General features: G+C 42.7%; 1 long non-coding RNA gene across 1 annotated transcript; it reads right to left on the reverse strand.

Annotated features, from left to right (window-relative positions):
* Positions 1-13,836: 13,836 nt before the first annotated feature.
* On the reverse strand, positions 13,837-86,660 carry LOC137517690 (uncharacterized). The gene is made up of 4 exons (XR_011020625.1): positions 86,574-86,660; positions 56,015-56,074; positions 30,523-30,600; positions 13,837-14,244 (listed from the first exon to the last, which is right to left on the reverse strand). It is a non-coding gene; the product is annotated as an uncharacterized lncRNA (long non-coding RNA).
* Between the last annotated feature and the right edge of the window lie 57,519 nt (positions 86,661-144,179).

The following is a 144,179-nucleotide window of genomic DNA, read 5'->3' on the forward strand; positions in this document are numbered from 1 at the left end:
ACAGTGAGTGCACGCACGCAGGAGCTAGTAGCCTATGGACACAGTGACTGAGTGTCCTAGACTCCTAGTACAGTAAGAGTAAGTAAGTAGTAACAGTAAGTAGAACTAACTAATAACAATAATCAATCAGCGATCAGAAGGAAATGGAGTGTGGGTGTGTGTACACTCAGACAGTGAGTGCACGCACGCAGGAGCTAGTAGCCTATGAACACAGTGACTGAGTGTCCTAGACTCCTAGTACAGTAAGAGTAAGTAGTAACAGTAAGTAGAACTAACTAATTACAATAATCAATCAGCGATCAGAAGGAAATAGAGTGTGTGTTGTGTGTGTACACTCAGACAGTGAGTGCGCACACGCAGGAGCTAGTAGCCTATATGAACAGTGACAGTGAGTGTCCCTACGGGTACAGTAAGAGTAAGTAGTAAGTAAGTACAACTAACAATAATCTATCAGTAATCAGAAGGAAATAGAGTGTGTGTACACACAGACGGTGAGTGAGTGCACACACGCAGGAGCTAGCTAGTAGCCTATAAACAGTGACAGTCAGTGAGTGTCCTACTCCTAGTACAGTATAACTACAATACTATTAGTAAAGGACAGCAGAAATACTGGTATAGATGATGAGAGAAATAAACAGAGGACAGCTGCCCACAGAGGCAAGGCCCCCCTGAGGCCTAAACCTGTAAGCTTGCAGCAGCTGCCTGTCTCTAATGTAACACACAAGCTACTAACTAAAATACAATGTCTATCTAAATAACAACAATACAGGTGTATATGGCAGGTGTAGGTGAGCAAAAACGCTAGGTAAATGAACACAATAGAGCACTTGCTAAGCCAAAGCACAAAGGAGCAGATCTCTCTCTGTACAAGTCTCAGGCAAGCATGGAAAACCCGAACATGGCGGCCGCTATTTATAGGGTAGGGGCTGGCCAGGGTCCCCCTCTGTGATTGGCTGCCGTCAGAGGGCCTGGGAGCCCTCTGATTGGCTCTAAGCACATCAATCTGGGCTATGACGCTATTCGAGCTCGGTACCGAGCTCGAATAGCGCCGGTTTGCTCGAATAGCTCGAATAGTGAATGGGCTATTCGAGTGTTCTCGAATAGCCCATTCGAATAGCTCCAGCTATTCGGAGCTCGAATACCGAGCTCGAATAGCTGAAAAAGAGCTCGAATATTCGAGCTACTCGAATATTCGAGCTCTGCTGAGCACCACTAGTCACTCACATCAGGGTCCTTATTACAGGGACCCACAGAGAAGACAGCACATAAATCATAGGACGCCGTCCAGCCACACGTCCGCCTCACTCGACCGGTTTCACTATCGAAGTTTCCTCAGGAGCTCCTGAGGAAACTTCGATAGTGAAACCGGTCGAGTGAGGCGGACGTGTGGCTGGACGGCGTCCTATGATTTATGTGCTGTCTTCTCTGTGGGGAGCTCCTGAGGAAACTTTGATAGTGAAACCGGTCGAGTGAGGCGGACGTGTGGCTGGACGGCGTCCTATGATTTATGTGCTGTCTTCTCTGTGGGTCCCTGTAATAAGGACCCTGATGTGAGTGACCCCTTTTAAAACTTTTTATGCTGTTTTTACTGCGCTACATTAAAATTGCTACAGATACGCTTAGATGTGCATTGTTTTTTTGCATGCCTCTATTTTTGGTGAAACACTGCATATGAGGATTTGAGTTATTCTGTCCAAACTGGAGAGGAGGCCGGCTGTGAAGACACCTGCTGCTGACCTCATAAAGCTATATTACAGACCCTGTAGTTAAGGTCTGTAAGGATCTGGTAAGCGCATCTGTTTTTATGGTGTTCTCGGTGGTGGACATAAGTGAACCTGCGCTGAAGTGTTTTATTCTATACTGACTCAAACGCTGTACTGAAGTGTTGGACTTTGGCTGCGACACATATATTGTTCCACAAATCTATGATTGTTTGGCTGCGCTGATAATTTGGTTCTGATTTTAGAATTAATAATACCTACCTATTGTTATATACAAAAATGCAATCTGTACAGGGCCAAGTAACACAGAAGAGGTGTGCAATGATCTGCTCTGCTGTCTGCACAGGCAGGCAGCTTTTTGACAATTTTTTAGGTCTGCATGCTGCAGGTCCCTGGAAAGGAGACCTGTTTTCATTCTGCAAGTTTCAGACTTGCTGTTCTAGTGAGGGATTTGCATTCACTTATCTGGTTATTGATAGCTCTGCCTCTTTTGATGGCTTGCAGTATAAATGCCATTTCCTCCCAGAATTCCCTGCTGGTCATAAAGGTTTGGTTCTGCTGGACTTACCTTGAGTTTCAGCCCCTCTGCTAATTGTTTGCTAAATATTGTCTTAGAGTAGTTATCCTTGGGAGTGCACTAGCATTCCTTCTAGTGCAGTTAGTTTGTTTGTTATCTGTATGGCCTAGTTCTGTCTTGTCTGTTTGGATTGCATTCGCCCTAGCGGTAGAGGCGGTGGATCCTTCTGTACTCTGTCTTGGAGTGTAAGCCAGAGCTGCGGTTGCTGCTGGTTACACCTTCTGTCTGTCTTGTCTGGTCTGTGCGATGGTACGGTGACCGTGCCTTGAACGCGCTTGCGCTTAACGTGTGGTGACCGCGTTTAGCTAGTCCTGTCTGTTCCTTCGTGTTGGAGTGCAGGTTGCTATTGGTTCTGTCTTTATTCATTCTATGTTCTGTCTTTACTCCGTCTTGCTAGCAATCGTCATTCTTGCGATTGCTTTCTCACTTTGGTCTTCGCTGCTGTATGTCAACCGTCGCTGGGTAGCGATTTGATTGGTGGACATACATACATTCTGTCTCTGTGCTCACTCTCTCTCGAGTGGCTATCTTGCCCTGTTTTGCTTCACTTCGTACAATCTCCATCTGGCATCTGTGGTTGTACGAGACCGAGTTCCTCTGTACTCCTCAGCTCCATCTGCCAGTAGGAATTCCTCTCTACAGGTGCATTTGCACTAAAGCTGGGTTCCCTTATTCAACGCTTGTGGAGGGTTTCCGCAGTGTCGGCGCACATGTTGTGCGCTGACCACGGATATAATTCCACATTCGTTACGAGGTGTGAGGAATAGAGCACTGGGTCTTAAAGCGGACCCAAACCAAACATTTTTTTAATTCAAAATATTTAGTTGCACCACTCTGACACATACAAAGATAAATAAACACTACTTCAAGCCTATGAGCATTTCAGTGCATGCTTTTCACCCTTCTCTTTTTATAACTAGGGTTATATAGGTGGCAGCCATTAGCAATTTGTCATCATGCAGCTGAAAAGAGGCAGCTATTTATTATTATAATTTAGAAAATAGATTTTATTTCTGAAATCTTGTATTTTTAATTTAGGTCCACTTTAAACTAGGGATCATAAGAACAGGAATTGGAGGGCAAGAATCCTTAAAGCAAACATAAAGAAAAGAAAATGCCAAATTAAACTCTGCCAAGGTCCATGGGAGGTTGGAGTCCTCGAAAAGGGAGCCCAAATGTGTCTCACACGTTTACTTCTAAGACTGTGGTGGGCCACATGGGGGTAAGCAAAAGTTCAAGGCAGTCCAAGTACTTTATACCAGTGACAACTGATATTGGGAATTACAAGTGAATTCAAAGTTTGCAGAGGGCCATCTGCTGGTAAACAATACAAGTTTAAAGCGGAATATAACCCTGCATTTCAACTTTGCTCTAAAACATTATTTACAGTATATTATATGCAACCAGCATTTTTTTTTTTTACTAGACCAGCATTGGAAGGGTTACACAGGGCTTTTAAGTTCCTTTAGATTTCTGCAGACGCATCCGAACCTGAAATAGATACATTTTGTTTACATAAATGTATCTAAGTGTTGAATGTGACTCATCTCTCTGACTGAGAAGGAGCTTGGAGGACAGCCAAAGAGTGTGTAACTGTTTATCAATAGATACATGTAACTAAATAGAATGTATCTATCTGAACTTCTGCATATCTCTCCAGGACCTTTAAACCTTCGTGTTTAACCCTTCCAATGCTGGTCTAGTGAAAAAAAATGCTTTTTGCATATAATATGCTGTAAATAATATTTTAGAGCAAAGTTGAAATGCAGGGTTATATTCCACTTTAATATGCTCAGTTAACCGCTATTACCCACAGAAAAAAACAAGGAGTTGTAGGTTCCTGACAATTTGACACAATGCTGTAAAAATGTGAAGCATTGCTTAATTAATATCCTTGGACTGCTGCGGGTTTATCCTGTGATTCGTTGGCCTGACTTTTGAAGCTTATGAAATACTAGTGATAATTGTAATATTCTAATTACTGTTACACAAAATCATAAAGCAGTGGGAGACATCAGCACACCAGTCTTGATTATTATGCAATGCACATTTATTGTGCATTATTCCACATAGACAACCAACAATTGTTTCTGGGGCCTCGCAGAGTCCCCCTTTCTCAAGGCATGTGGCAAAGGCATGAGGCACATGCAGGGTCGGACTGGGACACTGGGGGCCTACCAAAGAAATTTCAACCTGGGGCCCACACATCCCATGATTGCGGTGAAAAAAGGGCGTGACCATGCACCGGAAGGTGGGCGTGGTCATGATGAATTATAGACAGGGCCAAATGTACATGATCTTATCAGCATTGTAATTCAGAAACACTGCTGCCCAGAAAAATTTTGCATAGAGTCCCCTCCTTCAATATAAACTAATGTCCTACTTTGCAGAGGTTGCGACCGCAGAGGTTGCAGAGGTTGCGACCGCATCAAGGCCCTTGGGCAAAAGAGGCCCCAAAGGGCCCTCCCTCAACTACAGTATTACCTCTCTGTTGGTCCTTTGCTCATAATAATCACTTCTATAGATACTTTGAACAGTGGTGATCATCAACAAGCTATTTCCCATCCCCTTCTTGCACCTCTGACACTGTAGTTGCCATTGGCAGGTTTTGGTGCGTCGTATCAATTGTTATGTATATAGTGCTTGGGGGGCCCCATTGTAAAATTTGCATCGAGGCCTACAGCTCCTTAGCTACACCACTGCTCTCAGCATAAATGATTACAGCACTGAGAAGGAGGGGGGCCCACCAAAGACCTGGAGGGGGGGCCCACTGAGGGAAAAAACTGTACTACTGTGGCCCAGTCCAACCCTGGGCACATGCCACATGCCTTGAGACAGGGGGACCCTGTGAGGCCCTAGAAACAATTGTTTTTTGTCTATGTGGAATAATGCACAATAAATGTGCATTGCATAATAATCAAGACTGGTGTGCTGATGTCTCCTACTGCTTTATGATTTGAAAAAGTGACACTGCCTTGTCACATCATCAAGCACCCAGAACCAGATGGAGTGCCAGCTTTATTATTTACTACGTTACACAAAATTAAGCGTAACATTTCCCAATTATGGCCACATGTAATTACAATTTGAAAACTCAATTGATTTTGCATAATCAATTCGTAATTTTGCCTAATTATGTGTAATGTCATTTAATTTTGTGCCGACTTTAGCAGTTAATAGCAGAGCCCCCATACATCCTCTTGTCACTAAAATTGCTACATATGTTAAGGGAAACAGTGGGAACAAGTAAAAAAAAAAGATCTTGTAATTTTAGAGAAAATCTTTCTTAAAAATGCAAAGAAAAAATGTTTTTTAAGCTCTGTAAAATTTAATTTTTCTGAGTTAAAAAAAGGCCTTTGCATTTTTCAAATCTATTATTGTTCCTGATTACGGTTACATACAAAATAATTTATGATTTTTCTCCCTGAAATTTTGCTTTAAGATTCCATATTATAAGTGGGAATTATGAGGCAAGATGACTATTATGCAAAATGCGCGCCCATCACTATGAAATGCAGCGGTTATTGCTACAAATGTTCATATTGCTAAAAACAAGAAGATTGAGATTTCCAGTAGGAAGCTTGTATTTGTTTCTGTTCATCAGGGCCTACATGCAAACTATGTGGCTACCTAGCAAAATATTTCAGGGGGCCTTTCCCTTACCATTGTTGAAGTATTGCCACTTTAAACCACTCATTCTCCGACTCCCTCAAGCAGGTGTGCCCAACACTACAGTGCATGTGGGCATCATAAACCCCTCCTCCCCAACAATAAATGCAGCTACTATTCCTCTCTCCCATACAAAAGTGATTTCCTGATTCCCTTTTCCAAACAAGTGTGGATAACATAATTCCATTCCCCATGTAGAAAGTGTGGCTTAACCTCCTTGGCGGTAACCCCGTGTGTGACACGGGGTAAGCCGCCGGAGGGTGCCGCTCAGGCCCTGCTGGGCCGATTTTCATAATTTTTGTTTTGCTGGACGCAGCTAGCACTTTGCTAGCTGCGCCAGCACTCTGATCGCCGCCGGCCCCTGCCCGATCGCCGCTATCTGCTGCGGCGCGGGCCCCCCCCCCTCCAGACCCCAGCGCTGCCTGGCCAATCAGTGCCAGGCAGCGCCGAGGGGTGGCCCGGGACTCCCAATGACGTCCCGACGTCAGTGACGTCGGTGACGTCATCCCGCCCCGTCGCCATGGCGACGGGGGAAGCCCTCCAGGAAATCCCGTTCTATGAACGGGATTTCCTGATCGGAGATCGCCGAAGGCGATCGAAGCGGGCGGGGGGATGCCGCTCAGCAGCGGCTATCATGTAGCGAGCCCTCGGCTCGCTACATGATTAAAATTTTTTTTTTTTTTTTAAAAACTGCTGCGCTCCCTCCTGGCGGTATTTTTCATACCGCCAAGGAGGTTAATAACTCTCCTCCCCTATAACAACTTTGGCCAGTGCTCCACTGCTCCTTCCCACACCACTGATAAAAGGAATGGCCTGTACCACTGCCATTTCTACAGGCATGCGAATAGTGCAATCACCCAGAGCGCTGGATTGAGCGGCAGAGAGGGTGGGTGCAGCGGTGGGGGAAGCGGGCATAGTAATTACAACTCACCTTCCACAATCCCTGCACACAAGCGTCCATTGCATTGGTAACAGCGCCCCCTGTGATGATGTGACCGCATGTCATCACAGGGTGCACTGTTACCAATGCAACGGACACCTGGAACAGGAAGAAGGAAGGAGGCTGCGTGCTTGGGTCGCGGAAGATAAGTTGTAACTACGCTATGCCCGCTCTCCCTTTCCCCTGTGCCTATACTGGAGGAACCTACCTATCTAACCTATACTGGGGGAACCTACCTATCTAACCTATACTGGGGGAACCTACCTATCGAACCTATACTGGGAGCGCCTACCTATCTAACTTATACTGGGGGAACCTACCTATCTAACCTATACTGGGGGAACCTACCTATCTAACCTATACTGGGGGCACCCACCTATCTACCCTATACTGAGCCACCTACCTATCTAACCTATACTGGGGGCACCTACCTATCTACCTTATACTGAGGCACCTACCGATCTAACCTATACTGGGGCACCTACCGATCTAACCTATACTGGTGGCAACTATACGGGCTACCCTATACTGGAGGCACCTACCTAGTTAACCTATACTGGCTAGTGTATAGGTTAACTAGGTAGGTGTATAGGTTCACACTGAATCTGCATGCACATAACAACAGACTTCAAAATTAGCCTCATCGTCATGCATTACTAGCATGCACATTGTCCATTAGTGCAAAGATCAGCTTACATTATTACCAAGGAATATGATGCACCTCTGAGCAAGCATGGAGTATCTTGTGGCTACTCTTTCATGTGAAGCAGGGCCCCGCCCATTCCATGTGCAGGCTTCTCCTCTATGTGCATCATCCCTGTACTGTTGCACCTTTCTTTCATGAACAGCTCCCTTTGGTACCTGCTTCCCCTTTTCCATGTGTTATTTTCAGCCTCCTCTTTTATATGTAGCAATCCCTATTTCATGTTCAAGCGCCCCTTGAAGCTGTAGATGCCCAAGGCCCAGGCCTTCAGGCCCTTTTCCAGAAATCTATCCTTGCTTCTGAGCCAACACAAGGATGTGAATCTGCACTAATCTTTTGAATACTACACCCATTTTAGCACCCCCATTTGCACGTTTCTATTAGAACACAGTAGTATTGTTATCTAACGTTCAATCTCTCTCTCTCTCTCTCTCTCTCTTTATATATATGTATATATATATATATATATATATATATATATATTAGTAGGCAGTCTGAAACAATGTCCATGTTTAATCTGCAATACATAGCCTTGAACTGAATGCATTCTGTGTTTTTTCCCTTTAAAAGAAATAACTGTGCTGTGCTAGAACTGTGAAACATTTTTAGTTCCAAAGCTTAGCAAAATCATATGTTTTCCTAACAGGTTAGGCAGGAATCTAATTGCAGAAAAATGTTCTCTTATTCACTTTTTGAACTCTCCATTTCTGGCTTTTTTTACATGGACATCCAGCTGTTTAGAATAAATATTATGAGTGTTTACAAACCATTTCTTCCGCTATTTATAATAAATCCAATGTTCAGTTTAAATCCGTGAATAATAGACATTATTATCAGAAGCCATATTACTTTTCTTTAGCTCTTTGATGTTGATTTTAAAATTGACATTTTACACTTTCAAATAAGTACCCGTTTGGATTAGATTGACACCAAAGCTGCCCAAGCAGTGTACAAACTGGAAGCGTGAAGCATCACTTTGTGTCTCTGTTCAGTCACTAGTGTAGCATATAACGCTGACTAATGATCCTAATTTTAAAGATTTATACCTTTTCATTAGTAGGGTTTATAACATTTCACCAGTTCCACTTCTGTTAAGGTGTACATTAAGATTTATTGACCCTACATGTTAAAACTGCCTGGATAAACATTTCCCTAAGTAAACATTAATCATGATGTGCAGTGAAACAGAAGTAAATACTTTTCTAAGTTTAGGCATGAGTCACAATATTTATGTTACTGGACTGGAATATGTAATGCTAAGAGAATAGCGCAGCTTGCATAATGAATTTTGAAGGAGAAAATGTGACTGTCTATTTTATATTTATTGTTGTCATTACTGTCATTGCCAGTGCTGCTGCCATAATTATCGTGTGCTAATTGATTGTTTACATTATTAATTGATGCTAAAGCAGTTCACTGCGCAAATGTGTTACATCACTATTGCATATATACATACATATACTGTACTTCCTCCTGAGTTTTTACGAAGATGTTTTCAAACCTTATCAATAAAACACTTTTAAAGCTCCCAGCTAGCAAGAAATTACTCAAAATAAGTTTGATATTACTGTTGTATATTGTAACGATCTGCTCAGCTGTCTGCACGGGCAGACAGCTGTTTGTCCATTCTTTAGGTCTGAATGCTGCAGGTCTCTGGAAAAGAGACCTGTCTTCGCTTTGCAGGTTTCAGAGTTGCTCTGCTGAGGAATATGCATACACTTGTCATGCAAATTGCCTAGCTGCCTCCTTTGAAGGCTTTCAGTATAAAAGACATGTTCTCCCAGAATCCCTGGCTGGTCATGAAGGTTTGTTCCTGCAAACACTCCTAGAGTGTCAGCCTTGCTGTCGTGTGCTAAGATTATCTTAGAGTAATTCCTGGGGACTGCACTAGACCTTCTAGTGCAGTCAGGTTGTATTATCTGTATTGCCTAGTTCTGTCTCTCTGTCTTGATTGTCTTGTCGCCAGCGGTGGTCGACAGGAAATCGTTCTGTCTGTCTGGGAGTGTAGGCCAGGGCTGCGGTTGCTACTGTCTGCTTCATCTGTCTGGATCGCATTCGCCCTAGTGGTAGTGGCAGTGCCTCCTTCTGTATTCTGCCTCAGCGGTGCTAACCAGAGCAGCGGTTGCTACTGGTAGCCCCATCTGTTTGTCTGTCTGGATTGCATTCGCTCTAGCGGTAGCAGCGGTGGTTCCTTCTGTACTCTGTCTGGGAGTGTAGGCCAGAGCTGTGGTTGCTGGTGGCTGCTTCTTCTCTCTGTCTTGTCTTGTACGAACGCTTGCTGTAGGCTCGGTGAGGTAGCCGTTTAGCAAGCGTTAAATTCTCTATTTCGTGTTCGTATGTCATTGGTTAGTTAGGGTGGCACGCTTATAACTGGGCGCCTAACGTGCGGTGATCGTGGTTAAACGCGTTCGCTGTTGCAAATGAGTATGGTGTTTTCGTTTAGTTAGCGTTTGTTATTTTCCTTATTGTTCTTGCTTGCTGTGCCTTTTGCTACTCTTGTGCTCTGTCCTGCTTGGTCTTGTGTCACTTCTGGCAATCGCCTCTCTTGCGATTGCGTTCCCACTTTGGTTCTGTTGTTGTGTGTTCACCGTCGCTGGGTGGTGACTAGATTGGTGGACACACATTCAGTCTGTCTCTGTGCTCTCTCTCTTTTAGGGCTATCCATCCCTACATTGCTTCAACTCATGCAATTCCCACCTGGCATCTGAGGCAGTACAGAGGCTGAGTCCGTCTGTACTCCACAACTCCATCTGCCGGTGGGAATCTCCCTCTACAGGTGCAAAGCACCATAGCTGGGTTCTCTCAAATAACACGCTTGTGGAGGATTTTCTTAGTGTCGGCGCGTGTCCTGTGCGCTGACCACGGAAATAATTCCCCAATCGTTACATATATACTTTTTAGACTCTTTCAATTAAAAGCTGAAGCGTTATTTTTTAGATGAGATGAAAAATTATCTCCTTGAAGAAAACTCAGGAGAAAATACAATAGGACATGGCACTGGAAGTACTTGTTAAGGAGGCGTCCAAGCTTGAAATCGGTAATGCATCCTTAAATAGGTGGTAAGCATAGAACTAAAGGCAAATCACCCAGCAAGGATTGGAACACAATCCCTTAGGCGACATCACAGTTCTGTTGCTATACAGTGAGAATGAGTGATGTCATGCATCAAGTGTTGGGAAAAGAATGCTCTCAGCCCTGGAGGTTCTTAATAGGGTCTGCCATTGGGGGGCAGGGTTGGGAGGATCAGCACTTACCTTACAGATGCCATCTTCCCAAGGGAGAGACCACAGAGAGCACAGATTCAAGCTCCCATCAGTGTCAAGCACCTCTGACTGCTGCGAAGCATGCTGGGAGATGTAGTCCATTGATGTAAGCACAAACCCAAGTTTAAATCGATTGGTCCTTTTTCAAGCTACACATATTTGCATACAAATGTGCATAATTTCAGAAGCATTTGCATCCCATTGATCATCCCTAATTGTGTCACATCAGATTTCATTTTCCTCTTCCCCATTGCTAAAAGTAATGTTGTTATTGCTGCCTTTGTCCCTCATGGGATCTTTTTATTAATATACTGACCACTTCAATACACTATCATCCACATTTTGGAACAAGAAATAAGAAAAACAGCAATGGTAAGATGACAGGGGAGCTAACCTCTACCCCTTTCAATCCAAATTTTAAATAAGTTGAAATTATCTTTTAATTTATTTATTAGCTAATCACAGGTTTAGAAATGTAGATAAATAATTGTCTCCTGGGGCCATATGCAATTCACTTTTCCTCCTAGGTGATATTTTCACAACTTGCCAATAAAATATTTTTTAAGCCACAAGCAAGCAAGACTTTCACCGACTTTTTGGTACTTTTTCAAAGTGCTAAAAAGTATTTTAAATACAAAATGAAAAATGATTTCCTAGGAGAAAATGTGAATTGCACACGGCCCCTGGTGTCTGATCCCCACTTTGCTGCTGTGTATCCTGTTTTGACTTTGAACTGTGCATAGAAAGTATGCTATTCAGTTCTTCAGGCTAGGAGCACACTAGGCAGTGTGGAAAACCATTCATTCCCTGCATTTACATTTTTGATTTTTTTTTTGGTGCATTTTTGTATGCATTTGCATTATGCATTTAAATAAAATGTAAAAACAATACGAGCAAGCAAGAAAATACTACATTGTCGTACTTTACAATTGCAGAGTGCAAAGTTATTTAAACAGAAGATGAAAAATGATCCTCTAGGAGAAAAACTTAGAAGAAAAAGTGAATTGTATCGGGCCCTATGTGCATTTTTGAGAAATATGCAGCACTTTGTGCATTTTAAAATGCACATTGTAAAACACACATATATACATTTTTTCATGCAGCCCATAGACTTTCATTATGGGTAGAAATGCTGGAGTTTTCCACAACACTAGCTATTCTGCCTGGTGTGCCCCTAGCCCCGAGTTATTTTGCAGGTTTTCTTAGGGTAAACACAAGGGTCACTGTTTGGGATTGCCATGGGGCACAACTAAATCTCATTACAGATGGTTGTTCTGAACACCAGCTTGCTTCATATTAGATTGTGCACTGTTGAAACTGCACATCTATCATAGGTCAAAAGATGCACAGTCACGGTTGAGTAAGATGTGAAAATGTGAGCATATGAAGGTAAAGTAGTTGTGCCTAAAACTCCTAAGCAAACCATGTGGAATGGGAAAAGAGAGTACAATTATAATTTCAATGATACACATTTCAGTTATTCCATCAGCTAAGCAAGGTAAAAACAAGACAGCTCAAGCAGAAGCATGTCCTGCTGGCATCCTACAGGCCTTCACAGTGCAGACAGCTGCTTTCATGCCCTTTTGGCTAAAATACGTTAGAAAATTGCTCACTGCAGATGGGAAGGAGGTAGTAGTAATAGAAGAATGAGTGGTTAGTGACATTTGTTTACATGACTTTAAGAATGCTCCTTTGCATAATATTCAGTCTGCTACAAAACGGTATCAGAAAGGACTGCTGATACTTACAGCAGCTCCTAAATTGATGTTTATTTTAAACGTTTCATTATCCCTGAACAGGTGCAGAAATATAACATTATACATATTCAGACAGGACCAGGGAAAGAATCTTTTCACATTGAATTTACAAGCATTGACTGGTAGGCTGCATCTGCTTACTTGTGATCTAATCTGACGAGGTGGCATTGTGACATTTCCTGACATGTCACATGTTCTGTAACTATAGCATATGCATTAGTACTTCGAAGTTCTGACTCCAATACAGACTAATTATCACCAGTGACCTAATTTCAATGCATGTTTTTGTATATGAAAAGTCCGGTCTAGTAAAATAGAATTAAAATTGAATAGTGTAGAAAGGGTTCCTGTCTTGATAGGTGAGTGATTCTATTTTAAATATTTAGCAACATATAAAAACTTTCCTTCTGTGGGTGTTGATACCAGCCTCAGCCTGCATGGAGACAAAATTATTGTGCGATGTATGAAATTGCATTTGAGACAGATGCATTGTATGTTTCGTGCGATTTTGCATTTGTTTAAAATTGACAGGTCTGCTTAGGTCTCTTTTTCATGAATGGCTGAACTGCTCGGTTGTCGAGCAGTTCAGTCACCTGGCTTCAAGTCCTAGGGGGTTTAAAAGTGCTGCACGCTTGGCCGCATCATGAACGTAGGTTCAGGGCTGGAACCCACTAGAGCGATTTTGTGAGCGTTTAGGGAACGAGTCAAACCACTAGCGATTTCCCTAAATGCTCAGCTAATGTTAATGGATGGGTCAAATTCCACTGGAGCGGTTGCGATTACCAAGATCGCAAACGCAAGACATGCAGTATTTTTAGCGTTTGATGATGTATTTCCGCTTCCTGTTGACTTTCTGGTGATGATTATCATAAAATGCATAATAAAAACACATACAAAACGCATATGCGCTTTATATATGCAAACCACAAACACAATAAACAGCATGCAAAACGCAAGAAAAACCCATGTGCGGAATAAAAATGCAAATGCATTAAAAATGCACAAATGCACATGCAGCAAAATGTTAACTTTCATGCACTGCCTAGCATGTTCCTACCCTGACGCTGGTCTCTCAGACTTAGATTAAGTTCACTCATCCCTCAATGTATATATTTTTTTTATTTCATTCTCAGATTTTTTCTTCTCTCGTTCAAAGCTTTTTTCATGCCAGAATGATTGACTTTTTCAGTTTTCCAATGAGTACAAATGTTTTATTTGAGTTCAGTGCTTCATTTGTCCTTTTCTCATTGTCTAGTTCCTGATTATAAAGTTTAGCAAGTGCTTCATACACGTGGAACTTAGATGATGTGTACTTGCCTGGATTTGGCAGTTTGCCAGTCTTCAGGGAACTGATTGCCTGATGTAGCTCCTCCTGTGTTATTGATTGATTCAATTCCCTTTGAGCCACAGTCAATAATCTTTTAAGCAACAAATAATTGTTTAGTCAGATTGTTCAGAGATGGGAGTGGTGTAGCACTGCTAACCATCTTCAGTGAGAGATAGTACTGTTTAGTGCCTTTATTAGCTGCACTGAGTGTGCTGGGCTTGTCTGTAGTGGTCGTGCTTCATCCAATTTGGTAAAACTCTTCTAAGATTTTGCAATATGTACTGAAACTACAAGAAACCACACACCATTTTATTGATAAAATACATGTTTATTCACTTTCCTAATGAACATACTCTTTACTGTTTGTTTGAACAAAAACATCCTAATTACTCCAACACCCATTTATAAGCTCTGGTGCGTCTCATACACTCCTCCACATTGATGTCTTTTTTTTTTTAAACTTTGTATTGCTCATCACTCTTTTTGAAATGGTTACTGGCCTACCTAGCCACCTTAATGTTATGTTTATTGTGGTTTGTTGCAGTGCAGCGTAACGACTGCATTGTAACTCAGCTTGCCGGTTTCTGCACTGCAATGCACCACCAATGCATGTGTTGCGGCATAATGGTTTGCAGCATCAAAATGCTTGTGTTACAGAAAAGCACACATGTAGACAATTGCAGTGAAGCACACTTTTCATTGACTATGTGCTTCACTGTTTGCGATGCATTGGTCATAGAACGTGCGGGGCAACTCTTCTGTTCCATTCCTGCTTTCCTGCAATGCGTGGATAACATGTGGTGCCACTGTCAGAATTCTAGTGGTTTTATTTATGCAGGAAAAGATGTCATATGTATATGTGTTAAGTTTTAATGTTCTATGCAAAATTTCATTGTAAAGTGAAAAGTTAGAGTACTTTATATTGCTCTGTGACATAACATATTCCAGGCTGTGAGGCCTATAAGATTATTCTAGTTACAAAAAGTCAGAGCATTCTTGTTTATGCTAGTGCGTGGCCTTGACATTTAAAGAGGCTTCTGTGTTAAGACAGAGAAGCAAGTTAAACTCACATTACTGCAGTAATTATATATGCACATTTTCTTAATTCTTGCACACAGATATTATTAATCTAAATATTAATGATCAATACAGTCCTTCTAAAGAAAGAAATAGTTACTGTTAAACCCTATATAATATAATTTAATACTTTTAAAAGCTGTATTCTACCCGTGAAAGATGAGACAGTAAAACATTCTCGTAGGATTGTTTCGGTTCTGGAAGAATTGTTGACATGTTCCTTGGCTTGAAGGCCACTACAGCCAGCAAGAAAAGATACTAAGTAGAAAAAAGAAAAAACCACAGAGACACCGGGAGCTCCTATAGTGTATTATCTTTTGCAATCTGGTTAAGATATACAAATAATACTACTCACAAGTGTGGGTTGCTTGGGGAGGCAACCACTCAGATAAACATGTGGGGAAAGCCCGCCCCCACTCGGTCTTTGGGATAGGTGGTCGCAGCTCCTTCGAAAAAACTTTATTTGCCACAAGTTTGTGGCAAAAGTAACACTCCCACTGGTGTGGGATGTTAAACTCAAGGTAAATCAGCAGTAGGAGGCGCCCTTGTTGTATTGTCTGCAATTCAGCTTACATATAACAAATAAGCTTGAAAAAACAGAAAACAAAGACCGAGAGCGTAGTATGTTTCGCCAATATGAAAAAAAGTAATTTGAATGAGAATATACTCACAAGTATGGGTCACCACATAGGCGACCACTGTAATGACAAGTGGGGAGAATTATCTACCTGACCCCACTCAGGCATAAAAAGTCGCTCTCTATAGTAGAAAAATGGGGATAAACCCCTCCACCTGGGGTGGACAAGATATGCCAAATAGAAATAGAGGCGCCAAAACAGGATAAGATAAATTAAAAACCGTTTAAAATGAGGGGGTGGGTGAAACCACTACCCTCAAAAGATGACCAGGCTAGATACAAGCCGTAATAACAAACAAATATTTATTGGTCTCCAAAAATAATGCAACGCGTTTCACGGGCACACATCCCGCTTCATCAGGCAATCTGGGGTAGGAAAACACTGGGGAAAAGAGAAAACAGAAAAAACAATGCTAGGAGGTACTCAAATATTTTCGTCACAATTTTTCATATCACCCTTATCATCATTCTAATAAAATTCCATCTGGTTTTGTGGGTAATTGGTTGTGATGTATATAGAGTAAAAACTATCCATGTGACATAATAGGATCAACTGGTAAAAATATGTCCAACCACCCTGTGGTGGAGAACGTTTGTATGCATGTATATAGTTAGCAACTAGTAAGGCAATGTTGTCCATGCACGGCGGCATGTGAAGGTATTAATGTAAAAAACCGTGACACTTACCAGTTGTGGGTCAATTGTGAGCTTGAGCGCCTCTGTGGTATGGATGCGCTCTCCTTGGATCTTTTTATTAATTGGCTGATCACTGGATCTCCCGCCGAGCGGGTCTGGGGGCCGGAAACGGATTTGACGCATGGGCAGCACCATGTGTCATGAGTACACTAAATCATAGTAAAGGATAGGGCCGCGCAAAGTCGCTTCACCCGGACGCAGTTACGCAGCGTGCGCACGCGTCACGGTGTGAGAGGTGATGTGGGCGGGTGCGTATGCCAGCGGCGACGCCTGTAAACAGGCGTCATAATACGGAGAGTGATGTGGGTGGGTGTGTGTGTGCGGGCGGCGGCGCATGCGTCTAGGCTGAGAGAGGCGCCGCCGTCACCATCAGTAATAAGGGCAAATTGCCCTACTTGCTCGAAGGGGGGTCAAGCTATAACTCATATAGGAAAGAAGTGATCAACAACTATTGGAGGCTCAAGGGGGTCCATATGTGGTTGGGACTAAGTCATCAATTGTATAGTTGTAGGTAGCCTGTATCGCTGTAATAACAGTGTCATGATGTGGCTGTGTGGCTGTCTAGAAGTTCTGCTGCCTCCCGCTGGTTTAAGATTGTATTACACCTGTGTCAGAACAATATCAAATATAAGGCACTGTATTTAAATTAGGAAAAAACATTCTCTTCATGTACCTGTCTGTAAATAGTTCTTGTAGGTGTTATTAATTGTATATGATGACATCATGATGTTAAAAATAGGGGAGGTACCCTCCAGAGTAGGTATTAAAGCATAAAATGTACAGTATAAAATACACTATAATACAAAATACATATAACCTATAAAATTGAGCCATCACAGACTTTAAAATACAATATGAGGTAAACAGGAAGACATTTCTTTAAAAATTAAAAATTAAAATAAAAAATTAAAAATAATGAGAAATTAAAGAGAGGACTAAAATGAAAACGTTTAGGTCTAATAATTTAATATAGTTTTTCCAGCACTTCGTTTAACCCTTCTGGAACAAGGGTTCTTAGTGTCTGGATCCAATACATTTCTCTTGTCCGTATCGCCTCAGAAATATTTGTGGTTTGTATCTGCTCGATGAGCGTGACCCTGAGGGATTTGGGGTCTCCATTATGATGGGTACTGTAATGCTTGGATACACTATGTGAGGGATATTTTTTGGCGATATTTCTCTTGTGTTGTCCGATCCTGTCTCTAACCAGTTAACCAGTCTAACCAATATTGTTCTGACACAGGTGTAATACAATCTTAAACCAGCGGGAGGCAGCAGAACTTCTAGACAGCCACACAGCCACATCATGACACTGTTATTACAGCGATACAGGCTACCTACAACTATACAATTGATGACTTAGTCCCAACCACATATGGACCCCCTTGAGCCTCCAATAGTTGTTGATCACTTCTTTCCTATATGAGTTATAGCTTGACCCCCCTTCGAGCAAGTAGGGCAATTTGCCCTTATTACTGATGGTGATGGCGGCGCCTCTCTCAGCCTAGACGCATGCGCCGCCGCCCGCACACACACACCCACCCACATCACTCTCCGTATTATGACGCCTGTTTACAGGCGTCGCCGCTGGCATACGCACCCGCCCACATCACCTCTCACACCGTGACGCGTGCGCATGCTGCGTAACTGCGTCCGGGTGAAGCGACTTTGCGCGGCCCTATCCTTTACTGTGATTTAGTGTACTCATGACACATGGTGCTGCCCATGCGTCAAATCCGTTTCCGGCCCCCAGACCCGCTCGGCGGGAGATCCAGTGATCAGCCAATTAATAAAAAGATCCAAGGAGAGCGCATCCATACCACAGAGGCGCTCAAGCTCACAATTGACCCACAACTGGTAAGTGTCACGGTTTTTTACATTAATACCTTCACATGCCGCCGTGCATGGACAACATTGCCTTACTAGTTGCTAACTATATACATGCATACAAACGTTCTCCACCACAGGGTGGTTGGACATATTTTTACCAGTTGATCCTATTATGTCACATGGATAGTTTTTACTCTATATACATCACAACCAATTACCCACAAAACCAGATGGAATTTTATTAGAACGATGATAAGGGTGATATGAAAAATTGTGACGAAAATATTTGAGTACCTCCTAGCATTGTTTTTTCTGTTTTCTCTTTTCCCCAGTGTTCTCCTACCCCAGATTGCCTGATGAAGCGGGATGTGTGCCCGTGAAACGCGTTGCATTATTTTTGGAGACCAATAAATATCTGTTTGTTATTACGGCTTGTATCTAGCCTGGTCATCTTTTGAGGGTAGTGGTTTCACCCACCCCCTCATTTTAAACGGTTTTTAATTTATCTTATCCTGTTTTGGCGCCTCTATTTCTATTTGGCATATAACAAATAAGGTATGTTGTCGATCGCCTACCTTAGGAATGGACACTCCACTCGGTAGAATTGATGTAATTGTTTATTGGTGATAAGCACTTAGGACAACGCGTTTCGCGGCATGAACCGCTTCATCAGGTCAATATAGTGCTTTAAAAAGAAGATTGGCAAAAATAGACGCTTCAGTATACCACAGTAAAATTACATAGTTCAAATACACATTTGTAATAAAAGTAGGTGTCATATACATATATGTGCACAATTGGTGAATAAAACCATCAAACTAGTAACAAATCCGGATATATCTATAAAATTGATAACCTACATGTTAGATGGTATTAATAACTTAAAAAAATAAAGATAAAAATCACATAAATAATAAAACATTAAAAATGTATATATAGTTAGTGACAGGGAAGGTTGTTATTCCTCCCTGTCAGTCCCTGATGGGATGCAAGGGTACCTGGGGTAAAAATCCCCTGTTCGGGAGTGCCTGGGGTAAAAGTCCCCTGTTCAACAAAAGTAAGCATAGACTATGCCCATATAGCAGATAGCTGTCTATGCTTACTTTTGTTGAACAGGGGACTTTTACCCCAGGCACTCCCGAACAGGGGATTTTTACCCCAGGTACCCTTGCATCCCATTTCCTCAGGGACTGACAGGGAGGAATAACAACCTTCCCTGTCACTAACTATATATACATTTTTAATGTTTTATTATTTATGTGATTTGTATCTTTATTTTTTTAGGTTATTAATGCCATCTAACATGTAGGTTATCAATTTTATAGATATATCCGGATTTGTTACTAGTTTGATGCTTTTATTCACCAATTGTGCACATATATGTATATGACACCTACTTTTATTACAAATGTGTATTTGAACTATATAATTTTACTGTGGTATACTGAAGCATCTATTGTTGCCAATCTTCTTTTTAAAGCACTATATTGACCTGATGAAGCGGTTCATGCCGCGAAACGCGTTGTCCTAAGTGCTTATCACCAATAAACAATTACATCAATTCTACCGAGTGGAGTGTCCATTCCTAAGGTTGGCAATCGACAACATACCTTATTTGTTATATGTAAGCTTAATTGCAGACAATACAACAAGGGCGCCTCCTACTGCTGATTTAGCAAGAAAAGATAAAAGTTTCCCAGACAGATAAAGTCAAAATATGAAAGATATAAAATATAAAACAAGGGGTTTTCCCAATTAGTTAAAGATGATTCAATGATGCCACCTGGCGTCAACATTTTTAATACTGTTTGTTATTTGTTATGAAAGGTTGACCTCTGCCGGTTGAAATTAGATATTTATTTCTTCATCAGAAAGACAAATATATGGAAAAGGATTTTATATTATCAAGATTTAATGTGCAATTACTTCTTTTATGATTAATTGTTTTAAGAAGAATTATATAATAAGCTTTATATTTAAATAAGTATATTAGAAGCCTTGTATGTTTCAATAAGTCTTAAATTGCTGAAGACTCTCACAGGTCTGGTTACAGTGTCAACCTGACCAATCTCATGTCTGGAGAAGTACCAAGACATTCCAACATAATTAGCAGTTAACACTTTATCAGAAATGTGTCATGAATGATATTGTTTAGTCTCCATTTCTGGGTCAGCCAACAGATAAGATGGCTGTTGACATCCATTTTTAATTAAGTGCGTCAGAAATGACCCTATATCAAATGTCAAGCACTCCAAATGACGTAAATTCCCACAAGATAAGGTAATTAAGAATTTATAAACAATAATATTGTGATTTAGGTATTCAAAACATAGATAGCGTTTGACGCACAAAAGCTTTAGCCAATCAGAGCCTGGGATCCAGGGAAAGTCCAGATTAGGCAGCCATATTGCCTCCAACCCCTATAAAAGTAAAAGCTGAAAGCTCATAGTTTGCAGAAGCCCAACAATCTCCTGAGAAGACACATCAGGCAAAAGCTACCTTCCCACAAGTGGTTCTAGATGCTGAAGAGATGACAGAGAAGGGGTAATATGCTTAATATTCTGGTGATTTACTTTATTAATTTTTCAGCATTAAGTTTTATTAAGATGTTAGCAAGAAGTTTTTTTAGAAGCTATTTTTTATGCTATTTCTTTAAGAAGATTACTACACGTTATACACAGCTATTGATACAGATGAGACTACTTTTGAGCTTATTCTACATAACACAACTGTTATATTCTTTTTTGAATGTACTTAGAAGATTGATGAACGCTAGGCTATAAATCCTTGATAAGATGGAATACTGTTAGAAGGAAACACTACTTGGAACTGTTCATATTTTGTATATATGCTGTATAATAAGCAAATACAATTTTTATATAAAATCATATACTGAGTGCTCTGATTAATTTCAAGGTATACCGTCAATATATAATTACTGTTATAGAGGGTTCAGACCCCACTATGCCGGATTTATATGATAGCAACGCTTTAAGGGCTGGTCCTTTACTGAGTTAAGAATCATGAAAAAGGCAAGAACCGCTCAGGTTTTTGACACCACTTTTCCATTCCATTGCATTTCTGCTGTTACATAGAACACAACACAATGCACAGTGTGAACCCAGCCTTCGGCTAGGTTCACAGTAGGGTGTTACAGTGCAATGTAACAGAGGCATTTTAATGCACAGTATTGCACTACAAGTTTATGGGCTGGTGCACACCAGAGCGGTTCTGGAAAGTTTTTTAAAACACTTGCAGGGAGAAAACAGCTTGGCTAATGAAAGTGAGTGGGATGGTGCACACCAGAGAGGTTTGTTTTTTCCACAAACTCAAACTCAGGGACTGCAACATTTTTTAGATTTCTGAGGCAATTCTGCCTCAATGTTAAAGTATAGGAAAGCGGAAAACTACTCTGAAAACCACTAGATCAGAGCGGTTTTTGAGGTGTTTTTGTTACAGTAGATGTTCAGTAACAGCTTTACTGTAACAATATTTGTAATCTGCTACACAAAAACGCTCCAAAAAACGCTAGGCATGTTTAGAAAACATGCTTAGAATCGCTCTGAAAATATGCCTCAAAAACCTCAAAACGCGTTTTGAGGATCTACTAGAGGTTTTTGGTGTGCACTAGGCCTTAGTGCCTGTTTATTCCGATTCATAGCAGGTTTTGTCATTAAGTGCTTCCCCCTTAAAGAGAAACTCCAACCTAGAATTGAACTTTATCCCAGTCAGTAGCTGATACCCCCTTTTACATGAGAAATATAATGATTTTCACAAACAGACCATCAGGGGGCGCTGTATGACTGATTTTGTGCTGAAACCCCTCCCACAAGAAGCTCTGAGTACCGCGGTACTCTGGGCAAACTGCCACAATGTAACAATGTTCCCAGACAGGCATTAGCTGTTTACAGCTGTCTCTAACAGCCAAAACAGCTAGGAGCAGCTACATAACCTGCCCACAGTAAAAATGTCACCATGTAATAAATGTCAGAATGTAAATCGGGGAGAGGAAAGATTTTACAATGAGCAAACACTGACTAAATCATTTATTTATAATTATGGTAAAAAATGAAGCACTTTTTTTACTACATTATTTTCACTGGAGTTCCTCTTTAACCCCTCCCACTTGTGCCAGCTGCACTTCCTCAAATGCAAAAGCAATGCAGCAACCAAAGAAGTGCAGCTGGTATATTAACCTGTCTTTTCAAGCTTCTCCAGCTATCACATCCATCCCAGTCTCCCAGTGAGCAACAGGTGATTTCACATACCAAAGGGTAATAGATTTTGTTTTTCTTTTATTTGAGGAAGTGTGTGCTTTTAGGAATTAGGAGGACCATGCTGTGGGGGGATTCTAGGCACCAGAAATCACTCTCTAAATACAGCATTGGGAGCAGTGGCTTCGGCCTGGTGCACACCAGAGGAGTTTTTCTGAGCGTTTTGAGTTTTTAAATCTGCTGCTAATGTTATCCTATGTGTCTGTGCACACTGGAGCAATGAGGTTTTGTAAAAAAAAACCCATAGCATTACATTGGGAAGAGTTTTTGAAACCTCTAACGCCCAAACGCTAGAGGTTTCAAAAGCTCTTCCCAATGTAATGCTATGGTTTTTTTTTACAAAACCTCATTGCTCCAGTGTGCACAGACACATAGGATAACATTAGCAGCAGATTTAAAAACTCAAAACGCTCAGAAAAACTCCTCTGGTGTGCACCAGGGCTTTCAGAGGATCATCAGAGGGGGGCCAGTATTGGACAAATGCAGGGAGAGTTAGGCCTAGTGCACACCGAGCGGTTTTTGGAGCGATCCGCCGGCCGCATCCGCCTGGAAAAACGCTTGGCTAATGTATTGCAATGGGATGGTGCACACCGGCGGTTTGAGGTTTTTGCCAAGCTGCAAACGCGCCTCCTGCTGCGTGTTTGCGGTTTTCGGAAGCGTTTCGTCCTCAATGTAAAGTATAGGAAAAACGCAAACCGCTCTGAAAAACGCTACTTCAGAGCGGTTTGCCAGGCATTTTTGTTACAGAAGCTGTTCAGTAACAGCTTTTACTGTAACAATATGTGTAATCTGCTACACAAAAACGCACCCAAAACCGCTAGGTATGTTTAGAAAACCTCTCTAAATATACCTAGAATCGCTCTGAAATCAGCTCCCAAAACCACTAGCATATTGCGGATCTGCTAGCGGTTTTGGTGTGCACTGGGCCTTAGAACCTTTTCAAACAGAGGTTCGGGATGTCACGTTTAGCTGATGCAAAAAACATTTCTCTGCAACCGAGAAGAAACGCATTTGGCATTGTTCGATATCATTTGGTTGTCCCATCACATTTAACTACTTAATGACAAGCAGGTGTATTAAAACTTCCTGCTAGAGCCTCTTAAAGGGAACCTAAACTGAGAGGAATGTGGATGTTTCCTTTTAAACAATACCAGTTTCCTGGCAGTCCAGCTGATCTCTTTATCTGCAGTAGTGGCTGAGTCACAGACCTGAAACAAGCATGTAGCTAATCCGGTCTGACTTCAGTCAGCGCACCTGATCTGCATGCTTGTTGAGGGGCTGTCACTAAAAGTATTAGAGACACAGGATCAGCAGGAGAGTCAGGCAACTGGTATTATTTTACAAGGAAAAATCCATATCCTTCTCAGTTTAGGTTCCCTTCACCGGTTCCAGGACAATTTTATAAGTCAAACAGTGCTGCTACTGCTGCCGTGCACGTGAGATCAGTGAAAAAAAAAACACATAGAAAAAACACACCTTTAATTTCAAATAATATATTGTCACCATACTTTGTACTAGGGACATAATTAAAATCTTGTGATAACCAGGACAAATAGGCAGATAAGATGCGTGGATTTTATGTACAGTAGCAGTGTATATTTTAAAACTATAGGGGATGAAATTGGAGAAATAGTGTATTTTTTACATTGTTTTCCTTGTTTTAAAATTCCCTTTAAAATGCATAGAAAATAAAGTAATTACTGAAAACAAATATCAACCCCAAAAAGCCTAATTTGTGGTGAAAAAACAAGATGTACTTCATTTCATTGTGATTAGTAGTGATTAAGCTATTGGCAAATGAAAGGGATGAGCACTGAAAGGTGAAAATCACTCTTGTCTGTTAGGGTAAAAACTCCTTTGGGGTGAAGTGTTTAAGCCCCCTGGGAGGACACAGAGGTGTCGAAAGTAGCCAATCCTGGACACTATATGTAGTGTCCTGGACAAGACAAGTACTTTCATTCATTTGAACCGACAGCATTTGAACAACAAACATTGTGTAAGTGCCACAACCATTATGTTTACTGCCAGTGTAAACCAGCCCTTAGAAGTTGATCTCTCCCCCCCCCCCCCCCCCTCTTCCTTGCGGAGGCCACTCAACCAGCATTCATATAAGTTACTAGATTGCTGTAATTGGCTATAGGTTAACACTATACTTGCAATAACATTTATTTGCCCCTTTGAAGTGGCATAAAAGAGTAGAGCAATGAACAACAAACAACATTTGTGTAGAGCTTTTCTCCCATACGACTCAAAATGCGTAAGCATGGATCAAACCAGTAATTGGTTGAATGTTAAATTGTGGTATAGAGAAAAATTCGACAAGTCCGCAAATGCCAGACTAAACAGGTTTCTTTTCAGCCTACATTTGAATAACTCCAGAAATGTGGATGTTTTTACTGGGTGTGTTAGGGTGTTCCAAAGGGTAGGGGCAGTATGAAAGAAAGCTCTGATTCCAGAGGTTTTGAGGTGCACTCTGGGAGTGACCAAGTTTATGGATCCTACTGATCTGAGGTTGTGGGAGGTGTCTTGCAGTTTCAGCAGGTCCTTCACGTATCCAGCATCCAAATTGTATAGGGATTTAAATGTCAACAGTTCAAACTTAAAGATTATCCGATCTCCATTTTACAGGTATACAGTGGAGTAAGTGAAGAATCGGTTTAATGTGACGGTGGCAAGGTTCGTTTCTTAGCAATCTGGCAGCAGCATTCTGTACTAATTGCTGGCAGTACAGGTCCTTGTTTGGAAGGCCTGTATAGAGGGCTTTACGGTAGTTCAGCCATGATGTGATGAACTAGGATTGAAAGATCCTCTGGGGGAATGAGATGTATATGTATCCTTTGGGGAAATTAGATGTATTTTTTGCAATGTTCCTCAGATGACAGTAGGAATGTTTGACTACAGCTGAGATTTGGATTCTGAAGCTCAAGTCCCCATCGATTAGCACACCAAGGCAGTGCACAAAGTCAGAGCTATTTATGTTTGAATTTCCTATCCTCATTGGTGTTGATTTAGACTAGCGCTGTTTTGATGGCCTTGGACAACAAGGACCTCAGTTTTGTCACTATTCAGTTTCACACAGCGCACCCTGCAAGGGATGATGAGCCATCACCCCTAGTGGGTGACTGACTACTTTGCTGCCTGGTGCCCACCAGGTCACAACCCCCATGGCTGCCCCACTAGTAAAGGGAAGAACAGGAGGGGTGGACCCTGCTGTAAGGGAATCAGGGCCGGTTCAAGTAACAACTGGGCCCCAGGGCAAAATTAGCCTGGGGGCCCCCCCAACAGACACCCCCAACCAAAATGCACCATTAGAGGCCATTTGTTGCAGCCAAATTTCCCTCCTGGGCCCCTGAGCTGGCTGCTGACCCTCCCCCAATCACCTCCCAACTTAACAGACTCTGCAGAGTCCCTAGGGAGCAACAGTTAAGATGGGGGAGGGACACCTTGGGGCCCCTACAGGCTCTGGGGCCTTTGGGCAATTGCCCATTTTTTCCTATGGTAGCTCCGGCCCTGAAGGGAAGGATAGACAAATTGACAGGTTGGAATTGAAAAGGCTGGCAGGACTAGAGGGCCAGGGTAGGCTGGAAAGGACTAATTGGTCCGGACTGATGGGACAGGACTGACAAGACTGGACTGAGCAGACCGGACCTCACTGATTGGATAGCAATGGATTGACAACACAGGACTGATGAACTGAGCTAGACAGGACTGACTAAACAGCACATGACTGGCAAGCTGAGCTGGACAGGACTGACAGTCTGCACTTGGACAGAGAGGCTAGAGAGTGCCATGGCTACATGCTGTAGCTGTCGGAAGAAGAGACAGCACTGAGCAATAAGTGGCCAGCAGGGGTGTTTCTAGGTTTCTGGGAGATCAGGGGCACCCTTAGGCACCAAGAGGAAATGATTGTATGATTGAAATGATGGAAATTTACATGAACATAGCAGTGGCATAACTTTAATATACTCAATAGGCAGTATTTCACATAAATAAGCTCCTCACCTGGGGCCCGGGGGCTTTGTTTGGAGGGTAGATAGGTAGGTGCCCCCAGTATAGGTTAGATAGGTAGGTTCCCCCAGTATAGGTTAGATAGGTAGGTTCCCCCACTATAGGTTACACAGGTAGGTGCCCCCAGTATAGGTTAGATAGATACTGTAGATAGATGCCCCCAGTATAGGTTAGATAGGTATGTTCCCCCAGTATAGGTAGGTGCCTCCAGTGTAGGTTAGGTAGGTAGGGTCTCCCCATAGGTAGGTGCCTCCAGTGTAGATTAGATAGGTAGGTTCCCCCAGTATATGTTAGGTAGGTGCCTCCAGTGTAGGTTAGATAGGTAGGTTCCCCCAGTATAGGTAAGATAGATAGGTGATTCCAGTGTAGGTTAGATAGGTAGATGCCCCCAGTATAGGTTAGATAGGAAGGTGACTCCAGTATAGGTTAGATAGGTAGGTGACTCCAGTATAGTTTAGATAGGTAGGTTCCCCTAGTATAGGTTACATAGATATATGCCCCCAGTACAGGTTAGATAGATATATGCACCCAGAATAGGTTAGATAGGTAGGTGCCCCAGCAGAGGTTAGATAGATATATGCTCCCAGTATAGGTTAGATAGGTAGGTGCCCCCAGTATAGGTTAGATAAATAGATGCCCCCAGTATATGTTAGATAGGTAGGTGACTCCAGTGTAGGTTAGATAGGTAGGTTCCCCTCAGTATAGATAGATAGGTAAGTGACTCCAGTGTAGGTTTGATAGGTAGGTGCCCCAAGTATCAGTTAGATAGATAGAGGCCCCCAGTATAGGTTAGATAGAGAGATGCCCCCAGTATAGGTTAGATAAGTAGGTGCCCCCAGTATAGGTTAGATAGATAGATAGATAGATAGATAGATAGATAGATAGATAGATAGATAGATAACCAGTATAGGTTAGATAGGTAGATGACTCCAGTGTAGGTTCGATAGGTAGATGCCCCGAGTAAGGTGCTGGGTGGAGTGGTGGGGGAATGGGCATAGTGTAGTTAAAACTCACCTTTCAATCCCTGCAGGCACAGCCTCCATCTTCTTCCTACCTGGCATCCCCATGGGCGGATTTCAGGCAAGGCCACAAAGGCCATGGCCTAGGGCACCAGGAAAGCAAGGGGCGGGCTATGGGCAGTAGGGTGGCAGCAGCAGTTAGCCTGCCGAACATTCATCCTGCTACACAGAGCTTGCACATAGTGGTGGGCTGCTACAAACAGATCTGACACTCTGGGAATGAAGGGGCAGCGAACGGCACTTACAGTGATCTCCGAGTTGCCTGTCACTCACTGAATGTGTCACTCGCCAAGGAGCTTACAATCTAATCCCTGCCATCACGTCACTCACTAACTGTCCTCAGAGAAGCTTAAAATGTAATCCCTGCCATCATGTCACTAACTGTCCTCAGAGGAGCCTACAATCTAATGCCTGCTGTGTTTGGGGGAGGGGGGAGTTGGGAAGGGAGTTTTGGATGCTGTCGGCCCGGGGGCAGCTGGTGATAGTGGGCCTTGGGTGGTAAAAAGTACAAATCCGGCCCTGGGCGTCCCTCGCTTTGGTAACAGCGCCCCCTGTGATGACTAAGCTATGCCAGCTCCCCACCTCCGCTCCGCCCAGTGCCCCCTCCTGCCGTTCAGTCTGATCCGGGGCACCATGGCAACAGGTTCGGGGGCGGTGCCCTGAATCAAAGGCCCTAGTGATGCCACTGGGGACCAGAGTTTAAATACCCCGGCCTTCACGCCAGTGCTGTGGCTCCGCCCCACCTCGGCTTCAATTGTCCTGCGGTGGCACAATGGCTCCTTAGAGCGCATGGCCTCTGCCGCAGGTAGACGACAGTGTGGAAGCCATTCCCTGAAACCCGCCAGGACGGAATCTGAAGAGACCCTCACTCCATCCTGGGCCCAGTGAGTATAAGAGTTATCTGCATAGCCATGGTAGGTTAGGCCATGATGTTGAATAATTGTACCGAGTGGTTACCGTGTAGATCACAAATAGAAGAGGAGATAGGATTAAGCCATGTGGCACTCCAAATTTTAGCAGTGCAGGGCTGGACATAACAGGTCCTCGGGATACTCTCTGTGTTCTGTTAGTCAAGAGAGATGAACCACTGAAATACCACTGTTCAAGAAAAAAAAGGCAGGCATGCAGTTTTTTCTTTAAAACAGATGTCACAAATTGTGTTAACTCCCAATTATGAAGCTGGATGAAAGCTTGTCAGTGACATTGATCATACATCCTCATAGCAAGATGCAAATTTGTGACCTGCTTCAAGGCATTGCTCACAGAAACATTAACTGTAGACAAGGAAAAAACTCATATCGTAAATTAAAGTCAAGTGACTGAGCTCCTACAGGAAGAACATCTGCCTACTGTGCACTTGAGCAAATGCTCTCCCAGTTGTTCATGGTTATTAAACCCTTTCAAAACATCACTTCAATGCTCAACCCTGGAAACACATGTTGATATACCGAGCAGAGTTCATTTTTACCCATGGGCAGGATCCTTGATTAAAGGATGTATAAAAAAAAGTTGTTTTAAAACAACTTTTAAGTCAAGTTCCACCTCTCAAATCCCTAACCCACCCTGCTACACAGACATCCATGGCTGTACATCACATTCTCCTGACAGAGTTCAGTCTGTGCCACGCCCCTTGCAGTTTGAACAGCATGATGATGCTGAACCAAGTAAAAGCAAATTATGCTGTTATCAATATCAACTCTGCTTTAGGTCGTGTGACTACATTTTGAAAACAGGAGTTTTACTTTCTCACGAAAAGTCAGCATTTGGGCAATCTAAATTTTGAACTGTATTTAGAAATTTGCCCGAAGTTGTGCCTTCATGGTGTGCTTCAATATTTCTGAGTGCAGTGTAACTGTAGCTGAAAAGGAACTATTCAACTGCTTTCCACTGTGCTCATAAATGTCTGTGTACACCGATATAGCTCTGCTTAATGGGGTTCCATGAATCCTAATAGCAGCAGCTGGGAGAAATAGCAGCTAAGAGAGATGTTCCAGCTGCAGGTTGGACTGTACTGAGCACAGCTGAAAGGAGATGGGGCTTTGGAGATGTTAAAATGGCTGTGTGCCTTTATACTGAAATGCAAACAAAACAACGTTATTTATTATCTGGAAAATATCAAGGAAAACATGTCATCTAAAAAGGGTGGAATGCACGTAATGTTGATCTAGTTGTTCCTGATCAGTGGGTCAATTCCTGGAATATATTGGCTCTTTTTTTTTGGGGGGGGGCAGTTTTTGAATATACAGCTAGAAGGTGTTTAATCCCTAATCACACCTACTCTTACCTCAAAAAGAAGGTGATTAGATTACATATCAAAAGCTTTTTTTAACGTGACACCAACAACAAGATAATAAATGATTTTGTTTCATGGAAAAGTAAAGGTGCCTCAAAATAATTGTGGAGATTTGATATGTTAAATATATCATGTAACATAGAGACAGATAACTCACCTGACTTCCGCATTCCAAACGCTGGAGCGCTGAGTCACCGCCATGTGCCATAAGTTTCCGCTTCCAATGTCACTCACTGTGCTTCCGCCAATCAGGAAGCACAGTGGGCGGCATTGAAGGCAGAGACCTGTGGTGGCTGTGACACAGAGCTTGGAATGTGTAAGTCAGGTGAGTTATTCTCCGCCCACCGCACCTACCTGCATATCTTTAAGGGGTAGAGTGCAGAAGGAGGGGACCCAGGTGAGGGAAGGGGGTTCTGCGCCCCCTCCCGCTGCTGTCCCCGCTGCCCCTCCTTCTTGCGCTGCTTCCCCTCCTGCTCATGGCCTCTGTGGGATGCCCTTGTGACAACCCTTCCCTGTCAGCCGCTCGGTGCTCCATGCCCGCTGGTGCCCAATGGAAGGAACTCAGCGGACCCCCTAATAATTGTGTCCCTCTTCCATCTTTATGCATTAATACCTTGTGCCCCTTAATACTATAATACTATATCCCTGCATGCAGGCTGCATATTGGAGTGTACTGAACATTGCAAGCACCACCATGCAGAGTGCGCATTGGAGCATGCCAACATACATACCCTTTTTCTCTCTGGCTCTTGGCTCTGACTAGTTCTGTTTGGACGTCTCTCTCCTCCGATATCTTCACTGTGCAGCAGCTAAGGTATATGACATCAAAACACATGAATTAGCTGGTGAAGTCAAATGATGCCAGGCTTCCTTCATAGTTCTTTGCCAGCAATTGTACATAATTTGCATATAAGGCATGTACAGAAGCACATGGATAAGCAGACCCCTAACTTTTGCACACAATTTTCAGAATAAAAAGACTGGCTTTTTTTGCAGGGATATGCAATCATTTTTGAAGTATACAGTTCAATTCTAACCTTACACCATTAAAGGAAACTATACAAAGTTTTATTTCATTTTATAGACAACATGCTTTTCAATTTTTATGCATGTACAGGTTGATTTACATACATGTTTATTATTTTAATTGGTGTTTTTATTTGCATTAAAGCATATTGTTTTCTTAGTACAAACTGTAGTTGTGTAACTCAGCTCCCAAGGTTAGGTGAGTTTGAATTATACAACATAAAGGTAGCGCCTTGCCTAAAGACAGCACTCAACAATAAGCAGAATGAACGGAATTCTGTTTTTGGATGGCAATGATTCAATACTATTTTACTGCAGACTGTAAATCTAGGATCAGGTGGTTGGCCCCATCCCCCCACCTTTTTTTTAAATAATGTATGTTATTCATTTATTTATTCCCTTATACATTTATTTGCACTGAGCTGTAATGATAATGGGAAAAAATACAATTAAAATGTTTAGACTCTCAGTAACAAAAATTGTGTGTAGAAGCTATAACTTGGATTGTGTGCAATGTGTATATGTTATTCAGATTTTCCAAATATTTTCAGGATTTTTTTAAAGGGTTAAGTAAAACTTTCTAAATTCACTTTGTATAGTAACATATCCCATCTAAGAAAATACTTTTTTGTACAAAGCAAAAGAGCTATTACTTTATAATAGGGCTACCATTACTGGCTGGTGAAATCAGGCTTTATGCAGTCCATTACACATAGTACATCTAAGGTCTGCTTAACAAAGTGAAAATGAATATAATAGCTATTATGTAATTATGGTTTCTACTACTTATTGACATTTTAAGTACAATTATAAGCAGCAGTCGTGAATACATAACCTGTACTAATGGGCTGCCCTGAATGGAGGCGCAAGCCATGGTATGTCCAGTGTTGCAATTCTATCTGTAAGTGCCAAGAATGTATTTCTATTCCTATGTGTAGAACTTTCTTACAACCAGAATCATCAACATGTTTCATGTTGTCACTTCTTTGTATGGTTATTTCAAGACAATAAAATAAAAAAGATGTAAAAAGTGAACACAAGTAACTGGCTAGCAATGAAGTTAGATATCAGAAAAATAAGTATAAAGTAAAATGTTTTATATTAAAACGTGGTTTCAGAAATTCTTTAACCACTTAAGCCCTCAAGGTTGTTTATTTTTTGCATCTGAGCAACTTTAACCTCCCATTCATTTGTCAATAGCTTTATTACAGCTATGATTAAGGAGCCGTTCAGAGCTCCGATACGCGTGAGGCTGTACCTGTTTGTCCTGTGATGTACTGAATAAAGATTTGGACGTTTTAACTCCCATCTGGTGTAGGGGGATATCTTTCCTTGGAATCTGTTTGCACAAGGCACTTATGGATCCCTGGCTCCCACCTGACAGAGCTTGGACGTTGCAGCAGCCCCAACTCTCACTACTAGCTTTATCACTAATTAACTGATCTATATCTTGTTTTTTTCTGTCACCAATTAGGCTTTCTTTGGGTGATACATTTTGCTAAGAATTAATTTATTCTAAATCCATTTTAACAGGAATATTAAGAAAAAATGGAAAAAAAACATTATTTCTCAATTTTTGGCCATTATAGTTTGAAATTAATACATGCTGCAGTAATTAAAACCCATGTATTTTATTTGCCCATTTGTCCCACTTATTACACCATTTAAATTATATCCCTGTCACAATGTATGGTGCCAATATTTTGTTTGGAAATACAGGTGCATTTTTTCAATTTGCGTCCATCACTATTTACAAGCCCATAATTAAAAAAATTACATTAATATACTCCTTTGCCATGCATATTTAAAAAGTTCAGACGCTTAGGTAACTATTTTATGTTTTTTTATCGTATTTTTTTTTATTTTTTTATTCAAAACATTTTATTTGGGTAATTGTTGGTGTGGGAGGTAAACAGCTAATTTTTAATGTAATTTTTTTTTAATTTATTTAATGAAAAAAAAATGGGGGTGTAGTTTTATTATTTGGCCACAAGATGGCCACAGTCAAAAAGTCCTGGAAGCATACCATCACGCTTCCAGGAAGCATTAGGAGGACGGGAAACTTTTGTTAACTCAGAAAAACCGCAGCCTCTGATAAGAGGCTGTCTGTTTTTCTACAGGGGGCTTCGATTAATGAATGGGATCTATAATCCCATTCATTGATCGCTGGACTAACGGCCGGTAGCGGGAGTCTGCGCGGCCAGCAGAAATGTGCACAGCCTATCTGGATGAGAATGTTCATCCAGATAGGCTTAAGTAGTTAATATTTCACAAAAGAAACAGCAAAAAAGTCCGTGCACCTTCCGTCTTGATAAACAGTGTATATTTGCAAAAATGGTGGCAATTCACATTTCTAATACAAACTTCCTGATATGACATAGGTCAATCAAACATAGCGTGGAGAGAGTGCTAGGCTCAGCTTACGTGTCCCTAGCGTGGAGCAGGGGACGCTTGGTCACGCTACTATTAGTGGTACGCAGTGTGACCAAGTGTCACTTAGACGCGAAACGGCCGTCGCTCCTCCACCCAGTGCCTGACACCCACTTCCCCACTGCTCATCCTGCGCCACGCTAGGGACACGTAAGCTGAGCCTAGCACTCTCTCCACGCTATGCTTGATTAACCTATGTCATATCAGGAAGTTTGTATTGGAAATGTGAATTGCCACCATTTTTGCAAATATACACTGTTTATCAAGACGGAAGGTGCACAGACTTTTTTGCTTTTTTCTTTTGTGAAAGATTTTTCCTGTTTTCTGTTTGTGTTAGTGCGGAGCACACGTCTGAGTGGCCATTCTTGCTACAAACTGTGGACTCTGCAGAAAAGCAGAAGGTATTTTACCTGTGTGAACTCACAGAGCAATACAGTGGGAAGTGCCACACCACACCTTTTAAACTTGTTACACAGTTAAGTGGTTAATATGTCTTAACCAATCCCCACCGAAGGCACAACAAGCCACTCAATTAACCCTTTAAGAACCTAAACTTCAAGGTAATCTACATGGTTATGTGACTTTCAATATTCTACTTTTCTCCTCCTTCGATTGCTACATGGGACTAGATTTTAAATTGGTGACTAGGGATGAGTGAACATGTTGCTGGCTGTAAAGTTTCCAGGCAATCAATAGTTTCCTTTCAGATCCTATACAGTGGCGTAGCAATAGGAGTTGCAGAGGCAGCAACCACATCGGGGCCCTTGGGTCTCTCAAGCACAATATTAGCTCTCTATGGGTTCTGTGTTGGTAATAATCACTTCTACAGATGCTTTAAATAGTAGTAATCATTAACAAACTGTTCCCCATCCCCTTCTTGCACCTCTGACACTATTATTGTCCTTTGCAGGTTTTAGTGTGCCGTATCATTTGTTATGTATAGAGTGCTTGGGGGGCCTCATGTAAAACTTGCACCGGGGCCCATAGCTCCTTAGCTACCTGTCTACCTGACTTCTGTTGCCCCAGGGCTTAACTTGCAATATCTAGGATCTGAGGCTCAGGATGCCAATAAAGTACCTGAGAATCAGTCCAGCAACTAGGCTAAGGTCAATACCAGGTACAGGCAATCTTGATATCAGGAACAAGCCATGGCTATACACAATTGGCCAGATGGATTACCAGGAAGAAAGATGGAAGCACAGTCAATCAAGCAGAGGTCAAGAAAGGGTAGCAATCCAAAATGTAGTCAAGGGTCAAACAAAGGTAAGCACTCTCTATCACACCCAGCAGCTATAGCAAAAGCAAGTAACCGCTATCACAGTTTAGGAACAGGAGCAGATTTTTATTCAGGAAGTTGTCAAGTTGAACCACTAGTCCCAGTAGCCATTGGCTGCTTTTAACAACAATGTGGTCAATTGGCCACTATCACTTTAATTCAACTCTTCCTCTGGCGGTAAGCGGTGAAGTGAAAAAGATGGGTACATGTTTAAAGGGACACATGGCCGTGCATGTATGCATGGCCTCTGGAGATACTGTTCAGTGCAACAGTGGGGGCTGGTTGCTCGAGTCGGGTTCTGGAAGAGCCCGAGTGAATGTTCCTGACAGGCAGATTTGTGAGATTTTCATCAAACTTCAGGTCAAATATCTAAAATCTCGCTTATCGTGGCTATAAGGAATGTACCTTGTTACAGTGAAAGTGCTGCCGAGACCCGGGCAGAATCTGTCACTTCCGGGTCTCGGCGCTTGTTCCCCACTGCCGGCCCTGCCGGTGACTCACAGTCTGCACCCGCTGATAGGCGGAGGACGCGTTCGCAGTACGCCTTCTGCAAGGGTAAACAATAGTCAGCTGACCAGCTCAGCTGACTGGAGCGGTGTCAGCTGATCTCTACCTGACAGGGCCTTGCTGTGTGATTGGTTGTGTGGAAGGTGGCTGGCCACTGATTGGAGAATGATTAATATTTATATGTGCAGAGTGCTCCCAGTCATCGCTTGTGATAAGCATAGCTTTGGCTAGTTGCTGGGTGCGCACTCTGATCATTGTTTGTTTCATATTCTGGACTTCAACCTCGGATTGTATTTGACTACTCCATTGTGTTTAACCTCTGCTTGATTCCTGGATAACACTTTGCTTGCTGCCTGGACCGACCTCTGCTAGTTACTGAACTTCCCTTGATTACTGCCTGGTCAGACCTCTGCTAAGTTAATGGACATTCCTTTCTTGCCGCCTGGACCGACCTTGGACTGTTACTGGATTTTTTCTGTATGCCACTTGCTCTGGACGATAAGTATAAAGTCTACTCTCCTTATCAGTCCGCTAACAGTGTGAATTAACTCTCTCTTAAGTTGTCATATATCATCTGAGACTTCTGTTATCTGTTCACATAATCTTGCATGCAGACTCAAAGGAACTGTGTCATACTTACCTCAATTATCATCTGTTGCTATCCTGCATGCAAGTCTGCTGTTTCATAACTCTGATCAAATTACTATTGCTGTTGAATAGTTTGCATGAAGATTATTATACTTGGACTACTTTACCTAAATAGGGGTGCAGCTAAGGTTTTTGTGGCCCCAAGCGGACTGTAGGAAGTGACCCTATCCTTCGCGTGCCGCGGCGAAAAATGGGTGTGGCTATCCCGCATACAGAGGCGTATCTAGAGGGGTGCAGGCATGGCTCATGCCATGGGCGCCACAGCACCATGGGCGCCTTGCCTGCCCCTTTGCCATACCTACCCCGTGCTGAGCCACCATGCCTGCCCCATGCCTCTCCATCACTCAGATCAGATTAATTCTGTTATCTGGGGAACATGGTTACTTAATTCATGTATGTAGGGCGCACGTGGCTTAGTGTTAGAAAAGAGGACAGGGGGGAATAAGGAAAGAAGTATCTTCAGCAATATCCCGAGCCAAAAAACATAGGCAACCATAACACGTGTACACAAGAAAGGATGCTGTTTTTAGATTGAAAGGGGCTCTGAACAGGAAGGGGGGGGGGCACAATTTCAGTGTTTGCCATAGGCGCTATATTACCCAGATACGCCCCTGCCCGCATAAGTGGGCGTGGTCATGGCATGTGGGTGGAGCTGGAGGGCAGATTGGGGCGGAGCTGTTTGTGGGGAAAATGGATGTGGGGGTGATTGAGGTGCGCGCAGCGCGCCGCGCCTAAAGATGGATTTGGCCATGACATTGTATGGGCGGAGCTTAACCGTAGCACAGCAAATATAGCCAACTATGACCATTAAATAATAAATGCAGCAACAGTTACCCCAGACACTAGGAAATAAAAACGCAATTTGTGCAACATTTCAGCAGAAAACAAACGCAATTTGTGCAACATTTCAACAGAAAACAAACAGAATTTGGGCCACATTTCAGCAGAAATCAAACGCAATTTGGGCCACATTTCAGCAGAAATGAAACGCAATTTGGGCCACATTTCAGCAGAAATCAAACGCAATTTGGGCACATTTTCAGCAGAAATCAAACGCAATTAGGGCCACATTTCAGCAGAAATCAAATGCAATTTGGGCACATTTTCAGCTGAAATCAAACAAAATTAGGGCACATTTTCAGCAGAAATCAAACGCAATTTGGGCACATTTTCAGCAGAAATCAAACGCAATTTGGGCCACATTTCAGCAGAAATCAAACGCAATTTGGGCACATTTTCAGCAGAAATCAAACGCAATTTGGGCCACATTTCAGCAGAAATCAAACGCAATTTGGGCACATTTTCAGCAGAAATCAAACGCAATTATGGCACATTTTCAGCAGAAATCAAACGCAATTTGGGCCACATTTCAGCAGAAATCAAACGCAATTTGGGCACATTTTCAGCAGAAATCAAACGCAATAAGGGCACATTTTCAGCAGAAATCAAATGCAATTAGGGCACATTTTCAGCAGATATCAAACGCAATTAGGGCACATTTTCAGCAGAAATCAAACACAATTAGGGAACAGTTCAGCAGAAATCAAACGCAATTAGGGCACAGTTCAGCAGAAATCAAACGCAATTAGGGCACATTTTCAGCAGATATCAAACGCAATTAGGGCACATTTTCACCAGAAATCAATCGCAATTTGGGAACAGTTCAGCAGAAATCAAACGCAATTAGGGAACAGTTCAGCAGAAATCAAACACAATTAGGGCACAGTTCAGCAGAAATCAAACACAATTAGGGCACAGTTCAGCAGAAATCAAACACAATTAGGGCACAGTTCAGCAAAAATCAAACACAATTAGGGAACAGTTCAGCAGACATCAAACGCAATTAGGGCACATTTTCAGAGCTGCAAAACGAAAAGAATTTACTCACCTGGCACTGGCAGAAGTCTTCTCTCCCCGTCTCCTCTCCTGGCCAGCTCCTCAGGCGCGCAGTTCCCACGGAGCTCCCTCCCTCCTCCAATCTCCCGCGCTGATTGAATCAGGGCTACGGGAAGATGGCCACCTGAAGCCCTGTACTGGAGGCATAGTCTCCAGAGCAGGGCTTCGGCGGCGGCCATCTTCCCGTAGCTCTGCCCTACTCTGCTCTGCCAGCCCCGCCGACGTCACTGAGCCGCCGAGGCCCCTACGATCTTGAGGCCCCAAGCGACCGCTTGGTTCGCTTTATGCCTCGCGGCGCCCCTGTACCTGCATTGTGTATGTGATACTGCGGAACTGTGTTACTAGCCTTAGTAGTTGCTCCTGGTGGTATATCTGCCTTCTACATCAGCTTGTGTGCCTTGCTCACCTAAATCCTAATTAGGGCCAGCTAGTGGTGGGCCAGGCAGGGACAGTGTAGGTGTCAGTTAGTGGTGTGCCAGGCAGGGATAGCTAGGTGAAGAGTGAGACCTATAGCCTGGGCATACACGCTGACTCCTAGAATTATATCACCTAGCCTTACACTGGCATTATATTTCTGAAACTAACTAGTGGAAAAATTAGGCTCAAATGAGTGCAGGTGTGATTGTAACATAACAATGCCAGTGTTAATAGAAACAGCATCAATTGCTTGCTTGCATCATCACAAAATATGTCACAGAACAAAAATTGTCTTCACTTCCATTTTTGCAAGAATCTTGGTAAGCGAGATTGAGGCTGATTTGCTTTTAGAATGAACTTGTAAAGTTTGTTTGCTGATGCTTAAGTGACGCATATGGGTGACATGAGAACAAAAAAAGTGCTCTTGGTGGTGTCAGTGGGGTTAAATGGCCAGCAGAGGAGTAACCTCACCTGAATTGGTGGCTGGTAAGCATGTACAGGGTTCCCAGCAGTACAGCTTTGTCCCCTCTCACCCAGGACCAGCCATACTGCTCTTTAAGGCTCCTGTTGTTCTCCGCAGGGGGTTGGTGCCTGCTCTAGCTGGGTGCACTTTTTTTTTTCAAATCTTGTCACCCTTATTGCCAGATAATCCCATCACCAGAGTGGACCACAGAGCAGCACCAACCACACACCCTACCCAAAGTCAACTCCTTTTGCAATCCACATCCTTTTACTTCACTTTTGTAGAAGTGAAGTATGTGCTGGGTTAATTTGTACAGTGACTGGAAGCTTCCTGCTGTGATGGCATAGTGGTAGTGGGAAAGATGTTTTACATATTATTATTATTATTATTATTATTATTATTATTATTATTTTCTTACATATTTTTTCTTCTGGTTAGTAAAAACAAATATAAATGTATCAACAGTAAGTACAAGTGAAACGTGACAATGATGGATGACATAAATAATTCACAGGTTCTGCTTGAACTGATTAATTTCATCTCGCTGCAAAGTTCAAATTGTATCTGCATGGAGGGCAGGATGAGGTTAGGTTATTATTATATGTCTAGTATTAACCATTTCAGCCCGTGGGTATTTTTCACCTTATGCATCAGAGTAATTTTCACCTCCCATTCACTCGCCAATAACTTTATCACTAATTAGCACAATGAACTGATCTATATCTTGTTTTTTTCTGCCACCAATTAGGCTTTCTTTAGGTGGTACATTTTACTAAGAATTATTTTTTTTTATTCTAAATGCATATTCACAGGAATATTAAGAACAAATTAAGAAAATTCATTATTTCTCAGTTTTCGGCCATTATAGCTTTAAAATAATACAGGCTACCATAATTAAAACCTATGTATTTTATTTGCCCATTTGTCCCGGTTATTACACCATTTACATTATGTCCCTATCACAGTGTATGGCGTCAATATTTTTTTTTCTCTGAGTGTGGGAAATTTTAAAAAAAAATGACGTGGGGGTCCCCCCTAATGAGCCTCTTTAACCCCTTGTCCCCCATGCAGGCTGGGATAGCCAGAATGCAGAGCCCCGGCCGATTGGGGCTTTGCACCCTGAGCTATACCAGCCCACATGGTCCATAGTATGGGGGGGCTCTGGGGGAGAGGGGTGGCCAAGCCTTCCCCTCTCCCCCGGAGCTCTTGTCCAATCCATGGACAAGGGACTCTTTCCTATCTCTGGTACCCCAGGAAAAGGTGGGGGCAGTTCATGGTGGAATCTGGAAATCCCCTTTAAGAAGGGGACCCCTGATTCCCACCCCCTCTCAGGATGAATTAGTATAGGGGTGCAAAGTACCCCTTACCCATTTCCACAAAGGGTTAAGTGAAATAAAAACACGACGAAAAAAGTCCTTTAATAATCTTAATTAACCAAAAATACTTACCTGTATGTTTTTAAAAAATGTTCCCACACCAATATCCTCGGAAATGTCCCATGCCAATATCCTCTATCTTGCAACCTTCACTTTGATTGAAGATCTCCGCTGTCTGCCACCACACACACCACTCCCGCTGCAGCATCCACCTATGCGGAAGCATTGCCACCAGCTCCCGCTGTCTTCTCTGCCCCCCACCTGTCACCCTCACCCATGCTGTCACCCCAGTGCACCTAAGGTTGGCGGCCCCTCTCCCCCGGAGCCCCCCCATACCATACACCATGCGGGCTGGTTTAGCTCAGGGTGCGAAGCCCCAGTCGGCCGGGGCTCCGCTTTCTTGCTATCCCAGCCTGCATGGGGATAAGGGGTTAAAGAGCCTTGGGAGGAGGGGCCCTATGTGATTTTTTTCCCACACACAAAAAAAATAAAAAATAGGAAAAAAATATTTTTTTAACATATCCTGAAAATTTGGTGTTTCTAGGATGTAAGGGTTTTTTTCTATTAACCTCTAAAGTTGGCAGATTTTGTTTCCCTAATGAAGTGGTTTTTACCGCATTTATATGTATACTTTTTTTTTTCCTTTGAAATGTTAAAATCGATTTTCTCAAAAACTATAAGGTTTTTTTTTGAAAACAATAAAATTCCCCCCTGTTCCCACTGTTCTTCTTAACATATCTGGCAAATTTGGTGTTTCTGTATATGCGAAGAAAAAAGAAAAGCGTGCACCTTCCGTCAAAACTGTGGTACATTTATTGATCCAAGTTTGCAGCATAAGAGTGTAGATATCGTGGCTTACAAAAAACAACAACAAGCGAAGAGGGGTACCTCATACATTGTTGTTCCGGTTGCAGGTGCTGGAGGTGGGAATGAGGATAATGGTGGGCCTAGCGACGGACGTTTCGCGTCCACACGGATGCTTGGTCTCGCTGCGTTCCACAAATTTGGTGTTTCTGGCTATGAACTGTTAAAGTTGCCGGGTTTTGGTGGTTTTAATCACGGCCGTGATCATGGCTAAATCGGTGATCCCAAACCGCATTTGAACCACGATCACGAGTTCATTCGGAACTGAGTCCGTGATCTAGAGGTGATCACGAATTCGGATCACAATGTCGGATAGTGAAAAAATGCTCATGAATCACTGCTATTCTGTGATCACGAGGTCATGATGAGCATCACTGATCCTGCCTATCCCCCCTTTCTCTGCTGACTCAGGCTGCCCTGTAACAGCTCTCTCCCTGCTCAAGCTGACACTGGGATGTGGACGATCTCAGATAAGCAAATAAGCAAGATAAATTACTTTACACTCGCTGGGCTCCATCTGCTCGCAGTGCTATGATCTTCCCAAACACACTGCCTGCATGTCCCTGTACAGAGAGAGAGAGAGAGAGAAAAAGAAGAGATATAAGCTGTTAAACTCAGCCTGACTCAGCAGAGGGGGGCACATCACATAGCTCCAAGTAGAGATGGCCCGAACCTCCAATTTTTGGTTTACAAACCGTGAACGTGAACTTTCGCAAAAGTTCGGTTCACGCAAACTTTCGCGAACCACAACGCGACTTCAATGTTGAGGCGAACTTTGAAAACGAGAAACACTTATGCTGGCCACAAAAGTGATGGAAAAGATGTTTCAAGGGATGTAACATCTGAGTTTTTGCATGAATGAGTGGGATAGACACCAAAAGTCCCGGGGAAAAATCTGCATTTGACGCAAAGCAGCGTTTTAAGGGCAGAAATCACATTGAATGCTAAATTGCAGGTGTAAAGTGCTTTAAAACATCTTGCATGTGTATACATCAATCAGGGAGTGTAATTAGTGTACTGCTTCACACTGACACACCAAACTCACTGTGTAGCTCAATGATAGAACAACAGTGACTGTCCAGCTGATCAAATTTGGTCTGTCCACAATGAAGCAACGACCTTATTATCTTGGGTGTGCCCCCCCCAAGACACTCATATCGCCGTTGGTCATAGCTTCCTTGTGATACGCAAGCCCCTTCACCACGGCAAGGTAATGATCATGAAGGGGAATTGGCACATGTACATGCCTTCTGTTTTGCTGTTGCAGCTGCAGTGCAGCCAGAAAAATTAGGCAGACATGTAAACGCATCAGAAAAAGTAGTATGGTGGCCGCTGATAGCAGCGGCCTAAAAATTCAGGAATCCACCTGGAGTCCTGGACCCTGTTGGTAGTGGCGGAGAAGGCAGTTAAGCGGCCTGTGGGCAGAGGTGCTGTGTAGGGAGCGACTTAGTCTTGGGGCAGGCAGTCACACGGTGTGCAGGCAGAGATGCTGTGTGTAGGGACTGACTTAGTCTTCGGGCAGGCAGTAGCCCTCCGGGATCCATGCCTCATTCATTTTGATGAAGGTGAGGTACTGAACACTTTTGTAACTTTTCTTCTCAGTGACAATGCCTCCAGCTGCGCTGACAGTCCTTTCCGACAGGACTCTTGAGGAAGGGCAAAACAGAAGTTGGATGGCAAATTGGGACAGCTCTGGCCACAGGTCAAGCCTGCGCACCCAGTAGTCTTGGTGTTCATCGCTGCTCACAGTGTCTACATCCACACTTAAGGCCAGGTAGTCGGCTACCTACCGGTCCAGGCGTTGGTGGAGGGTGGATCCAGAAGGGCTAAGGCGAGGCGCTGGACTAAAGAATGTCCACATGTCTGACATTATCATGAGATTGCTGGAGCATCCTGTCCTTGCCTGCATGGACATGGGAGAAGGATCACTGGCGGTGGTACCTTTTATTGCATTGTGCTGTGACATCACCCTTAGGGCCCTTTTCCACTTGCAATCGCTAGCGTTCATGCTGAACGCTAGCGATTGCTGAATCGCAATTACCGGCGATTCCCCGACATTCGCCGCCGCGATTTTGCTATGCTATGCACTGCATAGCAAAATCGCGGCAATTATCGCTCCGCCGCGCGTTTGCGTTCCCGACAAAAGCGAATCGCGGTAGTGGAAATGACCTACCGCGATTCCTATGTTAAAAAGCAAACCGTAGCGATTGTAAAATCGCTAGCGGTTTGCGGTTTTGCGATTCAGCCAGCGCAAACGCGTTGGTGGAAAAGGGCCCTTAAAGTAGAACTGTAGTGAGAGGTATATGGAGGTTGCAATATTGATTTCCTTTTAAGTAATACCAGTTGCCTGGCAACCCTGCTGAGCTATCTGCCTGCAGAATCACACCAGAAACAAGCATGCAGCTAATTTTGTAAGATCTGACAAAAATGGCAGAAACACCTGATCTGCTGCATGCTTGTTCAGGGTATAGGGCAAAAAGTATTAGAGGCAGAGGATCAGCAGGGCTGTCAGGCAACTGGTATTGCTTAAAGGGAAATCAATATGGCAGCCTCTAAATACCTCTCAGTACATTACTCCTTTGAACGCATTGTAAAGCATAGTTGCCAGCTTGTTCTGCATGTGCTGCATCCTTTCTGCCCTCTGGTGATTTGGAAACATCTCCACCACTTTGTGCCTATACCTAGGGTCTAGTAGCATGGGCACCTAGTACAGCTCATTCCCCTTGAGTTTTTTTTTGTTATATGGGAGTCCCTCAACAGGCTGGACAGCATGAAAGACGCCATCTGCACAAAGTTGAATCCAGATGTACTATCCATCTCCTCTTGCTCTTCCTCAGTGACATCAGGTAAGTCCTCCTCCTCCCCCCAGCCATGAACAATACCACAGGAACATTGAGCAGCACAAGCCCCCTGTGACACCTGCTGTGGTTGTTCTTCTGCCGCACTCTCCTCCTCCTCCTCCAAAGAAACACCTTCCTCATCATCCGAGTCTGACTCCTCTTCCCCACACAACTCTTCCTCCTCCTCCTCCCCCCTCTGTGCTGCCGCAAGTGTTGAGAAAACACCTGGTTCTAATGAGAATTGATCCCACAACGCTTCCTCCTGTAACTGTTCCTGTTCACGCTCCTCCACAGCTTGATCCACCACTCTATGAAGGGCACGCTCCAGGAAGTAAGCGTACGGGATCAAGTCACTGATGGTGCCTTCACCTCAAACGGTTGCATAAGCCTGCATGCATTTCGCATGAGTGTCCAGTTGTAACTTGTTGGGCCAGAACATCCCCATCTCCCCAGAGTGTGTCCTTCTACTGTAGTTGTAGAGGTACTGGGTGACTGCTTTCTCCTGTTCTAGCAGGCAAGAGAACATAAGGAGGGTCAAACCCCAGCCGGGAATAAGTCAGGCTATCGCAAATCAGGCTCACCGGCAACTTGTTTCTCCGATGAATATCGGCAAAGTGTGCCATGACCGTGTAAGACCTGAAATGCCCACACACCTTCCTGGTCTGCTTCAGGGTGTCCTCTAAGCCTGGCTACTTTGACACAAATCTTTAAATGACTAGATTCAGCACATGTGCCATGCAGCGTACATGTGTCAGCTTTCCCAAATTCAAATCGGGAATGAGATTGCTGCTGTTGTCACACACCACGTTGCCGATTTCCAGCTGGTGCGGGGTCAGCCACTGATCCACCTGTTTGTTAAGAGCAGCCAGGAGAGCTGCTCCAGTGTGACTTTGAGGCAAGACATGTCTAAGATGGCGTGACACCGTCATACCTGGCATGCAGAATAGGCCCTGAGGAGCTGGGGCTGTGTAGCTGGAGAGGAGATCGCAGCACCAGTAGAGTTGAAATGCCACTCAGCCAAGGAGGAGGAGGAGGATGACAGCAAAGAGGATGTAGCAGGAGGAGAGGAGGAGGCAGGAGGCCTGCCTGCAAGCCGTGGAGGTGTCACAAGTTGGTCCACTGCACAGCCAAGTACTCCCTGCTTGTCAGCGGTCACCAGGTTGACCCAATGGGCTGTGTAAGTAATGTACCTGCCCTGACTGTGCTTGGCAGACCAGGCATCCGTGGTCAGGTGGACCCTTGACCCACTGCTGTGTGCCAGAGATGACACCACTTGCCTCTCAACTTCATGGTACAGTTTAGGTATCGCCTTTTTAGAGAAATAATTGCGGCCTGGTATCTTCCACTGTGGTGTCCCAATGGGCACAAATTTACGGAAGGCCTCAGAGTCCTCCAGCTGGTATGGTAACAGCTGGTGAGCTAATATTTCCAACACGCCAGCTGTCAGATGCCAAGCAAAGGGGTAAGTGGCAGAAATTGACTTCTTCCGCTCAAAAATTTCCTTCAGACACCTGGCTGTGGGCAGAGGAGCAGGAACTGCTCAAGGTCAAAGGCAGAGTGGAGGAGGGTGGCTGTGAAGGTGCAAGGGAGAAAGCGGCTGAAGATGCTGCACCTGAAGGAGAAAGAGGAGAAGGAGGGTGGCTTTTGTTTTGTGTGCTGCTTTTGCTCAGGTGCTCTTCCTATTGCAGTTTGTGCCTTTTCTCCAGGTGCCTTCGTAAGGCAGTTGTCCCTACGTGGGTGTTGTCCTTTCCACAGCTCAATTTTTGGAGGCAGAAAGAACAGATGGCATTGCTCTGACCTGAGGCAGACACATTAAAAAATTTCCAAACTGCTGAGCCCTCTGGGATGCTGGCTCTATGGTGGCATCAGCAGCTGAAGTTAAAGGGCATGTTGGCTGGCTGTCCATAGGTGGCGATACATGGCGCTGGACACTGCCACCAGCTGTTTCTGATGACGAGCTCCCCCTGCTTCTTTCAGGAACTCATCTCCTCCTACTTCTCTCTGACTCCCCCTCTGAACTTTCCCCTTGGTCATCTTGTCTCTTAGGATCCCACGTGGCATCCATATCATCATCATCATCATAATCATCCTGCCCAGCTTCGCTTGCCTCAGACACCTCCAAAACTGCACCAACAGCACGTACTTCATCATCATCCTCCTCACACGTTACATCCATAGTGTCGCCTAACTCAGACATATGAGGTGGTGTAACTTGCTTAGCGCCTTCATCTTGTTGTAACAATAATGGCTGTACATTAGTGATTTCCCCACCAAATAACTCCTGTGAAGTGTCAAATGCTGTGGATGTGGTGCTTGTAGTAGCACTGGTGGCTGCGGAAGATGAGGTGTTCTGTGTTAAATTGTCAACCACGTCCTGACAATCTTGGGAGTTGATGGGACGTGCCTTCTTCTGAGCACTGTACTTTGGTCCAGGGCCGCACAAAATCACGTCAGCACGACCTCGCACAGACCTGCCGGGTGGCCTTCCTCTAGTTCTGCCTCTACTTCTGCCTCTATCTGTTTTGTCTGTTTTGTCCATATCGGGGGGGGGGGGGGGGGGGGGGGGATGAAGTGAAAGGTATGCACTGACTTGACTAATACAATATGCAGTCACACAGGTGCAGTTCACAGGTATGCGCGGAGTGGTATATCACACTGCATGTGCTCACGTAGGTAAGTAGGTGTATTGAACAAAAGATAGGTATATGCAGTGATGGGTATTAAATGTGCAGCTGTCACACACACGTACCGTGAACAGGTACAGTGACTGGTGGTATTAAATATCACACTGCGTGCACTCAAGTAGGTAGGTGGGGGCACTAAAGTGAACAACATGTAGGTATATGCAGTGATGGGTATTACAATGTGCACCTGTCACACACAGACAGGTACTGGACAGGCACAGTGACACTGCGTGCGCTCACGTAGGTAGGTGGGTGCACTCTGAACAACAGGTAGGTGCATGCAGTGATGGGTATTACAAATCTGCACCTGGCACAGTAAAAATTATACCACCAAGGGGCCAAAGGCCAGCTGCAACTGACTGACAGGGCTGTATATAATGCAAGTGGGCCACACAAAAAAAAAAAAGATCACAAGAACAAGATTAGCTCTCAAAAGAGCTGTTGAGGGGTGCTTTTTTAGCAATAAGAATCAGCAAGGAGCAAGCTAACAAGCCTATAAGAGCCTAACTAAGCTTTTCCTATGAGAGTCTGCAGCAGCTCTCACTTCTCTAATTACTGCAGGCACACGAGTGAGTGAAAAGCCTGACGCTGCATGCCTTTTATAAGGGGGGTGGGGTTCCAGGAGGGAGTGTAGCCTGATTGGCTAAAATGTGCCTGCTGACTGTCATGTAGAGGGTCAAAGTTGACCCTAATGATGCAGTATGGGGGCGATTCGAACTTCTGGAAGGCGAACCACAGACATTCACCGGGAACCGTTCACCGGCAAACCATTCGGGCCATCTGTAGCTTCAAGACGACAGGCAGGATATCTGCATCTGCTCTGTATAACCTTTCACGCAGCTGTTACAAAAAAAAAACTGCTTAGTGTCTGATGCTCCTAATGCTAGGTACATGTTGTCAGGGTTGTGTCAGAAATCTATTTTTCCCCATAGTGCCCCTTTAACTATCTACTATCTAAAATGGGTCCTCTAAATCCAGGCCTGGCTATTTTACATCTTACCCATCTCGTCCTGTTCTTTGTTTATAATCTCACATGTGTTAATAGCACCCAGACAAGAAATTACCTTCTGCTGGAAATCTACAGATACATCCAAGGTCAACACTATCCTTTCTAGAGCAGACTTTCATCTGCATACTGATAAATGTATGGCTTCCAGAGCTGGAAATGTCACTAAGAAAGTACAAAACTGGCACCTTATCTACCCTCAATCTGCTGTACTGGGCCGTGATAGCCCCTAAGAGCTTCCTTCCTTTTACCTTCCTCTTTATCTTCCCTCCCCCACCCCCCATTTACCTGTTTGATGGGTTATATTATATTAGGATATTGTGAGAATCCGCTCAGCTGCCTGCACAGGCAGGCAGCCTTTTGACCATTGTTTAGGTTTGCATGCTGCAGGACTCTGGAACAGAGACCTGTCTTTCCATTGCAAGTTCTGGTCTGTTCTCTTGCTGGGGAATTTGCATACATTCGTTATGCAAATCCCCTACCTGCCTTCTTTGATGAGTGGCACTATAAGAGCTTTATGTTTCCCAGAAGGCTTTGCTGGTCATTTCCCTTCCATGGTCTGTTCCTAATGGACACTGCTGGAGTGTAAGCCGTTGCTATCTAGTATAGTTAATTCCTGGGGGTTGCTTTAGGCTCCCCTTCTAGCCCAGTCAGGTTGTATTATCTGTTTTGTTTGTTCTGTTGCCATTGTCCTGTCCCAATGGTGGTCGACAGGAAATGGTTCTGATCTCTGTTCTTGGAGTATAGCTGGTGCAGCGGTTGCTTCTGTTCTGTCTTCTGGGATCGCGCTAGCCACTTTTCGCTAGCGCTGGGGATCCTTCTGTTCTGTCTTCTGGGATCGCGCTAGCTACTTTTCGCTAGCGCTGGGGATCCTTCTGTTCTGTCTTCTGGGATCGCGCTGGCCACTTTTTGCTAGCGCTGGGGATCCTTCTGTTCTGTCTCCTGGGATCGCGCTAGCCACTTTTCGCTAGTGCTGGGGATCCTTCTGTTCTGCTACTCTGTACCTGGATCGCACTCGCTTCTCGCTAGTGCTGTGGATCCTATCTCTCGCTTGTCCCTGTTTTCGTGTGTCTGTCTTGTCTGCTATGCTTGCTGGAGGCTCGGTGAGGTAACCGTTAAGCAAGCGCTCGCGTCCTCTGTTTCATGTTTGTCTGTTAATAGTTAGGTAGGCGTGCTTGTCTCTATTGTCACGTGGAGACCGCGCATAACCGCGTGCACTGTTGCGAATGAGTGCGGTGTTCGCGGTTAGCTAGCATTTGTTATTTTCCGTATCTCCTCATTGTATTATTTGCTGTGCCTTTGCTACCCTCGTGCCCTGTTTTGCATTCCCACTTCGTTTCTGCCGTTGTGTGTTCACCGTCGCTGGGTGGCGACTAGTTTGGTGGACACACATTGGTTCTGTACCTTTGCTCTGTTTCTTGTGGGCTATCCAGCCCTGCCTGATCGTACCTTGTCCTGGATCTGTACAATTCCCGTCTGGCATCTGTGGCTGTGCAGCGACTGTGTTCACCTGCACTCCACAGCGCCATCTGCCGGAGGGAATTGCCCTCTGTGGGTGCATAGCACCTAGCCTGGGTGTCCTCAAATATACGCTTGTGGAGGAAATCCGCCGCGTCAGCGCACGTCTGGTGCGCTGACCGCGAATACGATTCCACAATCGTTACAGATATCAGCAAAGATTTCAACTGAGCTGTATGTTCAACATCCCTTATTTACCCATCGGTATGTATCTCTAGTTACTGTTTAGTAGTTATTAATGATTGTTTTTTGATGTATACATTGCCAAGTTTATTTTGTATTTGTAGAAGCTACATAAATATCAAGAGGCCACGCTCTATTAAAGCCTTTCTCCTTTGTGATATCATTTGTATCCGCATGCAAGTTGTACCTTTCTTGTACACTTGTTATGTTTTATGATAAATTCATTGAAACAAAAACAAAATTAAAAAAAAAAAAAAAAAACAGCACCAATCATTTTCTCATGCTAGCAAGTCTCAAAAGCAGAAAATGTGCATGCTCTAAAATACGCTTTAATGGTTCTGCTCTATCCCCTCTGTGCCTGCAGGAAACTTCACTGTTACAAGGTCTTTGCTGACTTGTGAAGAATGACAAAGATCTTTGCAAGCATGCCAGTTGCAATTAGATTAACCAACAACCTTCGACAGATAGAACTATTGTTAATAAAACAAATAGTAGAATTCCAATGAGCCCACTTGGATATTTAAGCATCCCAATACCTTTGGAAACCACTGGTAGGCAGTTAGATTGCTGGCACGTGTAGTAAGTCTGATCTCATTACTTTTAACCCAAGGCTGCCTTCTTATTAGATGAACAAAAGAGAACTTTGGAGAGTGTGATCTATCATAAAAATGAATATAGACTCCTACATTTGTGTTTTTTTCTTTTACAACACGATAATAAGTAAGTTTGTCCTTGTGACGGAGTTAATAGAAAAAAAAAGGATCAGTTTTATTACATACCCACTTTATATCTCCTACCTAAAATAAATTGTGTTGCATTTTTACATTAATGATCTCATTAAATCCACACAATGCATGCATAGTGCTTATATATTAATGTATGGCACGCAGATATTTTTAGGAAACATAATATTCCCTGAATGACTCTCAGAAGAACATTTAATTCTCACTTTAGGTATATACTTTAAGTTCTTCCACAGTGAGGTCAGAATGAAAACATCATTAAAAAAGCCGTGCAGCACTAAAAGAGGTAAATCACAACATAGTATTCTGCAATAATATTCATTTTTGAATAATTCTTTGCATTTTCTAGCAGCTTTTGACAAATTATCAGCAAATGAGAGGATTTCAAAACACAAAGGAGGCTATAAATTAAAGTTTATTGCTGCTTTGTGAAACATAATCATTCAAGAGCAAATGGGTAGTGTTAGTGTAATGTTATTCATATAAACTATTGTTTTCTAAAGCAATGTTCTTGAATTTTTATAGACTCCACTCAAAAGAGTGTAGGCTTCAAAAGAGTAACGGCAAAACATAAGTTAAATGCAAAGAACAAAAAGGTAAAATAAATTTTAGGATAAGGCTATATGCAAACAATATTTTGTTTGCTACTAAACAGGCGTATCCAATGTAGAAGTATCTAATACAAACAGTACATTTTATATATAAATAGAAACCATTGAATGTTCTTTTAGTACCTAAACTAGTATTATAAAAATGGTCATTGAGAGACCTTACCTTTTATCACCTATAATCTTTATTTCTGCTTTCTATGAAGGAATGTCTTTTTACAATGATTCTCTGCACAACTGCACAACATTTATTTTATGTTTTTTATCATGAGCAAAGAATAGGTTACAAAAAGCAATGTATAACATAACAGATCCACCAAAGAAATCGGCATACTGTAGATCTAGCATGCGTGCAATTTATTAGGTCAAGTGAGGGAGGAGGAGTAATGGTTCAGTTTTGCTAGTAAAACATTTAAAACAATAGATTTTTTTTTTTGGGGGGGGGGGGGGGTTGCTTAAAGTGTTCCTGAGCCGAAGTTTAGGTACAAAATGATATGCTTACCTAAGAAGAAAGAAGCCTCTGGATCCTATAGATGCTTTCCACAGCATCCTCCAGTCCCCCATTGCCACTTACAGACCCTTCAAAGTTTGCCAACAAGTGTTTGTTGATAAGCTGATCATGGCTGCGCTCTTCCTTAAGCACGAGCATGGCCGTACTGCACCTGCTAAAGTATGGCTGTGCACAAGTGGCTCAGTGCTGTGCAGGTGTGGCTGCAGCATGGCCTCTCTTGTGCCAGAAGAGAGATCCAGCCAGGATCAGATGAGGATCCCAGGCAGTAGCAGAGGACCAAAGGACAGTGTGGAAAGCCTCTGGATGATATTTCTTAAGCTCGGGATTAGTTTAGGCATTTATGTTGTAATGAGTTGTGCTCTCCAGAGATCATTTTCAGTTGCGACATGTAGCACCTCAGAGCCCAGCAAAATAGTGTTTCTGCACTTGTGGACAGATCCACCATCAGTGTAACTAGTCTGCTGATTGTCCACATCGTATAGCACAAAAAAAAGATAATCTCTGGCTAAATATTTTACAATTTATGTTTTTTGATGATTTGCTGACTTTAAAATGTTGTAGCTGAGGTATGTCTACTTAAACCTTAAACATACTCTTTAACTCCTTTGCAGGGAAATGTTTCTGATTTCTTGACCATCCCTAAAATGTTTTCAGCACTGTCTAAAAATAGAAAACTAAGGGTCTGCTTATACTGCTAAATGCTATTTAAAATTTTAAGTCTTCACTGAAAAAAAAGATAGCAAACTTTTGGACATACAGTATATATATATAAAAAACTATTTTTATGGATAGAGTATCAGAATAGGAAACATGCATTTTTGCAAGAGAACATCAGGGAGCAGCACATGCAGTCGGAACTCGGAACAAGTGGAACTGATGTCAAAAGTAAAACCCTTAGAGGAGAGAGCAGATGATACAAAAATTGATTTAGACTGAATAATATCCACATCTTAGGTCTCCCTAAAGACTCTGAATCCTTAACTCCTGGATCATATGCTGAATATCTTTTGAACGAATTTATTCCAACAGCTCATTTTTCCAGTGCATTTGCAGTAGTATGAGCTTACAGAGTGCCAACAAAGTCTCCAATCCCAAGTGCGCCACTAGGGTTGTTTTTGTTTTGTTTTTTCCTAGTTATTAAATTACAGAGACAGATAATTTTTATGTGAATAAGAGAAAAGGGGCCTGGAAAGTTAGCACTTCTAAGGCATTTCTCCCTGTACCTTTCAAAATGTTAAAAAAAAACGTGAGGTATTAGATATTGATGAGCCAGGGACTCATACAAAACAGTTTTTTTTGCCACAAAAACTTGAATTTTAATTAAAACAAGGAACTAAAAGAACTAGACTTACTCAAATTCCATTAAATTCATATAATCATGGAAATGCAACAACTAAGAGTCTTTTATTAATTGTAATAATCTGTAAAGTAGCACAGTGTCATTCATTCAACCTTCTATCCTTTATTCAGCCAGAGAGTGAAAAAATCAGCTCAGAAGAATGGCAAGAAAGATCCTGCAATAGTGTGAATCTAGGTTCTCCTCTGCAATTACACAATTTGGCAGCATTAAGCACTGGAAAGCGTTAAAACCAGACAATGTTTAAATCACTGCTGAGAGAAATCAGAAACTGCACAAATAACAATTAAGAGAAGATACCGGAACCAAAAGTGGAGTCTTGCCATAGCTGCCAGGAAATAGAATTCATAAAATAGCTAACTTGCAGTCTTAAGGCACACATACAAACAATCTGCCCAATCAACTTCTAAACTTGGTCTATTGAAATATAGTTGTGCATCTGTACAGCTAGCATGAGGATCAACCATCCCAACTATCCTGCAGGTTGGAACGTTTCTACAAATCTTTTGAACAACTTTGTTATTTTTTAATGCAGACATGTTGTGCAGATTGTCGTTTAACTTGTGCGCATTTAAAGTAAAGGTCCAAGCAAAAAAATAAAAAATAAATAAAGATCCACTTACCTGGGGCGCAGAACTACTTCGCCTGTGCAGTACCGTCCTATTAAGGTCATCGAGATCACGTGACCCGCGCCGTGAAACGCAGCAGCAGCCGACCCGGAACCCGACCTGGCGAGGTCGGCTTTGCCAGCGGAGGAGCCCGGGTGCTACCGGAGCTGCGGTGAGTGCACAGGACAGCTGCAAGGGGCTGGAGGAAGCTCCAGGTAAGTTGATCTTTATTTTTTTCTTTTCTTGGATGTTTCCTTTAAGTGAGTTGTTTGTTTATTTGTTTGGCATGTGTGTATGTATTTGTCGTGTAAACAACTTGTTGTGTGGTTGGTCGTACATTATGTTGGATGTGTGTATAAGTCTTTAGTTGGAAAGGTAGTGTACCAAACAATAAACTTCAAAAAGGAGTAGTCTTATAGTAGATGGATGTAGCAGGAACTGTAGTACACAAGGGGCCATATGCAATTCACTTTTTCACCTGAGTTTTCTCCTAGGAGATAATTTTAATCTTCAATTTAAAATAGTTTTCCAGCACTTTTTAACAAGAAAAGTATCAAAAAGTAGGTGAAAAGGTAATATTAAAATTAGTTTGAGTATTTTCTTGCTTTCTGGTGGCTTTAAAAACATTTTATTGACAAATTGAAAAATATCACCTAGGAGAAAACTCAGGTGAAAAAGTGAATTGCATATGGGCCAAAAAATCTAAACAAACGAATTGTGTGTGGCTGAGCAGGCAAATCTACTGAGATCTATGTTACATAGAAACTAATGCTGGGAATACACCATACGATTTTCTGTTAGATTTACCTGCCAGATAGATAAATTCCAACATGCTGGAAATTATCTATCTAACCATCTAACTGCTTAGCAATTAGGCATTGTTCTACTCAGCAGGAGATAACCACCAGAAGACAATGCACCAGAGATAATGACCAGTCTCTACAAAATAATCTAATTATGCATTCTAACAGAAAATCTAACAGAAAAATCTAACAGAAGAATCTAACAGAAAAGTGTATGGTGTATTCCCAGCATAATGCTGGGAATACATGGTACGTTTTGTACCAAGTATCGAGCAGCACGACAAATTGTGGTGCGTCCCCGCTCGTCCCTGCGCGATTCCTGCTTGTACCCGCGGACACTTCCTTATCTGCGCTTCATTTTTTCTTTTGTCCTGCCCACCGGTATCGAGCACGGAATCGATCTGGCGGGTCATCGGACACGTCGTATATTATAAATCGAGCCATCAGCGGCTCGATTGATAATAAAAAACTAACCGCGTATGCCCAGCATAAGTCTAGTACACTGGAGGCAGACAGTTTAGATCTGAGAAGGATCAGCAGCCATAGAATCAGGATCACAAATGAGGTGAGTATCCTGGTCAGAGGGGAATTAGGCACATTGATTAGAGGCAGAGCTACAGTGGAATAGGAGCATTAGCTATGAGTTACAGATAGGACTGCAGTGCTGGGAAAGACCGTTACAAATCTGGGTCTGCAATGAGGTGAGTCCCACTGATAAAGACATTATCTATTAGCTTCTAGGTGGTAGACCAACACTCATTACAGAGTTTTTTTGTGAATTATCTTAATAAAATAATTTTATTTGATGTTTGTTTTGCTAATGGATAACACATCAAAGAACAGCACGCACTATAAAAAGATCAAAACAAGGTAAGAAAATTAATAGGACTTCTCTGTTGGCTGCTTTCAATGCCTTGAGGCTGAGTTTCAAGTTTATCATGCTATCATCCTCGAGGGAATTAGGAAAGATATTCAGGAAAGACTTTGAAAATTGAATCTATAGTTAATTAATGGAAAATGGGTATAACTTTGGCCTCTTTGTATTAGACTCCTTCCACTGTTTCATCTGAAAAAATAAATACTTAATTTGGGTCTAACATCTAAAAAAATAGCTCCTTTCCTTTCAACACATTGTCAAATTCATTTAAGTGACCCAGCAATTTGTTTCTTTCAGCAATGCGAATTGCCAGAACCAGTCTTGCAATGCAGAAAATCTTCCAGCCAGGACTGGGCTAGCTACAGAGTGACTTTTCCCAGCTAGGGAGTAGCTCTCACTATCCAGTAACCCATTTTGCTGTTTAAAGATTAACTCTTTGGGGTCAGCACTGGAACTCAACACATTCTTATTACAAAAATAACCTCTCAGCAGAAAGAGAGATGAGGAGGACTCAAAGCCTTTTTTTTGAAAGTCATGATGTCAATGTACCATAAAAATCACTCAGTTGTTATTCTTAAAGAAAGTTAAAAGAATACCCAAGGTTTTGTTTTAGAAATATAAGGTTGTGGATGGGCATACCAAAGTAAATCTTCAAGTATATCAGCACGCCGTGGTTGTAGGAAAATCACACTCTTTTATTGAGCCATCATATCCACAAAATAGCCGACAATTGTTTTGGGGGCTTCGCAGGGTCCCCCTTTCTCAAGGTGTGTGGTTACAATCAAACATAGTGGTAAAATATTATATACATACTTAATCCTCTAACAACCCACCCCAAATTGTGATCAAAAAATGTAATCTCCTTTGTTTGTAACAACAACATGTACATACATTACTCTGTAGTCTGTATAATCTCATCAAACTATAATTGTGGTCACTTACAGCACTAGTGCGCTCAGCGCTTTCATAATCATGCATATTTACCAGTCAAAGTCTCTCTCCATGATGTTCCTGATGAAATATAAGGTAATTGTCATCAGCATTCAAATGTAAATGTAAGTACGAAAAACCGTTGTATCCCTTAACTGACAGCTCCTCATGTTGTCTTCCCGAACCGGGCTCTCATTGCGCTCCTAAGGCCACGCCCACTGCTCTGTGATTGGTTAACCCAGTTAGACCAATCACCACGTGGCATCCCGCCGTTCCTAGGCGACCTCATGCGCACTGAATCATGGGGCATGTCTCGCGCATGCACGTTGCTGAGCTGCCGTTGCTAGGCAGCGTTAGATACAAAGCTAATGGCGGCCAGTTCAATGCCCTAATATAGTCGCATAAAGCGGCATCTGCTGGCTATAGTCTACCAGCGCGATGCGACGAAAACCATTTTCCCAAGCTTGTATCGAGTCACTAGTCATATTAGTGACATCTAGAGGCAAAAAATGGCAGTGGCTGTACTAACATAGTGCAACAAAATCGTCGCACTAGTTAAAAAAAAAAAAATGACTTGAGTCTCACTAGCGACACCTAGTGGCAAAAAAATTATACAGCATGTTTCATTTAAATAAATATTAAAATAACTCACCAACAGGTCCATGGTCTTACCGAATGACTCGAGAGAGAGCTGAGACAGGAATATGTGAACCTAAAATGATAACAATAGTTATTCGAGTATTAAGCACATGGGTTATTCCAAAACTATAACAGGCAAAACATTGTTAAAATACAATTAAAAATCTGGAATATCCTGTGAAGAAAAATGTGTTTGTTATTTCTTTATTTTAATCAATATATGACATAATGTTTATCGCCTATCTTTCACTAAGAAAACACGAAAGTGGATTGTTCTTGTTCAAACCTACTGGGTGAACTGTTCCAAGTTCATGTATCCAATAGGCCTCTCTTTGCAACAGTTGTTTATCTCTGTCACCCCCTCTTCTGGGGTATTTCACTTGCACTATAACTTGTTCTCTCAACTGGTATGCTTTGTGGGTTTTTTTCGATGCAATAAATTGCTACCGGTTTGGTATAGTCCAACTCTTTCTTTTCCTCTATCACCTTCCAAGCTACATTAACATCACTACGGTGCTTCTAAAATCTTTTTTTGAAAGGTGATGTCATCTTGCCTACATATGCTAAACCGCATGGACATTTTAACATGTACACGCAATTATCAGTATCGCAATTAAAGTAGTCTTTCATGTGGTACTTCTTACCGCTCCTAGGGTGGACAAATTCTGGGCCGGTTGTAATCAAGTTAAAGATATTGCAATTCATGCATTTATAACACCCTTTCTTCTTGGATATTTTGAGGAAGGGGGACCCTGCGAGGCGTCTGAAACAATTATCGGCTATTTTGTGGATATGATGGCTCAATAAAAGAGCGTGATTTTCCGACATCCAAGGTATCCTGATATACTTGAAGATTGTTTTAGAAATAGTCATTGATCCTTCCTCTGTCTCAAACATTTACTGAATCACTGACCAAATACAAGTATACAGGTCAAGTGTTCGAACTTGACTCAGCTGGCTTGCTTCTTCCATTCATTCCAACATCAACAACATAGCATAACTGGCTTTATTAAAAGCAATAAATTGTGGTAGCCTCCATAATTCCTTTAACTATAACACATCTTAAAGTTGGGCAAAAATTACCAGTTTTTTTTTCTTCTCTGATTTTTTTGTTGTCTTAAATTTTAGCATTTCATTCGGTAGAAAACTGTAGCATTTAGCGTAAATATCACATTAAGTTTTACTGACTCAGATTGGTTTTATCAGCTGTAAATTAAAGATTTGTTGGGTATAGAGTACCCTGATTACTAATAATATCAACTCTAGCTATAGAATTGGACCTAGTTAAATTTAATAAAGACATACATTTTGTATTAATTTACATTAGATTCTTCGATTTTTACATTCTTTGCTTTTAGCGCAAAAATGTACGAGATCAATATTTTACTGTGAAAACATATAAAACCATGTTTTAGCGCAAAACGTCTAAAACAATAATTTTAATTCTAGCCTGAAAGATCAGTATTTTCATGGAAATTTGCAATGTACGCAAAAATTGCGCAAGATAACAGGATTTTTTCTATATCCAAATCACCCACACTTTTTAATACCTATTTCACCTCTAATGTTTGATATTTACTTATAGTTATAAGTTTGTATATATATTTTATTTTTTTATATAAATTATTGACTGTATGACTTCACATGGGTTATGAGCCAATTATCTCTGTTTACAGCTTTTGCTCCGTTGTTATTGCCTGATGAAGCGGGATCAAACCTGCAAAACGCATTGCATATTTGGAGTTCATTAATAAAATATATTGACTGTCTTTACTACAGTCGTTGTGTGTCTACTTGGAGGAGGTAAGTCCACCACTACCTCCTCTATTTACCAAGAATTTGGTTTTTAAGCTCATTTAGCTTCCTTTTATCCTCTTGGCGCCTCTGTTCTCCTGCATATACATTTTTTATTGATTACTTTCCACTAAGACAAGACTGTACCCCGCACACAATGAGCCTCCACTGGGACAACAAAAATTATATACACTCTGGGGTAGCTTCTGTTACTGTGCCTCCACATAAACAGGTCAATACATTGATTCAATTAGAAAAAAAGCAGTGGGCACCAGACCATTGGAGCTTAATTTAATCCAGATGTATTACAGTACAAAAGATGATGGAACTTAGCAATACATCACCGTTCCAGGGCAGCAGCAGATGTTAACAGAGAAGATGGTAGGTGGTCGACAATTGTTTCGCGCTCTCAAGCGCTTTTTCCTAGACACGCTCCATGGCGGGGAGAAGCTCACCGCCATGTAGATCTGCCCGGCATTAAGAAGACGCCAGGCCATCCTCCACTCTTCCGGCACGCCCCCTCCTCCTCCGGCAGCGCAGGCGGAAGCATGTCCGCGCTCCAGAGTGGAGCGCATCTACGCCTACGTCACATCCAGGACTCAATGTCTCAAGGCGCACACACCGCGCGTCATCTCGCGGTGGTGCGTTACCTAGGAGACGTTCCGTGGTTACGGAAATGCCCACATACCGGCTTGCCCTAACACAGAGCACCCGGTTTTGGCAATAAAGGAGTCAAGGATTACGTCACAGGAGGTGAGGGAGCGAACCAGTACGACTGGAGCATAGGCTGTAATTAGAGGCAAAGGTACATAATTAAGCAATACATTCAGAAATATACAGCAGACTGCAAATACAAAGATGGAAAGGAAAATATTATGGAAGCGTTGAAAGAGATAAAACGAAGAACACCAAGAAGGGGTGACCCATATATCCAGAAGGAGGTGAAGGAGATTAATAATTTTCTAGAAAAACAGCAAATTCATTTTTATCGTTAAATCCAGAAGGGCCCAGAGCATCAGTCCTAGAGATTAGTAAGGATTCTCTTTGTGAGAGTAGTCTTTTCTTATCTCCCCCACGTCGGGGGGTTCTTACCACTTCAAGGCCAACCATTTTAAGGACATTAGCATCAGCGTCATGGACTTCTCTAACATGATTAATCATTCTTAAAGCTCCCTCACCCTTTTTAATAGATCTGCGATGTTCTACCAATCTTTCACGCATTAGTCTGGTTGTCATTCCTATATAATAAAAGGAGCAGGGACAGAGAATGGCATAGACAACAAAGGCTGTCCTACAGGTGATGAAATCTTTAATTTGGTGAATGTACCCTCCCAAGCATATATTGTCTGTCCTAATCATATATTCACATGTGGGACAGTTTTTACACGGAAACGATCCTTTGATCGACATTTCACTTAACCAAGTTGTTGAACGTCTGGGGATAAACTCACTTCTTGTAAGATGGGATCCAATTGTGGAGCCCCTCCGAAAGGTAATTAGGGGTCCCCCCACAACACGTGGGGAGATGTCTTCATCCCTCTCTACCATTTGCCAGTTACGGGAAATTATTTCTTTAATTTTACTCGACATTGGGGAATGGTCAAAGGTAAAGACAAACTTATCTAAATCTTTTGGTTGGTTGTCTATTTTGTTAATGAGACTAGACCTATCTAGTTTGCGTACCCTTTCTAGGGACTGATCTACTTGTACTTGATTGTACCCTCTATTAAAAAACCTTTTTCGCATCTCAGACGATTGGGATTCAAAGTCCTCATTTTTTGTATTATTTCTTTTTAAGCGCAAAAATTGGCTGTAAGGAATAGAATTTTTGACATGGGCGGGATGGTAGCTATTGTTATGTAGGACAGAGTTTGTTGCCGTTGCTTTACGGAAACCCTTCGTGATTATCCTATCACCCTCCACCACTAAAGTAAGATCAAGAAAGGAGACACTGTTATCCCCCCATTCTCCAGTAAACTGCATATTCATATCATTCGTTTGCAAGTAAGACAAGAACTGATCAAATCTCTCCCTGGTGGATCCCCAAATAACAAGTACATCGTCCACATACCTGGACCACGCCCTCAAATCACATCTATAGGGATTTCTTTCACCATAGATGTAGATATCTTCCCATTTTGACAGGAACAAATTTGCAAATGTGGGAGCTACCGAAGTTCCCATTGCAGTTCCTGATATCTGTTGGAACCACTCGTCCGCAAACCTAAACGCATTATTTTCAAGCACAAAGTTTAAACACCGACACAAAAACTCACTTTCCAGGAGATCTTGATGTCCCGTTTCAATGAGGATGTCAAAGATCAGATTGACACCCAACCGATGCGGTATCCTATTATATAGGTTCACCACATCGATTGTTGCCAAATGATCCCCCTCACACCATCTCATTCCCTCCAGCTTGCGCAATACGTGTAATGTATCTTTAAGATACGACGGGATCTGTTGAAGGAGTGGTCTAAGGGCGTGGTCCAGGTATCTAGAGAGGGGCTCAGTCACTGACCCCCTCCCTGACACGATGGGCTTGCCAGGGGGGTCCACCAGGGATTTGTGCACCTTTGGAAGAAAATAAATAACTGGTTTCTTGGGGAAATCTGGTAACAAATCGTCTCCAAGTTTACGACTGAGAAAACCAGCCTGCACTCCGCTTCGTAATAGAGAGCGGAGTTTTCCCTGAATAACTAGGGTGGGATCTGATTTTAGCCTTATGTAGGTTAAAGAATCATCAAGCTGTCTCTTGGCTTCTGAAACATATTTCACTGTTGATTGTACCACTATATTACCCCCCTTATCCGCCTTTTTAACTGTCAAGTCATGGCGAGATTTCAACCATTTTAATGCTCTCCATTCTTTTGGAGTTAGGTTTCTCTCGTCATGAGGGTACAATAAGGCCTTTGTTTCCCTTAACACTTGACGTTGAAACAGATCAATCGCTGATCCTTGCAAAGGCGGATAAGGGGTGGTAGATCTGCAGGCAATGAATTTGTTCCCTGAGTCCAATACTACTTCAGAGGTTTGTTCTCTCCAAGTGTTCCCCTCCTCAAACAATTCCTGTAAATCCATTAACGCTGTTGAGTCCTGGGTTTGTAGGACAGGCAAGAATCCTAAGGATCCAATCGTTGTCTGAGATGGCTCATCAGGCCTTTTCTTGAAATTGCGATAGATAGACATCTTACGTACATTTTTATAAAGGTCAATCTCAAACTTGGTATAATCAAAAGAGTTGGTGATTACAAAGTTTAGTCCCTTTTCCAACACTTGGACCACATCCGTTGGCAATTCAACATCAGAAAGATTCACCACTTGCATCTTATCAATTGTGCCAGAATCTTGAATAGATCTAATATCACCATTATTCTCTACTCTGGGCGGAGCCCTTTCCAGGACACTTTCTTTGCACATTCTTGATCTTCTACCCCTCCTTCTCCCTCTCCTAACTTTTTTCCTCCTAAAGGGGATTTGGGTTTGGGTCTCTTCGGTTTCTTGGGATCACCTTCTGAGTCAGAACCCGACTCTGAAGTCCAATAGCCTCTCTTAGGTCTGCGGGGTCGACCCCTCGGTTTATTAGGGCGTCCTTCTGGTTGTGACCACTGAAATATATTTCCTGACTGGAAATCCTCTTGATCCCTTAGGTATTTGCTTAGTTTTCTCTCCTTCACCTCCCTCTGTATGGGAATTAACTTTTTGTCAACCCTATCAACAATACTTTTTAGCTTCTCCCCAGGAGCAATTTTTTGTAACTGGGTCTTTAGGTCACAAACCTCCTCCGTTACTGTGTCATGCTCCTTCTCTGACCGTTCCAATACTATATCGTTCAGTGTTTGAGCAAGGGTTAAAAATGCACCTTTCCACTTTGCAACAAAATCAGCATCGTCCTTGTATTCAGATGGTGCCCTGTAAAACCGGAAACCCCTAGAGGCGTAGCCTTTTTCTTTATATCGTTTCAGGGAAGCCACGGTCCAAAACAGGCGCACCTCTTTTTCCGAAGCCTTAAACAGCCTATGCTCCAATCGTTTAGAGCTTAGCTCTCTGTGAACTGGTGTGCTGCTGCAATCATCAGAAAAGTATGTTTCCCAGTCGGATCTTTCAGTAATGAAGGTTTCACTAGGTTCCACTTCTGTGGTAAGATTCATGGGTTCCCCCTGATCGTCGTGTGAGCCTTCCTGCATTGGTGCGTCGGGTGAATAAGAATTATGAATTACTTTCCACTAAGACAAGACTGTACCCCGCACACAATGAGCCTCCACTGGGACAACAAAAATTATATACACTCTGGGGTAGCTTCTGTTACTGTGCCTCCACATAAACAGGTCAATACATTGATTCAATTAGAAAAAAAGCAGTGGGCACCAGACCATTGGAGCTTAATTTAATCCAGATGTATTACAGTACAAAAGATGATGGAACTTAGCAATACATCACCGTTCCAGGGCAGCAGCAGATGTTAACAGAGAAGATGGTAGGTGGTCGACAATTGTTTCGCGCTCTCAAGCGCTTTTTCCTAGACACGCTCTATGGCGGGGAGAAGCTCACCGCCATGTAGATCTGCCCGGCATTAAGAAGACGCCAGGCCATCCTCCACTCTTCCGGCACGCCCCCTCCTCCTCCGGCAGTGCAGGCGGAAGCATGTCCGCGCTCCAGAGTGGAGCGCATCTACGCCTACGTCACATCCAGGACTCAATGTCTCAAGGCGCACACACCGCGCGTCATCTCGCGGTGGTGCGTTACCTAGGAGACGTTCCGTGGTTACGGAAATGCCCACATACCGGCTTGCCCTAACACAGAGCACCCGGTTTTGGCACTAAAGGAGTCAAGGACGCACCAATGCAGGAAGGCTCACACGACGATCAGGGGGAACCCATGAATCTTACCACAGAAGTGGAACCTAGTGAAACCTTCATTACTGAAAGATCCGACTGGGAAACATACTTTTCTGATGATTGCAGCAGCACACCAGTTCACAGAGAGCTAAGCTCTAAACGATTGGAGCATAGGCTGTTTAAGGCTTCGGAAAAAGAGGTGCGCCTGTTTTGGACCGTGGCTTCCCTGAAACGATATAAAGAAAAAGGCTACGCCTCTAGGGGTTTCCGGTTTTACAGGGCACCATCTGAATACAAGGAAGATGCTGATTTTGTTGCAAAGTGGAAAGGTGCATTTTTAACCCTTGCTCAAACACTGAACGATATAGTATTGGAACGGTCAGAGAAGGAGCATGACACAGTAACGGAGGAGGTTTGTGACCTAAAGACCCAGTTACAAAAAATTGCTCCTGGGGAGAAGCTAAAAAGTATTGTTGATAGGGTTGACAAAAAGTTAATTCCCATACAGAGGGAGGTGAAGGAGAGAAAACTAAGCAAATACCTAAGGGATCAAGAGGATTTCCAGTCAGGAAATATATTTCAGTGGTCACAACCAGAAGGACGCCCTAATAAACCGAGGGGTCGACCCCGCAGACCTAAGAGAGGCTATTGGACTTCAGAGTCGGGTTCTGACTCAGAAGGTGATCCCAAGAAACCGAAGAGACCCAAACCCAAATCCCCTTTAGGAGGAAAAAAGTTAGGAGAGGGAGAAGGAGGGGTAGAAGATCAAGAATGTGCAAAGAAAGTGTCCTGGAAAGGGCTCCGCCCAGAGTAGAGAATAATGGTGATATTAGATCTATTCAAGATTCTGGCACAATTGATAAGATGCAAGTGGTGAATCTTTCTGATGTTGAATTGCCAACGGATGTGGTCCAAGTGTTGGAAAAGGGACTAAACTTTGTAATCACGAACTCTTTTGATTATACCAAGTTTGAGATTGACCTTTATAAAAATGTACGTAAGATGTCTATCTATCGCAATTTCAAGAAAAGGCCTGATGAGCCATCTCAGACAACGATTGGATCCTTAGGATTCTTGCCTGTCCTACAAACCCAGGACTCAACAGCGTTAATGGATTTACAGGAATTGTTTGAGGAGGGGAACACTTGGAGAGAACAAACCTCTGAAGTAGTATTGGACTCAGGGAACAAATTCATTGCCTGCAGATCTACCACCCCTTATCCGCCTTTGCAAGGATCAGCGATTGATCTGTTTCAACGTCAAGTGTTAAGGGAAACAAAGGCCTTATTGTACCCTCATGACGAGAGAAACCTAACTCCAAAAGAATGGAGAGCATTAAAATGGTTGAAATCTCGCCATGACTTGACAGTTAAAAAGGCGGATAAGGGGGGTAATATAGTGGTACAATCAACAGTGAAATATGTTTCAGAAGCCAAGAGACAGCTTGATGATTCTTTAACCTACATAAGGCTAAAATCAGATCCCACCCTAGTTATTCAGGGAAAACTCCGCTCTCTATTACGAAGCGGAGTGCAGGCTGGTTTTCTCAGTCGTAAACTTGGAGACGATTTGTTACCAGATTTCCCCAAGAAACCAGTTATTTATTTTCTTCCAAAGGTGCACAAATCCCTGGTGGACCCCCCTGGCAGGCCCATCGTGTCAGGGAGGGGGTCAGTGACTGAGCCCCTCTCTAGATACCTGGACCACGCCCTTAGACCACTCCTTCAACAGATCCCGTCGTATCTTAAAGATACATTACACGTATTGCGCAAGCTGGAGGGAATGAGATGGTGTGAGGGGGATCATTTGGCAACAATCGATGTGGTGAACCTATATAATAGGATACCGCATCGGTTGGGTGTCAATCTGATCTTTGACATCCTCATTGAAACGGGACATCGTGATCTCCTGGAAAGTGAGTTTTTGTGTCGGTGTTTAAACTTCGTGCTTAAAAATAATGCGTTTAGGTTTGCGGACGAGTGGTTCCAACAGATGTCAGGAACTGCAATGGGAACTTCGGTAGCTCCCACATTTGCAAATTTGTTCCTGTCAAAATGGGAAGATATCTACATCTATGGTGAAAGAAATCCCTATAGATGTGATTTGAGGGCGTGGTCCAGGTATGTGGACGATGTACTTGTTATTTGGGGATCCACCAGGGAGAGATTTGATCAGTTCTTGCCTTACTTGCAAACGAATGATATGAATATGCAGTTTACTGGAGAATGGGGGGATAACAGTGTCTCCTTTCTTGATCTTACTTTAGTGGTGGAGGGTGATAGGATAATCACGAAGGGTTTCCGTAAAGCAACGGCAACAAACTCTGTCCTACATAACAATAGCTACCATCCCGCCCATGTCAAAAATTCTATTCCTTACAGCCAATTTTTGCGCTTAAAAAGAAATAATACAAAAAATGAGGACTTTGAATCCCAATCGTCTGAGATGCGAAAAAGGTTTTTTAATAGAGGGTACAATCAAGTACAAGTAGATCAGTCCCTAGAAAGGGTACGCAAACTAGATAGGTCTAGTCTCATTAACAAAATAGACAACCAACCAAAAGATTTAGATAAGTTTGTCTTTACCTTTGACCATTCCCCAATGTCGAGTAAAATTAAAGAAATAATTTCCCGTAACTGGCAAATGGTAGAGAGGGATGAAGACATCTCCCCACGTGTTGTGGGGGGACCCCTAATTACCTTTCGGAGGGGCTCCACAATTGGATCCCATCTTACAAGAAGTGAGTTTATCCCCAGACGTTCAACAACTTGGTTAAGTGAAATGTCGATCAAAGGATCATTTCCGTGTAAAAACTGTCCCACATGTGAATATATGATTAGGACAGACAATATATGCTTGGGAGGGTACATTCACCAAATTAAAGATTTCATCACCTGTAGGACAACCTTTGTTGTCTATGCCATTCTCTGTCCCTTTGGTGCTGCTGACGATATAGCAGGTAATGGGGACTTAGCCTTTCCTGACATAGGGAATTTCAGAGACACTAAGTCTCTTTTGTCCTTAGAGCAATTGCTTACAGAGACGGTGCCTTTGGTTTCGGAAAATGAGGTCAGGCCTGTGCCTATCCGCAATCCAGCATTTTACCCCTCAGCTGCCCGTAGCCCCCCTGTCGATACCTTTCAGGAGGTTATAGAAAGAGAATTACTTGAGCTTGCCTCTGTCAGTATTCCCGATATTCATGGTAATCTTTCTTCTGCAGAGAAACAGGCCATTTCCTCCCTTAAAGACAATACACGGATTGTTATCAGGAATGCTGACAAAGGTGGGGCAGTGGTTGTGCTGGATGCGGAAGTTTATCGTGTTGAGGCACTAAGGCAGCTTCAGGATACATCTATCTATTCTCTTTTGAAAAATGACCCCACTATAGATTTTGGCAGACAACTTCAGGCACTTTTGTCTTTAGGCGAAAGTCTAGGAGTGCTTTCCAAACGGTTGGCAGAATATCTGGCCGTTCCCTTTCCTGTTCTGCCAGTGTTTCATCATCTACCCAAGATCCACAAGCAGGGCTTCCCCCCGGAGGGCAGGCCAATTGTGGCTGGAATTGGCTCCCTGGGGGAACGCCTGGGAAATTGGGTGGATGAACACTTGCAGCCTCTAGTGCGACGACTTCCGGGCTATATACGTGACACCAAACATGTGCTTAGTAGTTTACAGCATTTTCAATGGCAAGAAAAATATAGTTGGATTGCCATTGATGTGAAATCTTTATATTCATGTATTCCCCATGGTCTCGCTCTGGAAGCCTTAGAATACCATATGGCCAGATATTCTGCCTTTTCTTCGGATCTCCAATTCTTCGTCGCATGTGCTGTCCATTATCTGCTTACCCACAACTATTTTCTTTTTGATTCTGATTTTTATTTACAATTGTGTGGAGCTTCGATGGGAGCGAAATTTTCTCCCTCACTAGCTAACCTATATATGGGCTGGTGGGAGGAGCTCCACATGTTCAGCGACTCTAACATTTTTTCGAGCCACGTTGTGTGGTATGGCAGATATATTGACGACCTGTTGGTCGTCTGGGACGGCACGTGTGACGAAGCTCAGCAGTTCGTTGATTTTCTTAATGTTAACAACTTGAACCTTGTGTTCACTTTTCAGTGGTCACCCCTAGAGGTCAATTATCTTGACCTTACTCTTAGGGGAGATCCTTCCTCGGCCTCTGTTGTCTCCAGCACGTACCGCAAGCCCTGCGGCGGCAACTCCACCCTGAGGGCCAATAGCTGTCACCCGTCCCACACTATCCGTGCGGTCCCGGTGGGGGAGGCTATTCGGGCGCGCCGGAACTGTTCTGACGCCGCGGCCCTTGGGGTGGAGTTGAGCGCTGTGGGTGCTCGTCTTGCGGAGCGTGGATATCCAAAATGGATGATAGAAAGGGGAAGGAAGCAGGCCCTTCTGAGAACAAGAGAAGACCTTTTGGCATCTAGTTCTCGAAGGATGGTATCACAGACGAAAAGAGACACAGTGTTTGTGACTGCTTATAGCCAGGAATATACACAGATTACACAGATTATAAGAAAATGTTTACCTGTGTTGCAGGCTGATGACACCCTTAATGTGATCCTTAAACAGGGTGTCAAATTCGCTAGTAGAAAGGCCCCCACACTAGGGAGTATTTTATCTCCCAGTTTGTTTTCCAGCAGTTCCTCACGTCCATGCTGGTTAACCACTCGTGGCTCATATAAATGTAATTTTTCTACTTGTAATTATTGTGTTGTACATCAACCTGCCCGGTCTGTTACTTCGTACTCGAATGGAAACATTTTCCCTATGAAACAGTACATTAACTGCCACACAAAGTTCGTGGTCTATTTGATTTCATGCTCCTCATGTCATGTTCAATATGTGGGTTGTACTACACGTCATCTCAGACAGCGTGTAGGGGAGCATTATAGGGGAGCAGGATGGTTGACTGTGGAGGTATCCAATGTGGCCAAGCATTTTAGAGAGGTCCATTCTGGTGACATGGCTTCATTTTCATTTCAAGGTATTGAGCGTGTCCAGAGGCCCCCCAGGGGGGGAGACGTTTACAAGCGTCTCCTCACTCGGGAGGCCTATTGGATTTTCCAACTAGGAACGCGTTCGCCAAGAGGCCTTAACGCCAGATGGGACCTCAATACAGTTACGTAATTTGGGTGTACTGTCCCTGGTGTGCATATCTATGTATGTAACTGCTTGTCAGATTCATATATATTTTATTTTTTGTACTTTCATTGCTGCGTGAAACTGTAATGTGTTCAATCATGTGTACTTACATTTTATCCTTGTGTTATATGTTTTTATGTATTGATTACACTGTTGAGGATGTTCCTCAAGTTTTATGTATACACCTCTTTGTGGGTGGGGCCTGATCATGTGGTATCGGGTGTGGTCCTATCCTTTATATAGGTCACCTCTGTTCACATGCACCTATGCTATGATTAAGGGCGTGTAACGCCCGAAACATGTCAGCGTGTGGTGATGGATTTTAGCCTGTCATGTGTTTGATTCAATAAAGGTATTTCGACTCTACCTACATCGTGCGGAACTCACTTCCTACAAATTCTCTGTCCCTGCTCCTTTTATTATATAGGAATGACAACCAGACCAATGCGTGAAAGATTGGTAGAACATCGCAGATCTATTAAAAAGGGTGAGGGAGCTTTAAGAATGATTAATCATGTTAGAGAAGTCCATGACGCTGATGCTAATGTCCTTAAAATGGTTGGCCTTGAAGTGGTAAGAACCCCCCGACGTGGGGGAGATAAGAAAATACTACTCTCACAAAGAGAATCCTTACTAATCTCTAGGACTGATGCTCTGGGCCCTTCTGGATTTAACGATAAAAATGAATTTGCTGTTTTTCTAGAAAATTATTAATCTCCTTCACCTCCTTCTGGATATATGGGTCACCCCTTCTTGGTGTTCTTCGTTTTATCTCTTTCAACGCTTCCATAATATTTTCCTTTCCATCTTTGTATTTGCAGTCTGCTGTATATTTCTGAATGTATTGCTTAATTATGTACCTTTGCCTCTAATTACAGCCTATGCTCCAGTCGTACTGGTTCGCTCCCTCACCTCCTGTGACGTAATCCTTGACTCCTTTATTGCCAAAACCGGGTGCTCTGTGTTAGGGCAAGCCGGTATGTGGGCATTTCCGTAACCACGGAACGTCTCCTAGGTAACGCACCTCCGCGAGATGACGCGCGGTGTGTGCGCCTTGAGACATTGAGTCCTGGATGTGACGTAGGCGTAGATGCGCTCCACTCTGGAGCGCGGACATGCTTCCGCCTGCGCTGCCGGAGGAGGAGGGGGCGTGCCGGAAGAGTGGAGGATGGCCTGGCGTCTTCTTAATGCCGGGCAGATCTACATGGCGGTGAGCTTCTCCCCGCCATAGAGCGTGTCTAGGAAAAAGCGCTTGAGAGCGCGAAACAATTGTCGACCACCTACCATCTTCTCTGTTAACATCTGCTGCTGCCCTGGAACGGTGATGTATTGCTAAGTTCCATCATCTTTTGTACTGTAATACATCTGGATTAAATTAAGCTCCAATGGTCTGGTGCCCACTGCTTTTTTTCTAATTGAATCAACATTTTTTATTGAGTTGGTTAAGGAGTAGGCTTGGTATATGGCTTAAAGTAATTTACAAATTCAACCATGCCAACAGCAATTCAAGTCAAAATGAACAAAGTCAAATATTCTCAATATTCAGGCCAGCGAATAACAAGTACATATCTTCCATATCTTGGTAGTGATATAGATCTCATTGGATGTCTGAAGGTCACCTGGTCTTTAGAGAGCCATAGCCATTGCAGTGTCTGCTGTTTGAGAAATTAAGTTTAATCCTGCTGCAGAAGGATATATGTTCAGTAGGGATGAGTAAAATAAATGTTAGGCCCTATTTACACTTAATGCATTGCGTAGAGTTGTGCTGAGTTGTGTCACATACCATTAAAAAAGCATGCTGCAATGCAACTCGACACAACACATCTAAGTCTGAATCCAGCTTAAGCGTTCAATCTCAAAAAAATCTGGTCCAATCTTACACTGAAATTGGCAGTCAATATTGCCATTAACAATCATCAACCCTCTGCGCTCACACACTCATAACATGCTGAAACTCTAGTAATGTTAAAAACAGCTTGAATGCAAGTTGTATTTGGTTGCACCAAATGGAGGATATTCACCTCCAAAATAATGCAAAAGCATTCCGTACTAGATCCTTTCACCAGTGTTGAAGTTCATCCATGTTGAAAGGGTCCCTACTTTACCCACACCAGTCCTCAAGCAAGCAACACATGCATGCACATAAATCAGTCTAATATTCCAGGAGCAACAAACTATACTACTTATACTATTATATAAATGGACTGTACTGGCACAGGAGCAGGAGAGCAACAGCCTGCATCCAGACCACAATGGCTACTGAAATATACACTCGAGCAAGGGAAGCTATCCTCGTCCTTTCAAGAGTCCAGGATTTAAATGGGAAATGAGGTGCTGCAGGGGAGTGGTCAATTTACATAAAGGCAATCATTAACCCTCCACACTCAAACACACACAGCAAGCTTGAACGCCAGTGATGTTAAAAACAACTTGAATGCAAGTTGTATTCAGTGAGGAAATGTGCTTCTTAAATGGTTTACATGCAAAAGCATTCCATGCTAGACTTTTTTACCAGCGTTGTTTCTCCTAAGTTGAAAGGGTCCCTACTGTACCCACATCATTCAGCAAATAAGCAAACATTTCAGGATCCAGCATGATGGATCTTTAATAATGACCTCTTCCCAGCAGCCTCAATTGTCCTGTTCTTGCTGTTCACCCGCCCATGGGTAGCCTCGCCATTGTGCAACTCTTGTCGGCCCTCCACCCCACCCCCCCCCCCCCTACATAGCAACAGAATGCATCACCAGCCTAAAGGCTAGTGAGGCATCTCTACAGCTTTGGACTGCAAACTGTTGTCGAGGGATTTTTCTATCATCCCCGATGGGCAACAATATTGGATGTGTGTACTCAGTGCTGGTCGTAATGGAAAAAGCTACGCTTACGGATTATCACGCTTAATTTTACGCTATTACGCATTACGAAATTACGCTTACGGCATAGACATTCAATTTCGGTACATGTCTGTAATTACGCATAGTACTTACGCAATTACGCGTAAGTATACCGTAATTCAGGTTATTACGTTATAGGCTTACGCGTAAAATCCTACTAGCAATTAATGCGTAAGGTCATGCTGCCAAGCGGAAAAGTTGACGCATGGATCAATGTTAGGTAGCCGCCGACTTTAAGGGTTAATAGCAAAGCCCCCTTAAGTGCTAAGAGCCTCAAATTTGGAGAATATATTAAGGAGATCAGAAGGAACAAGAGGAAAAATTTTTTTTTCAAAAAGACCTTATAGTTTTTGAGAAAATCGATGTTAAAGTTTCAAAGGAAAAATATATACATTTAAAAACCCGCCGACTTTAACGGTTAATAGCAAAGCCTGCTTAAAATTTAGGAACACCAAATTCACAGGGTATATTAAGGGGATCAGTGGGAATAAGAGGAAATTTTTTTTTTCAAAAAGACCTTATAGTTTTTGAGAAAATCGATTTTTAAGTTTCAAGGGCAAAAATGTCTTTTAAATGCGGAAAATGTCAGTTTTTTTTGCACAGGTAACAATAGTGTTTTATTTTCATAGATTCCCCCAAGTGGGAAGAGTTTTACTTACTTTGTTCTGAGTGTGGGAAATATAAAAAAAAAACGACGTGGGGTCCCCCCTCCCAGACCTCTTTAACCCCTTGTCCCCCATGCAGACTGGGATAGCCAGAATGCGGAGCACCGGCCGCGTGGGGCTCCGCACCCTGACTATACCAGCCTGCATGGTCCATGGATTGGGGGGTCTCAGAAGGGGAGGGGCAGCCAAGCTTTCCCCTCCCCCTCCGAGCCCTTGTCCAATCCAAGGACAAGGGGCTCTTCTCCACCTCCGATGGGCGGTGGAGGTGGAGGCCGCGATTTCCTGGGGGGGGGGGTTCATGGTGGCATCTGGGAGTCCCCTTTAAAAAGGGGTCCCCCAGATGCCCACCCCCCTCCCAGGAGAAATGAGTATAGAGGTACTTGTACCCCTTACCCATTTCCTTTAAGAGTTAAAAGTAAATAAACACACAAACACATAGAAAAAGTATTTTAATTGAACAAAAAACATAACCACAAAAAAAGTCCTTTAATATTCTTAATTAACCATTAATACTTACCTGTCCCTTTAAAAGCCAGTTCCCACGCAATAACCTCGGAAATATACTAATCAGTTACAATGTAACAAAGTTATTACAATGTAACAACTTTGTTACTTTGTAACACCACCGCACCCGACGTCACTCGCCGCTCACCCGCCGGCCGCCGCATACACGCTAGTCCCCGCCGGCTCCCGCCGTCCACTCCGCCCACACCTGTCACCCATATACATGCTGGCACCCATGGGTGCCAGCATGTATATAGGTGACATGTGGGAGAGGCGGGGAGGGCAGCGGAGCCGGCGGGGACTTAGCGTCCCTTCACCCGACAGAGCTCTGAGCTATATTAGCTCAGAGCTCTCGAAAGCATCTTTGTATTTGGGCTCCAAGGATCCCCATTGGTCCTTAGCAGACCAATGGGGTTCCTTCTGATTTGAAGGAACCCCATTGGTCTGCTAAGGACCAATGGGGCTCCTTGGAGCCCAAATACAAAGATGCTTTCGAGAGCTCTGAGCTAATATAGCTCAGAGCTCTGTCGGGTGAAGGGACGCTAAGTCCCCGCCGGCTCCGCTGCCCTCCCCGCCTCTCCCACATGTGACCTATATACATGCTGGCACCCATGGGTGCCAGCATGTATATGGGTGACAGGTGTGGGCGGAGTGGACGGCGGGAGCCGGCGGGGACTAGCGTGTATGCGGCGGCCGGCGGGTGAGCGGCGAGTGACGTCGGGTGCGGTGGTGTTACAAAGTAACAAAGTTGTTACATTGTAATAACTTTGTTACATTGTAACTGATTAGTATATTTCCGAGGATATTGCGTGGGAACTGGCTTTTAAAGGGACAGGTAAGTATTAATGGTTAATTAAGAATATTAAAGGACTTTTTTCGTGGTTATGTTTTTTGTTCAATTAAAATACTTTTTCTATGTGTTTGTGTGTTTATTTACTTTTAACTCTTAAAGGAAATGGGTAAGGGGTACAAGTACCTCTATACTCATTTCTCCTGGGAGGGGGGGGGTGGGCATCTGGGGGACCCCTTTTTAAAGGGGACACCCAGATGCCACCATGAACCCCCCCCAGGAAATCGCGGCCTCCACCTCCACCGCCCATCGGAGGTGGAGAAGAGCCCCTTGTCCTTGGATTGGACAAGGGCTCGGAGGGGGAGGGGAAAGCTTGGCTGCCCCTCCCCTTCCGAGACCCCCCAATCCATGGACCATGCGGGCTGGTATAGTCAGGGTGCGGAGCCCCACGCGGCCGGTGCTCCGCATTCTGGCTATCCCAGTCTGCATGGGGGACAAGGGGTTAAAGAGGTCTGGGAGGGGGGACCCCACGTCGTTTTTTTTTATATTTCCCACACTCAGAACGATGTAAGTAAAACTCTTCCCACTTGGGGGAATCTATGAAAATAAAACACTATTGTTACCTGTGCAAAAAAAACTGACATTTTCCACATTTAAAAGACATTTTTGCCCTTGAAACTTAAAAATCGATTTTCTCAAAAACTATAAGGTCTTTTTGAAAAAAATTTTTTCCTCTTATTCCTTCTGATCTCCTTAATATATTCTCCAAATTTGGGGCTCTTAGCACTTAAGGGGGCTTTGCTATTAACCCTTAAAGTCGGCGGCTTTTTTATATTATACGGGAGCGTAATATTATGCGATTACGGCAGACTGTGTAATTTCAATGGGAGTTTACTGTCTTACGCGTAATTTGTTACGCGTAAAACGTAACCCCACGGTCTACGCGTAATTAATTACGCGTAATACCGTAACCTTACACGTAACGCTTACGGTGCATTTGTAGTGAATTACGATGCGTAATTGCGCTAATGCGTAATTTCGGCCCAGCACTGTGTGTACTTGGATTAAAATTCTGCAGAGATGTAATTGCATTGTCAGCCACACATAGTAAATATTTCAGCAGCAAGGTGAAGGTTGGCATTGTCATGTTGACACTGTGTTCACAGTGCAAGCTGCTTCTCCTTGACTACTTCATGTAGGTGACAAAAGGATATTGGAAAGTGTTTTCATTGCTTACAGACGGCTATTCAGTCTAAGCGTGCAGCAGCATGTGACATTGGCAAAGGAAGACATATTTACAAATTGAGCTAGTCCGGTATTGAAAAAATAATAATGTATAAATGGTTTAGGTAAAATGCACAATATTTTGGACATTGCAGATTATACCTTGTAGTAAGCATTCAAAAAATGAGCCTAAACTAGGGAATTTAACTGAAAAGCTGCACTGAAATGATTCCTCTGCCCTTACTATTAGAGTTCATCAGATATGATTCTGCTAAAGCATATAGTCATGTATGACTGATTTCATGTCCCATTTCTGTAAGTGTGATGTATCTCTGTTGCTGGCTATCAAGTCAATATTTACATAACCTCTATTGCTTCCCCTATATTAATCTGACAAGTTGAATCCTGGTATTATTGTGAAACTGGCCAATGTAGTATCACACTATCTCTGCCTTTCCCAAGAAAGGTTAATTATTCCACACAACTCTCATGACATGGCTAGCAGAAGGTAATTATTTTGCATAAGGGAAATATCTTGTTAAAAGGCAAATTATTTGTGGGGCTTAAACTAGGATTAAATATAATGAAGCCCCGAGGCTGTTGCAGTGTTTTGGAAGAGGCATGCTTTGCTTATTTTCTACATTATTTTCTGTATGAATCCATTTAAACTACATTTTATTTTCTGAACTCGGCTGAATATTCAAAATAAATGTATAAAAGAAGAACCTTTTAGAAAACATGTCTTATTTAAGAGGCTATACAGATTTCCATATCTCGAATGGACACATACAGTACAGTTCGAAGTGTCCTTAGAATGCACTCAACACTTCCTTTTTTCTTGATCTGCACAGCACAGTTTAAATGGGAGCTGGTGGGATCAGCCTTCAGCTGCTTTCATAGTTAACTGCAGAGCAGTCATTATACAAGGGGAATTGCTCTTGGACAGTGGTTCCACAGCAGTGGAAAGCAACTGAATCAGGAAATTCCTTTTGACTGTTAAAGGAACACTTTGATGACTCATAGCAGATTGTACTGAATTATTCAGGATATCCATTTTAAACCTTAGGTATCCTGGGTTCAGTGTCAGAAATGCTTCTTATATCTAAATATAGCAGGGAACTGGTATGTAGTCCTGCCCCCTCAGTCATGTTTTGCCATGGCAATGATGTTATTTTCCCTTCTTCCCCAGAGCACTCTGGGAGATCAGTAGGGAAGGTTGGAAATGCAGATTAACGATCACATGGATTTCCAAGGCCTTTTTTGTAATTTTCCTGGGTATTGGCTACTTAGTGGGTATTGGCTACTGACTGTGATAAAGTTCAATCTTTAAAGGCAAGGATCAGGATAGCACTAGCATTTATGTGCTGAGGTAAAGGGATATTAAGATGTCAACACTGAATCAAAGCTATGTCTTTAGTATGGGTGGTTAGTTCTATATCATAAGGCCCTCTAATGTAATTCTGTAAGCATTGTATGTAACACTCAAACAATGATAATAGTTATAATAATATCTTAAAACACAACAAAATTGCTGCAAGCTATTTCAGCATAGCCGGGAGACTATATTGAACATTTATGTTTATATATGCACATCTTAAGCAGCTCCAAAGAGCAACCTCATCTTAAGAAACTCATTTTTATGTTTCCATTAATTAAAGTAGTTTGAGGGTTCTGTCCAGAGGAGCTTTGTTCTGATTAATAATGTAAAATGTTTTACAGCTTTACTTCACATACTGAATGTTCAGTCTCATCTTGAAATGCCCTTCACATTGGATCATACCTTAAATATTGTGCTGTATCTCTTGAAATCAATTAGGTCTATCAAGGTTAATGTTATCTCAATGAATATGATGGCAAATTAATAATATTTAATGACTACCTTTCTATTGTAAAGTTTGTCTCCCCCATAGAGTATTGTGTGAACTTTTGATCTCATTTTATGCTCAGGAAGTCCGTATATCACTACGACTAATTTATACTTTGACATTTCATAGCCTAGTTTCGTATTCACACTGACTTGGCTTTACATGATAGAAAAATCTTAAAAAAAACATAAACATGTCTTTATAGAGAACTAAAATAACACTCCCCTTTTATTTAGGGGTTTCCCAAAATATAATTTGCTGTAAAATATGCACAAAACTTATATAAAACATTATAAACATTAAAAACAAGTTGAATTTACCTGAATTATAAAATGTCAGACGTTTGCAAATTGAGAGGTGTAATTATGAACAATTTGTTTAATTTCTAAAATCATACATTAAACATGAGTTTATGAATATGGAAACTTTCCTGAAACATTAAGTTGCTCATAACCTTCATTTTTTTTCTTAGCATAAATGTATCCAGTCTTAGCATAATTATTATTTTTGCCTTAAAGTAAACTTGAGACATAAGAACAAGTTCTATTCTACTTCCCAGGGGCTTCTTCCAGCCCCTTCATTGCCTTATAGGTCCCTCGATTTACGCCCAGTCTGCTCCAGCGTGCTGCTGGGGTTTTCCAAAAAATCACCAGTAGCGGGTAACTGTGCATGCATGGCTGGGGCCATGTGTCTCCTTGATTGCACTCCTGTGGACAGATTCAGTGAAATAGAACGTTTCCCCTGTTTCAGATATACCGTACTTTACGCATAGCTTAGTTACAGCAACAAATCTGTATCTTAAAGGAAATCTTTAGTGAGAGGGGTGTGGAAACTGCCATGGGAAACAAGGAATGATGTGCTCCAGAGAAGGTAAACTGTGCACTGCGTACACATATAGATATGAGCACCACATTGGTGGTTTAAAAAACAAGAGGCCCCCTACTTATAAACAAGTTCTGTTTCTGGAATTTTTTTATTTGTAAAATGAACTTGTTTGTAAGTGAAGTCATGTGTTACACATAGGGAAACGTGGAACAATTTACTTTTCGACAACTCCAGATTTGGACATTTAGTGTAAACAATGTTCTTTGTTTTGGTTTAAATTAGCTTTTAATTTAACTACTTACAATAATTTATACAATGCTGTAACATGTAACAACAAAAATAGGTAATAACAAAAACAATACAGTACAATTTTCATCATAATTTGTAAGTAGGGGACTTTCTGTAGCAGGGAATTCCTAGGAAATTTCCAAGACAATCAGAGTGCAGGAAGAGTGATGCTTCAGCACAGTGCCCACATTGTAGTGTTTTGATGATGAGAACCTTTTAAACAACAAAAATCTACTTGCTGCAGTGCAACTTCCTCCTTGTTCTGTCACTGCTAGTCCATGTCTCCACAACATAATGAGGTATCCTCCTCCTGATCTATCACCTTCTCCTCCTCCTGACCAGATTTGATCTTGCAATAAACACTAGGAACTGACACATCCCTTTCTACATTTTTGTGGTCTCCACGTTCGGACATGACCTGCGGAGAGCTGACCACACACTGATAACAATAAAATGTATAAAAAGTAAGAAGCACAATAAATGTCAAACCTTCCTGATAATTGGATGGTCTATTTGAGTAACTATTTTCAGGTCCTAAATTGACTAGCACAAGTATTAATGGTGAGGAAAGACCATAAAGATAGCTATAATATGCACAGTGCTGCTCAGTGATTGGTATAATGTGCTGCAATTGAAAATACAGTGGAATAAGCCGCACAGTACAATGTTATGCTGATGCAAGGGCATAACAATAAACCCTGCAAGAGATGCAGTGGCAGGCGGGCCCAAAAGCCGCAGGGGGCCCCATGGGAGAAGAAGTTTCTTTTCCTTGTCCTGACAGACTGACAACTAAGGTCATGGAGAGAAAAAAAAACTTTCTGTTCTCTACACAATTGTTCTAATTACTGCATCTGCTCAGCCACTGATAAGGAATCATACAACGTTTTGTAGACAGTCCTTATTCAGTGTGCAGCAGGATCTTGTGTACAGTGCAGCTCTACCCCAGCCTCTCTACCCTTCTACAAGTGCTGTGTACTGTAATAATGCTTGAGGAGTCTGGGCACAGAGATAAAAAGCTTTGTGCTCTTACACAATTGTGCTAATGACTGCATCTGCTCAGCTACTGATAACAAATCATACAAAGTTTTGTAGACAAAGATTTGTAGACTGTTTATTCAGTGTGCAGCAGGCTCTTGTGTTCAGCGCCCAGCCCCCAACCACTCCATCAGAAATGGACAGAGAGAGTGTAATAAGGTGAGGCTGGGAGCACCCTCCTCTTTCAGTTTTCCGTATGCATTTTCTGCACACCATGTACTTGATTCACTAAACCGTGATAACTGATATAACGGTCGTGCTAGTGTTTTGCACGCGTTATTATGTACGTAACATATCTCACATGCAATCACGAATTTGCACACGTAAACGTGCAAAAACGGTAGCTTTTTTTGCTCGTAAATTTGCGTTTGCACGTGAAAAACGTTACATGTGTTATAATGCACGCAAAACGCCAGCGTGACCGTGATATCAGTTTTCACAGTTTAGTGAATCAAGCCCCATGTGTGTCTGTATGTGTGAGAAACATGCACGTTTTATCACAAAAGCTATTGTAATTGACAGAAAAAAAAATGTACAGTGCTCACTGCACAGTTTTTATCTGCATGGGGAAAACACATTCAAGTGTGCACCACTAGCCAATTGAATAACATTGATCCTTGGTTTACCTGTGCAGAAAGGGGGGCCCCATCCAAAGTTTTTTTGCAGGGGGTACAGAGATTTCTAATTTCTAGTTACTATAGGGCGATTATGTTCAGAAAAGCTGCAGGACAGCTCAAAAAGTAGTCTAATATGCTGCACTTGCAAATGTTCTGCAAAAGGCCCTACAACATATCAAAATAAATAATAATTTGATAATTGTGATACCACAAAAATTTGGATAAGAGCAACCTCCATCCTTATTCATACGTTGAGAGGTAGAAGAGGAGAGGCACTAATTGTTGCAAAAAGAAGGTACCTTTAATCCACGGTGGTAGGCTACATCAGGGTATACAGTGGGGGTGAGGGAGGCCTGACAGCTGTTTCGCTTTAAACAAAGCTTCCTCAGAGGCCAATATATCTATCAATTGGATATGAAGTACATAATCCGGTGAAGCCAGTATTCCTTTGGTTCACATCTAGTGCCAGGCTTTTTTCTCCATTATATTATCCTTATTCATACAGGGCATATAAAGTCCATCAACTTTTTGGACTTGAGAATCAAGACATGTCAAGGTTAATTAATTATGTCCAGCTTTAGAAAGAAAGTATATTGTTTGCATATAAAGAGAGAGCATGCAAGCTAAACAAAATTAGGTAATAAAAGGTATTTAAATATCTTACTGAAGTAAAACTGTAACTGGGCATCTGAAAGGAATAGAAATATTTTATTAAAAAAGTTAGATAATAAAAAAAATTATCCATGCTATGTCAATTTAATTATTGAGTACGACCCACACTTGAACCAATAAAAAAAAGCATTCTAAGTAGACATTAGCATGTGCTTACGTCCAGTGATTGTGAATGTGGTGGATGAGAGACCTTTACTCACCGCACAACATCGCATAAATCTGTTAAATAAGCTTGTGAGTAGTGATGGTCATGTCTAGGAGAACTCATTGGAAAATATGTAATTAATGTGATCAGCTGATAGATTTGCAAAGCTCTGATTTGCTGTGATCACTCCCTGCTTTAGCACATCACCATAACTAACAAATAAGAGACTTGCATATCTATCACCTGACCAAATGAATCACGTGCTTCTCAATGACTTCAGTCAGAGCATCTAATCTGCATGCTTGTTCAGGGTCTATGGCTAAAAGTATTAAAGGCAGAGGATCAGCAGGCCAGCCAGCCAGGTAAAATGCATTGTTTAAAAGGAAATACATATAGCAACTTCTATATTACTCTTGCTTTAGGTTCCTCCATTTAAAATCTAATATTTAAGAGACCACTATCGAGAAAAATTGTAAAATTTAAAAAGTGTGTATACATACACATATTTTGCTGTCATTTACAGTCAGTGTTGCTGATATTTCTGACTGGTATTGGACTAATCCAACTCCTCAATAGAGATGGCCCGAACTTCAGATTTTAGGTTTCGTGAACTGTGAACTTCCTCAAAAGTTTGTGTTCATGTGAACTTGGCGAATCCCCTTAGACTTCAATGGGCAGGCAAATTTTAACGATACAGGGACTATTTCTGACCACAAAAGTGATGGAAAAGTTGTTCCAAGGGGTCTAACACCTGGAGGGGGACATGGTGGAGTGGGATACATGCCAAAAGTCCTGGGGAAAATTACGTATTTGACGCAGAGTAGGGTTACAATCCCTAAAGGGCAAAAATCATATTGCATTCCTTGTGTGTGTATACATGGATCAGGTAGTGTAAATAGTGTACTGCTTCACACTGACATTCCAAATTCGCTGTTTAATGCACCACTGCAAACAGCCACAAAGGGTTGTCAGAAGTTGACACTCTCAGGCAGGGATGCTCATCCGGATCCGGGTACCCGGGTAAACCCGGATATCCGACCATTTTTCCGCTATCCGGGTCGGATCCAGATCCGGATACCTGGGCCACTATCCGGATAGCAGTATCCGGATTCTATCCAGATAGCTAGCTGCATAATCCGGATACCCGCGGGTATCCGTCCAGCTATCCGGATCCGGATAGTGTAACTAGTAAGGAGATGATGTCATTCAGCCAATCAGAGGGCTCCCAGCAGAAGCCCTAGCAACCAGTCACAGAGGGGAACCCTGGCCAGCCCCACCTGACCTCATTGAGCCAATCATAGGCCTCCCAGCCTAAGTCCTGGCACCCAATCACAGAAGGGAACCCTGGCCAGCCCCTCTGTATAGCAAGGAGGGCTGGCATGATGAGACAGATCGTCCTTGCTTGTGTGGCTGGCTGGTCACTGACAGACTTGCTCCAGTGCTGTTGGCTTAGCAAGTGCTGTATACAGTGATAAACCTAAAGCTTTGAGTGCTAAACACCTTCACTACACTATTGTTCTATTGTGTTTTTAGCTAGCTAGCTTGTAATTGTTTGCTTTCATTCACTCAGTTAGGTCCTGTCTGTGTCTGTGTGTGCTGTGCAGGCCAGCAGGACAGTATAGGGAATAGGAGGATTACTTTGTTATTGTATTGTAGTTAGTACTGCAGTTAGTTGTTATGGAGGTGGCCTGGCGGGTACACACGGTGCGTTCCCGCACTCGATTTCCTGCTCGATTCCCGTCGACTCGGTTATGTCCGACATGTCCGATTTGCGTTTCGATGGATCGTTAGGTCGATTAGCATGTAAAGTATGCCAAATCGACCTAACGATCCATCGAAACGCAAATCGGACATGTCGGAAATAATCGAGTCGACGGGAATCGAGCGGGAAATCGAGTGCAGGAACGCACCGCGTGTACCCGCCAGGCCGCCACCATAACACAGTGTGCACTGTCTGTCCTCTACTCTGTGGTCTGTCACTCCGTGCTGGTTTGATGTAAAGTCCAACCCCGATTTTATTAACGTAAGAGTACCCCACATCATCTAGTGACATCATCACGTATAAGTTGTACTTTGTCCGCTGGCACTGGCAGCTGGGGGAGGGGCAGCAAGGGCAAGAGGACAGGGAGCAACATTACAGCCACCCTCAGAAGGTCTGCCGTGTCAGTGTCGACCCCAGCGGAAAGCCTACCCTCAGTCAGCGAGCTTGTCGCTCCAGGTGCCGCAATTGAACTCAGGTCTGTTCCGCAAGGAGTTTGAGGAGGATGTTCTGGGTTTTGAGGAGGGGGGATATGGTGTTGATGATGGGATGAAGGACCGTGACTACCATCCACAGGATGGGGATGTCAGCTCTGACTCTGAGGAGGAGGATGCGTCGATGGGTTTGGCACGGAGGATCAGCATTGCAGACAGTGGCCGTGGAATGAGGGACCCACCACATCCTTCTGCCGCTACCACCAGCCGCACCACTCAACCCCCAACCGCCACAGGGAGAAAAGCCACAGCATCCCATTCAGGCCGCAGGAGAATCTTCACCTCCCCAATCTGGCCGCCACGGTGCCACAGGCCACTGCTGCTGATACCGCCACCTATATTCAACCCCAAACACAATTGTGGTGTCATTTTTTTGGAGGTGTCTGGGCTGAAAACTCGTCATGTCCCAGTTGTGCGATTGGACTTTGGACACAATGTGGGCTGCACGACCGCTTTCTGGAACCTAGTCCTGATGTTAATTGACAGCTTTTTTTTTTTTTTTTTTTTTTCATTTTATGTCCACCAAATGATTAATTAGTATTTCCCTTAAAAAAAACATGATGCTACATGCATCATTTACCCTAAAAACCATTTCAAAGCTATTTAAAGGGCACTTCCGGGTTTTCTATCCGGATACCCGAATAGGTTGGGTACCCGCGGGTAATTTGGTCGGATATCCGGATCGGATCCGGATATCCGCAAGGTCGGATCTTGATACCCGGATCCGGATATCTGGGTACCCGGATCCGGATCCGGGCGGGTAATAAAAAGCACTACCCGAGCATCCCTGCTCCCAGGGCATAAATTGTCAGTCCTCTCGCACAGCTTATGATAGACAGTGTGCTGGCTTGCTTGCAATATAGATAGAAGAGTATAGTAAAACTACACAGCCCAGCAATGACTGTGGCCTGTATGCAGTGTGACTAGTGTCACACACACACAAAAACCAAACAGAACAATACGAGCCCTCAAAAGGGCTTTTTTTTGGGGTGCTTTCAGCAACAAACAGAAGCGCCTAGCTAATTGTCTCTGTCTCTGCAGCATTGTCTCTCCCTTCCACTGACTACAGCAGCAGCACCACACTGAGAACATGGCAGGCGCTGCTGCATTTTTATAGGGGGGGTGGGGGTCCGTGGGTGATTGCAGTCTGATTGACCGCCATGTGTCTGCTGACTGTGATGTAGGGGGTCAAAGTTTAGCCCAATGGCTGGGTATAGGGGGACGGATTGAACCGCCCTATCTGTTTGATACCCGCCACGGACTTGAACAGTTAATGTTTGCCGGGAACTGTCATCCGCCGGTGAACTGTTCAGGCCATCTCTATTCCTCAATGGGAATATTCAGAAATGGCTCCCCGGCGGCTCCCGGCGACACTGGGCCCGAGTGATGGGCCCTTTCTTCCTGAAACGTCACTTCTGTCGTCACCACGCCGTCTGCCTTGCGTCATCACGGCGGCCGGCATGACAGTACTGCGCATGCGTGGTTTAATCGTGCGTGCGCAGTACTGTCACGCCGGCCGCTGTGATGACGCGAGGCGGCCGGCGTGGTGACGACAGAAGTGACGTTTCAGGAAGAAAGGGCCCATCACTCGGGCCCAGTGTCGCCGGGAGCCACCGGGGAGCCATTTCTGGCCTGGCCCTGGGAGAAGAGCCAGATGGACCCGTGGGACCTCCCGACCTACGGTGGGCTGCAGAAAGCCCCAGGTGAGTAACAATTTCGTTTTTATTTAGAGCTCAGAGTCCCTTTAAGTGTGGCAAATGTTACGTTTGCCTCAAAAATTCTCCAATTATTTTTCCCTCAATAGTAACTTCCCTAATTTCTAATAGAGGTTTGCAAACATTTTGTTTAACCCTGATGCTGACATATGAACATAACTAATGTTCATCTTCACCAGAACTTTATACCCCAGCATTGTTTCATGCCTTCCTTTTTTTGTTGGTCAAGCTATTATTATTTTTTATTTATTTTTTATTTTTTTGGTGGGGCAGGGTTTATTTGACATTTTAGTGCTTTTTGTTGCCTGATATTACCTAGTTAATGAAGACTGTACTTACGATGTAGATAGAAGGCTAAAATATGTCAAATGAAAGTTAGGTATGTATTAATCAGAAGTACCGTAATGTCATATATATTTAGAAATACAGCAAATGTTGTTATTAACAGTCAAAATAGCTTCCAGTAATAGTGAAATGTATACTGTAATGATTTGCTGCTGCCTCTTACATAGCATTGGTGCCCCCTAGTGCACATTAACCTGGAGTTGCACTGAAATATGCAGGTTTGCTTTATAAAAGAAATTGGGAAATAATGATGTTCTGAGTTTGCGTTTGCTTTAGAAAGAATGAGCTATTTGCATCCTACATGTGACCCTTACCATATTATCATGTATGGATGATAACACCTCATTTGTCAGTCACAATGATGTACAAGATGGATGCTACATTCTCTTCCATATGAGGCAAAGTCACATGCTTTCCTGCTTCACTTGCTAGTGTACTCTCTGAGAGACACAGGGACAGAAGGCAGCCAATAAGCGGAATTTTTTTGTGCAGTGTTAAGGCCCTTTTACACTTAATCAGTTGCTCTCAGTTAAAACGGAAAGAAAACTGATTTTCAAAGTAATGCCCATGTTTTCCCATGGCACCTTTCACACTTAACGCATTTTAACTGAAAACTTTGTCACAATGCACTGCTATGGAAAAAACGCGTACCAACGTGTACTAACGCACACTAACGCACACCGATTAAGTGTAAAAGGTGCCTTAGTGTTATTTTGCTCAGTCAGCAGGGATGTTTCTAGACTTTTTGCTGCTTGAGGCAAGGTTGTGAGGGACCCTGAGCAGTGGGTTAAATTTAAAATTGGTACTTACCTGGGTTCTTTCACCTGCCCACCGTAGGCTGTGAGGTCCCCCGGTGTCCTCCTGGCTCCTGCTGGCAGCTCTTAAATGGCGGCACTCTGGCTAAGTCGGAGTGTCGCCAGTAATGCAGCCACCAGCAGGGACGTGGAACGGAGCGAGGAGAACGCAGAGGGACCTCACAGCCTATGGTGGGTTGGAGGAAGCCCCAGGTAAGTACCAATTTTAAATTTAACCCACTGCTCAGGGTCCCTTTAACATATCCTGCAAATTTGGCAGTTCTACGACCTATGTGGGCTTTGCTATTAACCACTACAGTCATTGACTTTAACTATTTAACGGCAAACATACGTATTAAAAGGTCATGCTTTCCCCTATTAATGGCAACATGACGTTTTAATACGTCGCGCGTTCCCGCCGCCGCTTCACACGTGTCCACGCCGCTACCGCCGCCGTTTCCATCGGGTTCCCGTACTGGGTGATTGGGAAGAGGACCGAGCGGTCCTCTACCCAATCGCACTGCCTGGAGTGAATGGACGCGACCGTGAACAGCGGCCGCATCCATTCACAAAACAGGAAACTGTCGCAGTTGTTAAAATGTAAAAAGAAAAAAAAAGTGATCACTTCCTAATGGGAAAGTATATTGCACATACAGGCAAATACATTATATCCACACAATATTAATCAAATTAATAAATTACATTTCCACTCTTCCCCCCCCCCAAAAAAAACCCACTTTTAAAAAAAAAATCAGCTATAAATAAATAAATAGTTGCCTTAGGGACTCAGCTTTTTTAATCTATATTGTATGAGGGAAAATTAATTTTACTTTATTACATAGGGGCTTGTAATTATGGCCAGAACAAAAAAAAAACAGAAAAATAACACCTATATTTCAAAATAATATATTGTCGCCATACATTGTGATAGGGACATAATTTAAACGGTTTAATAATCGGGACAACTGGGTAAATACAATGTGTTGGTTTTATCCACAGGAGAATGTTTAATTTTAAAACTATAATGGCTGAAAACTGAGAAATAACGATTTTTCCCATTTTTTTTTCGTATTTTTCCAATTAAAATGCATTTAGAATAAAAAAATTGGTCGCAAAATGTACTACCCACAGAAAGCCTAATTGGTGGCAAAAAAAACAAGGTATAGATCATTTCCTTGTGATAAGTAGTAATATAGTTATTAGGGAATAAAAGGGAGGAGCACTGACAGGTGAAAATTGCTCTGGTCCGTTGGGGTAAAAACCCTTGGGGGTGAACTGGTTAATGTTAAATGTGAACATGAACTTTGGACACAAAAATATCTATAGGAGGTATTTAGAGACTGTTCCATTTGCAAAAAGAGGCCCAACTAAATATTGAATTCATATTACTGTTGGGGTGCCAACATTTATCCACCTGTCTAATTTTGTTATGTGTATTGTATAATGTTTTTTGTTAATCCAATACATTTAATTTCACTGTAGAGATGCCTGGGAGACGCACGTTGCCGAGTAGACTGATACACTGGATGGAGGGACAGCCGGAGGAGCGTGGAGAAGGCTGCAGGTGCCGGCTATGGGAGATATGCCTGTTTTATACGTTTATTTGGTACGCATAACATTTTAGCAGGGCTAGTAAGCCATATTAAATGAGACAATTTTACACTATGAGGAGTGGTGTTTATGCTTACTTCTAGAGATTACTTCAGAGGTTTTGTGATACGCTTATATCAAGAAGCCATTTGGTGAGCAGGGGACTGGCGGGGGAGTGTGTGAGCCCCCTTTCCTGCATGTGGTGGAGTTATTACCCTAGCACAGTGTGTGTTTGAGCACAGGGTGTACTGTAGCTTGGGAGTTACCCGCTATGTCCTGCTAATTGTTATCTCTAGGATCTGAGGAGCTGTTTATATTGCCAGAAGCGTGGCTGTGAAAGAAAGACTATTTGGAAAAGGGAACATTTATCTGACCTGTATACAGCAAGCAGCAGTTTGGACAATACATTTAACACAGCTAAAGGTGGTGAGCGCTGTATCGTTGTTTGACTGTAGAAATACTATCTGTACTATCTACACTGTAGGAGCACTATCATGAAAAATTGTAAAATGTAAAATTCATATGTATACAATGTACATTTTCTCTATAAATGTACCTTTTTCCTATGTTAGGTAGTTAAATTCTGACAGGTCTGACTTTTGGTTTTGGGCTAGTCCATCTCTTCATGGGCGATTCTCAGTGTTTTCTTTATTTTCAAAAGCACTTACTGAATGGCAGTTGTTCAGTCCAACTGCCAAAAGAGTGTGCAAATTAGTAAGGCATGGTTCAAACATAATTAACATAAACATAATTGGAGCACCTAATAAATGTTATTTCAATTTGAAAATACTGTATTTCGCGCCGTATAAGACGCTCCGGAATATAAGACGCACCCAGGTTTAGAGGGCAAAAACCAGGGGAAAAAATATATATATACTAAACCTGGGGTGTCCATGTTCCAGGAGCGTCTTGTACATGTTATCCCCCAAATGGTACTCCTGTGTGCCCCATCTGTCCTACATCTGTCCTGCTGTGTGCCCCATGTGTCCTGCTGTGTGCCTCCATGTGTCCTGCTGTGTGCCCCCATGTGTCCTGCTGTGTGCCCCATGTGTCCTGCTGTCTGCCCCATGTGTCCTGCTGTGTGCCCCATGTGTCCTAATGTGTGCCCCATGTGTCCTAATGTGTGCCCCTTCTCCCCATGTGTCCTCCTGTGTCCTGTCCCCACCCACACGTGCCTCAGCTTTTGCCCTCTAATTACCTCCTGCCCCCCATGTGCAACTCCCCCGGTCCCCCCTGCGTGCCTCCGATATCCCAGCGTGTCTCCGATATCCCTATTGTATGTATTTCCCCCCCTCAGTGTCTGCAGCATCAGCGGCTTACCAGATCCATGCCGCCGCGAGAACTGCAGACACCCGGCATCTCCATACGCTTCCTCTATTGTGCGCTTGTACTGATGACGTCATGAGTACAAGCGCACAATAGAGGAAGCGTATGGAGATGCCGGGTGTCTGCAGTTCTCGCGGCGGCATGGATCTGGTAAGCCGCTGATGCTGCAGACACTGAGGGGTGAAATACATACAATAGGGATATCGGAGACACGCTGGGATATCGGAGACACGAGGGGGGACCGGGGGAGTCGCACACGGGGGGCAGGAGGTAATTAGAGGACAAAAGCTGAGGCACGGGGTAGTCTAACGCTGCGGGCACACAGGCAGGGAATCCCCAACATGGCAGCGGGTCGGCGGTTCTGATCGGCGGGCGTTTGCAATTTGGGGATTCCCTGCCTTTGCCGTATAAGACGCAGGGACTTTTTCTCCCCATTTTTGGGGGAGAAAAAGTGCGTCTTATACGGCGCCAAATACGGTAACGGCTTTCGGTCTGTTAATCTGCAAGGGAGGTAAGTCCACCAAAACTTCCCCTTTTTTAAACTTTTGTTAAAAGTTTTTTTTTCTCTTGTTTGCACCTCTGTTCAAAATTTGTTTTTATGATTCAAACATAATTCTGCACATTTCCATTCCAATACATCACTGTCCTGTCTGCAAATGTACACCTTTTATGTGTGAACGCACCCATACATATAAAACTGATACAAAACTGACGGGACTGGATCATACTGGAAAGGTACATCTTTTATGTGTTAACACTCCTTAACCCATTCAGGTTCCGTGGTTTTCACGTGAGAAATGTTCACCTCCCATTCATTAGCCTATAACTTTATCACTACTTATCACAATGAACTGATCTATATCTTGTTTTTTCCACCACCAATTAGGCTTTCTTTGGGGGGTACATTTTGCTAAGAGCCACTTTACTGTAAACGCATTTTAACAGGAAGAATAAGAAAAAAATGGAAAAATTCATTATTTCTCAGTTTTCAGCCATTATAGTTTTAAAATAGTACATGCCTCCATAATTAAAACTCACGTATTGTATTTGCCCATATGTCCCGGTTATTACACCATTAAAATTATGTCCCTATCACAATGTATGGCGACAATATTTTATTTGGAAATAAAGGTGCATTTTTTCCATTTTGCATCTATCACTATTAACAAGTTTAAAATAAAAAAAATATAGAAATATTTCATCTTTACATTCCTATTTAAAAAGTTTAGACCCTTAGGTAAATATTTACATGGTTTTTTTTTTATTGTAATGGTTTTTTTTTTATAGTAAACATTTTATTTGGGTAGTTTTGGGAGGGTGGGAGGTAAACAATAGATTTATAATGTAAATGTGTGTTCATTTTAATTTATTTTTATTTTCAGTTGTAGTATTACTTTTTGGCCACAAGATGGCGGCCATGAGTTTGTTTACATGACATCACTCTAAGCGTAACACACGCTTAGAGTGACGCATCGGGGAGGGAACGGCCAGAAAAAGCGCAGCTTCTGAGAGAAGCTGTCGCTTTTTCAGCGGAGGAGAGGAATCAGTGATCGGGCACCATAGCCCGATACATTGATTCCCTGGCTACCAAATTCGCGGCCGGGAGTGCGCGTGCACGCGCGATCGGCCGCGGGAGCACGCGGTAGCGCGCATGGTTTCTGGACGTAGTTTCTACGTCCAGGAACCAAAATAGGTTAAGGAGACCAGCCAGCATCTTTATATAGATCCTTTCCAGCAGGGCAGCCATCGGGGCGGGGGGGGGGGGGGGGGCAACTGACACTGCAGTGAGGGGCCCAGGGCTTTTGGGGGCCCTGCACCTCTCCAAAGCGCTGGAAGGGCCGCATGTGCTGGCTGCGGGCCTGTGGCTCACTAACCAGCACACCGCATTCCAGCCCTGAGAGAAGAGTGACATCAGTGCTTGACCGTGGGGAGCAGATAAGTGAGCCCGCTACAGCAGACTTTCTATACTAGGGGCACCACCTATATCTGGCTACAGGGTCATTTGTTAACCGGGGACTACCTGTATTTTACTAGTATTTGGCTCCACCCGCAACATGCCAAGGTCACACCCACTTTTTTGCCGCATCACGCTCTGCATGCTGCTTTCATCAGTGTTGGAGCACATTTTTCACCGCAGCGCACTTCGCGCACTGACACGGGGGTGGGGTGGCTAGTGGGCGGGCACAGTAACCAGTGGGTGGGCCCAGGGAGGGGGGGCCCTGGCCTGATGATGTGTAAGGGGCCCCAAAATTTCTGATGGCGGCCCTGCTTTCCAGGGAGTGTTTTTGTAAAGAATAAAGGAAAGACTGAGAATGCCCCATGAGGGTATGAACTGGTCCACAACCTGTCAGATTTATCACATTTTTACTACTTACTGTAAGCAAGCAACTAGGAAAAAAAAATTGTTGTGTATTTTACTCTTGGAGAAATGTACACCTAATATGTATGTGTTTACTTGTGTGTTGCATTCTTCAAATTTCCACGATAGTGGTCCTTCAAAATATGACATGGCATATATTAAAAGGAAGATGATACTTTGAAAGCCCAGCTAATGATACACACAAAAACAAACAAACAAGCAAGCAAACAAGCAAAAATGTAAGAGGGTTTACCATACTGTTTCTTGTGACTGCATGTTTAATGGAGGGTTGAGTATGGAGCACTAGGGGAAAACTTTCCTTTTAGAGAGAAGGAATGCATGAGCAGATTTATCAAAGCAATTACAAAGTGTCTTTACTTCCTATTTAATCACAGGAGGGAATGGTACTCCTTGATTTTACACACACTTTACACACATTTTTAATTCATTTCCAGACAGAAATGTCACAAAGGTAAAGCAGTACAAAAGCAGTGTAAAAATGTTGCACAAATGGGTTTACCACTTCTAAAGCATGTGCAGAGCTTGCTCACTTAAGGTATTGAACACCTTGTGCGGTATATGCTGTTTTCACATGATTAAATTAAAGTGTTCTTTCACAGCCATTAGTCACAGCTCTTCCTTCTAAAGCCCAGCAACTATACTGTGAAACAGGAGAGCCACATTCTTATATGAAAGCAAGAGTGAGTTTTAGCATGTCTATATTGACTGACATACTTGAGTCCAACTTATCCTAAGAAGTACTCTGAGTCTGACTATATTGGCATTTAACCACTATAGTGGGGTCCCCCTTTCGTGTGCTAAGAGAGCTGCCTTCTTAAGAGAGCTGCCTCAGTATGACTAACCTCACTCAGGCCTAGTGCACACCAGAGCGGTTCTGCTGCGGTTTGCGATCCACTTACGAGTGCGGATCCGCTAGGGTAATGTATTTCAATGGGCTGGTGCACACCAGAGCGAGAGGCGTTTTGCAGAAACGCATACTCCCGGGCTGCTGCAGATTTTGGATTGCGGATGCGTTTCTGCCTTAATGTTAAGTATAGGAAAACCGCAAACCGCTCTGAAAAACGGCACTTCAGAGCGGTTTGCCAGGCGTTTTTTGTTAAAGTAGCTGTTCAGTAACAGCTTTACTGTAACAATACATGGAATCTACTACACCAAAAACACTTCACAAAACCGCAAAATGCTAGCTGAAACGCTACAGAAAAATAAGAAAAAGCATTTAAAATCTGCTAGCATTTTGCGGATCTGCTAGCGGTTTTTGGTGTGCACCAGGCCTTACTGTGGATCTCTCAGAGACTGCACTCATTCTGAAAACCTTGTATACAGTTTGTCTTGTTTTGATAGTCAGAGCTGAGAATATTAGTAGTGGTCATTCCTTTTATGGCAATTAGTGACTGACCAACAAGCTAACACAATATATTTTGCATTGCTTTTAATTTAATACAATGCATTGTATTGAACGTTGCATTTAACATGTGATCTGTATGTTAAAAACAAGGTTCCCATGCAGCATACTAGGAAATAAGATGCTCAGTCAGTTTTTACGGGATTGAAATTTCCACATTTCTAACAGGAAAACTGCATTTATGATCCGAAATCAGAAATTGGATTTCTGTGGAAATCCAATTTACCACAACTTGGTAATTTTAGTCAAATCACAGAACTCAGAAACATTGGACCAAACCAAGAATGCAGAATCGGATTGCCATGGTAATTTTAGACCAATCACAAGATGCGGCCAAGTATTCCTGAGTCTTGTGATTGGCTTAAAATTTCAAGTGTCAACTCCGAAAGTATTTAGCCAATCAGAGAATACAAAAAAATGACAAAAAAGCACTCCTCAGAAATTAGAACTGGGAACCTAGAAATCTGCAAAATTGTAATCAGCATTGCCAGAAATCAAAATTTCTGCGTAATTGGAATTCAACATCTCCAACCATACCTATTAGGAAAGAGCTAACATTTTCACCAAAACATTTGCAGTAAAATTTGAATTTTCACTATATATATATATATATATATATATATATATATATATATATATATATATATATATATATATATATAAATATATATATATATATATATATATATATATATATATATATATATATATATATACCTACACACACACACACACACACACACACACGCACACACACATATATATATCCAAGATCTGCTCCTACCTGTCCCCTGACACCACTAAACCCCTCATCCACTCCCTTGTCATTTCGCGCCTAAACTACTGCAATTCTATTTTAACCATACTGCCCCACTTCAATCAGTATTGAATGCGGCAGCCAGACTGATACATTCTTCTCATTGCAGCGCCTCTACGATTCCGCTCTGTAAAGCCCTACACTGGCTCCCCATCAGCTTTAGGATCAATTTCAAAGTCCTGTGCTTGGCCTACAAATCAGTGGACAAGACCTGCCCGACCTACATCTCTGATCTGGTTCACAGGCACTTACCAGTTCACCCCCTCTAATCCTCCAATGACCTGTGCCTAGTCGCACCACACATATCTCAGTCCCATGCACGATTGCAGGACTTCACTAGGGCTGCCCCCACTCTCTGGAACTCTCTCCCACCAGCCATCAGACTCGCCCTCACCTTTAATACCTTCACACATGCTCGCATACCCCCCCTACACCAGCACCATAATACATTCTGTTAAACAACCTCTCAACAGATGCACCTATTGTCTCCACCCCCACCCTTTAGATTGTAAGCCTCTGGCAGGGCCCTCATCCCTAGTGTCTCCAGCTTGATTATGCAATCTTACTGTCAATCACTCCTCTTGTGGACTAGAACAGTCTCTATTTTGACCTATGACACTGTACTGTTATCAAATTATTTGCATGATCTTGTTTTATTGTGAGTTTCCTGTATGTCCTACCTTGTATGTTAACCCATTTATCTATTGTGCAGCTCTGCATAATATGTTGGCGCTTTATAAATACAATTAATAATAGTAATAATAAATATTTAAAATATAAAATGTAGCCTATGTGCTTCAAGATCAGTCCCTTGTCTTTAAGTATACAGGGTATATTGTGCTGTGCAACAAACATTTCCTAGATATAAAGAAATCAGAGCTAGCAATTTTGACTTTACCTTTTATTACTTCAAAACACATTCTGAAAAGGGAAGGCGTACATTGTTTTTTTAACTAATAACATGCTATCTGCACTGTCTATCATTTTGTGTTTCAAAACCAATTGACCTTTATGTCATAAGCCCAACCCTTTATTTTGAAATACACAATGTTGTGTTGAACCTTGTGTTTAACATGTTATTGTTATGTTTCAAAAACCGTATGGCCTTCATGCTTCAAGATCAGTCGCTTGTCTTGATGCGTACAGGCTATTTGCTGTTAAAAACATTTACTAGATACAAAGAAAATTCACCCAGTAATCTTGAGTTTATCTTTTGTGACTTGAAGCACACCTTGGAAAGGTAGTGTGCACAATCTGCATTGTACTTTTAATAAGAAACATATGGTAATTAGCATGACTTATTAGATACAACAGTGTAACAACTGTATAAACTGGGACAGTTTAAGAACTGTAGCCTTGCATTTTTACAGATATGACCTCCTTTCAGGATGATCATGATCATGACCATGTTGACTGGCTACAAATAATAATGTGCATGCGCAATAATGTGCACGTGCACTAACTACTCTAGAGGATTTATCTACTAGATTTTCTTTTATATTCTAAGCATAATTGTACCATGGAAGCTACAATAGTGCAGTATCGTTAGGTATAGGAAGGATAAAATCATATAAATATGTACTCATAAAGGTCGGTTGCAGTTTCCTGGAGGAAATTAACCGTCCCTGCTCGGTACTCCAGGTCCTGCTGGATACTGGATGGTCACTCTCCTGTAGTACGATATACTTTCCAGAAAAACTGCAAAGCTATTACCTCCAAAGGAGGTCTGACTGGTAGTGGGTAGGGTGGAGGTGCCCAATGTATGTTCTATTCTGGTATTTTTAAATGCAAATAAAAATCCTATATAATAAAATGCAAGTGTCCCTGCGTCATCAACTGAATGGTTGTGTGTCCCTGGCATTTTTGTACTGAGCATGTGCGCAGCCAGGGCAGTTAGGACACAGGGCCGAATCTGACAGCTTGCTGTGTGTATTTCACAGAGGTTCTCATTGCATTGTGGGAAATAACAGCTTTTTTCAACTGCCAAGCAAGCAGCTCCCTGTGTGCATATACTTCAGACAGTGCTGGGGAACGAGCAAGCGGGACGCGTATGTGAGCACATTGCGCGGGGGATGGGGGGTTGCGGCCGTGACCTAGCGCCCGTTTTTTAACGGGTGGGCCATTTTACTAGTTATATAATAAAAAGACAGGTAATTGCTTACCTCTCCGGAAGATATAGACATCAGTTCAACTGGGAAAAAAGTTTTTATTCAAAAAGCAATCTGACAATGCATTTCACGGGTCATGGGCTGCTTCCTCAGGTCAATACAAAATGCCTTGATAGCATAGGGGATAGAGTGTAGGTTCCAGGCCAGATTGTAGAGACTGCAGATGGTGGAGGAATGCGATGAGTGAGCGATTAGGCTGAAGGGAGCTGGAGGAAGCCCCTGGTATGTATAAAACTTTTTTTTCCTACTCCTCAGGTACACTTTAAAGGGCATTTTATTGATGAGTTGTAAAAATATCACCTAGGAGAAAACTCTGGAGAAGAAGTTAACTGCGTACGGGACCAGGACTGTGATCATCATAGAGGATGTAAGAATGAGAAATTGTACTTTTCTCCATAGGGTCGTTTTTAATTATGCGGAGACTTTTTTTTTAAATCTTTCCAGAGTTGGGCTTTAATACTTTGTAACCTGATACAAATACAAACAAAGTTCTGTTCCTCATGCTGCTTTAACCACAAAACTAAAATTTGTGGTTAGACACAACACCATAAATGAGATGCATTACAATTGGTTTCCTATGATACACTTCTTTGTCCTCTATACAATGATATATCACCAGCAACCAGCTTTCTCTCTTCATTTGTCAGTGGTACTAACTTGTATCACTATGTTACTATATTGGTTCCCAAATAAAAAAAACAATGAAAACCTGTATGTTATTTTGACAAAGTGTTTACTACTGCTGCTGTGATGCAAGGCACACAATCTTAAATAAAATATATATGGCACAAAAATAACAGGAGAATGAGCAAATACAACACAAGCAGCACAATTACTCTAAAAGAATGATATAAAGCACATCATGTTTTGTGTTTCCTTGTTTAAGTATGTTCTATTTTACCCTAGAAATAAAGGCAAATGTGAAATAAATTGAAATCTCCTGTCGTTGTTAGTATTTTCATCGAGTTCTGTAGTAATGCAGACAATGTTGTAATTTAGTATAAAATGAAAAATTTACTAGAACTCACAGTTACAAAGGGTGGACAAGAAGAAACCAAAAAATAAATCAATATTGAAGACCAAACAAGGTACAGACTCACTGGGCTTGATTCACAAAAGAGTGCTAACTGTTAGCATGGCCCTTTTCATGCAAATTTTTGCATTGTGCGCAAATGCAAATGATAACGTTTTCGCGCGCAAACATGATTTTTTTGTGCGAAAACGATATCGATTTTGCGCAAAAATCCGCGTTAACATGCGGAAACGTTATCGTTTTGCGTGAAAATTCGCGATTGCGTGCAATGCGAAAATTCCTGCAAAAAATGCCCGTGCTAACAGTTAGCACTCTTTTGTGAATCAAGCCCATTGTGTGCTCATGTGTTGAATAAGCATGCCTCTTTTTGGTTTGAATACAGAAAGAAGGGAGCAAAATTTTCAGGATTTCAAAGGTGAAGTCAATTGTGAACAAATTTAGGACTGAAGGTTTAGAAGACTGTTTTAGCCCTTTATGGAAACTTTTACAGAGTATATGGTATGGAGGATTTCTGCAGACTCCTGTTTCCAGCCATTACTTTAAAAGCTGTTATAATGGTGTTTTTGATGCTTTTTATAAGGTACTTATTTCCTCCCCCAATTAATGATGTTACCACACCAGTCTGCTGCATACTAATTGCACACCCACAAAAAAGGGATACTTAGTATAGATGGGTGGGTGGGGACAGGTGTGGGGGATGGGGAGGAGTTTCAGAGGACAGCGCTCTCAGGTATACTTAGTACAGCTGAGAGCTGTGGCAGGCATTGCTGTGTGTGGTGGCAGCTGGCGGAGATCTTCAATCAAGCTTGCAAGATAGAGGATATTGGCGTGGGGTTATTTCCAAGAATATTGGCGTGGGAACATTTTTTTTAAAGGTACAGGTAAGCATTTATGGTTAATTAAGAATATTAAAGGGCTTTTTTTGTGATTGGGGTTTTATTTCATTTAACTCTTTGTGGAAATGGGTAAGGGAAACTATGTACCCCTATACTCATTTCTCCTAGGGAGGTGGAGGGCATCTGGGGGTCCCCTTCTTAAAGAGGACTCCCAGATGCTACCATAAACTTCCGACAGGATATTGTCGCCCCCCCCCCCCACCTCCTCCTGGGGCCCTAGAGGTGAGGAAGAGCCCCTTGTTCCTGGATTGGACAAGGGCTCTGGAGGTCTGGGAGAGGGGGAGACTTGGCCACCCCTATCCCCCAGAGCCCGACATATCATGGACCATGTGGGTTAGTATATCTCAGGGTGCGAAGCCCCAGGTGGCCGGTGCTCCACATTCTGGCTAGCCCAACGAATAGGTGCCTCCAGTATAGGTAGCCAGGCATAAGTGCCCCAGAATAGGTAGCTAGACATAGCAGGTGCCCCAGTATATGTAACCAGGAATAGGAGCCCCAGTATAGATCGCTAGGCAAAGCAGGTGCCCAAGTATAGGTAGCCAGGCATAGATAGGTGTCCCAGTATAGGTAGCCTGGCATAGTAGGTGCCCCATTATAGGTTGCTAGACAAAGGTAGGTGCCCCAGTATAAGTTGCCAGGCATAGTGCCCCAGTGCTCCAGTATAGGTAGCCAGGCATAGCAGTTCCCCCAATATAGGAAGCTAGGCTTTCATTCCTTTATTTTGTGATCTGGATATATAGTATGAACTAGACTGCAATCAATGCAGCATCCAATGAAACATAATAGATAGAGGTTTTGCCTGAGATTTCAAAATTCTGTATGATGGCTAGAACTTTAGATGAATGCAAAATACCTTGTGTGCCTTGTTCTCCTTCTATCTGCCATCTAGTTTTATTTATCTGTCTGTTGTTTTTTTGGTTCCTCCATCAATGGTAAGGTAAGCGCCTAATGAAGTGTAGGAATGCAACAGCAGTTTTTTCCTCACTCCCTGCACTCTTGTAATTTCCCACTAGCAAGGAGATGAACATATGTATCCCCCCCCCAATGTCCATCCATGGAGTCAAACTCTTGGGCTTTAACTGATAAATATGGTGCAATCTAGCTGAAGCCAGCAAAGGTATAACCTTTCAAAGTTAGATTGCCCACATCACTAATTCCTGGGAGAGTCTCGAAATATATAAAATAGACCTTCCACCACTTTCCAGCAGTAATTTATTTGCATCCTCATATGGTATGGGTGCTTCAACATACAGTATATAGGGTGCATTTCTGAAAGAATGCATGTCACACTGCAGCCTGTGGAAGTGCAAGCAGTGCATTTTGTGCAGATTGGTCAAAAGTTTGATAATGGCATAGGATGCCTATAACTAGATGCACAGTGATTTCCCCACCATCTTGAAGTATGTGAGCATAATGAGCTTGAAAAGACGCATGTGGTGGACTTTAACCACTTTACCCCCGCGCGTACGTATTTCTCCGCCCCTTTTTCCATCCTTTAAAAACCAGGGACGGAGAAACACGTACTTTCCGCGTTCCCGACGCTGCCCGCGCTCCCGCTCGTAAACACGCCGCTCGCCGCTAGTAAACACGCCGCCGCCCGCTCGCCCAGAGATCAATGAACGGGAAAATCCATTCCCGTTCGTTGATCTAAGCCCCGCAATGATCAGCTGCTCTCCTGTGGGCAGCGCGATCATTGTGAGAAAAAACTCACGTGTCCAGCCTCCTTATTCTTCCTCCAAGCTTCCGGAAGGAAGCTTGGAGGTCGCATTAAAACAAAAAGTTACTGTGGCCATCTTGTGGCCAAATAGTAAACTACACCCTACACATTTTTCACATACAAATAAATGACTTTTACACATAAAATTAACTCATTACCTCCCACACTACCCATTTTTTTTTTTTTGTAATTAAAATTTTTTTTAAAAATTTACAATTAAAAAAAATACATAAATAGCTACCTTAGGGACTGAACTTTTTAAATATTTATGTCAAGAGGGTATAACACTGTTACTTTATAAACTATGGGCTTGTAATTAGGGATGGACACAAAACTGAAAAAAATGCACCTTTATTTCCAAATAAAATATTGGCGCCAAACATTGTGATAGGGACATAATTTAAATGGTTTTATAACCGGGACAAAAGGGCAAATACGTTTCATGGGTTTTAATTACAGTAGCATGCATTATTTAAAAACTATAATGGCCGAAAACTGAAAAATAATTATTTTTTTCCCCACATTTTTCCTATTTTCCCATTAAAACACATTTAGAAAAAAATAATTCTTGGCATAATGTCCCACCTAAAGAAAGCCCAATTGGTGGCGAAAAAAACAAGATATAGTTCATTTCATTGCGATAAGTAATAAGAAAGTTATAGACGAATGAATGGAAGGAGCGCTGAAAGGTGAAAATTGCTCTGGTGGTCAGGGGGTAAAACCCCTCAGTGGTGAAGTGGTTAAAGCATACTGAAGTGAAAATAACATAATGAATAAAATTGCTTATTGTTTACAATGTTCATTTATAGATTATTTAGCTAGTGTTTGCCCATTGTAAAAACGTTCCTCTCCCCAATTTATATTCTGAAATGTATCACTGGTAGAGACATCTTTAGTCCTGCCTGTTCGTTACTGAGAGTTCTATGCACAGAGGAAGATATTGCTTGCTTGGCAGTTGGAAAAGCAATTATTTCCCACAACCCAATGAGGCTCAAAGACAGCAAACTGTCAGGACCTTGGTCATAACATCACACTGTGGGAGGGGTTTGACCAAATTATCAGCAATACAGACCCCCTGATAATCTATTCGAGAAAAGGTAAAGATTTTTTTTGTGGGAAAGGGGCATCAGCTACTGACCGGAATTAAGTTCAATCCTTGGTTACAGTTCCTCTTTAAAGGTGCAGATTCGATTCATTGTCACATACACAGGTTCACAAACACCCAGTTAGTAGCTAGGGGTAGTATTAAGGATGTGTGTGCTGGGCAAAGGTATGTAGACCACATGAGCAGTGAATGATACATAGCAATGCTGCTTGTGGCTTTTGCTCTATGTGTTCATGATGTCAAGTTTACAGCAAGCTTGTCCTATTCATCACATTGCCGTGTGAATAGTTAGTGCTTTTAATATAAGGATCTGTGACACCTAGTTTATCTCCTTTTGAAAATCATGTTTCTGTTACTATAACAATGGTGAATTATTAACACACTTTGAGATTAAAAGAATAGCAAATGGGATTTTTTTTTTGCCAGAACATATGCTTCTGAAGAAATACAGCAGAGGCTAAGAAACATTTTTTTTTTCATCCAGTATTACCTTTGAAGGATTGAAAAAAAAAGCCTATCAATTGTTATAGTATATAGTTAGGGGTTAGGTTTTAATGGTATTTACGGATTGTGTAACTACGAATCTGGCCCAAGCGACAAGACAGTACAAATCAGCCAAGGTTTAATAAAATATTAAGTGACAGAAGTCTTTATTGACTTAGCAAGAAACATAACAACAGAGCAATATCATCATTCAAGATTCTCTCTGTGAACGTTGTCTGCTTAAATAAATTAAAAGTAGATGAAGAAAAGTGAGAAATGCATCTATTATTCATGAAATGCTTTGTTCAAACTACAAAATGCTAGGTAATTGTAAGAGATTTGGTGAAGCACATACTGGCTAGGGTATACTTGAGCAGGTGGTGGGGTACAGAAAAAGTCAATGATGGATCACCTACAATGAAAGATGACCACAGCCAGAGCAGCGCTAATGACTTTTGGTTCAACATGCACAATTTGGAAAAGAGAAAATGCATCTGGGACACTTAAAGTTAATGCAGGAATGCTGCCAATAACAGAAGCTAATACAGTAAAAGCAAGGGATAAAACAAATCTACTTGAATGTATTCTGAAACATTGTGCGAATGATTTAAAGCATAATATGGCACGACTCTTCATACACAAAGAAAAAGTGCTTTCCTTGTGAGTTCTTTGTATTCAGTGTGCATGACAGCTAAGGGAGAATAATAGCTCCAATCCAAATAATATTTTTTTATGGAAGAGCACTTTACAGCATTCATATCATAAGTATATGTAAAAATGTTCTTCCGTTAAAGAGACTAAAATATTTAAATTCCTCTTTCTACCATTTTCAGCTGAGAAAACAGATGCAAATTTCCACTTGCCATTGAACTTTTTTGTTGTGTTTTGCAAGATCAGTTCTGGAAGTTTTTAGGAAGGAAAGGGGACATCGTGTAAACACAACTGATGGCATGGGGTGCTAGGTTATAGAAAGGTGTTATATACAGAGAATCGCTATCACTAAAACAAGCTCCTAACAAGTCTCTGCAGAATAACAGCAAAGAGAATTACAAATATCTGTCTGACAGAGATTATTTATTTTTCTGTAAGTGCCTGTTTATTTTTGCCATAAAATCAATCAAATACAACACAACTCAGTTACCATTAGTCCTAGCCTGCACAGGATGGAACTGATTGGGGAGTGGTAAATGAGACACAAAGTGAAGTGTAAAGACATAACTCTGCATTCACTTCAGAATTCCACTAGGTGGATCAGCATCATCCAAAAGAAGTCCTTATTTATCAAAAACATATAAAAAAGGAACATAGATTTATTCATAATAAGAATGCATTAATGTATTATTGATAGCAATGTTAGAAATTATGTTTAACAATACACATTTGAATTTGGAAAAACTCAGATTCATACAATGTGAAAATTGAATTGTATTAATGTAAGCAGAAACATTTTTTGTAGGTAAAAGTAAACTCATTGTGGGTGTCCTAATTAAAAGATTTAAACAGAAGCCACATACCCTACAGATGTGTTAGTACAGAGTTAAAGAAAAATCATCCCTCTCAAAGACATTTTCAGAAAATGAGCACCCCCCCCCCCCAGATAATACTTGCAGCACCCATGTTAGGAGATGCTTTGTGTGAGAGGATACCAAACATTGGATCCTTATGTAAATGGGCACTAGACACTTCAAGCATCTTTCTAGCCCTTTGAACATTCATAGTAGTAAATTGGAGAGGGCCCTGTACCCTGTAACTCGATGGACGTATGTCTTTTTTCAACCAAAATAACTATGTAACTATGGAAAATCTCCAAAACTCTCAAAAGAGAGTAGACTCAGTGCTTGCAACCTTGAAATCGAGTCTGGGAGACACAGACAAACATACAAACCCAGAGAGTATAGACTATGCCAACACTGTAAACAGAAGACCCTCGAGGACAAGAATCACTTCTTACTGCACTGCCCCAAATATACTGCACTCAGGGAAACCTTAGAGGATTAGAGGATGAGAGAAAACTCTACAATCTACTAGGAGATGAGGAATTCACAGTGGCAATTGCTGCACACTATTTCACAGCAGGCCACAAACTAAGAGAATCATAAACCTAAAAATGTCCACAAACTGCTAACCCACTGTACCCCTAACCCATCCCCTTCCATGTCCCCGATTTCCTCCTGCTTTGGCAATGCCTGTAAGAATCTTGGGCAGAGGGAGAGTATGGGCTATCTGCAGGGTATGAGCTCAAGCAGATATTACACATCCAGGAAGAATAGGAAGAATAATAGAAGCTGTGTTCGCACAACCCCTTTAACCATACATTCAAAAGTAAAAATTAAATTAAGGAAATAAAACATCCTCAATATATTTCATTTTTAAATTGTGACTAAAACTATGCACTATGTACAAAAGTCAATTAATTAAAAGCACACACACACACACACACACACACACACACACACACACACACACACACACACACACACACACACCTGCTTTTAAAATAAAGTTTAACCTTTTCGGGACCATGTGCATGAGATCCTACGCCGCACTTGTGGCTGTTCTAGCCTGATGCGGCGTAGGATCTACGCCGGCCCGCAATTTCCGCTCCCGACGCGATCGTGCGCACCCGGAGGGGGAGATTAGGCTGTCATATGACAGCCGACATCTCCCCCGAGTGATCAGCAGCCATCGCGAATGGCTGCTGATCACACGATTACTACGATCGCCGTCGGATCGTAGTGATCTGTTTGACAGCTGCAGCGGCAGGGGGGGAAAGAAGAGGATCCACTCACCTCCCTGCCGTTTCAGCGACGATCAGCGCCCCCCTCCGCTCTGGCCGGCATCTCCGCTTCATCTGACGTCAGCGCCGGGTCCCGGCTTGATGACGTCATCAAGCCGCGACCCGGAACTGCTCGTCAGACAGAACGGAGATGCCGGCCGGAGAAGAGGGTCCTGTGCGGCTCATCGCTGGAGCCTGGAAGGTAAGTGAAGGCTGCTGGCAGAAGGGGGGGCCCAGGCCATCAAGGAGGGACACAATGCCAGGCAGCCACACATGGGATCCGGCCGCCTGACCCCCCCAAACGTGCGCACCCCCTTCCCGCGCAAAATGCCTGGTCCTTAAGGGGGGGTAGGTGGCCGGTCCCGAAAAGGTTAAGTACTTGCTCATTGTTTTTCTCTTCCTAACAATTCCTTTCTTCATCTGTAACCTTGTAGTCTTCATCTGAAGTATTTTATCCCGCTCATTTTGAATTAAGTCTTTATAAATGAAGAGCCACAATGTCTAACTGTAACTGGTGCTGGCTTGCAAACTGTTTTTATCAATTTGCTTGTGTGATCCTTGTATAATGTCACTGACAAAATTGGCATTGATTGTTGCTCAATGGAGAATCCCAGGTGATGTTGATGATGCTTTTTGATCACTGATGTCATACATAGAGTGTCTGGCATCTCAGTTGAGGGGAGAGAAGAGGTGACTTAAAAAAAAACTTATAAAAAACTAAAATAGACTCTAAAGTAGTATAACCAATGATACTGTAGGTCTTCACAGGGGCGTAAGAATAGCCCTAGCAGCCAGCCATGGCAGCTGCTATGGGGCTCTGGAACATAGGGGGCCCAGGTGGTACTTAATGTATTCACCATTAACTTTCTTGTGTGCCTCCACTCTCTGACTTTGTCGACTTTGTCTCAGTGCCCATGAAGTACATGCAGTGTTACTTGCATGGGAATGTAAATTGCCCAATTAACTCACATCCATAGGGTAGCGGCAGGTGGCATTGCTTAAGAATGCCTAAATTGGAGGGCCCCTTTACAGTTTTACTATGGGGCCCCATGCTTTCCTGCTATGCCACTGTGTCTTCATAATTAATTTTATTGCAACCAGGGTCTCCTTCCATATATAGAAAAAAAAGTAAATATAGAATTCAAAATACAAAATGTTTGTCACATCTATATCCATGTGATTTTGTTAAAATGCAAAATAATAAACAAATCATTATAGGATGGCTTTTAAAATGGACAATTCAACTTATACACATAAGCTTTGAAGAAGGTGAGTAGACTAGTAAAATTTCACTGCAATCATTTCAAATCCAATTTGAAGCAAAGGATTTAAAAGGTAACTTATCTACACAAGATTAAGTTTTGGCATTGATTATACTGAAACTTAAGTGCTTTTTGCAGCAAGTATTCTTTAGTGAAAAACATTGTCACAGGAGCCCTAGTGGTCTGACCGCACTTAGCCTTCTAAACGGTGCCAGTGCACAGATCGTGCGAACTCTGGTCGCAGTCAATGCGCAGGAACCGTTAAGAATTAGCCGCAGACAACCCAGAAGGGGGCCTGTGAGACACGGGTAATTACAACGTACACACGATTCCACGGTATTTGCCACCACCACTGGTATGGGCCAGTGGACCCGATTTACTGAATGACTAGTCCTGCGAATAAAACGGTTAAACACACGGTATTCTGTCTAGCCAACAACAAACAAACAGTAGCGTATCTTCAGAGACCCGGGATCAGTTCTGTGTGTGCTGTAAGCAGGGTAGCGGACAGTGAATGACTTGGAGAAAGTCGTTTATTCACGCAATATAAATAATTAATATATACAGACAATTATTAAAATCAACAATTATTAAAACAGTAATAGCCAGTATAAAAAATAAAAGAAGGGAGAAAAATACTTAGTTCCTGGAAAGATGTCCTTTTTGTGGGAAAAATCAGAGTTCTGGGTTTCAATCAAAGTTCAGAGTTCAGACCAGGTGGATGCCAGCATATCCTCAAGCTGGCACCGATGAGTTCAAGATGTTTTCAGGGTGGAGGACACTGAGTTTGGCTCCTCTGCCATTCTTATGCCCCTGATTCAGTAGGAGGGAGTGAGGGCGGGCCCACACACCCCCTTAGAACATGAGATGAGTCCTCCCCTTGTCCTGGGGGACCAGAAATCATGCCTTAACCATATATGGGCTCTATCTCACAGAACCGTACAGGTCAGGGCAGATTTACTAATATTTTCAGGTCTGCCTCGATGTACCCAGCAGCCTGATACCAAACATGAGGGGTGAGACCCCTGTGGTATCATTAGGGCACTGTTGAACTGCCTAACGGGCAGTCTTTACCTCAGAAGGTTCTAAAAATGTTCTCAGAACCAATGCCAGACCGGGCCCTACATGCTCTGTTAGTCTGGAGGGTCTGCCAGCCTGGCAACACAGAAAATATGATACATATAGCCGTTTATGGAATATGATCTACATTTGGGATTGATAGCAGGTCATTCCCAGGCAAAGGCTCTTTGAAGTTTGGGGCAGCTAGCTAGGTGTCAGCTCCCCTGCTGGGAGGGAGCCGGAAGGTCTGGCTTTTCTCCCAACTAGATTGCTTCTGTCATGGTCTATACCTGATGGATGGGCCATCAGCACAGCTTGAAGCCAGGGACTCTCTGGGCCCAGGCTCATTAGCATATCAAAAGAGCCATCCTGCAGGTCGGCTGATGCTATCTCTCTGCTGGGAAAAAGACTTCAGCTGCCCCTACACACTCAACCCAGATTGTATCGATTTGAAGCGCAATCGATGCAGAGAATCGAGTGCGATCGCTTTTCTTCACGGGTGGTTACAGGACGCGCCTGCGGCCCCGCAACCGTCCGTGACAAACATAAAATAATGTACCCAATATAACTTCAGTAATGTTTAAAATAAAATCATGACAAAAAAATGCATGATTTTCTATTGGTGAGTTTCGTATTGAGTTTTATAACTCCAGAATGGTACTTTATGAAAGCAAATGTAGATTAAAAAGAAAAAAAATCAGTTTATAAAATGTAAATTACAACTAGGGAATATTTGAATCTTTTTAATCCTAGTACAAAGTTTTATTTTGACATTGACTTTGAAAAGAAGTAACAATTTAAGCTACAATCACTTAATTGTTTAGAGCATGCCATATGTTAGTGACAACAACTTGCTAAAATCAACTTGTGCTGTTTCCCATGACAGGTATCAAAGTAAAATTTCTGTAAGTAATGAGATCTATTGACTCTAGAGGGAATGGAATAAAAGTGTGTTGAAGGCCATGAAACACGAACTAAAGTGGAGAAACTCATTATCCACGCACCGCCCTCCAGCAGCAATGTGCAAATTCAATAGATTGAAAAGATAACACGTTTCATTTTTACCTGACACATGCTCCTTTTCTATTTAAGATCTTGAGGTGGAAATTAATTTTTGTTTTCAATGCTATTGCTTGCAAAATTCATCTAGCAAAAATCTAGAGAACACACTGTGTTCTTTTTTTTTTCAGCGGCAACATATCATAACTTTAGGGTAAAGGCATGAATGTACCAATTGCATTATGTTTTAAGTGTTGCTCGAATATACCTGTGTTCAGTTTGCAGGTAATTGGGTTGAACAGTGCAAAATGTTTGGGATTCATCGGACATCAAATCTGAGCAACATTAAATTCAGAGGTGCTGGAAATTGGATGAGTATGTGATGATTGTTCCCGTGGTTGTTAACAACCTATGATCATGTAAGGATAAAAAGGAGAGACTAGGAGCCCAATGGGGCAGTATAGTAAATAGTTATAGAAAAAGTAATGTCATGTTGATATGTATACTCACAAAGGCAGGTTGTAAAGACTTGCAACCACCTTTAGAGCCACAGGAAATTAACCATCCCTGCTTGTTTCTCCGGATCTGTACACAGGAAATGGATGGTCTCTCTTCTTTGGTTCTATAGGAAGTTAAAAAATAAATTGATACCTCCCAAGGGAGGTTTAAGCTATCAATAATAACAATAAGGGTGGAGGTCCCTGCCACAACGCATTCATCACTAGTCTCCAACCTCTGCCATCTTTAAACGCTCCCTCAAACCTCACTTTTACCTAGAGATGAGCGTAATGGAGTAATTACGATTTCGCGAAATTTCGTGTAATTAGTGTAATTACGTTTATGGCCGTAAGTACATAATCGTAATGAAGAAGGATTTCGCAAAATTTCGCGTAAGCGTAATTTTCGCGTAATTTTCGCATTGCAACGGCTATTATGAAATTAATGCGTATGGTCATGCTCCCGAAGCGGAAAAGTTGACGCATGTATCAATGTTAGGTAGCCGCCGACTTTAAGGGTTAATAGCAAAGCCCCCTTAAATGCTAAGAGCCTCAAATTTGGAGAATATATTAAGGAGATCAGGAGGAATAAGAGGAACATTTTTTTTTTCAAAAAGACCTTATAGTTTTTGAGAAAATCGATGTTAAAGTTTCAAAGGAAAAATGTAAACATTTAAAAACCCGCCGACTTTAACGGTTAATAGCAAAGCCTGCTTAAAGTTTAGGAACACCAAATTCCCAGGGTATATTAAGGGGATCAGTGGGAATAAGAGGAAATTTTTTTTTTTCAAAAAGACCTTATAGTTTTTGAGAAAATCGATGTTTAAGTTTCAAGGGCGAAAATGTCTTTTAAATGCAGAAAATGTCCGTTTTTTTTGCACAGGTAACAATAGTGTATTATTTTCATAGATTCCCCCAAGTGGGAAGAGTTTTACTTACTTCGTTCTGAGTGTGGGAAATATAAAAAAAAAACGACGTGGGGTCCCCCCTCCCAGACCTCTTTAACCCCTTGTCCCCCATGCAGGCTGGGATAGCCAGAATGCGGAGCACCGGCCGCGTGGGGCTCCGCACCCTGACTATACCAGCCCGCATGGTCCATGGATTGGGGGGTCTCGGAAGGGGAGGGGCAGCCAAGCTTTCCCCTCCCCCTCCGAGCCCTTGTCCAATCCAAGGACAAGGGGCTCTTCTCCACCTCCGATGGGCGGTGGAGGTGGAGGCCGCGATTTCCTGGGGGGGAGGTTCATGGTGGAATCTGGGAGTCCCCTTTAAAAAGGGGTCCCCCAGATGCCCACCCCCCCTCCCAGGAGAAATGAGTATAGAGGTAGTTGTACCCCTTACCCATTTCCTTTAAGAGTTAAAAGTAAATAAACACACAAACACTTAGAAAAAGTATTTTAATTGAACAAAAAACATAACTACGAAAAAAGTCCTTTAATATTCTTAATTAACCATTAATACTTACCTGTCCCTTTAAATAAATGATCCCTCAAAATAGCCTCGGAAATGTTCTATCAGTTACAATGTAACAAAGTTATTACAATGTAACAACTTTGTTACATTGTAACTACGCCGCACCCGACGTCACTCGCCGCCGCCGCATACGCGTCTGCGCTGCACACATTCCTGACAGAGCTCTGAGCTATATAGCTCAGAGCTCTGAGAAGCAACTTTGTATTTTGGCTCCAAGGAGCCCCATTGGTCCTTAGCAGACCAATGGGGTTCCTTCAAATCAAAAGGAACCCCATTGGTCTGCTAAGGACCAATGGGGCTCCTTGGAGCCCAAATACAAAGATGCTTCTCAGAGCTCTGAGCTATATAGCTCAGAGCTCTGTCGGGTCCGTGCAGGACGCTAAGTCCCCGCAGCTCCCGCTGTCCACCCCGCCCACATCTGTCACCCACATGTCACCCACATGTGAGTGACATGTGGGTGACATGTGGGAGAGGCGGGGAGGGCAGCGGGAGCTGCGGGGACTTAGCGTCCTGCACGGACCCGACAGAGCTCTGAGCTATATAGCTCAGAGCTCTGAGAAGCATCTTTGTATTTGGGCTCCAAGGAGCCCCATTGGTCCTTAGCAGACCAATGGGGTTCCTTTTGATTTGAAGGAACCCCATTGGTCTGCTAAGGACCAATGGGGCTCCTTGGAGCCAAAATACAAAGATGCTTCTCAGAGCTCTGAGCTATATAGCTCAGAGCTCTGTCGGGAATGTGTGCAGCGCAGACGCGTATGCGGTGGCGGCGAGTGACGTCGGGTGCGGCGTAGTTACAATGTAACAAAGTTGTTACATTGTAATAACTTTGTTACATTGTAACTGATAGAACATTTCCGAGGCTATTTCGAGGGATCATTTATTTAAAGGGACAGGTAAGTATTAATGGTTAATTAAGAATATTAAAGGACTTTTTTGTGGTTATGTTTTTTGTTCAATTAAAATACTTTTTCTAAGTGTTTGTGTGTTTATTTACTTTTAACTCTTAAAGGAAATGGGTAAGGGGTACAACTACCTCTATACTCATTTCTCCTGGGAGGGGGGGTGGGCATCTGGGGGACCCCTTTTTAAAGGGGACTCCCAGATTCCACCATGAACCTCCCCCCCAGGAAATCGCGGCCTCCACCTCCACCGCCCATCGGAGGTGGAGAAGAGCCCCTTGTCCTTGGATTGGACAAGGGCTCGGAGGGGGAGGGGAAAGCTTGGCTGCCCCTCCCCTTCCGAGACCCCCCAATCCATGGACCATGCGGGCTGGTATAGTCAGGGTGCGGAGCCCCACGCGGCCGGTGCTCCGCATTCTGGCTATCCCAGCCTGCATGGGGGACAAGGGGTTAAAGAGGTCTGGGAGGGGGGACCCCACGTCGTTTTTTTTTTATATTTCCCACACTCAGAACGAAGTAAGTAAAACTCTTCCCACTTGGGGGAATCTATGAAAATAATACACTATTGTTACCTGTGCAAAAAAAACTGACATTTTCTGCATTTAAAAGACATTTTCGCCCTTGAAACTTAAAAATCGATTTTCTCAAAAACTATAAGGTCTTTTTGAAAAAAAAATTTTTCCTCTTATTCCCACTGATCCCCTTAATATACCCTGGGAATTTGGTGTTCCTAAACTTTAAGCAGGCTTTGCTATTAGCCGTTAAAGTCGGCGGGTTTTTAAATGTTTACATTTTTCCTTTGAAACTTTAACATCGATTTTCTCAAAAACTATAAGGTCTTTTTGAAAAAAAAATTTTTCCTCTTATTCCTCCTGATCTCCGTTACGGTTTAACGTGAAATTACGGTAGCGTTTAATGCGAAATTACGGCATGAACGAAACGCGAAATTACGCGTTGAAAATTACGCTTACGGTATTTTCAATTACGATTTTAATGGCAATTACGCTACTGTAATTTCACATCGTAATCGCAAATTTCGCATGCGTAATTTTAGTAATGCGAAATTACGAAAATTTCAGCTCAACTCTACTTTTACCACAAGCATATGCTCTTCCATAGGCCTTTCCCCTTTAGTCCTCTGGCCAAGTTGTACTCCTACTAGATAACCTAAAAACACATGGCCTCTAGGAATGAATATTATATACTACTCCACCTTTTGTCCCCCCTCCCCCCATTCCTTTAGATTGCAAACTCGCAAGGGCAGTTCTTTCTTCCCCTTTTGTTTCTTGGAATTTGTTACACATTTTATTAATGTTACTTTTGTCACTGTAATTACCAATTTTGTATTTTGTACCACTTCTGTAGTTTGTATATTGGTGCATACCATTTTCTGTATTATTTTTTACTTAACCTCAGGGAGCCTGTTGCGGGTAGCTTTGGCGGCTGCAGCTATGTTCCTGGGACCAGATGGGCAGGAGCTGCAGAAAGTGCTTGCTGCAAATTCTCCTCTGTTTGGCCTGCCACTGGACGGAGGAGGTGGTTGTGATGATGACAGCCACAGCAGCATCCCACTTCTACTTCTCTTTGGCATGAAAAGTTGGCAGGCTTCTTGATCACAACTAACTCTTCTTCTTCAAAATCCTACTTATGCTCTGAAATAATGGTAATATCGCCATGCACTGTGTGTGCACAGTCATTTTACCAATGTTTAATGAATCGTTCCCATAGTAAGTAAAAGGTAGGACTATGTCACCCAGTTGTAATTTGTGAAGGAACTCTATAACTATGATGATATTGAATAAAGGTTGTTATACTTTTTCTCAACCCCATGAGTGGTGCTATTTACAGTCTTCTGTCCTCTATGTATTGCTAAGCTATTACATCTCATGAAAACTGCTGGTTGCTTGTCATTATTTATAGATGCACTTTTAACTTATTGTTAGTTTCAAGTATAGTATGTTGGTTGTAGATAACCCTCATTCTGTTTTTGTTTGATTTGTGGGAATAAAACAGTACAATATAAGCTAAAATGCCAGACATGGTATCAAACTGTACACCCACAAATGTTGGATAAATTAAGAAAAGGGCAAGCAAGTAAATGCCCCCTTGGATGCTTGCCATGTATGGGCATCAGTAAAAAGACCATATGGTTCATATCAGACTGACTCCCATCAATGATACAATCTGTATTTTGACCATTTTTTCATGGCACTTATGCACCATCATACAGTATAGGAAGTAGGGTGCTAAAAACAAGCTGTTAATAATTAATTTTCTGGAAAGTAAAATGCACACTGCTGATTTTGACCATCTAACAATGCAAACAAGGCACTACTACTTGACGTCTTCAAGCACAGAAGTATAGTTTTAAAATGTTTCCCTATCAAAATTAAAGATGTTACAATCTCTAAACAATCTCTGGCTAAATACGGTACGTTTAGATATCCAAGATAAAGTAGTGTGTGTGTGTGTGTGTGTGTGTGTGTGTGTGTGTGTGTGTGTGTGTGTGTGTGTGTGTGTGTGTGTGTGTGTGTGTGTGTGTGTGTGTGTGTGTGTGTGTGTGTGTGTGTGTGTGTGTGTGTCTGTGTGTGTGTGTGTGGGGGGGTGCTATTCTTGGGTATTGCCACCTCTCTCTCAATTAAAATGAAATATGGTGTATGCAGTCTGCTATGGATTATTAGCCTTCTGCTATCAAGAATTTCAAGTTTTGAGAAATAAACTCCTGTGAGAAAGCTCTAGAGAAACGTTAACTGAGTAAGGGCAACTGAGTTTTTACAATTATCAATAAAATACCCTTTGAGCTTCTAGCGAGCAAGAAAATACTCTAAATATATTTTATATTTCTTTTGTACCTACTTTTTAGTACTCTTTTGCTGTTAAGTTATTTTGGAGATGTGAGGAAAATTTTGTTTTCAGGAGAAAAGATAGTTGAATAATGATTATGTCTCTATACTCAAAATAAATTATAAAAATATTTTAGGGAAAAAAATGTTAAAATTTTAAATAGTTTTATGTCATAATGAAATAATTTCAATACATTTTTAAATAAGTGGGATACATTATTTATTATCAAAGACAAAAATATATACATGCCAAGATTGTCTAAGGTAGGTTAATTACAAACGAGCTGTGATTTTAAAAACTGTCATGCCACCAAAAGGAAAATGAGGAAATGAGCGTTATCAGTGCTGGTAATAGTCAAATGGTTAAATATTATCATAACCTTTTTGCTCATGAACTTTTCACAGATTTAAGAATCTTTCCACTTTATGATTTGAAGGATCCTTAATTCACATTATTACGTATTCATCACTTCTGGCCTTGTAGGACATTATTCAAGATTTTAATTACTTAGTCAGGTAAACAGAGGAGCAGACTTGCATTCACAGAGCAATCAAGGAAAAACAAATGATCCAAGACACAATTAGCCTCCTATCTTTACTTTACATACCTTTAAAAACAAGATATAGCCAAGCCTGGTTGCTGCTTTCAAGAGACATTATACATTTTTGTAACGAAGTTGAGGTTTTTTTTCGCATAATAAATAATGTGCTGTAGTAGCAATTAAGAACTTAATTAAACTCCAATCAATCTGAAGCAGAAATATGTTTCAAAGTCATCAGTAATAAGGAGAAATCAAATCTCTCACACTCTCCTAACCTTTACGAAAGACTCATCACATCAGAAATACAAAAAAAATATTATCATGTGGAATATTTAGACTCCATCGGTTTTCTAATTAGGATAATTGCTCACTGATTGTTCATTATGTGTCAGCATGAAAAAAGAATGAGCATTTATAAAATAAAACTGGATTGTTCTAAATATTTTGAATGTGAACAGTAGAGAAGCAGAAACATAGAAATAATAGACCCCATTAAATTTAAATTTAATTTCAATGGGAAAATGTGCTTTATTCTTGTTAGACTTTTATTTACATAACAGTGGTTAAAAATAAGCCTACAGCTGTCACCAAAAGGCTTCAGAATGCAAAACCAACTTTGTATAAATGAAGTTCTTAGTCCCACCCCTTTTCGCCTCTCTAGACTTTTTAGTGAGCCAATGGTGTTCTAGATCAATGTTTCTCAACATTATTATAGCAAGTATCCTTTTAATGACACAGTTTCCCAAGTACCCTGTACTAGGGTTTACACCATCTCAACTTAATACATATATATTTGTTAGAATATATCATTTACACATTTTTAATTTCAAAGCTCACTATAATGTATTAACTTTGACAAATTCAAGTACCGCCAGAGGCCACCTAAAGTATGTATACTATGTGCTAAGAATCTAGGTTCTAGATAACCTCACTAATGAATTTAGACATTTAAGAAACAAAACAAATGTGTAAATTAGGGCTAAAACTTTTATTTATCTGTTGTTGGCTTCTGTCTATCTGGTTGGAATTAAATGGATATTCCCCTTAAAAGTACTAGGCACTAATAGTGTTCTTTTTAATTCTTATTTGAGATGAGAGCAGGGCATACAGGAATGCGTAGCTTTCTGGAATCAAGTGTATCATATATACTCGCATACAAGCCGAATTTGTCAGCCCAAAAAATGGGATGAAAAGTCCCCCCCTCGTCTTACCACACCACACCCAGTAAAGACAGCACCATCCCTGGAGCTATTCAAATCCAGACTGAAAAGCCACCTGTTTAGCCTGGCATTTCCAGATTTATAAAATTCTTCCTCTGTACCACGATGGTCGGAGCCATGCTTATGCGCTTTGAGTCCCACAGGAGAAAAGCGCTTTACAAATGTTATTTGTTGTTGTTGTTGTTGTATGTGAGTCAGCTGCCTGTGCCCCCCGCTGTGTCTGTCCCCCCATGCCCTGCAGCAGAGAAAGTACGGCTGTGAACAGTCTGATGTGGCCCAGAGCGTGCAGCATGCAGAGAGCATGGATCCTTTTGATGTATCTTCCGCTGTCTCTACTTCCCTCTCTCCCGACACTGCTGCCGGGAAATGTACACTCACTTCTTGTATTTTCATTGCTATATCCTCTTTGGCAAGGCTGCACTGTTATGTGCTGATACATGTGTTTATTATGTGACAGGTGGCCACACACTGTCATTATGCTCAGAGATATATACGGACATGGCTGCAGCTCGCTGTCATGAAGCTCTGATAGTGTGCTGCAGCCACGGCAGTATACATCTCTGAGTATAATCACAGTGTGTGGCCGCCTGTCATATAAACACATGTATCAGCACATAACAGCGCAGCCTTGCCACGGAGGATGCAGCATTGAAAATACAAGAAGCTACATTTCCTGGGTTCAGTATGTCGGGAGGGAAGGAAACAGTGAAAGTAACAAGCAGATACATGTCTTCAAGAGACTACATCTCCTTGCATGCTTTGCTGCCATCTACTGGGCATGTGCGGAAGACATGCAGTCAGGAAGTCAGCTGTGAAGTGCACGTGGAGATGAGACCTGCAGAGGAGATGGAAACAAGTTATTCATGGCAGATGTGGGCTGTGTGTCTCCAGGATCAGGTACATTCCCTGCCTGCAGCTTTGCAGATCCTGTGATAAGCACGTAGTGCCCTGGTAAGTCCAGCTTCACCTCACTGTTTGGCTGGTGTGAATAATAATCTGCCATGGGGAAATTCTCTAACTCCAGTTAGCAGCATTTGAGAGTCCAGACTCCAGGATGTGGAAGATTTGTCTTGGGCAATGTCCTTGGTTGTCAGAAGGATTTGTGTCTAGAAGAGGCTGGGAGCTAAGCAGATGTGAGGGGCAATTAGCAGAGACATGGATGCACATCTGGCTATGTGGAGGGGGGCTGCATTGTACTGGGGGTCTATTTGACTATAGGGAGGGGGGCTGTCTCATACTGGGAGCACATCTGACTTTTTTTTACTGGGTATTGGGATGCCTCTTATTGAGGGACCATCTGCTTATTTATCCTGGGGAGGGGGCTTATATGCAAGTCAATCACTTTTTCCTGGTTTATGGGGAAAAGTGGGTACCTCGGCTTATATGTGAGTCGGCTTATATGTGGGTATATACATATATAAACCTTCTGTGTACAAGCTGAGCTATAAGGAGTTGATTAATCAGCTTGAAAGTGCCCCTTCTCTCTTCCCCCAGTGAGGCCTAGGTTTCTAGTGTCTAGCGTTTTTCAATGCCCCCATATGCCCCGCATGGCTTGTTTTTCAGTGTACCTATAATCCGTGAGTGTTTCCAGAGTTTTGAGGTGGGGCTGCTTTGAGGGCATATCTGTGACAGCTGCATGGACCACCTTTAATTGATGTGGAGACCAAACCATGACTGCTATGAAGCATAACAATGTAACTCCTCTTGGGAGTGATTCTTGCTTGTGGGAACCAGCTGTGACTGGACCCACTGTTGGAGACTCAGAAAGAGAGAACAGTTCCCAGTAGTCATGCACACCATCATGATGCAATCATGCTTTGGTTATGCCACTCACTTTCTACCTGACAATGTGGTACAGGCCTTCCCCCAGGCTCAAGCTGCTGAAACTTCACCAATCCACCAGCAGGCAAAAGCAGGTGGTAGAGCAAGAAGCAATTGCGGTGACATTATCTGATCTTCTGGACATTTGAAGAAACTTGCTTCAAATTGAAACAATCATTACAACTAGAGGACACTAAAGGCTTCCACCAACAGCACATAGGCAGATTGGTATTTGAATACATGCTGTCTACAAGTACATATGACTTTTTGACATCAAAAGGCCTAATGGATTATTGGGTAACCAGATTTTATCAATGTCTCAAACAAACACAATATTTATAGGAGGTTTTGTCATGTCCGGCTTCCACTGTACTCTCTTTGAACACAATACAACCCATGGAATATTGGGAATATCTATGGAAATTCTTTCATAGCAAACTTTGTTGTTCTCATGCCTACTATTTATGTTATCTGCAAAAAGTGGATTTGTAGTTCTTGCTACCTTCATCTTTGTCCTTGATCCCAGTTGAATTCTGAGCCTAGATAACCAATGGTTCAAAAGAGAGTCAATGTAGCGATTGGTGTCAGCATTAACAGAGTTCTGATTATTAGGTGATCTGCAGTATCACCTATAATGCAGATATATACCTGATTATATGGTGATCTGCAGAATCACCTATAATACAGATATACAAGAGCTGAGGAGGCAACCAATAGCAAAGAGTGTAGATAGGTGTAGTGCTTGGTGCAACAATAGTACTGATAGGTTTGACTATGCCACACCAGAATAGCTGGTGGGCACTAACAGTACCAGACCCCTCACCAGAGACAAGGGCCCTCTGGTGAGAGTAGAGTAGTCAGATTAGCTGAGTTTGGCAACATGCTGGCAGATACGGAACAAAGTCAGAAGGCAAAGACAAGAAGGTTATTGCAGGCAGAGTCGGCAGCAAGATCAGATGGGCAGAAGTACAAAATCAATGAGAGTAAGAATAGTCAGAATGAGCAAGAGTCATAACAGATAATACAATTTTCAATTATAATTATGGCTATCAAACAATCCTATCACTGTGTGAAATCCCCGTTTTCCTCCCGGATCAAAGCACAGCGGATCTATCTAAGGTAACACGAAGTATTCACAACAGCAGACAAGTTGCTACTGAATCCGCCGTGCTTAAGAAGCGGAGGAGACCCCTGAGGCACGCCCACTGCACCTCAACCAATCAGCAGCGGGGAGCGTGCCCTGTGACGTCAGTCAACCAGCCGGTCAGCTGAAGCGCCTCCTCCTGGCATAAAGATCCTGACGGTGAGCGCACGCACACGCTAATGCACCCCTGTGAACAGCAGAGACACCCGTCCTCGGCGTGCTAGACGCCCGAGGTGCGGGAAGACTGGCAGGCAGAGAATCAGAAGCAGTTGCAGTGGTAACGCCATTCACCGCCGCTGCTATGTCGTTATTCATTACAGTCAAATACCAAGGACAAGAGGGTTACTTCTGCCTTGCTCCATCTTTAACAAGAAAGATTCTAGATACTAAATCTATGTTATTGTTTATTGCAGAATAGCAGGGAAAAGAACTGTAGGGAACATTTAGAAATGCTCCCTTTATACTAAAATTTTGAGCCACATGACTCCAATTCACCTGGTCAAACGCTTTCTCATCATCCAGTGATAAGAGATGCTAACTTTCAATACAACCTTTTATGATTTATAATTATTTAATTTGCTCACATATTGAATCTTATTTTCCCTGTCGTTTTCGTTTTCTTGCATGTTGTTAATTCAGTAAGCCTGCCTCTGATCACTGTTTGGTGGGAAGGGGCTGTTTTCTAATTCTGAGTAATAAAGGTTAATTATCCATGTTAAATGTAGAGATTTATCTGTTAGGTTTGTCAAACAAGATCCATTGAGCCGCAAAGAATTTGACAAGAGTGATCCCAATAGGTCTTTAAATTTAGCCTTAAAGACTACTAAGTCAAACCAAGAGATCTAAGATTGGTCTGAATCATCAGTTAAGACATTATAAGGATGTTGCTCCTGATCTTGTGTCCAGCAATACACTCCCAATCCTTTGTCACGATTACCAATGACTACAAATAGGATAGAGGTAACCACAATATTGATGTAGCTCTCCCGCCCACAGTATCTCATTTTAGGGGAGGGAGGGCATGCAAGAGTAATGAATGAAATAAAAATGGAGGGCTAAAAATAAGTTTATAAGGAAAACTTAGAGTCAAGGATCCAAATCGCAGGGCACCCCCACAGTAAAAAAAAAAGTGCTTAGATCCTTCTATTTTTATTTAGTTTCTCTTGCACCCCCCCCCCACACACACACACACAAACACACTAGATGACATGGACAGAAGATCTACACCTATATAATAGTCACTTCTATCCTATTTATGGTCATTCATGATCGAGGAGTGGGTGTGTATTGAGGAACACAAGATTAGGAACAACTCAACACGTTTTATTAACAACCTTGAAATGTGAGTTGTTAAGAGCTAGTAAGCCTTTATGTTTTACCTTATAACCTGCAGTAACAACTTGTCTTGGGATTGAGGAAAAGAATCCAGAGATGAAATCTTTCATATATGTTTATCTGGACGTTGGGACTTATTTCTGGCTGTGGGTTATTTGTACAGCTTGACTTCGGCTCTGATTCATTGTTCATATTTATCTAGATTTAGTTTTAGAGACACTATTAAGGGAGAGGTTGTTGGATTTAAGTTTACATATGAAATAAGGCAAGGTTCAAGGTTAGTGTAAGGGTCATGGCAATCAGTGAACTTATTCCCAAATGACAAACAGTGAGACATCATTTTAAAGCAATTTATAAAATGTACGGCTTTGCTAGAAATTGAGCAGCTCGTTGGTCTGTTAATTGTAACTGAATGTTAGCAACATTTCATCTGAAAATGTTATTTCTGTTGCCAGTGACATTATTCGTTAAATCATGGGATTTTCCATAAGCATATGTCCCATCGTCCAAAGAGTGCATTCAGAATTTTGAATAGAAACGATAGCATGCTGTATATGAGCATATTGCTATGGTGTTTAGCCCATCCAGTATAATTCATTGGAATGGAGTGTGCCTTGCACAAAAAAAATGCTGCTTTCTATATTATTTTTAGAACAGCACCCAACTATAAATGAGCATATTACTGTAATGGAAAAGCCCAGTCATCAGGAGTTGCCTCACGTATTTCCAGCATAAAGGTTACAGTTATTATCAGGGTAATTTAAAATTGAGTATGGCCTGTGCTGTTACCTGATCAATATAACTTGGCCGAATTGCTGATTCGGTGATATGAGCAGACTCCACTCAGTTTGATGTCACTGCTACAGGGGCTTTCATAGCTTGAAGCAGTAAGAAACTATATTGGTCTCCCTGGGATGGGATGTAGGTTTCACAATAATTTCTGTTCTAATGGTTTTTCATTTTAAATAAGTTGAACATAGTTTTCATGTGAAGGCAGAAGATTTTAGTCGCATTTAGTAATGCACTTAAATTTTGCATAGTTGTAACTTTTCAGCAAGATTTAAACAATTATGATGCAAAATTTCAATGCAAAATTGTAATTCTGATCTGTTATTTTGCAGCGACAGGTAAAACTTGTCAAAATATAATGGATTGTTAGAAGGTAGACATTTTCCCAAAAATGAAAAACTTCTTGAAAATGTAATTTTCTTGATGAAATGTTGTTCATAACTTTTTGCTCATAGACTTATCTGAGTGCATTTTTTTTCTCATGTCCGTAGACTTCAGTGCATTCGGCGTAAATGTATATTCTCATGCTTATATAGTTTTTCAAGTATTCTCGTCTGTGTTAAAATGGGGCATGTTATCAATAGTCATTTGGAAACAAAAAAGGTCATATTTGCTAATCACTACTCTTAAAATATGTGACATATATACTACAGATGTACATTCTGTAGCTAGGCAAACATACATTAGTAGATTCCGAGAATTAAACTTTTGCGTGTCATTAATAAAAACAGCTGGTTAGTGTATGGTAATCTTGAAGCTCCTATTAAAGCATGTCTGCCCAGTTTTTGAAAATAAAACACAGTTTGGTTGCAAGTGCTATGGAGCAGCCAGGGACTATGAACTGGTTCACAAGCCTGTAAATGTAGAAAATGAAAAAGTTAGAGATTGTCCGGTCCCAGCACTTGAACACTATCAACGCTGGCCACTTGGTATAATAAAATAGACAAAGAGTGATCCTATGCGGCGGGGACTGTGCCTGTGTTATAAGAAGAGTAAACTCCTTCAGCCGGGGTAGCCATGCCATGCAAGCAGATGGTCTGCAGGAAGCACTAGTGTCAGCTGACACAACTCCAATTCTCCTTCCGATCTCAATGCAGCAACTTGCGCTGTAGCCTGCGAGCCAGCTGTAAGGTCTAATGCTCCTTGTCCACATATCTCCAGTGGGGCTGGCTGTGCTTCCTGTCTAAGGGGTAAAAGAGCAGCCAAAATAGTGCAGACTGCACTCACAGATGGAACCTGTGCATGCACTCTGAAACTTACAATAGTCTAACTTAGTTTATTGCACGTAAAATAATGCATGTAACCCAACCTGGGTTTCCCCGTTAAAGGTCAAAACCTGGGCTGGGTTATGTGTATTAACAAGCAGGAAAACCCCGCTCACCACTCTGCCATACTCCACCAGGAGCAGGACTAGGCACAGCCAAGCCGACTAAATACATGAGGAAATGACCCGCTCAACTGGATGAATAAAAGTCTGATTTTTATTGGAAAGACATCAGTATTGGACAGACAAGCATATTAGCTAATATGTCTTTCCAATAAAAATCTGAATTTTATTCATCCAGTTGAGCGGATCCTTTCCTCATGGGTTATGTGTATTGTTTTATGTGTAATAAACCAAATTTAAGTATTGTAAGTTTCTGAGTCCGTGTGCAGGTTCCAACTGTGGGTGCAGTCTGCAATATTTTATCCGCTCTCTTGCCCCTTAGCCAGAAAGCACAGATGGTCCCACTGGAGATTTGTGGACTAGGAGCATTGGACCTAACAGACAACTCACAGGCTACAGTGTGACTTGCTGCATTGAGACCAGAAGAGGAATTGGAGTGGTATCAGCTGCCCTAGTGCTTCCCACAGACCACCCACGTGCATTGCATGGTCACCCCGGCTGCACTGCAGGAGTTTCCTCTTCTTATCGCATAGGCACAGTCCCTGATGCATAGAATCGCTGTTTGGGTTGGTACGGCAGGAAATGGTAATGTCTATTTTATTACACCAAGTGGGCAGTATTGATTAGAGATGGTCCGAACCTCCGATTTTCGGTTCGCGAACCGCAAACTTTCGCAAAAGTTTGGTCCACGCGAACTTTTGCCAACCGCAATAGACTTCAATGGGGAGGCAAACTTTGAAAACTAGAATGCACTTGAAACAAAAAGAAAAACCAAGAGCCCAATATAGTGCAGTAAGTCTAACAATTGTTGGCAAAATAATTAACAGATGTGGATATACTCACAAACACGGGTTACCACATAGGCAAACACTTGAAATGCAGGTGGGGAGCATTAGAACCTGACCCCACTCAGGTTTAAGAAGTCGCTCTCTGTAGATAGAAAGAAGGGGACAGTCCCCTCCACCCAAGGTGGACTATATACTGTGCAAATTTGGACAGAGGCGCCAAGCAGGTTAAAATTATCTAAAAACAACTAAAAAGGAGGAGTACAGGTGAACTTACCTCCTGAAATGATGGACAATTGAGATTGTTCAATCGCAAATAACAATTTATTTTGGCACTCCGCAACGCGTTTCGCAAGTATAACCCGCTTTATCAGGCAAGGAGTGCAAGCTCCAAAAGGTCCAATATTGCCACTATTGGACCTTTTTGAGCTTGCACTCCTTGCCTGATGAAGCGGGTTATACTTGCGAAACATGTTGCAGAGTGCCAAAATAAATTGTTATTTGCGATTTGAACAATCTCGATTCTCCATCATTTCAGGAGGTAAGTCCACCTGTATTCCTCCTTTTTAATTGTTTTTAGATCATTTTAACCTGCCTGGCGCCCCTGTCCAAATTTGAAAACTAGAAACACTTATTCTGGCCAGAAAGGTGATGGAAAAGATGTTTCAAGGGGTCTAACATCTGAGTTTTTGCATGGATGAGTGGGATAGATGCCAAAAGTCCCGGGGAAAAATCTGGATTTGAGGCAAAGCAGCGTTTTAAAGGCAGAAATCACATTGAATGCTACATTGCAGGACTAAAGTGCTTTCAAACATCTTGCATGTGCATACGCAAGCCCCTTCACAGCACCAAGGTAATGATCACAAAGGTGAATTGGCACATGTACATGCATTTTGTTTTGTTGTTGCAGCTGCAGTGCAGCCAGAAAAATTAGCAAGGCATGTACACACGCCAGAAAAATATTATAGCGGTTCAGGAATCCACCTGGAGTCCTGGACCCTGTTGGTGGTGGCGGAGAAGGCAGTCAAGCGGCCTGCAGGCAGAGGTGCTGTGTGGGGAGCTACTTAGTCTTGGGGCAGGCCTGAGCGTGCTTTGCAGACCAGGCATCCGTGGCCAGATGGACCCTTGACCCAACGCTGTGTGCCAGAGATGTCACCACTTGCCTTTCAACATCACGGTACAGTTTAGGTATCACCTTTTTTGAGAAAAAATTGCAGCCTGGTATCTTCCACTGCGGTGTGTGGCTTTGCTTTTGTGTGCTGCTTTTCCTCAGGTGGTTTTCCCATTGCAGTTTGTGCTTTGTAATCATGTGCCTTCGTAAGGTAGTTGTCCCTATGCGGGTCTTGGTCTTTCTACAGCTCAATTTTCGGTGGCAGAGAGTACAGAAGGCATTGCTCTCATCTGAGGCAGACACAAAAAAAAATTCCACACCGCTGAGCCTTGGGGTGATGGCACTTTGGTGGTGGCGGCCGACTGAGTGTTAAGTAGGGTGCCAGAATCATAGCAGGAGGAGGAAGATATGTCACGCTTCCGTGCAGAAGCTGAGAAAGATGAGGTGTTCTGTGTTAAATAGTCAACTATGTCCTGACAATATTGAGGGTTGATGGCACATGCCTTCTTCTGAACACTGTACTTTGGTCGAGGGCCGCACAAAATCATGACAGCACGACCTCGAACAGACCTGCCAGGTGGCCTGCCTCCGCCTTTTGTTTTGTCTATATTGTGGGGGATGAAGTGAAAGGAATGCACTGACTTGACTAATACAAGTGAACAACAGGTAGGTGTATGCAGTGATGGTGTAAAGGTATTGTGTAGCGACTCAAATGTCTGATTATATGGTGATCTGCAGAATCACCAATAATGCAGACTCTATACCAGATTATGTGGTGACCTGCAGAATCACCAATAATACTAGTATAGCAGAGGAATACAATAATGTGGTGTTTGGTGCAACAGTAGTACTGATAGGCTTGGCTGTACCTCTCCAGAGGAGCTGGAGGGCCCTAACAGTACAGAGCCCCTCACCAGAGACAAGGGCCCTCTGGTGAGAGTAGAGGAGTCAGACTAATCGAGTTGGCAACAGAAAGGTAAGTATCGGTACAAAATCGTAAGGCAAGAGAGTAGTCGGTAATCAGGCAGAAGGTTCAGCAACTGAGAGGTAACTATTGGTACAAAATCGTAAGGCAGGAGAGTAGTTGGTAATCAGGCAAAAGGTTCAGCAACAGTTAAGGCAGATAGGCAGAAGTACAGAGTCAGAAAGCAGGATCAGAGTCAGAGTTAGCCAAGAATCATACACAGGAAATCAAATACAATATCAGCAATGTCCTAATCTTGGTGTGAAATCTTTAGCATCAACACCAGGGATCTAGTCTAAGGTCTGAGCGCTAGCACACGAGGTATTCACAACAGCAGACGAAGAGCAACTGACAAACAGCTCCTTTTATGCTGGGAGGGCTTCTGCAGAGCCACCCAGCCGCCCCAGCCAATCCGGCAGCTAGCTGGAGTCAGCTGACCGGCGAGTCAGCTGACTCTCCGTCTAGCTGCATAAAGGTCCTGCCACTGGGCGCGCGCACGCGTAGTCCGTGCCCTATGTGCGGCCGAAGGACCTGTCTGTGAAAGTGAGGTGGGAGCTGCCGCCGGCTGACATGCAGAGACGGCTGACATGCCGCTCTCCACCGCGGCGGCATCCCCGCCGCATGTTACAGTACCCCCACCTTGAGGAGTGGACTCCGGGCACTTCCTACAAGGCTTCTCGGGATGTGCCTTATGAAAGTCTTGTCTTAACTCCTCAGCATGGAGATGATGACCCGGCACCCAAGATCTTTCCTCTGGCCCATAACCCTTCCAATGAACCAGGTATTGTACAGAATTCTGTACAAAACGAGAATCCAAAATTCTTTCGATCTCATATTCTGGTTGGTCATCGACCATCACTGGGGGGGGGGGGAGGAACTCACATGCACCACAGGTTTCAGTAAAGAAACATGAAACAACCTTACCCCTCTCATACTAGCAGGGAGGTCAATTACATATGTGACTGCATTGATCTTTCTGGACACTGGGTACAGGCCAATAAATCGGGGACCCAACTTCGGTGACGGTAACTTCAAGGCTAAATACCGAGTGGACACCAAAACCATGTCCCCTGGTGAAAAGTTCAACTCTATAGATCGCCTCTTGTCCGACTGTTTCTTTTGTGTCTGAAATGCCCTACCCAGGTTGTCTTTAACCAACCTCCAAATCTCCTTTAAGGCCTTTTGCCAATCTTCTAAGGCCGGGAAAGGAGTTTAAACCACATGTAGTGGAGCAAACTTAAGAGATTTTCCTGACACTACCGGAAACAGAGAAAACCCAGTGGAAGAGCTTTTCAGGTTATTGTGTGCAAATTCTGCAAACGGCAAGAATTTGACCCAATCTGATTGAGCGTCGGCCACATAACACCTGAGAAATTGCTCCAAGGACTGGTTGACTATCTCTGTCTGCCCATTGGTCTGTGGGTGGTAGCCTGATGAGAACGAAAAGTTCATGCCCAACTGGTGACAAAAAGCCCTCCAAAACTTTGAAACAAACTGGACTCCCCTATCTGACACCACATTTTCCGGAATGCCATGCAGCCGGAAAACGTGCAGAACAAAGAGATCAGCTAATTCTTGAGCTAAGTGGAGTCCTTTTAACGGAATAAAATGAGCCATCTTACTGAACCTATCGACTACCACCCAAATGACCGTTTTCCCCTCCGACCTAGGGAGTTCACCCACAAAATCCATGGACAAGTGGGTCCAAGGTTTGTTTGAAACTGGCAGGGGTTGTAGTAGTGTACCCACTGATGCCTGATGAGAGGGCTTACTTTTGGCACACACAGCACACTCCCTCACAAACTCCTTACAATCCAATGCCAGGGAAGGCCACCACACACACCTGGCAAGCAAATCCTGAGTTCGGGCAGCCCCAGGATGCCCAGAATTTTTATGTGAGTGAAAGAGTTGAAGGAGTTGGAGGCGAAAAGGAACAAACATACAAACAAACATAACCCCTGCAGGTTTCCCTTCAGGGATATCTTGTTGATAATCATTCAGAATAGTGGCCCAGTTGTCCCAGGTGTCAGTAACTGCTAAAACCACCTTTTGAGGTATTATGGTCTCTGAAGTTGAATGTTGCACTATCTCGGGTTCGAAGCATCTAGATAAGGCGTCAGCCTTGACGTTCTTGCTGACTGGCGTATATGTAATAATACATTTGAACCTAGAGAAAAATAAAGACCAGCGGGCCTGTCGGGGCTGAGCCTCTTGGCCCCTTCAATGTACTCTAAGTTCTTGTGGTCTGTGTAAACCGTGACAGTATGTTCTGCCCTTTCCAGCCAGTGATGCCACTCTTCAAAGGCCAACTTAATAGCCTGCTCCCAGTTGCCAATATCGTAGTTTCTCTCCGCAGGAGAGAATCTACAGGATAAAAAGGCACATGGGTGCAGTTTACCCTGCGAACCTGAACGCTGAGACAATACAGCTCCAACCCCAATCTCTGATGCATCCACCTCCAGAATGAAAGGAATGGTGACATCTACATGTCTCAGGATTGGTGCGGAACAAAATAATTTTTTCAGAGTGGCAAAGGCCACCTGTGCCTCCGGCATCCAAAGGTGTGGATCAGCCCCCTTTTTGGTAAGACTGGTAAGGGGAGCTACTATGATAAATTTCCTATAGTAGTTGGCAAAACCAAGAAATCTTTGGAGTGCCTTTAGACCTACAGGTTGCGGCCACTGCAAGACGTCTGAGACCTTTTCTGGATCCATCAAGAGACCAGCAGTGGAAATAATGTAACCCAGAAAAGGAACCTTAGTGACCTCGAAGAGGCATTTCTCAAGTTTCGCGTACAGCGAATTCTGTCTCAGTTTCCTTAACACGAATTTGACATGTTTATGATGCTCGGTAAGGTTTGGAGAAAAGATCAAAATGTTGTCAAGATAAACCAAGACGAATTTTCCCAATGCCTCCCTAAAAACCTCGTTAATCAATTCCTGGAAGACAGCAGGGGCGTTACACAACCCGAAGGGCATAACCAAATATTCATAATGCCCGTCGGGCATGTTGAAGACCGTCTTCCACTCATCACCATCTCTGATGCGTACCAGGTTGTATGCCCCACGTAAATCTAACTTGGAAAAAATACTGGCATTGGTTATTTGAGAGAACAGATCGTCTATCAGAGGCAAAGGATAGCGATTCTTGATTGTGATCTTGTTTAGACCTCGATAATCAATACAAGGCCTAAGACCACCGTCCTTTTTTTGCACAAAAAAGAACCCAGCCCCGACCGTTGACCGGGAAGGACGGATGAAACCTTTGGCTAGGTTTTCCTTTATGTACTCCTGCATGGCCAGCTTTTCAGGTCCTGATAAATTATAAAGATGACCTTTGGGGGGCATGCAACCAGATCTTAAATCTATGGGGCAATCAAAACTCCGATGAGGTGGGAGTTTATCCGCAGACTTGGGACAGAACACGTCAGCTAACTCTGCGTATTGCATAGGTACTCCTTTAACCTCTACCTTGGAGGCCCGAATAGCACCCCTCTCTAAACAATGATGATGGCAGTGGGTTGACCAGCTCAGTAGCTGACCTGAGGCCCAGTCTATCTGAGGTGAGTGGAGTTGCAACCAGGGCATCCCAAGAATAATGGTAGAGGTTGCCATTCGCAGTACGAGGAATTGTAATTTTTCCCTATGTAGAACCCCTATAGTACATAACAATACTGGAGTCTGTGAGAGGAGCTGTCTGTATTGCAATGGAGAGTCGTCAACTGCAGTGACTACTACTTGTCGGTCTAACAAATGTAACGGAATTCCCAATCTTTTTACGAACTCGTAGTCAATAAACTTGGCCACTGAGCCAGAGTCCACGAAGGCCTCAGTGCACGCGCCCGGTCTTCCCAAGTAATAGAACAAGGTAGGAGTAAACGATTATTGTTCAGAGGTAAAGTCTGCTCGCCTAGGGTACTACCTCCAACTACTCCTAGGCGGCAGAGTTTCCCGACTTCTTGGGGCAATTTTGTACAATGTGACCCTCCTCTGCACAATACAGACAAAGCTTCTCAGACCTTCTGCGATCCTTCTCTGCTTGTGACAAGCGGGAATGTCCGATCTGCATCGGCTCATCTGTTGATGTGGAAGGGGAGGGGGAAGTGTAAGAAACAGACCTTACTGCATTCTTCCCACGGGTTTGTCGCTGATAGCGTAGCTGGCGGTCAACCCGCACAGCCAGCGAAATAGCATCATCGATTGATTTAGGTTCAGGATGTCCCAACATTAGCTCAGAGACTGCATCTGATAGGCCAGAAAGGAAGCAATCTAATAAAGCATAGGACCCCCACCTAGCTGACACAGCCCACCTTCTAAATTCAGCTGCATAAATGTCTACAGAATTCCATCCCTGCTTGAGAGCCCTGAGTTTCCTCTCAGCAGTGATCGAAACTTCCGGGTCATCATATATGATGGCCATTGCTTTGAAGAATTCCTCAACTGAGGACAGAGTCTCATCTTCAGGAGGAAGGCTATATGCCCAAGTTTGCGAGTCTCCTGATAACAAGGTCTTTATAAAAGTCACCCTTTGTTGCTCTGAACCTGACAAAATAGGCCTTAACTCGAAATAGGACAGCACTCTGTTATAATTGAAGTAGGCCTCAGTTATTTGGACTGACTTAGTCAAAAAGGCTTGAGGAGCAGACCTGCCCTTTAAGGGGATTTTCTCTTAGAGAGAAAATCCGCAGTTCTGTCAGCAGAACTAGAACATACCAAGAAGCTGTTCTATGGACAAGGCCACAGGTCTCCCTGACCTGGGCATGTACGCCACTAGAACAATAAACATCAGCCATGTTTTATAAATACCCACATTCTTGTATGTATGTCAAAAGCCTCATTGAATATTAATCGAGTAGGTGTGGATGATGACACCACGAGGGGGTCCAGCAATAGTCTGGTCTAGGGGATGGCGAAGATGATGTCATATTTAACTCTTTCCTAGTCGGTATTAAAAGCCGAGTGAGCTATGGGAGCTCACTCTGCTTCTTACTTTCACACTAGCTCGCAATGCTGACTGGGACCTCTAAGTATGTTCATTCCTTTCTGTAATCTGATATAATGTATGCTGTACATAGGTAGACTAGTGTAACGTAGGTTAGAAAGAAGGTACCTGATTGACTTCAGCAGGAAGTTTAATCAAGAAGCTTGTAACGCAACATGAAGATTGGCGTGGCTAGGATATGATGAACTGTATCTATCTGTATTTCTGTTTCCTGAATAAACTCCGTAAACATTGAAGAAGCCTGAGAAAAGTCTATCTCCTGCTTGCTGTGTTGAGAGTCAAGTTATCTCACAGTCTGTGAGACGCAACTATAAGAAGTTGATGGTGTCGAAGCAAGGTGATTTAGAACAGCTTCTAACAATGGTGCCGATTAACCCTTCGCTGCCTAGCAAAACAGGCAGACGGGGCCAGGGGCCGAAGAAGTTTTCAAGATATTCCACAGTAAAGATATGTCCACCGGAGCCGGAGGACAACCAGGAAGCATGCCAGGAGGCGACAAGGGGGGAACTAGGCGGCGGAGGAACGGTATAATCTTCAAGCCTACCCGGGAGGCACGGGGGAGAGCCCGTTAAACACTCTAAACGCCACACTACCTTGTACGCTTGTGAGTAGTTTTTATTTAATAAATCTGTCATTTTTTACGGAGTTACGCTATGGACTCTTTTTATTCATGAGGTATATTGAGGAATCACAGCCTGCTAAAGACCAAAGGTGAAACAACATCTCCTATCTGGACATCTGGCAGCAGATATTTGAGGACTACAATAGAGCCTATTTTGACCAGTCTCACAGAGGTCAATTTGGACGGGTATATTGAGGAATCACAGCCTGCTAAAGACCAAAGGTGAAACAATATCTCCTATCTGGACATCTGGCAGCAGATCGTTGAGGACTACAATAGAGCCTATTTTGACCAGTCTCACAGAGGTCAATTTGGACGGGTGAGTGCGGTCCCTTAAGGGACATCTTGACTCCAGCATTGTAACATTTTGAAGTGGAGCGCTGACTATTACTTGAAAACTGTTTGAAGAAGGGTTTGGCTATACCCATTTAGAGGCGCAGACACACAACAACAGAACTTTTGTCCTTTCCAGTCTAAGTCTCCTCCCAAAAGGGAATTGGACTGTATTATTAGCTACCAGTAGCGCCGTTTTTAACATATATATCAGGTCCAGAGTTTGACTAAGAGGTCTATGCTGGGCTGGGGCTGTTTTTTTGTGCATTTTTTTCCGTCCACTGATTGGTCAAATATGTTTTTTTCCAGCTCCTATCAAGTGTAGCACAAAGAACAAGAACTGACAGCAGTTCATGGGGCAATTATAAAGATGAAAGAATTGCCATTTACAGAGTGACAGTGTATCAGTACGGTGTTTGCCATATGACTACCTACCACGTGGGCATTTGGGGATCTGCATACAGGCATGTGACGCTGGTATGCTTAGCCCTGCTCCCTGTGTAGTTTCAGTGCAAAGTGCTCCTTCCTACAGGGAGGCAGCCATTTTTTTGTAGTATGGAGGTAGTAGCATGGCAAACATTGGTCAGAGGGTACAACACACAGAACTTCTAGCAGAGCTGGTATCGCAATGAGGTTCTAGATAAGTAAATGCGATAATGAGTAAGAGCATTGCAGGCTCACCTGCAAAGCAACAACAGGTGTGGCATTCGGAATCTGTGCATGCGACGGCCGCGCATGGACAGATAGGGGGGGATGTGGAGGGAGCTTGCAATGAGGTGAGAGCTTCCAAAGGTGAAGTCCGCGGGAGCATATTTTACACAGGTAAGTACTTCGGATAGTACTTAGGTAGGGGAGAGAGGTTTAACTCCAATCTACCAAAAAGAATAAACAGAGTTCGTGAGAACCATAAAGCAACGAGATCAATTACGGTATATATTGATCAATCTTAAGTGTACAGAGTACAAACCGCAGGGCAAATCCCAAATCATTAATAAGAATTCATTTGTTTGTATTTCGATTTCAGGAGTTGGGCAATATGGAATCGAGACAGCTACAGCGCTGGCAGCAAAGATGGAGATGTCAGTCGGATAAGCGAAAGGTTCCAGGTGCCAATCTGAGTTTGGAGAACAGCGACATTCCTGAGATTGGAAAGAGACTAAAAAGCGAGATTCCTGAAATTGGAAAGAGACTAAAAAACGAGATTTCGGAGATCGGAAAGAGACTAACAAAACTGTCTGAGCAAAGCATAATGCAAAGTGCTAATGTTTTTCTTTCCCAAGGAGGTGCTTTCCTAATGAAGAGTACCGTGCTGATGGTGATCCTAGGTTGCCATTTCGTCCTAGGAGAACGAAGAGAGGACATTCTCATGAATAATAAGGGGTTAATGAGAATGCAAGGCCCAAGCATGTTAATGTTGGGTGACAAAGGTACTGATCCTTTCACACCTCCCTCCGCTTGGCACAGATGGACCAGGCAGGGATGGAGGAAAAGAGCACTTGTGCCAGGTGAAAACAAATTTCATGGCACAAGGTGGGTGACAGGTCTGAAGGGTCAGAGGTGTGGGCAGTATGAATTGAATGGCAGTGTAAATCTGCTATTGAATGTCACACTCCCAGAATCGATGCACCGATCTAAAGTTTTGTTAAAAGGTACATTGCAGTACAATGGGTACATGCAAAAGGTGGAGAGTGTGATTCAGGGGTACCTTGTCTTGGTTATCCAGAGTGAGATGGTTCCAAATTGGAGAGGAATGAGCAGGAGGCGTCAATTCTCCTGCCGGAGAGACGCGGGGGACAACATCACACTCTGGAACTACCAACAGAGAGTGCCACTGAAACAACTATACACACGTAAAGGCTGGAAAGCCGAGGGGTGGTGGTTCTCGAAACAAGAAGTAAAAATCGAGATCGAGCCACCTTTCCAGGTGACAAAGAGGGTGGGGAGAGCGGTCCCGGGGGAGGGAAAGCCAACACAGGGAACCCCATCCACACTACACAGGTCACAACAGGGGATGGTAATACACAGTCCATATGCAGCCGCTTATCCTCATGCTAGTTGGGTAAGTGAAGAGGTACTCTTAATTGAAAGATTGCAGAGAGTACAGTCTTCCCAACCTCTGGTACATATTGTGCCTCAGGACATAAGGGGGAAAAAGGTCCAATCAGGACAGTTGGGGACATATTTTGTCAGGGAGATGCTTAAAGATCCTGTCCAACTGAGATTGGACAAGGGGAGGTATATCAATTTTTCTGGAGGAGGATCTTATGCATGGAAGCTTCAAGATGTTTGGGTGAACAAATGGAAACGGTGCAACATTCCTTTAGGCACCGCCACTTCCTTAGTTCCCACCTCAACACATGTCTTACACCTTGACCTGAGAGGTCAACCTTTTTTGGTGCTAGACGGGGAGGTGAAACGAGTAGAGTTTTCCTCATGCGGGCAATTCTCCCAGAGGTACCTGTGTTTGCCGGGGCAAGTAAAATTTAGTGAAGAAGCCTGCTGGCTCAATAACATAGAATGCGAGGCTACCATTCAAAAGATCCACCCTGAAGCCAAACCGATAGTCCCGGTGGCTGAAGGAAAGGTTTGTTTTTTAGCATCATGTCTAAGGACACATTCAAGGTACATTTTCATAATTGTTCCAATAAGGGGGATCTGTCAAGGGGAACACATTGGGTGAGCGGAGATCCCATATGGATCCAGTCATCCAGGTTTGATGACGTTATTTCTCAAATTGTTAAGAGAACTCTAAAGTTCAAAGTTTCACAGGAAGTTCCCCTCCTGAAGGAGAACATGACAGGGGACAAAGGGGAACAGGGTTTGATCCAAGATGACCACACTTTGATACAACGGTTAAACAAACAGTACACTAAGTTAGAGGTAAGATTTCACCATGATCCAGGTGATCTTAACGAGGTAGAACACAAAAATAAGCAGGTGAGTTCCAGTCTGACCTGGTGGAAAAGGTTTCCGGTGATGTTCCAGAGATACTCGGACGGGGCTTCTGCAGGTCAAAAGTTCTTCCTACACCCACTGGTCGTCTGGATGGGGATGACAACTTTAGGCCTCATTATCCAGGTGAGGTTGTGTGTTAAAATTACGTAGAACAAATTAACCTGGTCAAGAGATTGGTGCCTCATAAACAATCTCATGAACCAATATTTTCAAATTAAGGGATATACAGGGTTACGGGTATAGGTTTAGTAGTACCGGTGATGGAGTTGATTGTATAAAGGCGCTCTTTTAGAAGGCACCTGGCACTGCTCCATTGAGTAACAAACAAACGAGTTTCACTTTTCTGTGGTCATGCAAGTTTGTGAGTGATACGCAAGTGACGCAAATGCTGAGCATGTGGTATAGAGAGACTTAGAAGTAGGGCCTCCCCAGAGAGCCTGGTTACAGGAAGACCAAGAGGTCTTGCTCTCTCTCTCCCAGGGATAACCGCCTAGAGCAGAGAAGTTGTGTGAGCACGAACATCGAAAAGTGAAACATAAAGAAAGGAACCAGGTACGGGTGGGTTCAGAAGCTGGGATCTGCGGGTCAAGCCTTTTTAGGGGGGATTGTTATAATTGAAGTAGGCCTCAGTTATTTGGACTGAGTTAGTCAAAAAGGCTTGAGGAGCAGACCTGCCCTTTAAGGGGATTTTCTCTTAGAGAGAAAATCCGCAGTTCTGTCAGCAGAACTAGAACATACCAAGAAGCTGTTCTATGGACAAAGCCACAGGTCTCCCTGACCTGGGCATGTACGCCACTAGAACAATAAACATCAGCCATGTTTTATAAATACCCACATTCTTGTATGTATGTCAAAAGCCTCATTGAATATTAATCGAGTAGGTGTGGATGATGACACCACGAGGGGGTCCACCAATAGTCTGGTCTAGGGGATGGCGAAGATGATGTCATATTTAACTCTTTCCTAGTCGGTATTAAAAGCCGAGTGATCTATGGGAGCTCACTCTGCTTCTTACTTTCACACTAACTCGCAATGCTGACTGGGACCTCTAAGTATGTTCATTCCTTTCTGTAATCTGATATAATGTATGCTGTACATAGGTAGTCTAGTATAACATAGGTTAGAAAGAAGGTACCTGATTGACTTCAGCAGGAAGTTTAATCAAGAAGCTTGTAATGCAACATGAAGATTGGCATGGCTAGGACATGATGAACTGTATCTATCTGTATTTCTGTTTCCTGAATAAACTCCGTAAGCATTGAAGAAGCCTGAGAAAAGTCTATCTCCTGCTTGCTGTGTTGAGAGTCAAGTTATCTCACAGTCTGTGAGACGCAACTATAAGATGTTGATGGTGTCGAAGCAAGGTGATTTAGAACAGTTTCTAACACACTCGATTTCAAAAGTTTTGGAAATCAGAGCTGTGCCCTGAAAATCTCTCGGGTACCGACATGTGAAGGTCTATGGCTGAGGGGGATCGCATTGTGTTGACGGCCGTTTGGAGGGCCTGTACTGACCCAGACAATTGAGTGCTCTGGGTTAGTTGCGTATTAACCACCCCAATGAGGTTATTTACTGAAGTGGCTTAGGCCTCCACCTGGCTGTGTAGTGCGTCCATAATGTTGGTCTGCTGTTCTGTAAAGGTATTGTGTAGTGACTCAAATGTCTGATTATATGGTGATCTGCAGAATCACCAATAATGCAGACTCTATACCAGATTATGTAGTGACCTGCAGAATCACCAATAATACTAGTATAGCAGAGGAATACAATAATGTGGTGTTTGGTGCAACAGTAGTACTGATAGGCTTGGCTGTACCTCTCCAGAGGAGCTAGAGGGCCCTAACAGTACAGAGCCCCTCACCAGAGACAAGGGCCCTCTGGTGAGAGTAGAGGAGTCAGACTAATCGAGTTGGCAACAGAAAGGTAAGTATCGGTACAAAATCTTAAGGCAAGAGAGTAGTCGGTAATCAGGCAGAAGGTTCAGCAACAGAGAGGTAACTATCGGTACAAAATCGTAAGGCAAGAGAGTAGTCGGTAATCAGGCAAAATTTTCAGCAACAGTTAAGGCAGATAGGCAGAAGTACAGAGTCAGAAAGCAGGATCAGAGTCAGAGTTAGCCAAGAATCATACACAGGAAATCAAATACAATATCAGCAATGTCCTAATCTTGGTGTGAAATCCTTAGCATCAACACCAGGGATCTAGTCTAAGGTCTGAGCACTAGCACACAAGGTATTCACAACAGCAGATGAAGAGCAACTGACAAACAGCTCCTTTTATGCAGGGAGCTCTTCTGCAGCGCCACCCAGCCGCTCAGCCAACCTGGCAGCTAGCTGGAGTCAGCTGACCGGCGAGTCAGCTGACTCTCCGTCTAGCTGCATAAAGGTCCTGCCGCCGGGCGCGCGCACGCGTAGCCCGTGCCCTATGTGCGGCCGAAGGACCTGTCTGTGAGAGCAAGGTGGAGGCCGCCGCCGGCTGACATGCAGAGATGGCTGACATGCCGCTCTCCGCCGTGGTGGCATCCCCGCTGCATGTTACAGATGGGTATTACGATGTACACCTGTCACACACAGACAGGTACCGGACAGGCACGGTGACACTGCGTGCTCTCACGTAGGTAGGTGGGTGCACTGTGAACAACAGGTAGGTATATGCAGTGGTGGGTATTATAATGTGCACCTGTCACACACAGACATGTACCGGACAGGCACAGTGACACTGCGTGTGCTCACGTAGGTAGGTGGGTGCACTGAAGTGAAAAAACAGGTAGGTATATGCAGTGATGGGTATTACAATGTGCACCTGTCACACACACAGGTAGTCACTGAATGTGCTGGGCCTGGCAGTGGCACACACAGTAGGAATTACCAAGGCTGTCTATGCAACACAAGTGTCTGTGGGACATACACACACACAAAATAGATCACAAGAACAAGATTAGCTCTCAAAAGAGCTGTTGAGGGGTGCTTTTTTAGCAATAAAAATCAGCAAGGAGCAAGCTAAGAAGCCTACAAGAGCCTAACTAAGCTTTCCCTATAGGTCTCTGCACAGCAGCTCTCCCTTCTCTAATCACTGCAGGCACACAAGTTAGTCCAATGCCTGACGCTGCCTGCCTTTTATAAGGGGGGGGGGTGGGGCTCCAGGAGGGAGTGTAGCCTGATTGGCTACAATGTGCCTGCTGACTGTGATGTAGAGGGTCAAAGTTGACCCTAATGGTGCACTACGGGGGCGAATCAAACTTTCGGAAAAGTTTGCGGTTCTCCGTGATCGCGAACCACGGAAGTTCGCCGGCACTAGTGTTCAAGCACCAACACAATCTCTCACTTTCTCAACTGCCCAGTTTCCATCTATGCACCTCTGAACCTGTATCCTGAGCTCCTAGCAGTACCAAATCTCAGTATAGGGAAACTTCATGGGAGTACATGGTATAGGTGCACAAAATTTGCCTAGGGTTACTTCATACAGAGATTCAGCCACAGCAGCCTACTATGCCATTGATCCATGCTTGCAGTTGTAAATAACAGTGATTTCATCTTGTATGCACAGAGAAGTTAGAGAAGAGATTCCAATATCACAGCCATAGATTGGCACTGTCATTTTCCCTGCCATCCAATCCTTGTCTCTTTTTTTAGCTACTTTAGTAGCTAGGAGTTGCCATTGCTATCATTTTCATCTGCCAGCAAGGACTGGAGGGCCACTAAACAGCAGTAGCCAAATCTCTTTCTCTCTATCTGGGCATTTTATGTAGGGACTAGTTGACCTAAGCCCATTTAAAAATGGGCTCTAGGTCTTTTCACGCCTTTGCCATTCAGTGTGCATGCACGTGCACCCAACCGCTGCACGCACGCACCCGTCCACCCGGTTCCCTGGCCCTGTCCTCCTGTCTCAACAGCTGTCTGTCCTGCACATGCGCAGTAGCGCAATACATAGACACAGGGACAGGATATTATTAGATAGGATATTTGACTGCACTTTGTGGGGAAATAGATAAGGGCCGGTTCACACGGGCATCTGCATGCCGCTTTCAAGGACGGCTAAAATGATGGGAAAGCATCAAGATTGCGCGCAAGCAATGGTAAATGATGGTACAGGCACCGCCTATTAACTTGAATGTGCTGCACTTTAATGATAGCTCCAATGTCCTGCAATGGTCCGTGTGAATTGTCCCAAACTGTGCTTAGAGTAAGGGCATTTATGGTTTATTATAGATTAAACTGAGATCAAACAGACCACTGCCAATTCTTTATTTGGTCTACTCAAAATATGGCATGACATACCTGCAACATAAAAGAAGGAACTCCTCAGTTACAGGTAGGCAAAAGCCAAAAGCACAAAGTAACTGCTATGGAGCAACCACACCAACATCCCATTTCAAAAACAGAGAGAATCTTTGCACCAGGTTACTGCAATTCCATGGTTGAATTAGTTAGTTGTTTCTTAGTCTTATTCATTATTTAGCCTGGATAGTGTAATGCTTAAGGGTTCTGCCTGTGACTGTAAGGATCCGCTCCTCTCGGCCGCAGTATGGTCTGAGGCGACGATTGAGGTAGAGTCAGCTAACACTTAGCAGGGGTTTATTTTAATAATATAAAATTATAGTTTGTGACCGTGCCTAGGATTGAACCCTGGTCTCCCACATCAGAGGTGGAGAGCTTGACCACTGTGCTATGGTTAATACACTCAGAAAGCTTTGCTAGTCAGCATTGGGTGGGTCAGCTGACCTGTTGTGGTCATCTGTTTCAGCTGATCTCACTGTCAGCTGATTTATGCCTGCATGTGATTGGCTGCTGTATGCATGTGGCCGGCCACTGATTGGTTGCATGTAGTATATAAGTCTGCTGAGTGCTTCCTGTCATTGCCCGTGATAGCGTTAGCTAGTCTAGCTGCTGGGTGCGTGTATCCTGGTTGGAAAACTATTCTTTGTTGGATTACTTGGCTTTTTGACCTCTGCCTGATTTTGGACCTTCCTTGCTCACTGCCTGAACTGACCCCGGAAACTCTCGACTACTCTCTTGCCTGCTCCTTCTGTACTGCGAATCTCGGATACCTGTGTTTGACCCCGGACTGTTATTGGACTCTGCTTTTGTTTCTTGTTTGGTGTTGGTGATCTATCTATACCCACCCTGCATTCAGCCTCAATATCTTGCGCCCTAAAGGCCTGGGTGTAACCGAAGTCGGGTAGGTGTTGTCTCTCACCTCCCGTTCAAGCAGGGACGCGCCACACAAGGCGAAGACGGCGGAGGTAGATTGGGACATTGAGGCTGATTCGTGGGTGGATAGGTTGCCAGGCCTTACAGTGACATAGGTGACCTGGGTTCAAATCTCATCTCTTCCTATTCAGTTAGCCAGCACTTATTCAGTAAGGAGTTCTGGGGCTAACTCCCTAACACTGCTAGTGGCTTCTCCCTCAAGCACTTTGAGTCTGACAGGAGAAAAGCGGTATACAAATACTGGAATTAATATTATTTACCATTAGCCAATATTAAAATAACTCTATTCAAATGCATATCTTAATAGTTTCAATGTTTTCACAGTTTTCAAAGAAGTATTCTTTTCTGGTTCTTTTATAACCGGTTGTAAGCTTATCTATCAACATTCCATCTATGAATGCATCTATACAGGGTTTTGGCACTTGCTGTCTTTCACTGGAACAAAGCTTTGTAGTAGCACACGCTGCTGTGAGATGTGAAATATGACATAAGTAATACATGTCATTTGTACAATAAGAACAATAGGACACTAGCTAGAATGGAAGTTGACAAGTAAACAACGGAACATAGTTACAGATCCCTACATCCATAAACTTCTAAAAGTTGAGGGAAACCTTATATAATAATGTTCTGCTTGTCATTGTGAGACCATTTCATGAAATAAACCAATGCCTTACAAAATGTTGGATTTAAAGTCTAACATACATCATCTAACAAGAAGCGCTGTTAGTATATTATTCAGATGACATCTGTATTTATGTCCATGGTTTATGTCTATGTGGAAGTTTATCTTTAGATGTGATTTGTGAAGTTATGTTCTGTTAACGGTTGTGCATCCATTGATGTAGAAGGGAATGTTCAGTGCTGTTTCAGCGTAATATTTTCTTCATGATTGCTTCAGTGAATAATGGTTTGGGTGATACTTGATTTGAGCATGACTAGATAAAGTCATGAAAAAAGCAAGTTAGAAAACATTGAATAACATCATGAAATCCATTTAACATGAAGATGAAATTGCATTTTAAAATCATGCCAAGCTGTTAACAGAACTGCATTACCATACCAGCTTTTGTATTTACAATGCCTGAAAAAAAAATGGATGATATACTGTACATGTGACTAATAACCTTAGGTTCTGTTCTTAAAACAGTTGTTTGACCACGTAGTCTAGTAGTCCACAAAGATAACTGAGTGTAAACATCCCAAAGCAATAAAGAACTTTTACAGCATTCAACCGAGAAGGTCAAACAAAAAAATGCCATTTAAAAAAAATATATATTTCTGCGTGTTACTGATCCGGGCATCACAGCTGCTTAATTTGCCTTGGGGAACTATGGGAATAAAGATGAACCGTAGCATTTATTTTCCATAAGTTTCAGCTGAAAATGACCTAGAAACCACACTGTGCTTCTAAAAGTATTTATTAATTCCACAGCTGCTGAAACTATTTTTAATTACATTTAACTGTTCTGTAGGTTTCATTTAAACAAGATGCACAATTAAACTTGATAGGTATTTCGACTGAAAAAGGAAAGGGAAGTCGTGAAAAATCTCTTCTAAACACTTGAAGATTATATATTCAACAGACTGCGAGTTTATAAACGAGTTTTAAAAAGTAGCATTACACACTGCGTAATCTGTATTTTATGTGTGTGTTTATAGAAGGTGTAAAACCAGTAAGAGTAATGCCAAGAGAACAATGTTTAGGCAATGATAAAAACATTATGAAACTGCAACTGATTTTGGATCCGATTCAGTTTTTTATGAGAATAGGTAAGATCAGCAACACACCGATATTTAAAGACAAGTTGCGTTTTTTTAAATATGAATTTAGTTGCCATAAGCATACCGTGTGTCGACTATTCTTTTAGTTCAATGATATTAAAAAAAAATAGTTTGCAACCATCTAAGAATTTTAATTTTTCAGATCAGAGTGTTGCTTGGTTTGCATGTCTTTGCGACAATGGTAACAGTATGATGTGTTTACAGTAAAGATTGGAAATAAATTCTCATCCTGATGCATGATAGTTAGCTGCACAGAGCAGGGTAGGAGGCGTTGTAACTGATTTTTAACACCTGCACTAATGCATTGGCCGGTAACAAGCTCTTTACACTTCTATTTGCCATTTTCTACAAATAGTCACATAGGAAAACTGCAAGCTGAATACTGTATGTGTAATGATCAGTGATGTATCTGATGATCAAAACTAGCTCTTTCAGCACAATAGTCAGTATTTTATTCAAAGTGTGATCACACGTGATTTGGTGCACAGTAATATTCAGTAATACGTGAAAGTGATAGCCCTTCATGACAGAGGCTATCACTTTAAGAGAGAGGTTGTTCAGGCAAATGTCATAACAGTACGGTCAGTCAAGGTACAGAGTCGTGAGGCAAAGTCGGTGTAAGTAATCAGGCAGTAGTCGGCAACAGATCAGATAGGCAGAGGTACAGAATCGTAAAGAAGAGAGTAATCAGAGGTACAGGCAAAAGGTCATACACAGTAATAATCAATAACAATATAATATGTTTTTTCCTATGCTAGTGCGAATCCCCGGGGTCTTGCCGATTCAAACACACACGGATCTGACTAAGGTCTGAGAGCTTTCACTGCGAAGTTTCAGCAACAACAGACAATAAGCAAATGACATTTCCAAGCTTAACCACTTCGCCACTGAGGGGTTTTACCCCCTGACCACCAGAGCAATTTTCACCTTTCAGCGCTCCTTCCATTCATTCGTCTATAACTTTATTATTACTTATCGCAATGAAATGAACTATATCTTGTTTTTTTCGCCACCAATTAGGCTTTCTTTAGGTGGGACATTATGCCAAGAATTATTTTTTTCTAAATGTGTTTTAATGGGAAAATAGGAAAAATGTGGGGAAAAAAATAATTATTTTTCAGTTTTCGGCCATTATAGTTCTTAAATAATGCATGCTACTGTAATTAAAACCCATGAAACGTATTTGCCCTTTTGTCCCGGTTATAAAACCATTTAAATTATGTCCCTATCACAATGTTTGGCGCCAATATTTTATTTGGAAATAAAGGTGCATTTTTTTCAGTTTTGCGTCCATCCCTAATTACAAGCCCATAGTTTATAAAGTAACAGTGTTATACCCTCTTGACATAAATATTTAAAAAGTTCAGTCCCTAAGGTAACTATTTATGTATTTTTTTTAATTGTAAATTTTTTAATTTTTTTTTAATTACAAAAAAAAAAAAATGGGGAGTGTGGGAGGTAATGAGTTAATTTTATGTGTAAAAGTCATTTATTTGTATGTGAAAAATGTGTAGGGTGTAGTTTACTATTTGGCCACAAGATGGCCACAGTAACTTTTTGTTTTAATGCGACCTCCAAGCTTCCTTCCGGAAGCTTGGAGGAAGAATAAGGAGGCTGGACACGTGAGTTTTTTCTCACAATGATCGCGCTGCCCATAGGAGAGCAGCTGATCATTGCGGGGCTTAGATCAACTAACGGGAATGGATTTTCCCGTTCATTGATCTCTGGGCGAGCGGGCGGCGGCGGTTTTACTAGCGGCGGGCGGCGTGTTTACGAGCGGGAGCGCGGGCAGCGTCGGGAACGCGGAAAGTACGTGTTTCTCCGTCCCTGGTTTTTAAAGGATGGAAAAAGGGGCGGAGAAATACGTACGCGCGGGGGTAAAGTGGTTAAATACAGAAAGCAAATTCAAGCCGCCCGCCCAGAGGGCTGAACCAATCAGCAGCGTGTGATTGGCAGGTCGGTGTCAGCTGACCGCAAGATCAGCTGACCCGTCTCCTCAAGCTATAAGGGTCCTGCCGCCCCACCCGTGAGCGTGCTGACCTAATCTGATGTGCAGAGGAGAGGCCTGTCCTTCCAGAGCCCAGCAACGATGTCTGTGACAGCGCGACGGCGGATTCCGTGACGTCAGACGCGGAAGCAGCAGTCGTGCTGCTGTCCGCAGCAGAGGTAATATTTTCCATCCTGACAGTATGTGTGTGTATATATATATATATATATATATATATATATATATATATATATATATATATATATATATATATATATATATATATAATGTATACAGCAGTGAAATGTTTTTTTCTGACAAAGTTTTGAAGTTTTCTCCAGCCAAGCCCATAGTTGGAAGAGCCTAGAATCATAGAACTGTCAGTCTATACACTTGTCTGTTCCTACCCCCCTCCTCTGCAAATGACTTACACAACATGGGGAAAAAAATCCACCAGTTTTCTAGCTGATAGGACAGATTAAGGGCAGGTTAAGGTTATGTTCCCACTATTCCATTTCGTTATCCTATGCTTTTCGTAGGTGCATGTTTTTAGCACATGAGCGCTCAAGTGTGTGCATTCACATAAAAAATAATATAGTAGCTACAATAACGTGCATTATCCGGAAAATGCAGACAGCTGTCTTTTTTTTTTAAATGCAGGTCAAAATATATTAGCTATGAATGAACCCAACTATAAACATGGCTGTCAATAAGTATTTTTACATGTCTGTTAAAAAGTGATAGCAAGCTATACAGTTTGCACCATATTTTAATGTGTACCGACAGCACACAAACAATTTAGCAGGTGTTACTTAAAGTGCATAATGTTCATTCTGCAAATAGGTAACTTGTGTTACTGTTACATACACATTATGTATGTTGCTGGTAGAACATAGTTTTTGCTAGTAGAACATAGTCCTGAACGATCCGCTGAGAGCGGATCGTTCAGGAACAGCCTTATCAGTCCGCCGACAATGCGTACACACGCACTACTGTCTGTTGAAAGTCCGCGCAATGGGAGGGTCCGACGGACCCGTCATTGGCTTATGTAGTGCGTGTGTACGCACCTTTAGACCAATTTTACAACCTTCCGTGTAGTACGAGAGCCTACTCTACACAGTCTATTCTATTGAGCTGAACTCCCCATCAGATAAAAATCTTTGCAAGATGATGTACACAAAGATGCTGTACACATTCAAAAGATCAGTATCTGCAAAAGATCTGTTCCCGCAAAAGATCCGTTCCTGCAAAATGCATTCATAGTCTATGATATCTGCAGATCTCATACACACCTTGTTTCCACCAGTATGGATCTTCAGATCTGCAGATGATTGTCAGATATGCAGATGAATGTCTGTTAAACAAGGTGTGTATGAGATCTGCAGATATCATAGACTATGAATGCATTTTGCAGGAACGGATGTTTTGCAGGAACTGATCTTTTGCAGGAACGGATCTTTTGCAGATACTGATCTTTCATTAATCTTTCAAGTGTGTACAACACCATAACCAAGCAGCTTGGGGTGACCCAAACCACTAGGAATGTATAGGGGGGTAAAGGAGACCAAAAAGCCCTCCTACTAATAAGCAATGTTTGGGGAAATTTGCCTTCTTAAAACAGGAGGAAACTTGCAATAATTCAGCTAAGTGAACATTTCCCACAATGCACTACTACCGAATATGCAAAATATCTCTTTTCGCACCTATAAGCCAGGCAAGCATCCAGAACGGCTGGTGTTAGCTGACAATAAAACACATAATCCCAGTGAGGCGCTTTCACTTAGTTTGACCACGATAAGCTCTTTTTGTTGCCAGGATATATATAGCATTGATCATTAAGTAGAACACTACAATAATGTGCAGTTTTGAAAATAGTGTACAAATCAAATATTGCCATATACACTGCGTAGTAATACAACAGTGGTGATAAGGATACATTTATATTGTCCTGCATTATGCAGAGAGGGCTTTCAATTGTTCAAGTCCTATGCTAACTCTGTAGTAAACCAGTGTTCCCAGTACCTGAATTCATGGTGCTAGCTTCAAATAATGTCAGTTTGTCTATCCCTGAAACTCCTGTAAAATTTTCAGTTTAGTCCCAAGAAAGATAGTCCCTTACATACATTTTATCATTTATTGTCAATGTCCTCAAAGCCTGTGTACCAGGAATGAGCAAGAACACATCTGGTAGTCTTGCGGGCATTTTATTAAACCTTCAGGCGGTACCGCAAATTTTCACCAACACTTTTGTCAATTGCATTGAAGTTAATGACACCGACCTAAGTGGTTAATAGCAAAGCATGCTGAGTAGAATATTGGCAAGCAATTGTAGTAGGGGTGGATGAACACCCTGTAGAAAAAGTCACAGGAGACAAAAAACGGGAGCCCAATAGTGCAATATGTCAATGACCACAATAAAAGAAAATAAATTAAAACCACTACTCACAAAGGGAGGTTGCTTGGGGCAACCAACCACAGGAAGCAGATGGAGACAATAAACCCGACTCCACTCGGGGTGGTCCTAGCCAGAACCGGAAGGATGGTCGCTCTCTTAGTGGAAAAAAGGGGACAGAGTCCACTGTGGGGACTCCACTGGTGGTCTGCCACCTCCCCTCAGACAGGACGAAACCTCTGTAGTTAATACAAGGGATTTTTATTAGCACAGGCAACGCGTTTCGCGGGTCTCAGCCCGCTTCATCAGGCCAGTAAAAGTGCCAAATAGAAAAGATCATCTAGCATAGGGAGCCTCCCTTGTATTAACTACAGAGGTTTCGTCATTGAGGTAAGCTACCTCATATCACTTTTCGATTTTAAGCTGATTTTAGATGCTTTTATTACATCAGGGCGCCTCTTTCCCTTTTACGTGCAGAATATTGGCAACAAGGGAGAACATTTCAAAAAGACCTTACAGTTTTTGAGAAAATCTATTTTAAAGTTACAATAGGAAAAGCTGTGTTCAAATGTGGTTAAATGACAGATGAATGTATCCACCCATCAGTAGCAAAAATGTACATGTATCTGCAGAAACAGCAGTGGAGTTCCTACAGGGGGTTCCTGGCACAGTTTAAATACTGACCCCCAGGAAACCTTGGGACAAAGTGGCAATTTTTTGTCAGGGATCGCTGTACAACCGCAATACTGATGTACAGTATATGGATCCCTGGCAAATATACTTCTTATCTGCATAAAAAAAATGTGGTGTCCCCCCTTCCAAGTCTAAAACCCCTTGTCACCCATGCAAGCTGGTATAGCCAGAATTCAGAACCCAGACTATATGGGGCTTCATACCTTGAGCTATACCATCCATATGGTCCATAAAATGGAGAGGGGGAAGCTCTGGCTTTGCTGAGAGGTTTGGTGCCAGATTTATGATCATGGCGTTGTGATAAATTAGTCTAATGCATAGGAAATAGCTTAGGGTAGGACCCCAGTGCTAAATCCATACCCCAACACTACTGCTGTACCTGACATCCTGCTAGAAGCATTAGTGCTTTGTTTACCCTATGATCTTGACCCTTGGGTTTCTATCAACTGCGTTTCTGTTCCCAAACTTTGTAGTTCATTTGGAGAGACACACAATTACATCCAACCACCCTTGGGTGCAAGAACATGGCTGTACTCAAATCTCTAGTCAGAAGTACCACATGCACATGCAAGTACAATTGCCTCTGATTTACTACCATAAGTTATTCCTTGACCTGGATGACTTAAAGAGGTACTTCAGCCTAAACAAACATACTGTCATTAAGTTACATTAGTTATGTTAATTAAAATAGATAGGTAATATAATCTCTTACCCATCCTGTTTTAAAAGAACAGGCATGTTTGTGATTTCATGGGGGCAGCCATCATGTTGGTTGAAAGAAGGTGACAGAGAGCATGAGACACAGTTCCAACTGTCCTGTGTTCTGATCACCCCTCCCAGCTGCACGTGATAGGCAACGAAAACAACAACATCAGAAATCCCATCATGCTTTCCACAGCATCAGGGGAAAAATGTCTAGGCAGATTTCTTTGATGGGGTAGAGCTTAGCTTCTG

This window comes from Hyperolius riggenbachi, chromosome 5 (assembly GCF_040937935.1).
Source record: "Hyperolius riggenbachi isolate aHypRig1 chromosome 5, aHypRig1.pri, whole genome shotgun sequence".
NCBI lineage: Eukaryota > Metazoa > Chordata > Amphibia > Anura > Hyperoliidae > Hyperolius > Hyperolius riggenbachi.